This window comes from Myotis nattereri (genome assembly GCF_964212035.1).
Source record: "Myotis nattereri genome assembly, chromosome: 5".
NCBI classification, from domain to species: domain Eukaryota; kingdom Metazoa; phylum Chordata; class Mammalia; order Chiroptera; family Vespertilionidae; genus Myotis; species Myotis nattereri.
The window spans coordinates 105,004,113-105,136,745 of NC_138080.1; the positions used below are offsets into that span (position 1 = coordinate 105,004,113).

General features: G+C 50.9%; 3 protein-coding genes across 3 annotated transcripts; 1 reads left to right on the top strand and 2 right to left on the bottom strand.

The window, feature by feature from the left end:
- Window positions 1-565: 565 nt before the first annotated feature.
- STK10 (serine/threonine kinase 10) lies at window positions 566-78,618 on the bottom strand. The gene is made up of 19 exons (XM_081093513.1): window positions 78,315-78,618; window positions 58,100-58,264; window positions 39,521-39,569; window positions 38,144-38,293; window positions 31,992-32,064; window positions 30,908-31,102; window positions 30,340-30,421; window positions 27,582-27,716; window positions 25,319-25,858; window positions 22,480-22,610; window positions 18,761-18,884; window positions 18,121-18,300; window positions 14,650-14,742; window positions 12,511-12,640; window positions 10,639-10,763; window positions 9,303-9,491; window positions 8,654-8,779; window positions 7,726-7,839; window positions 566-2,867 (listed from the first exon to the last, which is right to left on the bottom strand). The coding sequence occupies exons 1-19, from the start codon at window positions 78,468-78,470 to the stop codon at window positions 2,727-2,729; spliced, it is 2,898 nt and encodes a 965-aa protein (XP_080949639.1). The 5' UTR covers window positions 78,471-78,618; the 3' UTR covers window positions 566-2,726.
- Window positions 78,619-84,467: 5,849 nt separating this feature from the next.
- EFCAB9 (EF-hand calcium binding domain 9) lies at window positions 84,468-91,948 on the top strand (the record flags this gene model as incomplete). Its single annotated transcript, XM_081092802.1, has 4 exons — window positions 84,468-84,603; window positions 89,133-89,281; window positions 90,086-90,262; window positions 91,817-91,948. The coding sequence occupies 4 exons, from the start codon at window positions 84,468-84,470 to the stop codon at window positions 91,946-91,948; spliced, it is 594 nt and encodes a 197-aa protein (XP_080948928.1).
- A 6,106-nt stretch (window positions 91,949-98,054) lies between these two features.
- Window positions 98,055-130,841, bottom strand: UBTD2 (ubiquitin domain containing 2). Its single transcript, XM_081093283.1, has 3 exons — window positions 130,640-130,841; window positions 106,366-106,602; window positions 98,055-100,977 (listed from the first exon to the last, which is right to left on the bottom strand). The coding sequence occupies exons 1-3, from the start codon at window positions 130,707-130,709 to the stop codon at window positions 100,580-100,582; spliced, it is 705 nt and encodes a 234-aa protein (XP_080949409.1). The 5' UTR covers window positions 130,710-130,841; the 3' UTR covers window positions 98,055-100,579.
- Between the last annotated feature and the right edge of the window lie 1,792 nt (window positions 130,842-132,633).

The window sequence follows — 132,633 nt, forward strand, 5'->3', positions numbered from 1 at the left end:
GTTTTTTTTTAAATATATTTTATTGACTTTTTACAGAGAGGAAGGGAAAGGGATAGAGAGTCAGAAACATTGATGAGAGAGAAGCATCGATCAGCTGCCTCCTGCACACCCCCCACTGGGGATGTGCCTGCAACTAAGGTACATGCCCTTGACCGGAATCGAACCTGGGACCCTTCAGTCCCCAAGCCGACGCTCTATCCAGTGAACCAAACCGGTCAGGGCCCAATATTTTGTTCTTAACAAAATTGATTGAATTGAGTTCCCATTTCCTCAGCTATAAAATGGGAATGATGGTGTCTTCCTCATGGGTTATTGAAAGGATTCAATTAATATGTGAAAACTCTCGGTGGTTGAATGTTGTTAAATGAGAATAATAGTTAATGTCTGTAGAGAGAAAACACACACACAGAGCCAGGCGTGACTTTCAGAACAGATAACCTAAAGTCACACCTGCGGTATGGCCAGTGTACTCAGGAGATGGTAAACCCTGTCTGGCCAACATGAAGAAGTGTGCCCTGCTTTTCCCGCTCCAGCCTGAGAGAAGAACCCCAAAGGCAAAGAGTTTCTCCCTTTGTTATTTTATTAGAAGCATATTTACATTCTTGCAGTTAACTTTGCAGAGAACATTTTACAAAAGCTTTGTATAAAGTTTGAAAACTACATAAAAATAACTTCTATCCTTCATAAAGGGAACATATAAGTTAGTTATATATACTCTGCCATAAATGGACTGAAAAGGAGGGACCGTGTCTTCTGGCCCTCACAGAGGAAACGTTAGCACAGGGCCTGGGAACGCTGCGTGGGCCTTCTCCGCGATGGGCAGTGCACACTGGCTCAGTTGTGAGGCTGGAAGGCCAGCCAGACCCCGTCCAGAAAGAACAGGGAACCTGTTAGGGCTCCGGTGGCACTGAGCAGGGAAACAGCAACTCGAACACGATTCCAACGTGAATGGCAAGTCACGTAAGGGACGGACCAAAGACTTGCCTGAGCCATAAAACCTAATACTCATTCTCACACCCCAGGCTGCAAAAGGCAGTGTGCTGTAAACAAAGCCACATCAGCCCCACCTGACCATTCGCCAGTACTGGCCTGCCCTGGCAGAACGGGGCCTCCGCTCTGTAGTTACACTGCTGCTGGCTCACATTTTCCAGCACCTGTGCACCTAAGAGTCAAAAGGGACAATTGTTTCATTTGTTGATACCTGACCAGTGTCCCATGTGGGTCAAGTCCCGGAGCGGGCGAGCTGGATGCTCACTAACCTAAGAGGACCACCGCCTTCCCACGGCCTCCAGAGCATCTTCACTGCATCTGTGAGACTTGGGCACCCAAGTCCCTTCTTTTGAATGGCGACTCTCCCTTTGCAAGACCCAGGAGAGGATTACAGCCAGTGCTAAGACTTTGCTTTAGAAAGACAAAGCTTCGGACCTAACCATAAGGAACGAAGGAGAAAGTCCACCTGGGGGCGGCATTCGCTCTGTCACTAGCAGATTAGCACCCAGACTCAGTGTGTCCATATGATTTCTCAAAATCACCTTCAGTTTTCTGTCTTGTTTCTTTAAAGCAGGTATCTTCCTGAAGAAGCCATTCATTTACATTTGTTTCAAGTTAGAAACCAAGGTTAAAAGTTTTTTTTTGTAAATAAGCCCAATGCCAGTTTGAGCATTTGCCTTCATTGGGTTATCGACACTGCAGCCTTGGGGGTCAGAATCTGGGAGGCCAGGATTCTGTCTGAGCTACAGAAGCTTTGCTTCTGCCATGTTCCGGGGGGCAAAAAGCATTAGTTTCTCCCTGATGCTTTTGCTTCCTGAGGACTGCCAGACCTCTGAAGTATAAGGCCAGGCTCCTGGAATAGGAGGAGCACAGGGCAGAGGCAGACAGCTTCCCATTTCACCTGGGCAAATGTGAGATGGAAACAGACTGGGTTGTGGAAGTGCTGGGTGGTGAACACACCCATTTGTCCCTGAACACACACTACCACATGGGGGCCAAAAGGAACCAGACAGTTCACCCCGTACCATCTTGTGCCTCTCGTGCCAACATGCCCCAAACCAGCAGCTCCACCTAACATACTCAGCGGCTCAGGCAGCAAATGTGTTCCAACCCACCTGGTACGAGAGGCCCAGGGGCCCAAGCCCTGTGTGTGTATGTGAGTGTGTTTGCAGGAAGTGGGAGACACAAGATGGCATGTAAGACCTGGGGCCGGGAGAATGAACAGTTCTGGCTCTCCCATTGCAGATATGGCCTCAAGAGGAAAGCAAATCGGGGAAAGTGGAGAAATGAGGGCACCCCCTGAGCAGCTGGCTGTGAGGAGCCATGATTCTTGTCTGACGCTGCAGGCAATGGCTGAAAAGCCACCAAGAATTACAGCATTTGGACGAGCCCATGGTGACTTCAGCGGCAGCACTTTGCACCCACAGACAGCGAAAACTGGTGTTTTGGCAAACAGGAGGGGCCTCGAGGCTACGGCACACTCGTTCCTCTTGGACCCTGACCACACCCACAACCCGAATCACTGACTGCTTGAAGGGGCCTGGGGTTCAAAGAGAACATATATTAAAATTAGGCGATCCTCCATGAGTGAGCGCGAAGTCAGGAACACGGGTCACTCGGGCAAGGGGCTGGATTCGAGCTGGTGTGGAAGCAAGAGGGAGGGGCCCTGAGTTACTTGCTCACAGAGGGGGGGGGCCAGAGGCCCGCCAGCCTGCCAGCCACAGCCCGCGTGGCTGTTAGGAAGCATCAGCAGAGCTATAGGGGAAGAACTTGGTGGCCTTGTTTGGGGTGGTGGGGTTCGGGCACTCGGTCTCCTCGTTCAGTTTGAAGAACATCTCCTGCTCCCGCTTCTTCTGGTTCAGATCTTCTTCCAGAGCCTAAGACAGAGAGAGGGGAGATGGAGCTCAGATCCCATCGGACACAGGTCTTCCAACCTCAGGACCCCCGCAAGGTGGCCTTCTCTGGGAATTTCCCTCCTGGGCCTTGGTGCCTGGGTCACTTGGTCTTCCCTCTTTCCTTCCCTAGAGCTTATCACCCAGAAAGTAAACACCACCTCCTCCATCCTCCTGCCACAGCCACACAGGAGTTTCCTGTGAGCCCAGGGCTACCGTTTGGGGCAATGCCAGTCTACACGGGGTGTGGGGAAAGCAGGTGCAAATCTGCTGGCAGGAAAACAGCCAGAGGAGTGGAGGAAAGCCTGAGGTAGGAGATGGGGAGAGAGATTTAATAGGGGAGCAGCAATGTCTGAGTTATACAGTGTTCCTAGCCAGGGCCCTGCCCCACAGAAATCACCAGTTGTTTTAGTAAAACCTTGATAAAATGAAGTAATTCAGGGGGAGGGGTGTCTGTTAAAGCCAAAAATCCATAATAGAGTAGGTTTTCTGAATGCATGTTAAAAAAATTGACAAATTAATTTACCTGTTTTTACTTATGTAGACACATACGTATAATTAAAATTAAGCATGTGTGAAGAGTTTAATTCACAGAAAAATTTTCTATATGTATTTCTGTAATTTTACATCTACTAACCAGGTCTCGTAAATGTGTCCATTCCCCGTCACTGCAAGTGAACAGATGCACTTAGCTGGGGCGTGGCTCAGCCCCCTCGGGAACATGGGCCAGCACGTGTTAAAACTGCTGCAGACAGGAGCGACTTGAAATTTCTGGTAATTCACAGACCCTTGGCTCAAGTTCTCCTTTGCTGGATGTATTAATATCCAAGTGTTCGTGGCCAGCAAACATATATGCCAGATAAAAGGAGTACTGTTTAAGCGCCTGCAACAGAAGTTACAAAACCCAGTGCCCGCGGGAGCCAGCCAGATGATCACAGGAGTGGAGAGAGCCGGCCGTGAGACGGTAGGGAGTGATGGGGGCTGTGCTGCAGTGACGAGCACCAGCCATGTCTGAAGAGGGCCGTTTTTCTGTTCTAGCTGATGGCTGTCATGTAGTTTGATGGGTCCAGTATGACCAGAGTTCCTAGGTTTTCAAAAGAAACTGGAAGTCCAGATTTTTTTTTTTAATTTTTATTGATTGATTTTAGAGAGAAAGAGAAAGGGGGTGAAAGAAACATCAGTCTGTTGTTCCACTTATTTATGTACTAGGGGCCCGGTGCACGAAATTCGTGCACTGGGTGTGTATGGGGGGGAGAGTGTCCCTCAGCCCAGCCTGCCCCCTCTCACATACTGGGAGCCCTCAGGCGTTGACCCCCATCACCCTCCGATCGCCTGATCGGCCCCTTGCCCAGGCCTGACGCCTCCACCAGAGGTGTCAGGCTTGGACAGGGGACCCCCATCTCCCCCCGATCACTGGCTCTGGCCCCCGCCCAGGCCTGAGGCCTCTGGCCCAGGAATCATGCCTGGGCAGGGGACCCCCATCTCCCTCTGATCGCTTGCTCCATCCCCCGCCCAAGCCTGACGCCTCTGACCCAGGCTTCAGGCCTGGGCAAGGGGACCATCATATCCCCCCAATCCCCGGCTCCGCCCCCCACCCAGGCCTGATGCCTCAGCCAGAGGAGTTGACCCTCATCACCCTCCGATCACCAATCACCGGATCGGCCCCTTGACCAGGCCTGAGGCCTCCGGCAGAGGTGTCAGGCCTGGGCAGGGGACCCCCAGCTCCCCGCGGTTGCAGGCTCCGCCCCTGCCCAGGCCTAACGCCTCTGGCCTAGGCGTCTGGCCCAGGCAGCGGGGACCTGCAGTGGCAGCGGGGGGCGCCGTGATCGTGGGCTTCGCTTTAGGCCCAGGCAAGGGACCCCTAGCTCCTGGGACTGCCAGCTTCGACCGTGCCCAGCTCCCATCGCTGGCTCCACCCCTACTTCCTGCTATCACTGGCCAGGGCGGCAAAGGCGCCTGATTCTCCGATCATGGCTGGGGGGCAGGGCAAAGGCGGCCCCAGGGCCACCTTTGCCCTGCCCCCCAGCTCTTAGCTCCCCTCTGGGTTTCAGATCACTGTCAGTGGCAGGGGGCTTCTTCCTGCTTTCCCTTTCGCCTCCCTACATATTGTGCCTACATATGCAAATTAGCCACCACCTTGTTGGCAGTTAACTGCCAATCTTAGTTGGCAGTTAATTTGCATATAGCCCTGATTAGCCAATGAAAACGGTATCGCCGTACGCCAATTACCATTTTTCTCTTTTATTAGTGTAGATTCATCGGTTGATTCTTGTATGGGCCCTGACCAGGGATCGAACCCACAACTTTGGCATAGTGGGTCAGTGCTCTAACCAACTGAGCTACTCAGGGCAAAATCCAGATTTTAATGTAAAATTTAGTTGGTAACTTTCAAAAAAATTTAAATTGCTATGTATTGGCCAAATCGAAGATCTGTAAGCCAATTTTAGCCCATAGGCCATCAGTTTGGGACCTCTGCTATAGGTCCAGCTTGATTCTAACAACTACCACAGAGAGTTCAGTAACTTGCCCAGGGTCTCACAGGTAGTAACGGGAGAGCTAGGACTTTATCCTACGTCGCTCTCACTTCCAAGCCTCTCACACACTGTTCTATTCTACCAACCACATCTCTTCCTCTGTGTAACCTAAGGCGGGAGATGACAGCCCTGTATCTGTAAGGGGCCAAACTGGAAATATTTTTGGCTCTGTAGGCAGGCTGTGAGCTCTCTGGCACGGCTTCACTGCAGTTACAGTGCAGTATCCACCACAGACAGTGTATCCATGAACATGCATAGCTATGTTCCAATACAATCTTACTTTCAAATACAGGGGGTAGGTTAGATATGGCCCATGGGCAGTTGTTTACAAACACCTGCTTTTAGGGACTACTTGTCATTCACATTTACAGCCCCAAAAAGCAAGGCTCAGGGGGGAAGACCCGACTTGTCTGAGGTCGCAAACTATGACCTAAGCAACACTTCATTGACCCTACAAGATATTCTGTATTTACCAAAAGAAATCTAAATTTTTCTAAAAATATTCCACAATGCACAGTCATCTCCCCTGAACCCATACACAGACAGCATCTCAAGGCTGCTGACTGTAACGCAAGAGGGTTAAAGGACATTTGTTCCAGAATGGAAATCACCTCTGGGTCAGTGTTCTAGCAGCAACCCAGGTCGCTAATGATAGAACAATTCTATAGGGGATTCTGGATAGGCAGCCCCCTCAGCAAAATGCAATGCCAGCTCCTCAAACACACTTGTAATTTCTCCCCGAAGCCCAGGTATCCCCATGGAGCAATCTGGGATATGAGGCAGTTGCTAGAGGCAACGTAACCCATTCCTTTTCTAACTTTCTCAGGAAGTGCCAAGGGTATATAGAACCCGCAGGTAAGAAAGCAGGTTAAGCCCTAACCGGTTTGGCCTGCGGACTGAAGGGTCCCAGGTTCGATTCCGGTCAAGGGCATGTACCTTGGTTGTGGGCACATCCCCAGTACGGAGATGTGCAGGAGGCAGCTGATCGATGTTTCTCTCTCATCAATGTTTCTAACTCTCTATCCCTCACCCTTCCTCTCTGTAAAAAATCAATAAAATATATTTTTTTTAAAAAAGGTTAATATTTATTTCCTTTCCAGAGTCAACCTATGCAGGAGCATTACTGATTTGAGTGTCAAGTATTGAAAGTCTCAGCAGGCTGTCGTTACAGAAACTGATGCGTGTGGGCCTGCAAAAAGGAAGTGCTGGGACCCTGGCCATCTTCCAGCCAGAAAGCTCCATTAGCACAGGGAGGGCAGCCTCAATTCAAGGACTTCCAAGGCCATTACATAGCTGAGGTGAGCAGCGGCCTCCTGTCCAGACCACAGTTATAGCAAGCGGAGTTGATTTGTGATGGCAGGACAAACCTCAGGGCTTCCGGCCACAGCACCAAAGAGAACCAGGCAGCGCTCTCTTCAGAGAGATTAGGCGAGTGTAAGGAAGTGAGCATGTCCTTGGGCTGTACCATGGGTTGGTGACTTTCCACATAACACTGTACAATATTCATTTTGTACATCTGAAGTGACCACACTGAGATTCTGTGAGGGTTAATTTACTTGCCAACCGGGTATGGCCGTGGTACCCAGCTGTTTGGTCAAACACCAGTTTAGATGTCATTGTGAAGGAACTATTTAGATGTGATTAACATTTAACTCAGTAGGCTCTGAGTAAAGCAGATCACCCTCTATATCAGTGTTTCTCAACCTTCCTAATGCTGCGACCCTTTAATGCAGTTCCTCATGTTGTGGTGACTCCCAACCATAAAATTATTTTCGTTGCTACTTCATAACTGTAATTCTGCTACTGTTCTGAATCGTAATGTAAACATCTGATATGCAGGATGTATTTTCATTGTTACAAATTGAACATAATTAGAGCATAGCGATTAATCACAAAAACAATATGTAATTATATATGTGTTTTCCGATGGTCTTAGGCGACCCCTGTGAAAGGGTTGTTCGACCCCCAAAGGGGTTGCTACCCACACACAGGTTGGCGACGCACAGGTTGAGAACCGCTGCTCTACATCGTGGGTGGGCCTCATCCAACCAGTTGAGGGCCCCATAAGGAAAAAGCAATTCTGCCTCCAGACTACTCGAGGGCTCAAGACTGCAACACCAGCTCGTCCCTAGGTTGACGTGACCTGCCCTGCAGACTTCAGGCTTACCAGCCCCTACAACTGTGTGAACTGGTTCCTTAGAATAAATCTATAAATGAGTGTCTTATCTGTATGCACCTCCTAGGCAGACACCTGTGGCACAGCATGGAGCACAGACTACCACTGAGCCCCCCAGCCCAGACGTGGTTACCTTTTTGCGTGGCCGAAGCCTGTCCCGCCATTCCTTCAAGTTCTGGTTATGGCTCTCATCCAGGGCCTTCAGCTTCTGGGTTTCGTGTTCTACCAGGAGGTGACACTTCTCATTCTGGAACAAATTCCAGGCAGAACAGGTAAGAATCTCAGGAGCCAGGAAGGGGTGGGGGTGGGGGTGGTCAGGGGTCTCCCTAGGGAAAGGGGCCACCAAAGGGCTTGGCAGCACCAGGACACCTGGTGCTGTTCTTCATGGGAAGGCTTTGAGCTTCTCCCCATAAGGATGGCGATGAGCTGTAGGTGTTTCGTAGACGTTCTTTATCAAGTTGAGGAAGGTCCCCTTACTCCTAGTTTGCTGCGAGTATTTATCATGAACAGGTGTTGGCTTTTGTCAAATGCTTTTTCTGCATCTGATCAGCCTAAAAAAGGATGCTGATGTCAAGGGTTACATTAATTGATTTTCAGATGTTGAACCAGCCTGGGATAAATCCCACTTGGTCATGGTGTATAATTCTGGGATTCAGTTTGCTAATAGTTTGTTGAGGATTTGTGCATCTGTGTTCATGAGCGATACCGGTCTGCAGTTTTCCTTTCTTGTCTGCTTCTGGTTCTGGTATTAGGGTAATTAGGACACCCTTTCCCAAAACACAGTGACGACTGAGCAATCCAGCAGCCTGCCCACTGTGAGGCCCCAGGCAAGGCACTTCCAGCTCATGTCAGAGCTTTACTCCCATCCTGCAAAATGGGACTTGTCACCCACGCCCGTTTTATGGATGTGGGAACTATGGCTGGGGAAGGGGGAGTGATCTGGCCAACTCTGTGGCACCCTGGGTCCTCAGATGAGAAGCCTTCCCTCTTAGCAGAGACTTTGTCCCTGAGCTGACTGCCTTGGGGGAATCTGAGGCAAGGGGGCAGCGGAAGGCCGGTACCTGCAGCTGCTGCAGCTCACTCATGTTACTCTCGCACTGGGCCGCCATGTCCCGCATCTGGTTCTCATGTTTTTGCTGCTGCTGCAGCCGCTCTGCCTTCTGCCTCTTCTCCTCTTGCTGGGAAAACTGCAACAGAGAGAGGGGTGGGTGCCTCAGGGACCTCAGGCTGGGCTGGGGGCCACCTCAGGCCGTTCCAGGGAGGCCCTGTCAGAGGGACTAGTACCCCACAGCTCTCAGGCTGTGCCCCCTCCCCTGTTTTAAGTTCCCCCTCTGAGTTGAGACCCAGCCCCTGCCCTCGAGGCTGGCGGGGACAGGACACTGTGCTGTGACGTGTGCTAGGAGCCACAGGAGCCTGCGGTCTCTGAGCCACACTGGTGACGTGCGAGTGGGGTCGTGGTGGATGAGAGGGGGTTCAGCAGCAGAGGAAGCTGCAGGGTAGAGGCACTGCAGTGTGAGGGAGCAGGCATGAGCAGGTCTCGCCAAGCCTCCTCTGTCCACCAGAGAGGGGTCCCAGGGAGGTTATGAGGCTTCTGAGCTGTGTGACTTGCACACCTCTTTCCAAGACCCTCTGCGGCACCTTCTATTTTATGTTCCCCAACCTTGTAAGGTAAAGCTGACCTGTGCCCGCCCCCGCACACCACGGGCCTACCTGCTTGATCTTCTCGCGCTGCTCGGCAGCGCTGCCCGCCCCGCTGATGTGCAGGCTCTTCTTGTACATGGCCATGCGCGTCTTGCCCTCGCTCCTCTGGATCTTGGGCAGCCGCGCCTTCTCCTGCTGCTGCCGCGCCTTCAGCTGCTCCACCATGCGCTGGTTGTAGCGCTGCATCTGCTCCCGCTCCTGGAGGGGGACAGGCGGCGGGCCAGGTCAGCTGCGCTCCGGGCACGGGGTGTACGGGGTGTCATCAGGAGCCCAGGACCCACCTGGCCCAGAATGCTCAGCGGAGCAAGGCTGTGTCATTTCACACCTGCTGCTAAGTAACATTTCCTGTTCTCACTTTAAAAATTGTTAATAGTGTGGATTCTTCTAAATGCCCTGCCATCTAATAATGCTGGCATGCCGTTTCAAAGCTCACATCTCAAAGCAAAATGTACACTGAAACGGATGGTTTATCATTTTGGTGGCAGGTGTCAATTCTTATTTTTAATATATTTTTTATTGATTTTTTTTTATTGATTTTTTACAGAGAAGAAGGGAGAGGGACAGAGAGCCAGAAACATTGATGAGAGAGATCGATCAGCTGCCTCCTGCACGCCCCCCAGTGGGGGTATGCCCGCAACCAAGGCACATGCCCTTGACCGGAACCGAACCCGGGACCCCCGAATCCACAGGCCGACGCTCTATCCACTGAGCCAAACCGGTTCGGCCAATTCTTATTTTTAGAAGTCTTGCTAAATTCCTTCACCTGACACGTATTTGTATTTCAGTGTCACCTCCTGCAAGAAGCCTGCCCTGACTTCCTAGCCGGACTGAGCACCCGATTCGGAGCCGCCACAGGGGCTTAGGTCAGGAATTACCCACGGCAGCTGTGCAGCCAGACCTGTTATCTGTGTGTCCCCACTAAGGGGACTAAACCGGGACAGACGATTACCCAGACGTAGAGGGTGCACTGGCCACACAGACTGGGTCTCACCTGGTCTGGGGAGGTGAGGGAAGGCTTCCTGGCAGAGGACATGTTTAAGTTGATGCCTGAGAGTATTCTGAAGGAACCCATGGGGAAGAGACAAAGGAGAGAAAGGCGGGGCAAAGGAGAGAGGAAAGAGAAAAGAGCATGAAAGGGACATGGGTGTCAGTCAGCGAGGGAGCTGCTTGGACCATCGCTGCCCTGCATGGTCTCCCCTATTTCTGGCCCCTTGAGCCAAGGCAAGACGTCCCCCAGGCCCTCCCCAGGCCTCCCCGTGGCCAGCCTCACTCCTCTGGGAGCAGATGGTACCCGAGTGGTGCCCCATCACGGTGCGGGCTCCCACTCTCCCAGCCGGAGCCTCACCTTCTCGTGCTTGCGCACCAGCTCGTGCCGCTGGAGGAAGTACTGGTCCTTGAGCTGCTGCTTGACCAGCTGGTGCCTCTCCTGCAGGTGATGCTCCTCCATGTCCCACAGGGCCGCCTCCCGGTCTGCGGGGGACACACTGCCTGGTGAGCTGCTGAGGGCAGAGCCCCACCGGCCCCCCCTCCCTCCCCTGCCACAGCCCAGCTGATGACTGGGCCACCTCATCAGACTTCGTGGGAGAGGGGACTGGGCCAACTCCTGGAAACTTCCTTAACGCCTACGGTGAGAGCTCGCTACAGCGAGACGTGCCCGGAGTCAGGAGCCTGAGAAGCCGAGACCTGGGCTGAAACCCTGCTCCATCATGGATTTAACACAGGAAAAAAGACAGCCCAGGCCTCAGCTTCCACCTCTGCCAAATGGGCACAACCGTACCACGGAGGGAGAACTGTCTTTGGGAGACATTTATGTTCCATCCACACGGCACTCTGCTCTCCGAACAGGCAAATGGGAAACCCGTGGAGGACGGCCTCGTCGGGAAGTGGGTGAGACCCTCCCTGTCCAGTATATGCATTAAGCGGGCAATAATATGGCATCTTATCCCTGAGGGCTATTAACCAACACTCTGCTCAGCCACAGGGCGGGGAGCTGGTGTCAGACAGAGCACTCCATGGCCTGCGAGTCACAGAGCAGGTGGCGCTCAGCCCGCTGCAAACGGTCCGTCTGCTTCACTGCACGCCTGTTGTGTGAAACCAGTCTGCCCAGGGTCCACGGGAACAGTCAGCCCCACCGCCCACCGGTAACATGGCTCTTATGCACATCACGGGACAAGCGAACGGGGCTCTCGGAGACATCCGTGCTCTATCCAGAGCGCCGGAACATCGAGGACATTTTTCCGGTCCACACCGAGTACCGAGCCCCCAGAGCCCGGCTGTGGCGCCCGCCCGTCAGTGAGCCGGAGACGGCACCGTGTTTACTTCTTCACGAACGCCCACGGGCTCCAAACTCACTTTTCACCCCCCAGTTGTTTTCAATGTGGTTCACGTCACAGATTTCTAGGCATTTAGAGCTCGCTTGCTTTGCACGCCCCTCAGAACTGCACCCAACCTCTGCTCCCCGAAAGAAAGATAAAACCCATGGTTCTGAAAGAGCCGTTGCCCTTCAGAGCTCCCTACACCAGAGACCCCCCCCCCCCCCCCGAGCTGCCTCAGCCAGGCTCACGCCGTCCTGATCCCTCTTCCCCGGTGCTCCCCCTGCCTCCTCCCTCTGGCTGGGACCACACGGTTGTCCCTGGAAGGTCTCATGCTCCGAGGGACTGGCCAGCATGCAAACCTGTCAGAACGCCTGCGCACAAGAGTAAAGGGCTCGCCTTCCAGGCGAGATCTGCATTCAAGGCCAACCCTACCCCTCACGAACTGCAACCTCGGCCAAAGAACAGTCACTCGCTAAGCCTGTTTGCTCATCTACAAACCTGGGGGAACAGTGGACCTGCCTTGTGTGCCCTGTAGGGGGTGAGGCGAGGAGTCGGGGCGAGGAAGGCATGAAAATGGGCTGGCGGAGCAGTCGCTCAGTACGGGACGGCTGTCTCAAGAGGCACTCAGTGCTGTCGGCGCCCCTGCCACCCCGGGCATCCAGCTCACGTAGCTGCCACCCATCCCCATCAGCGCCCTGTTTGCCCCTCCACGTCTGGAATCACTTCACGTAGCGCCGATGATGACGGGCATCTCTGCCTCGCGCCTGACTTCAGCGGGGGTTTTCCTCACGCTTCACCGCGATGGTTAGTTTTAGGATGGAGAAGACCCAAGGCTGGATGTCCACCGACAGACTCTAGGCCACCCTGGGCCCGCCCGCTCCAGCGCCCGCTCCAGCACCCACCTCGAAGGAGCTCCTGCTTCCGAGTCAGGCACTCGCGCTCCTTGTCACAGATCTCCCGCCTGTTGTCGGCCGTGATCTTCTTCATCGCCTGCTCCAGGTCCTCCTTCTGCTTGGCTAGGAAGTCCCGGTCCTGTGGGCAGTGGGAGGACAGACCTCTGCTCAGCGCCGGCTTTTATTCTTATGACAGAAGAGAAGTCGGCGTGACCCCAAAGAAAACTTAGGGCATGTCCAGCAGGGAATGAGACTTAGAGCAGAGCAGCCGATGGTCATGTGCGGGCTCTGTATGGACCCGGGTTCAAACCACAAGTAAGAAAAGGGGTGTCTGACACAACTGGAAATGTGAACACTGACCTGACCACGAAGGGTGTTAAGCAACTTTTGTGAAGTATTTAAATTTGGGGGGTGTTTACGGGATTGTGGTTATTTTTTTAGAGCTACATGAGATTTTTATACCTGTATGCATAGCAGCATTATTCACAAGAGCCATGGCTGGAAACCTCTCTGGTGTCCTTAGACAGATGAATGGATACAATGTGGAATATTATTCAGTTGTAAAAAGGAAGGAAATTCTGACACATGCTACCACATAAATGAATCTTGAGGACACTATGTTAAGTGAATAAGCCAGTCACAAAAGAACAAATACTGTTATCATTCCACTTACATGAGGTTAAATTTGTAGAGACAGAAGGTAGAATGGTGGGTGCCCAGGCTGGGGAGGAGGAATGGGAAGTTAGTGTTTCATGGGTGTAGAGTTTCAGTTTTATAAGATGAGAGAATTCTGCAGAGGATGGTGCTGGTTGCACAACAGTGTGAATGTGCTTAATGCCAAATGAACTCTACACTGGAAAATAGTTAAGATGGCAATTTTACATTATGTCTATTTTACCAGAGTTTTAAAAAAAATTTTAATGAAAACATGCTCAAAGTCATTAATCATCTGAGAGATGCAAATCAAAACGACAATGCGGTACCATCTCACACCTGTCAGAATGGCTACCATCAACAAACCAACAAACGGCAAGTGCTGGCGAGGAGGCGGAGAAAAAGGAACCCTCGTGCATGGTTGTGGGAACGTGAGGGTGTCCTGGACAGAACATGAAGTCTGGCGTCAGGCTGAGTTTGGGGCCTCGGCCCCCACTGTTAACTCTTCCGTGTCACCTCTAATTCCCTCCTCTGCAAAGGGAGGATGACGCTCAACCAGATCATATACAAAGCCTTTGTCAATGTTGACTCTCAATTTATCCGCATTTGGGCGCAGAGGAGACAGGATGTACCAAGAAAGTGAGAGCGTGGCCGACAGGCTGGTAGGGCTGGGGCAGAGGGACTGAGTCAAGGGGGAGAGGCGGGCAGGGGCCGGGCCAGACCTGCAGGGCCTCGTAAGCACATGAGGAAGCCGGTCTTATAGACAAAGGCGGAGCCACTGAAGTTCTCAAGGCAGGGCTGTGGGGGAGGGTGACACCGTCACACTTGCTGGTGACAGAACTGCAGAGGAACACGAGAGGAAGCAGGGAGACTGGCTGGGAGGAGGCGGTAGCAGTTCCGGCAAAAGATGACAGTGGCTAGGGAGTCGCAGAGATGTGGACAAGTTGATGGATCCAGAGAGAGTTTGGAGATTGGACAAAAGGAAACCATGTTTCAGGAGGTGATGAGGGACTGGAGGAAAAGGAGGTGCCAGGAGTTCAGGCCTCTGGCCTGATAGCCAGGTGCAGGATGGTGCGCTCTCAAAAGACGAGAATGGGACCGGGTCTGGGAGATCGTGGGTTTGATGTCGTTGAGACTCCAAGATGCCAAGTGGACGGGTGGATGGACTGGGTTGATCAGGGAGCTATGACATACCAACAGCCCTAAAACAAGGCAGGAGGCACGTAAGGCTTTGGGAGAGGGGGATGTGAAGGGCTGGGGTATCAAGAGATGGGAGAACTCACGTCCAGCTGGAGTGAGGGCAATCAAGGAAGGCTGCAGGGGAGAGGTGACAACAGGGATGACGAGAGGGCGGGCTGGATTTAGGTATTCAGAATCACAGACGCGTATTCGAGGGGCAGGGTGTAGGCATAACAGAGAGGACCCGGTCACCGTTCAGAGTCTCAACCTGGGACTCCCGAGCCCCGCCACTCCGAGCGAGGGGCAAGGACTCACAAGATGCTGCTTTTTCTGCGCATGCTCCTCCATCTTCTGCTTCATGCTCTCCTTCCGCTGCTGCCTGGGGAGCTTCTCCACCTCGTTCTTGACCTGCAGAGAGTGGCCGGGTCAGGGCACCGCCTCACACTCCCTAAGTCCTGGGCCAGGGATACCAAGGAGTAGGCTCAGGCTTCTAGGCCCTGCCCACCCCCTCCTGCAAGCCACTCTGACAGGTGGCACCTACTGGCACATTCCTGACTGCTGACTCAGTTTCCAGACTCTCGGGGTAGACAGGTGCTGTTTTGCTGCTTGGTATTCCTCCCCCTTCTGATGACAGCACCTCAGACTCCTTTCGGGCAGCGTTTCTCAACCCTTTTTTCATTATTGTCCCCTCAGAAGCCCTGTTAGACATCTTGTTCCTAATCACCCACCCCCCAAAATATGAATCCCACAGATACACTGTCCATCTCTTAAACCATTATAATATTGAAGCTGCTTTTAACCCCCTTGGTGGTGGTATCACCCCAGCAGGGAGTGCGTGCTTTAGGTACTTCCTCCTCAGTTTCTGAGGTGCAGGTGGAGCTGACACCCCATCCCATCTGGCTCTAGGCTGGGTATATGGTCTACGCTGTCAATCAGCATAGTGCACGGTGGACATGTGGCCCTCTCTGGGCCAGTGAGAGCTTCAGGATGTTTGCTGGAACCATCAGAGAAAAGCTGCTTGCTCTCCGGCCTCTGGGATTGCTAAGCTGGGAGGATGGAGGCCAAGGTGGGCCACCCTAGAGGGGTCTGCCTGAAAAAATTAACACGGGGAACAATACCAACTATATACTGTCTCTAAGAAACCGGCATTAAACATATAGACGGTTAAATTAAAAGGATGGGAAAAGATTCTACTGAAACACCAATCAACAGAAAGCAGGACTGGCTATCAGACAAAGCAGACTTCAGAACATGGAGTATTATCAGCAATAAAGAGGGACATTACATAAAAAGGACAGGTCAGTTCACTAAGCAGATAGGACAATTTTATTTATTTTTTTAAAATATATTTTATTGATTTTTTACAGAGAGGAAGGGAGAGAGATAGTTAGAAACATCGATGAGAGAAACGTCGATCAGCTGCCTCCTGCACATCTCCCACTGGGGATGTGCCCGAAACCCAGGTACATGCCCTTGACCGGAATCGAACCTGGGACCTTTCAGTCCGCAGGCCGACGCTCTATCCACTGAGCCAAACAGGTTTTGGCATGGACAATTTTAAATAACAAAGAACTTCAAAAGCAAACAAAAAGGGACAAACTGAAGGAGAAATAGATAAAGCCCCAGTTATAGCGGGAGACATTACACTCCTTCCTCAGTAGCCAACAGAGCGGGTGGATGGAAAGTGGGTACGGCTGTAGGAGCCAGAACCACATTGTCCATCAGCTGGACCTACTGGACACTCATGGAGCACCCGCCCAGCAGCAACAATAGACATCCCCTCCAATGCACGTGGCACATTCATCGACACAGACCACATCCTGGGCCATAAACAAATGTACGTACATTTTTAAAAGCTGAAAATTTTAAACATTTTAATCATAATGAAATTAAACAAAATAACAGAAAGATATGAAAATCCAAAAACATTTCAAAATTAAACTTTGAAGCAAACCTTAACCCACAGATCAAAGAGGAAGTTACATAGGAATTAAGATATTAATCAAATTGAATAAAAAAAGATGCAACATATCACGATTTGTGGAACGAGGTTAAGGCAGTGCTTACAGGGACACATAGCATCACATGCTGACATTAGAAGAGAATAGCCTCAAACCAATGAGCTAAGCTTCAACATGAAGACACTATAAAAAGAAGAGCAATTTAAACCCAAACCAGATAGGAAAGCAGAAATCTCTAACACTGAAAACAGAAAATCAATGAAACCAAAAGCTGGCTCTTGGAAAAGGTCCGTAAAACAAACAAACCTTTAGCCAGATGGAAAGGAAGAGAAGAGGGAGGAGGAGGAGGAGGAGGAGGAGGAGGAAGAGACTAGGACACACATTATCACGAGGATGAGAGAGAGAACATCACTACGGATCCTGCAGCTACTTAAAGGGCACTACGGAATACCACGGATAGCTTTATGCCAATACATGTAACGGCTTAGACGAAACAGACCAATTCCTTGAAAGAAGCTACCGAAGCTTTCCCTGAAGCCAAGCCCGTGCGCCCGGCACTGGAGCTGGGGACATGCTTAGCCTCCGCTTCGCCCTCCACCCGCCACGTTCCAGGGTAAGGAGACTAAGGTACTCGCCTCGGGCACAGAAGGGAACGCCAAAAAACTCAGTAAGCAAGATAAAGAGCATCTTAAAAACAACATCCAGGACAAGAAATCATGAACAAAATGTCAAAATTTTAAGCGCAGACAAGATTCAGCCCTACACTCGAAGGACTCCGCCTCACTGCCTCACCTTAATCCTGGTCCTGTCGGATCCTGTTTTTATTTTAAATAGCCGACATTCTGTTCATTATGAAGGTGTTGCTCGAATTTTTATTTTAAACCACTGCATTAGAATATTATGCCTTGATGACCGAGTTTGTTTGGCACCCTCTTAAACTGCGTGCCTGAGGTGAGTGCCTCGCTGGTCTAACCCCAGCCCCAGCCCTGCTCCCTCAGGTCCCTTGGCGACACCAAATGCCATGCCCATCACAGTGCAGTCTGGGAGCTGGGCTTTGAGCCCCCGACCTGCCCTGGCCCGTACCGTGGACTACCCCTAGAGGTTGTCCACCCACTGCTCCCATCTGGAGATTGGGAATGGCCTGGATTGGTGTGCCCACCCTGGGGGCTTCCACCTCCTGTCTCCCTCCTCCCTCCTGAGAGCCTAGGAAAGCACAAGTGTCGCATCCCGGTGTCTGGCTCACCCAGGGGGGTGGGGGTGGGGGCTGTTCTTAGGGACCCCGGGGCAGGCTGAAAGCCCCCTCCCTCCCCTTGTCTCAGGACCATCTCCCTCTTGGCCACCTCCCCCTTCCAGCTGGGTGAGGGGAAAGGGAGAGGCTGCATGGGTACAAACTCAGGAACTGCTCTTCTGGGAGAAAAGGGGGGGGGGGCATGGAGGACACGTGCGTCTGCCCACCCAGCACCCACGCCCCCTGCTGGTGACAGCATCTCAAATTTCCCAGGCCGCCATCCTTCCTTCTCCCCTGCTCTCAGCTGGGAGTTGGGAAGCTGGAGGGGCAGAGGCAACTGCCCGAGACCACGTGGCGAGGGCCTGCCTGGGAGCCGAGTCCACACAGGAAAGCAGAGCCCGGTGACACAGGAGTGGCTCCTCCTGGTGCGGCCGGGGCACGGCGATCCAGACATACCTGGACGGGGGCTCTGCAGGAAAACAAGCTCCCCCAAATTCCCTCTGTGCTGGGGCGAGGCTGAGCTAAGGTTTGAATTGCTTATAACCAAGAGGGTCCTCGTCTGCCTGGACACCCGGCCTCGGCCCAACACTCACTCACCTCCTTCTTCATCAGCTTGAGCTGCTCCTGGAACCTGGTGTAGTCCCGCTCCTGCTCCAGGCGGATCCGCTTGGCCTCGTCCCGGCGGCGCACAGCGTGGTCCTGCTCCATCTTCTCTACTTGCTGCTTCTGCTGTCGCTCCAGGTTCTCCAGCTCCGTGTCAAAGAACTTCTTCTTGGCCTGCAAGGAGCAGGAAGAGGAGTTCCGCAAAGTCACTTTATAAGCCGCTGGGAGGAAGATGGGGAGCGGGATGGGAAGAGCCCGGAACTTGTCCTCAGGCCTGGGCTTAAATCCCAGCTCCGTCACCTCCTCACTGTGTGACCTGAGACAAGTCGCTTGACCTCTCTGAGTCTCTTTCCTCATGTGCAAAAGGGGGACAGACCATCTACCTTGCAGGTTCTCGCCTGGTGCTCAGCACAGACTAGTTTCCCTCTAGAGATGCTCCGGTGTGACTCAGAGAGGCTCTGTGACCTTCATGTGATTCTATGGTACACGTCAAAGCCTAATGACACCAGGAAAGCAGGGGAACTGGACAACGGTGGGTTACTCTCCGCCGCGCGACCACCCCCACTCTGCAGCTTCTGCTTAAAGAAAAACGGAGGCAAGGAGCCCACCGGGGCCCATCTTTCCTCGCACTCACGTTGATTTCTTGTTCAAAACGTTTATGCATCTGCTCCAGCTGCAGTTCGTGCTTTCTGCTCAGCTGGTTCTGGTTCCGATGCTCCTCTTTCTGGAGCAGCCGAAGCTCTCGGAGTTCCTGGCGCCTGAGGGTTAAACGGTGTGGACACCGCAGTCAGAACGTGGCCTCAGAGATCCCAGAACTCACAGCGAGGGGCACTGAAGGCTGGAGGTGGAGCAGCACCACACTGGGGCAGAGGCAGCGTTAGAACTCGGGCTCCATTTGACATTTATGGGCGGACAAAACATTCACAACCTTAATATGTAAAGAGTACTTACAAATCAGTAAAACAGGAATATCCTAAATTTAAACAGTGACACAGAACGTGAACAGACATGAAACAAAAGACAAGAAATGTTTAAATAACGTATATAGATATGAAATGTAAATTAGAAAGGAGTGCCATTCTAATGAATTAAACAGGTGAGATTATAGGAGAAATCGATACTTTTGTATCCTGCTGAGGTATAAACTGGTACAACATTCCTGGAGGACAGTTTGGCAATAAGTTTGTGCCCTTTGAGATAAGAGTTCCACTTGGGGATAATATTCTAAAGCAGCATTCACACATGCACAACAACGGTGAACAAGGATATCAGTAACAGTCCCTCAGTATAGGTCTAATTAAATGAAAACATAGCCATCTGATGTAATTAAAAATCAGGTTTTAGAAGACAATTACGTGGAAAACCATGTATTTAAAATGCAACAATTCTTTATGAGAGAGACGGGATGAGCTCTAAGTTGACAGGTGGATCTATTAGGCAACCCTACCATCTGGATGGGGGAAAAGAGTGTATGTGTGTGCACAGGGGTATGTGAGTTTACTTTCCTATCTACACACTGTATTTCTGGAAGGATTACAGCAAAAAGTAGCAACACCAGGAGGGGACTGGGCGCCTGGCAGGAAAGTGAACGAGGGAGATTTTTCACTGTTTACCCGCTTTTTCTGAGTTTTGAACCATATCCTATTTCCTATTTACAATGTACACCTTAATTTTGTAACCTGTGTATTGCCAGTGTATATATTCACAGAAAACACTGGCAGGATAAACCCCAAAATGTTTATGTGGCTCTTTCTGAGCAAGTCCATTGAAAACTGATATGTGCCGTTTATATAATCAGACAAGAAGAAGAAATTAAAATGATGGGGGAAGAATTGGGCCTGTGACTGAAAGGGGCTCTCCGGCAGCTGTGTCCTGTTCTCGCCCAGGGTCTGCAGGCTGCTCCACGGGGTCCCCACTGTGACCCCTTCCTCGCAGCTCGGAGAGGGTAGAGCTGCTCGGGGAGCCCGCCAACAGCTGCAGGAGGAGAGGCCACATCTGGGGTCCGAGGGACCGAGTTCGAATCTTAGCTCTGCCGACTCTGCAGCTGGGCGCCCTCGGCCTCGCTCAGCCTTGCAGGCGGCTGTCACATGGGGCAGATCATCTCCACCTCTCAGGTTCCTGGAGGGTTAAATGAGGTGATACCTGCACTGCCCTGCCTGGCACACAGCACACACGCCCTAATGGTGACTTCTCAAATGACAATGAGGAAGCAGAGCCAAAGGCCTCTGGGAAAAGCAGAGACATTTGTACAGCCACCTAGAAGAGCTTCAGCTGAGCCTCTGCCCGCCCTCCAGGAAGGAGAAGGCAGGAGGCGGCTCTGAGAGTCTCAACAAAGAAATGGAAATCTTGCCTCAAGAGAAACAGGCTTCCAGAACAACTGACCGAAAGACAAAGGGATCAACAGCCAGCTTCTGACCTCCCCTTCTGCCCCGCCCTCTCTCACAGGGAAGGCGGGCAGACAGGCAGGTGGCGGAGGAAGGAAACAACCAGCGCCCGCAGTTTTGGGGGAAAACAGAAAGAACGTGGGCCTAGAAGCCTCGATCTGGGAGAGAGTGAGTCAGTCCCATGGTCCTGACGCCTGCCTGCCCAGTCCTCCGGAAATGCTGGGACCCAGGGGTGACGAGGGCTGTGGCCAGCTGGGGATGACCGGCGCCTTCCACCCCTGCGGCCTGGCGGCCTGGCCACGCTTGCCGGCTGCTCAGGCCTCAGGACCACAGGCAAACAAGAAAGCCTTGTTGCTCGAGAGCACCTCTCCTCCGCCTCGGCCAGGTCTCCCCTTCCGAGCCTGAGCAGCAAGCACACAGCTCCTCTGTTCAGGCCAGACGGCATCGCTTCTCGATGGGGTGGCGAGTCTGCAGTTTCAACCCCAGAAACCTAAAGTTCCCGGAGGGGAGATGGAGAGCCAGCCCCTGAGGTCTGAAGCCGGAGGAGTGCAAGTCACCTCCCAGGGGACCATTCAAACAGGAGGTGGCACCCCCTGACAGCAGCCGGTCCCTCCCCACTGGCCCAACCCACACAGATGACACCGAAGGGCGCGCGTGTACACAGCTACGCCCCAGTGGCGTCTGCCTGTCTGCCTGGTCTCCTGCTTCCTACAAGGGCCAGGTGACCCCAGGCAGCCGAACTGCTCGCCTGTGGCTTTGGGCTGTTGGTGCTTTTTAAAAACATGAATGTGTTTGACGTTCTAGAACTGTTCTCTAAACCAAAAGTGAATTTACCTGCCCAGGCCTGGCCCCAAGGGGGCTGCAGGGCACCAGGCCTCCTGCCTGCTAAGCCCCCGCCCCTTGCTCAGCAGCCCCAGGAAGCTGCACGGCCGGCCGGTGGCGGAAGCCTCCAGAATCCTCCCTCCGCCAGGCCTCACGACAGCCTCAGCTCCACCCCTCTCCCTTGGGTGACTGGGGTCGGTGACCGGCCTGCCAAGAAGCAGTCTCCTCGTTTACAAAATGGCAAGACAGGGTCTCCCTGAGGAAGGCTTTCGGGGCCTGAACGCCTTAGAAGTGCAGAGATGGCTCCTAGCAGATGGCTTTGCCTCGCACCCTCCTCCCCACGCCAGTCTCATGGGTTTTGCTCCAAAATGTACGTGAAGTCTGACCACCTCTTCGGCGCCGCTGTCCTGAAGGGGTCTCCTCTACAGCCCAGCCTCACCCCCAGCCAGCGCCACCTTCCACAAGGGGCACGAGAGCTGCGCACTCTCCAGCTGTTTCACTCCCGCTGGGGTAACACCCACACTCCCCCGCCCCGACCCACAGGCCCTGAGGACTCCGGGACCACACCCAGCCCTGTCCTCTCAGCTCCCGAGCCAGCCGAGCGGTCAGCCCGCGGGCTGCTGGTGGCCAGCTCCTCTCCCCCTGCAGGTTCTGTTCAGGGGGTTCCCTCGGAGCAGCCTGCCCCAGCCCAGGCGCTCACTGTCATCACCCCTTACTTCCTTCACATGAACCACAACTGGGAATTACCTTGTGTGTTGGGTGTTGGCCCATCAGGTATAAGTTCTACAAAGCCAACAGCCCCAACCATATGGGTCACCATGTCCCTCAACCTGGTGGGTGGGTGGGTGGATACATGCATGGGTGCTGATGATGGACAGATGAATGGATAGAAGGGTGGGTGGGTGGATACATGCATGGGTGGACTGAGGACGGATAGATGAATGGATAGAAGGGTGGGTGGGTGGAATAGATAGATGGGTGAGGGAATGGGTGGGCTAGGGAGTGCAGCATCTCAAGCTAAAGCAGTTTCCTTTTGTCTCACTGATCCTTCACTTCACGCTGTAGACAGCTCTCTCACCCACCCCACGCCCGTCCCTCCACCCCACCCCGCCCCGTTAGCTCCCTCGGCGTTCCTTCCCCAGCTTGCCTGAGAAATCTCATCTCCTCGTCCTTCTTCTCATCTTCGCTGATGATCTTGGAGGTGGTGATGCTCACCTCCACGCCGTCCACCACAAACTTGCGTGTCCTCTTGAGGGTTTTATTGTGCAGCCTGGAGTCCTGGCAGGGGCAATCATTAGGCAAAGCTCAGCCTGTCAGCTAAGAGTCCGCGGGTGGCGCAGTGTGGCTGCACACCCAGGGAGGGCGCGGCTGCCCACCTTCCCTTTGCTTCAAGCCTCTCGACGCAGGGATGTGAGTGTCTGAACTTATTACCCCCATTCCGCTCCCTGACCTTGGCCTTCAGACACTACCCCATGCCGTGCCCCCCTAGCGGCCAGCACTCCCACACACGGGACATTTCTAATCCTCTACCACCTACTGGCTCTATGACCCTGGGCAGGTCCCTTGTCCCGGCAGCCTCAGCTTCCTGGTCTTGTCGGAGAAAAGCAGTGCTTGCCTCCCAGGTGGTTCAGTGAGAAAACGCGGGCCGGCTCTTGGCAACTGTGCAGCACTTGGTGTTTGCAGGCACAGTCTGGTGTTCACAACACCAAAACCCAGAGCCCGGAAAACCACGTGCATAAGGGATTTGGCAGCCAAGCCTGATCTGACCTGAACTCCACTGGGCCACACCCGTCTGGAGGCACCAGGAGCTTATTCATAATCTTTATCTTTTCCTGTGAATAATCAGCATTTCTCAGGCTTGCAGAGCACCGCCCAGACTCCGGGAGCTGCTCACGGCCCTCGGCCAGTTCTCCCGAGTCCGATGCCGCCCTGCGCCTGCACTGGAGCCCGCAGGTCGCTCCCTCTCTAACCTCTCAGCTGGCTTCCGCCCTCCTGCTGCGCCCAGCCCTGCCTTTCCACCTGGCCTGGGGCCCCCAGCCCAGAGGGGGAGCGGAGGGCCCGGTGCTCCCCTCAGTCAGTCCCGGTGCCCTCGGTCGCTCGGACCCGGCTCCTGCTGTCGGAACGCAGGGGCTCTGGACATCATCACCCTGAACAGCCACCCCGACCCCTCTCCCCGCCGTGTCCGGCTCACGTGTCCTAGGACTCAATTCACGACAGTCACAGGGCCGCCCGTCTGAGGCAAGGCAGCCCCGGTGGACTCATCAGAACAGCCACGTCCCTGACTCCCTGCCATCAGCCAGCGGAAGTGTTCGCAGCGTCCTTGTCCTCGGGAAGGGGCGGGCCCCTCCTCTGGGGGATGGCTCTTCTCCACTCCTTCAGTCTCTTTAACAGCGGTTCTCAACCTTCGCCCCGCGACCCTTTATTACAGCTCCTCATGTTGTGGTGACCCCCAATTTCTTTTTTTTTTTTTAATATATTTTATTGATTTTTTACAGAGAAGAAGGGAGAGAGATAGAGAGTTAGAAACATCGATGAGAGAGAAACATCGATCAGCTGCCTCCTGCACATCTCCCACTGGGGATGTGCCCGCAACCCAGGTACATGCCCTTGATCGGAATCGAACCTGGGACCTTTCAGTCCACAGGCTGACGCTCTATCCACTGAGCCAAACCGGTTTCGGCGACCCCCAATTTCATTGGCACAAATTGAACATAATTAAAGCATAGTGATTCATCACAAAAACAATATGTAATTATATATGTGTTTTCCGGTGGTCTTAGGCGACCCCTGTGAAAGGGTCATTCGACCCCCAAAGGGGTCGCGACCCACAGGTTGAGAACCGCTGCTTTAAGAGGAGGGGAGACAGGCTCCTGTCCTAGGATGGGCCCGAGGCAGTGAGCCATCGGAGCTGCTGCCTGCCCGTCCTGGCGGCCTCAGCACTGCGCCTTCTCCTGCCGCAGAGCCCGTGGGCAGTGGCTGCTTCAGTCCCTTCCCGTTGGCAAGTACTTCTGACTCTCTACTGGGTGTTTTCACCAAGTAAGCAATGAAAGGAAAAACCAGAAAGATACAGGAACTTCCCTAACCTCAGCCTTGGTTGGAGGGGGACCCTCAGTGTGGCCCAGGCAAGGAAGTGACCAGCGGTGACAGTGAGGGCGAGCGCATGCCGAGATCTGTCGGAGCCGCCAGCCCTCCGGCCACCGGAGGACAGACACGAGGCCACAGCCCCAACGGGAAGGCAGAACGGCATGCGGGGCTCAGAGCCCAGAGCGTGGGTCTCCCCAGCCCCCAGAGCCCACCTGAGCCTCCGTCTGCTCGTCTGCACACGGATGAAGGGGCCTCTTTCGTTTTATCTTGTTTTTAAAAGCACTTTGCAGTGCCAGGCCCTCAGGCACAGCGGTCCTGTCGTTCACAGAGTTCCTCCCAGAAAGGCCACTGAGCTGGGAGTCGGCCCGAGCCCACTCCCTTTCACTGACTCCACCGTCAGCACAAACAAGAGAACTTCCACTTCTAGAATCCTCTCCCCGATTTCACCAGGGCCGCTAACCAAACCCAATTTAAATGGAAACCAAGTTGAAACTTACTGTTTCAACCAAACAAACTGTTCGCTATGACTAAATCCCAGATGAACTCGGATATTTTGAAAATTAAACGGAGTCGAACTAAAAGCCCCATTCCAGGGAGAGAGTCGGAAACATCAGTGACGAGAGAGAACCATCCATCGGCTGCTTCCTGCACGCCCCACACTGAGGAGCGAGCCCGCAACCCTGGCACGTGCCCTGACCGGAATCAAACTGTGAACTCCTGGTTCCTGGGTTGATGTTCAACCACTGAGCCACGCCAGCCGGGCAATAAAAATATCTTTTTAAAAAAGGAAAGAGCAATCCGTGTGAGCCACTTAGAAACGAAAGGCAGCCACCAACTGCTCTCAGAAACCCAAACGGAGCCGAACAGCCTGCTCCCGGCCTGTGCGCCACACGGGACGTTACCTTGATGGACAGAGAGCCCGTCTCTCTGTTCAGGGACAGGTCAGCTGACAGGGAGGTGCTGTAGCCCATGCTCTCGGAGGTGGACAGGCTGCCACAGTCCGAGTCCCTCTTGGAAGGAGAGGCCGGGGTGGGGAGCTCCAGGCTGCCGTTGGCCAGCTTCTCGCTGCCCAAGGTCTCCAGGGCGCTGCTGATGGGGCGGCTCTGGCTTGTCTTCCGGGGCTGGTTGGCTGTGGGACTGAGGTCCCCAGCCTGGTCAGCCCCCTGCTTCTCCTCGGGCACCTGAATTCTGGCGCCCATCGACACTGGCCGGGACTTGCGGAGAGGCACGGGCACGGCGAGGCCATTCTCATTCCCAGCGGCCACATCCGGGGGCTTGGTGGTCTGGAGGGAACTGTCCCCCGAGGGCAGGCTGGGCCCGTTCTCCCGGTCCTGAGGCTGGCCGGGTGGCACTGGAGTGACAGGTGGCTCCTGGAGAGGCTTGTTGGCATCGAGGCTCACCTGACTCACCTCAGAAGAGGTGCGAGTGTGGTCCCCTAGGGGCTAGAGGAAAAGAAAAGATAGTCAAGGCCATGCTGCTGTCTGTACAAGGCAACAGCCAGAAACACAGACACCGACAGGGTGACGTGGGCCCAGGCCGAGGAGATGAGTAGGTATCACTTCCAGCGAGCCCCAGTCCTCACCACTCCCGACTGCCTAACCAGCAGCCACAGTACTACTTGTTCTGAGGAACAGGAGTCTTCTGATTGTCTCAAATCTTAGTTTAATGCCTGTTATTCTTCCTAGGAGTGCAGGCATCTGTGGCCAGCGGCTGCTCAGCTCCAGCCAATGTGACGGTGTGGGAAAATGGGTCCCCTCTGGCCAGACCTTCCAAATTTTTCAGGACAAGCCAGAATCTGGACTTTCACATGACAGCTCCTGATTTTCAGATGGCAACTAGTTAAAGGCTTTTTTAAAATTGCATAAAATCCAAAATAAACTTACCCAAGACTAGATTCCACCTACCAGCCACTAACTTATTTTTTCTTTTGATTTCAGAGAGAGGAAGGGAGAGGGAGAGAAGGATAGAAACAACAATGAGAATCATTGATTGGCTGCCTCTTGCACGCCCCCCACTGGGGGTCAAGCCCCCAACCCAGGCATGTGCCCTGACTGGGAATCAAACCTCTTGGTTCATGGGTTGACGCTCAACCACTGAGCTACACTGGCCGGGCCAGCCACTCAAGTTTCGTTTCATTTTTGGAACTTTTGGGGGTTGGAAAGTATTGGAAATTTTGCTATTAAGAAACGGACACTCATTTATCTAAATAAAACCTAAATGTTCAGCCTAACGCATAAAGTGAGCACCACGCAGCCACCATCCAGGTGAGGAGTGGAACCGTGCCCCGCCCCAGGGAACCCCTGCCGGGCCCATCCTTCCCCTTGACATAATCGCTGTCCTGACTTCAGTCTCTAAGTACTGTCGGTTGGTTGGTCTGCCTGTTTTCAGACTTGATACTGATGCACTCACAATTCCCTTGGGCTCTGACAACCGTTGTTTTGACCTTGCATATGGAAGCTTCCAGAAGCAACTCTAACCCAACTTCTTCAGCACCCAGAGCAAGGGCTCAGAAGCTCAGATCTGATCCTGCCCTCCCACACCAACGCCCAGCTCCTGCCTCACGAGGTCCAAGGCGCCATCTGTACTGGGGAGTGAATGTCCTCCCAGAGGCCCTCCCCAGCCGACTGGACCCGCCATCCAACAACGCAGGACAGGCCCCGCCCACAGGCATGTTCACCGGCTCACATGGTTTTAATATTTAAATTAGCTTTCCTTTAAATTTAAGTCCAGCCAAGTGCTGACACTGCAGGTGGGTTACCACCGTGCCCAGACACGGGTCCCCTGGGCACTCGGGGAGGTCGGGCGGGGCCTGCCGCCTCTGACCACGTGCAGCCTGTACCCAATCCCCACACAGGACACTCAAGACAGGCTCATGGTGGATGTGAGCCACCACGGGAAAGGCTGGGAAGCAAGAGCAGCAGCCACCTGTTACAAATTGGTATCTCGTGGAAATCTAGATTCTGGTCTTTCCTGAAAATTGATGGGACCCGCCAACACGCCCTGGCCCACGTGCCAGCTTACGTAACCTGTGGCATGGGAGCCGGTGACCTCCAAGCTGGGGAGACACAGAAAGGAATCCTTCCTGCTCCTCTGGGCGCCCCCCTCACAGGAGCCACGGCCTGCGGGGGGCCTGTCCCTCCCAGCACCCATTCTTCCGGGCCTTACCGAGGTGGCGTCCACGGAGTCCTCCTCCTCCCCCTCCTCCCGGCCGTCTTCAATCTCCTCCATCACCTCGGCCTTGGCCTCGGCCACCAGCTCCCGCAGAGCCTTGTTACTGGTGACGCCGCTGACGAAGGGATGCTGCGGGGACAGGACACGGATTAGCCCGGCTGGGCGAGGAGGGCAGGCAGAGGTTGGGGTGACGTGACCTTGGTCAGGGAGACCCGGGGGAAGCTCAGAAAGTCCTGTGTGTGGCAGAAAGGGGGCCAATCCCGACTGCCCATCACCGGCTGTGTGACACTGAGCGAGTCACTTACCCTCTCTGGGCGGCAGACACGTGCTCACCTCTGCAGTAGAGACGATGCTGCCAAACCCACCAGGAGGTCATGGCCATTAAAAAGATAACGCCTGCCCTAACCAGTTTGGCTCAGTCGATAGAGGATCGGCCTGCGGACTCAAGGGTCCCGGGTTCGATTCCAGTCAAGGGCATGTGGGGAGTGTGCACGAGGCAACTGATCGATGTTTCTCTCTCATCGATGTTTCTCTCTATCCCTCTCTGTAAAAAATCAATAAAATATATTTTAAAAAAAAGCTAACGCCTACAGAGGTGTGCGGCCGAAGCAGGAGCTGAAGCAATGCGGGGGGCGGTCTGTTTGCACATTGTTTATTTTCTTTAAAAAGAGGGGCCAGGGTCACAAATCGCCAATATTCCCCATATTCTTCACATATCTAAGACCTGGAGCGACCACCACCCCAGACAGAACACTCCCCTCACCTGGAAAAGGTCCCTGTACCCCGGCAGTCAGCACCAGCCCCCCCTGCCCAGCTCAGAGGTGTCCTGCCCGCCCGCTCTTCAGCGTCACATGAACAGAGTCCGCCAGTACGCCACCCCCCGTGGCTGAAACTCGGGTCCCCTCCTTGTCGTGTGCACTGGCGAACTGTCCCTTTGGTAACCCTGTGCAGTGTTTTGACTGCGTGACTATGTCAGCTCGTTCGTGCATTCGTTCCGCTGCGGACGGACATGTGTGTTGCTTCCTGTTTGGGGTGCCTGTGAGTAAAGCTGCCGAGAGCACCCTGGCACGTGTCTGCGGTGGACATGTGTGTCTGCAGAAGCGTGTGGCCGTGTGTGCATGCCCCTCCGCGGCTCACAGAAATGTCACGTCTCTCACAGGCCTTGCAAAACACCGAAGCTGCTGGGGCCTCAGCAGACGTCCAGTCCCGAGGCGGGCGGGCTGGAGGGCGGGCTGGAGGCACGATATGGAACTACCTGTGTCTCCCAGCCAGGTGACCCCCCAAGCCTGCCTGCACCTGGGCGTCCTCACCGGGGGCAGGGGACGTGCCCCACCCCTCCCGCTCGGGAAGAGGCACCAAGCCCCCGGCGGCCCACGCTAAGCTAAGCTCTGACGTGTCTTCTGTATCTCAGCGATCGCTCATTTCTCCTGCGGCCTTTTCTGTCTCCCGCCGAGTCCCTCCGGCAGGACATTTTCCCGCCGCGGAACGGAAATTCCCGGCTCGGGTCAGGGCTCCGCGTCTGCCAGGCGGGGATGGAGGACAGCTGTCCCTTCCCAGAGGAATGTCCTGGAGGCCGGAGGTGCCGGCTCACAGGAAACAATTGGCCCCCAGCGGCCGGAGCTCCTGTGACACAGGCCCGCCCCCCTCTGGCTGGCCCCCGCCGCCTCCCAGCACTGCCCCGCCTGACCCCACAGGCCCAGGAAAGGAGGCCTCTGGTCAAATACACCACAGGGACCTGCGGGGACAGCCGGGCCCCCTAACAGACAGGCCCCACTGTCCCACCTGGTCTCTCTCCATTTAGTTAGTAATTCTCTTCAACCCGTCAAACATCAACGAGCCTAGTGCTCCATCGTGAGGCTATGCTCTTTCTAGAACCTTCTCGCTTAACCCCCACAGCCACCCTGCCAAGGGGACATGGCTGTAATCCCCACCTCAGAGCAAGAACCAAGTCAGAGAGGGCAAGCCACTCGCCCCGGGAGGCACAGCAGGAAGGGATGTGCACCAGGACTTCCCACTGCGGCCCACACACCGTCCCCACGGTGCCGCCCTCCCAGAGGAGCGCGGGCGTCTCACGCCTGTCCCAGCTCGGCGCTGGGGGCCTCAGCGTGTCCGTGTGACCGGCAGCCTGAGCCCGGTGTGCCCTCGCGCCTTCTCTCCGCCTCCCGCTGCTGTAACAGGTCACGGTGGAGAGCACGCGGCCTGAGTCCTGCGTGTCCTCGTGGGAACCATCGAATCCAGGGTGGACACACCACTCCACTCTCATCTCCAGCCCCCTGCGCTCACCCGGCTCCTCGCCAGGCCTCCTGGCTCTTCCCGGCTCATGCCACGCGTGCTCCCCCCGACCGTGGCCTCCGCGCTGGCCGGCCCTCGCCACCCCTGGGTGTTGCTCACACGGAAAGCCCGCTGTGTCCTCCCTCTGCAGGAGCGCCACCCCTCCGGCCGCCCGCCCGTGCTGTTTTCTCCAGAGCCTTCGTCTCCCCGCCAAGTGCCCAACTCTGCCCGTCTGCCCGGCGCCCCCACAGGACACCAGATCCGTGAGGACCGGGCTGGGGGCCCCCTTCCCGGCCGCCCTTCCCGCACGGGAGCCGGCGTTTAGGAGGCGCCCAGGAGCGTGGGTCGCTGAGTGAGTGGTGTGCACGCGGCCACCTGGACCGGGTGAGGAAGGCATCGGCGCCCAGCTCATGGCCGATCTCTGCCATCTGCCCCCCAAGGAAGGCCAGGCGGCAGGGCGGCCCCGGGAGGGGGGCCTCACCTCCAGGAGCTGCGCCGCGCTGGGCCGCGTCTCGGGGTTCTTGTCCAGCGCCGTCTTCAGGAAGTCTCGGAACTCCGCGGACCTGGGGGCGGGGGCAGCAGTCCGCTCAGACTCCCCATGTCAGGCTCCACTCCCGGAGTCTGTGCTTCCCACACACGCCCGCCAAGGGACAAAGGGCGCCTTCACGGGCCGACAGGCGGAGGCGGCGGGGCCGGCGCGATGACCTGTCGTCATGGACATCACTGTGTCCACGGGACGTGGAAATCAGAGGCGCGGGGACTTGCCTCAGGCCACCGAGCAAGACACAGCCATACTCGGGTTCAAGGCCGAGCCCCAGACCCTGGCCCAAGGTCGTGCCCGGTGGCCGCTGGGCTCGCCTGGGCTCTTGTTCCCACCGTGGGACCCGTGTCGCTGAGTCACAGTCTGCTGGGAGGGCGCGCCCGTGGGGAGAGCATAGAGGGGAGCAAGAGGCCAGGAGGGCCCAGGGGCCCAGGTCCCCACCTACCCCCACCCCCCCCGCAGCCCCGCTCCCGGCCACCGGCCCTCCAGCAACACCCCTGCTCCTTACCACTTGGAAGGGGTGAGCAGCGTGGGGGGGTCCGACTTGGCGATCTTGAGCAGGACCCGCATGGGGTTGAGCTCATGGTGCGGGGGCTCGATCTGGGCCATCTCGATGAGCGTGATGCCCAGGGACCAGATGTCGGCTTTGTAGTCGTAGGGGGTGTCCTTCATGGTCTCGCACATCACCACCTCGGGCGCCATCCTGAACCAACCAAGCGACAACAGAGGGCTAAGCACCTGGCCTCCGCCGGCGCTTCTCGGGGACTCGGGGTCAAGGGCCAGCACTTCCCGAGTCACAGTTTGCATCACTGTCCATCCCACTGTCTTGCTGAGATGTCTTCATACAGAAAGACGCCCTCCAAGCGGCTCCGGGCCACGGCCTGCTGCAGTTCCCGATGCCTGCCACAAGGTGGCAGCCACAATCCAGAACACAGTCCTGGGGAGGGTGGGTGGGGCAGAGGGGAAGGGGCCCAGAAAAGACAGGACAGGAAGGGCAGTGGAGAGAATACAACAGCCCGGAGAGAAGGGGCAGGAGACAGGAGGAGGAAGAGGAATGAAAGGGCAGAGAGAGAGAATAAAAGGGTGAGTGATAAGCAAGAAGGAACCTAACCCCACAATGGGAATTAATGCACATGAAAAACAGAGTGGTTAGCTGTGGGTTTTTTCCCCAAAGGGATAGTTTTGGAAAAGCAGGAAATGCCAAGGACTAGAGGAGTCCAGGGAGACTTCACGCGGGGGCAGGAATTGAGCTGGGTTACTCACCTCCAGCCCCAGCCCAGGCCCTCAATCGCTACTTGCTGAACTAAGCACGAACTGGACCATTTTGGGGGGAATTCCAGTTACAGTGCTGTTAATGGAGCCTGTCCTCCGTGCACCAGCCCATGTAACCCTCACAATTACTCCCTAAGTGGGTGCCATTATGTGTCCGATTTTACAGGTCAGCAAACAGGCACAGGGATGCTAGGCACGAGTATGTGGTGGGGACCGGGCTCAGACCTCCTGTCCGGAGGTCACCAGCCACAGGTCACCGTGGGGAGTCTGAGGCTTCACACTGTGTCCACCATTCCCTTTCCAGGAGCCACCTGACTCACCAGTAAGGCGTTCCGATGAAGGAATCTCGTTTCTGCAGAGTTTTCAGATTCTTGGCAGACACACCAAAGTCAGCTGCAAGACACAAACCTCAGATAGAGTATTTGGCGCACATTCCCCACCCACAGCCTGGGTGTGGTTTCGGAGACACCCGCTCCAGATCAGCCACCAAATGCCAACTTCTACCTCGCAAACTAGTGATCATTAAAAATGCATCTGCTGCTCTAACCGGTTTTGCTCAGTGAATAGAGCGTCGGCCTGTGGACTCAAGGGTCCCAGGTTCGATTCCGGTCAAGCGCATGTACCATGGTTGCGGGCACATTCCCAGTAGGGGGTGTGCAGGAGGCAGCTGATCAATGTTTCTCTCTCATCGATGTTTCTAACTCTCTATCCCTCTCCCTTCCTCTCTGTAAAAAAAATCAATAAAATATATTTTAAAAAATAAAATAAAAATAAATAAAAATGCATCTGTTGTCAGGATGTACTAAGACATGAACTTCCTACTTGTTAATGAGAGAATAACTGAAGAGCCTTCTTCTAGAAAAGCAGTTTGACAACAAGTCACAAGAATCTTCAAAATACCCAGACTCTCTGAGCCAGTAATTCCAAATCGTGACATCTACCCTAATAAAATCATCCTACATAAAACAAAAACTGTGCACGCTGATGTTCACCAAAGTGCTACTGTTACGGAAAAATTAAAAGCAAGCAAAACTGCTTAGCTTTCAGGGAGCAGTTTTAATTAGCGATGATCGCACCTTGGGTACACCCCAATGGCTATGGTACTGTCACTAAGCAAGCTTCGGGAGTAATTTTAAATGTTTCACATACATTACATAACACACCCTGTGTTTTCCACAAGTATTTAAGATGCTCTCTCTCTCTCTCTCTCTTACACACACGCATGCGTAAATGGAGAAATTAGGCGAGGTAAGGTAAGGTAAATGGTAAACAATCAGACAGGTTAAAAAAAGTATTATAAACCCCATATGATGGAGTGTTTTACAGTCTTTAAAATTAGTATGTAAGTATTTTATTCCATACTTTAATACTAAATTACGCATATTAATACATATCAATATTAAACATTTACTATGTATTTAATGTTAACATTTACTATGTAAATACTTTAACACTTAACAATATGAAGATATTTTATGTATGTACTTATAAGCTGGGTGGGAAAGGGGAGATGCACAGGTGACTATATTATATGGTCAAAATTATGCCCATCTCCCAAAAAAGGGCAAGGATGTACATTGACCCGACGTGGAGGACATAACCAAACTGTGTACATGGTTGTCGGTGGGTGGTGAGACCAGACAGGTTTCTTCTGTCTTTCTGAGTTCCTCACATTTGCTATGGTGAGCATGTATGATTTTCAGGACTAACAAAAAATGAATATAACTTATCTTTTTGTTTTGTTTTTTATTGATTTAGAAAGAGAGAGAGGGAAAGAGAGGAACATCGATTATGCAGTCACTGGTTGGTTCTTGTTTGTGCCCTGACCAGGGATGGAACCTGAAACCTTGGTGCGCTGGGCAGATGCTCTAACCAACTGAGCTACCAGCAGGGCAAACCGTTTCTCTTTAAGCCCCACACCCGGCGCCACCAGCGCACCGAGAAGAATCCAGTGCGGCCAGGGAATCTCCCCAGCGCCCTGGACTTTGGGACTGAGTTTCATCTTGATTAAAAAATAAACTCAGGAGGAAGCAACACCCTGAGAGAGCGGGCAATGGTCAGCGTAGCTTTGTCGCAAGAAACTGCTAAGTTGTTACAACCGCAGCCACTCCTGGGGCCTCGGCCTGAGTCTCAGAATGAGCCGCCCCGAACCCCAGCAGGTGACAGCGCGGAATTCAGTCCCCATGACTGCAAACCAGGGGGAGCACAGCCCCGAGTGGGCCTGAGCGCCAGGAAGCGGGGCTCCCGTCTTGGCTCTTGTGTTTCACGGGCAGCAGATTAGGGGGGAGCAGGCAGGGAGCGGGGCAGTTCCCAAGCCCGACCCTCAGTTTCCCGGCCTGTGACGGGGATGGTGACACGGCACCGTGGAACTACGTTGTCGGGTTGTTGGGAGGATTAAATGTTTGGGGGCTGGGGCAAGGCTGAGGTTAGGAGAGCTGGTCTCTGACCCCAGCTGCTCAGACAGCAGTGGCTCAGCTGATGACGACCCTTGACCCTGGCAGGGACAGTCTGGCCTGAGAGGGAGGAGGGCCGGGGCCTGCCACCACCCAGCTGCTGCGGGGGGAGGTACCAACCCAGGTGAGGACCCAGCGCTGCTGCTCCCCGCCCCTCTGGGCTCCTGGGTAGAATGGGCAGAGGCTCACCTGCCCGCTGGGTGCCCCCGGGCCCAGCTCCCCTGCAAACACCACAGCGGAGGGCACGTCATCCCGGGGAATCTTTCTCGCAGACCCACTGAGGCTCCCTGGAGGAGCTGCCACTCCCCCCCCCCACCCACTCACACCCCCGCCCCCCGCCCTGCCGGTCCCTTCCAAAGAAGGGACAGAACAGCAGAAACCACCAGCTTTCGCGGTGACACCACTTGGTCCCCAGAGCCCATGAGGAGTGCGATGGCTCTTGGGTAGCTGCTCCTTCCCCTTCGGTCCCACAAGACGGCAGGTCAGGAGGGGGGGCAGCCCCTCCCGCAGCCAGGGTGGCCCCAGCCGTCTGCCCCCTGAATGCAGTTTGCTCTCTGATGGGTGGGTGGCTGCCCTCCGACAATTCAAGGGGGTTTCTCTTCTGCTGAAAACCACCTCCTCCTCCCATTTGGAAACAAGCATCAGAGACAGGGCAGCGGGCAGGTAGGGACTCGCTTCATCAACTGACCAATCCATAAAAATATATTTTAAAAAAGAGGCCAGTCACCCCTGCTCTGTCCACAGCGCCCAGGCCCGCAGCTGGCCCGTGCCGCACGCCAGGGTTAGGGAACCCAGACGGGGCTAGAACGCCTTTCCTCACGAACCTTCAGGAAAACATGGCCACGCGGGGTTTTAGAAGCGTGTTCGACGGCAATTCTACTTCTAGAAACAGATCCTCGAAACCAGATTTATAAGACGAAGCAATATTCAAGAGAGTGAGAAAACGAAAGAAAAGTCCGTCGCTGCTGGAACCCGGTTGGGGAACAGTACGATAAACGGTGGTCCCCAGACCGGGGAGTAGTACGCAGCCCTGAAGAAGAACGAGCCCGTGACCGCACATACTAGCTGGGCGTTTCTCCGTAACAAGCTGCTGCCGACCAGTGCACATCACAGTGGACAGCACGCTTCCGGAAGGGCCCTCAGGAACGGCACACGCGTGTAGTATGTGCCCAGCACCCACACACCCGGAAACGGGTCTGGAGGCTGCACCGAACCCTCACTAGTGACTCCCTCCCCGGGAGTGAGAGTGGGTGTGGGCAGTGCACTGAGAGGCCTTACGTTTTTCCTTCATGAACTTTTATTCTTTTTTTTATACTTTTTTTCTTTTTAATGTGTTTTTGTTGATTTTTAGAGAAAGAGGAAGGAAGAGGGATAAATAAACATTGATGAGAGAGAAGCATCATTGATCAGCTGCCTCCTGCACGCCCCCTACTGGGGATCGAGCCTGCAACCCAGGCATATGTCCTGACCAGGGACCTCCTGGTTCACGAGTTCTCAACCACTGAGCCACACCGGCCGGGCTCTTTAATGAAGAGTACACACCGCTTTTATGGTTTCAAAAGCTGGCAGGCGTATGGCAAAGATTTTGGAGTTTTGGGGTCTTTACTTTTGTTTTTTCTTTTTTTAAAACCCAGTGGGAGCGGGCCAGGATGTGCTGAAAGAACTTCTCCATCCGGGAGGGGTGGTGAGGGGGAGGGGACGGGAACCACCAGTGTGCAGGACACCCGACCCAGGTTTTAACAAAAGCCCGAAACGCCGCCCAAAGCCCACATTCGCTCTGAGAGCTCCTAAAGGTGTTCGCACAAAGAGACTCAGACCCGAGCAGACGTGTTCCTCACCGCCTCCGTTAGAGGAAACCAAGGGAGGAGAAACCTACAAGTCCAACTTGAGGGGCTCCATAGGTAAATCACGGTTTACGCACGTGACCGAAGGCAAGGAAAACATTAACCATGTTTCTGAGAAATATTTAAGGTGTAGGAGAAAACGTCCTGATATTGTTCAATTAGAAAAAAAATCAGACTGGAAAACTATATATGCACTACAATCCCAGCTTTTAAAAAAATACATATCTGCCCTGACCGGTTTGGCTCAGTGGATAGAGCGTCGGCCTGCGGACTGAAGGGTCCCAGGTTCGATTCCGGCCAAGGGCATGTACCTTGGTTGCGGGCACATCCCCAGCAGGGGGTGTGCAGGAGGCAGCTGATCGATGTTTCTCTTTCATCGATATTTCTAACTCTCTATCCCTTTCCCTTCCTCTCTGTAAAAAATCAATAAAATATATTTAAAAAAATAAATAAATAAAAAATTCTTCTAAAAAAAATACATATTTATCTAATAAAAGCTAGTATTTATTGAGACCTTACTGGTGTGTAGCACCATGCAAAGAGATTCATGCCTCTCATTTATATCTGCCTTAATGTGTCATTTGCATACATCTGCATATATATTCCTATGCATAGTAATCTTATCTAGGACCCTGTGGGCGGGGAAAACTATTATACCCAATTTACAGATGAGAAAACTGAAGTTAGGGACTAAGTAACTTATAACCAGCTCTTCCTTCTCTGTGGGTCCACCCATTCCAAACTCTATCTCTATACTCACTTATACAGACATTTCCCCCCTGATTAACAAGGCAATCTATATATATAAAAGCCAAGAGACCAGAACAACCAGAATGACTGGTCCCTATATCACGCACTACGGCCGGCCAACAGGCCGGATTGGGGGTGGGACCAGCCGGCCAACCTCCCATGGTCCCGCCCCCTGGCCAGCCTGGCCCCAATCAGCCCCAACAGGGGTGGGCCAGCCGGACCCCAACCATGCACGAATTCGTGCACTGGGCCTCTAGTACTGCTTATAAAACACTTGAACATTTAACTGATTATAAAGCAGGGGTCCTCAAACTATGGCCCGCGGGCCACATGCAAATACAAATATTGTATTTGTTCCCGTTTTGTTTTTTTACTTCAAAATAAGATATGTGCAGTGTGCATAGGAACTTGTTCATAGTTTTTTTTTAAACTATAGTCCGGCCCTCCAACGGTCTGAGGGACAGTGAACTGGCCCCCTGTTTAAAAAGTTTGAGGACCCCTGTTATAAAGTCTCCATAATCTGGTGGAGATAAAACAGTTAGAATTTGTTACCCACGGCTCAGATGTGTTTATTTACAGCATTTAAATTATTTATATTTACATTATTTATGTAATTTAATATTATGAGAAGTGAAATAATCCAATCTGCAAAAAATAAATATCACATGATCTCACCTATTTGTGGAATCTAATGAACAGAACGAACTGACCAACAAAAATAAGACCCGAAGCAGAGAGGCCTGGAGCAGGCGGACATACCTCGATGCGGGGTTGGGGGACGAGAAGAGATAAGGAAGGAACTTACATGCTCACATACATTGCCCATGGACACGGGCAACAAGGTGGTGGAGGTCTGGGGGGTGACTAGGGGCTGAGACGAGGGAGGTAAAGGGGGGGAAATGGGAGATAGCTATAATACCATCGACAATAAAAAATCCAGTGAGAGAAAAGACATAAACAAACACGGCTGTGACACGTGTGCCTGATGCACGCCTTTCTCTCCGGGAGGGACGCAGGGCTGGCCTCCACCTGTCACTCTCACTGGAATTCTCGCGATTGGACGCAACAGCAAAGGGCGAGACCACCCCCCCGCCCCCCCCCCACCTCCACTGCGGGCCTTGGGGCTGGGCTGCTCTTTGTCTGGAGGGGCCGAGGGCCGTCCTGTGTGCTCTGGATGCTGAGTGTCCCCACCTCTACACACCAGGTGCCAGTGTCCCTCCCCTGGTTGTGACAACCACAGGCGTCCCCGGGGGACAAAATCACCATCAACCGAGAGCCCACGGGAACCGCAGGGGCCCGGGGTCCAGAGCAGGTGAGGAGGGCTGTCACGTCCTGGTGGCCTGGCAGCGAGGCTCCCACACTCGCCCCTCCTGCCCGCAGAGGCCGTGGGGCTCGGCCCCCCACTCCGCCGGCAGCCGCCCTTACCCAGCCGGATGTCGCCCTCCAGGGTCATCAGCACGTTGCCGGCCTTCAGGTCCCGGTGGATGATCTTCTTGCCGTGCAGGAAGTGGAGGGCTTCTAGCATCTGGCGGCAAACGACCTGAATCTGGGGCTCGGTGAGGCCTCGGTCCAGCTCTGGAACAGAGAGAGTTACTGTCAATTCAGCAAGCGCTCGCTGCGGGCACCTCAAGGTCAGGCCCACAGCAGGTGCACGAAATCTAACACCGTCAACACCGCGAGCAGAGACTGTGTGCCAGGCTCACCTCTAAGCACCTCCCTTGTTACCTGTGCCCTCCTCACAGTAGCCTTCTGGCGCGGGCACAATTATCTCCCCATTCTACAGATCAGGAAACTGAGGCTCCGAGGTCAGGTCACTTGCTCAAGGTCACAAAACAGCGGTGATTACTACTGTATTTTTTTGTTATTGCCCAAGCTTGCCGGGGACATCAAGACTTGACAACAGCCCTGGCTGGTGTTGCTCAGTGATTAGAGTGTTGGCCCACGCACTGAAGGCTCGTGGGTTCCACTCCTGGTCAAGGTCACATACCTGGGTTTACAGGTTCGAATCTTGGCCCCGATCTGGGCGAGTGTAGGAGGCCAACCAATAAATGTGTCTCTTTCACACTGATGTTTCTCTCTCTCTCTCTCCCTTCTCCCTCCTTCCCTTCCATTCTCTCTAAACATGAATGGAAAAATAGTCTCAAGTGAGGATTATAAAAAGAGAGAGAGAGAGAGACTTGACAACCGCCCTGGCCAGTGTGGCTGGGTTGGAGCGTCATCCCATACACTGAAAGGTGAAGGGTTCGATTCCCAGGCAGGGCACATACACGCCTGGATTGCAGGTTTGATACCTGGTCGGTTGGGGCAGGTATGGAGAGCATACGGAAGGCAACTCATCAATATTTCTCTCACACATTGATGTTGCTCTCCCATTCCCTCCCCAACTCTCCCTGTTTCCGCTCTCTAAATCAATAAAAAGCATATCCTCATGTAAGAAAATATTTTTTAATTTTTTAAAAAAGACAACATCCCATTCAGCTTTTACAAAATGGGGGGTGGGGATCCCCACTTTTCAAAGAACTTCCCTCAGGTGTCTCCTCGTCACCTCCTAAGAGTGCTGTGGGGTTGGACCAAGGCGTCGTCACATCCGTCTTATGGCCGAGAAGGCTCAAGGGGGCGAGTGAGCAGAATGGGTCGGTCTTCCCACCAGAGTCCTGCTTCTCTCCACGACCCTAACCCCTGCCCCCGAAAGGGGACAGAGCGGGCGGTGCTCACAGGTCCGGGGAATCACTGGGGTGGGCGTGAGGGACGCCTGCCCTAGACAGAGCCGACCCCCCACACCCTGGACCAAGGAAGACTCACCCAGCATGATGGCATCCACAGCTCCCCCCGGACAGAACTCGATCATGATCTGCAGAGAACACAGCAAGGCAAGGATGAGCAGGGCGCAGCTGACGAGATGGGGGGATCCCAGCTCCCGCCTCTCCTCCTCCTGCCCCAGGGACTGTGCCGTCTGTACCACCACCACCACCACCCCAAACCCTCACAGGAGGCTCCAACACCCAGAGGAGCTGCTGGGGCACCTCATCTGTCAGAAAAAGAAAAGCCAGGTTGCCATGGGCACCCCAGGTCCAGCCGAGCCCACACCCTCCCTTCCCCCTCAGCCTGTGGGGCTCACGCTTCCCCGCCTCCCAGCTGCCCCATTTCTGTGCGTGACAGCAGGTATCAGAGGACACCTCAGCCCACATGCAAGCTGTCCACGTCCCCCGAGTCCCAGCACCTGTCCCTCGGCCTCTTCGTCTCCCAGAGCCTGGGGCTCCGGCTGCCTCGGGCCTGGGGGGAGGCTCAGGGAGAAACCAAGGCCAGAAAGGGGGTGGGATGTGATGACCAAGGACACAGCGGCAGGTCCCAGACTGGAAAGCAGGTTTTCTAACCCGCAGGTCACTCAGGCAAGCATTCCTTCACTCCGCACTCACTCACTCACTCATTCCTTCACTCTCCTCACTCACTCAATAACTCACTCATTCATTCACTCACTCATTCATTCACTCACTCATTCATTCACTCACTCATTCCTTCACTCACTCACTCACTCATTCATTCATTCACTCACTCATTTACTCACTCATTCAATCACTCACTCATTCCTTCACTCACTCACTCAATAACTCACTCACTCCTTCCTTCACTCCTCACTCACTCACTCACTCAATAATTCACTCACTCACTCATTTACTCACTCATTCAATCACTCACTTGCTCATTCATTCACTCACTCATTCATTCACTCATTCATTCCTTCACTCACTCACTCACTCATTCCTTCACTCACTCATTCCTTCACTCACTCACTCATTCATTCCTTCACTCTCTCACTCACTCATTCATTCATTCACTCACTCATTTACTCACTCATTCCTCACTCACTCACTCACTCAATAATTCACTCACTCACTCACTCACTCATTCACTCACTCATTTACTCACTCATTCAATCACTCACTCATTTCTTCACTCACTCACTCACTCAATAACTCACTCACTCACTCCTTCCTTCACTCCTCACTCACTCACTCACTCAATAATTCACTCACTCACTCACTCACTCATTTACTCACTCATTCAATCACTCACTCGCTCATTCATTCACTCATTCATTCATTCACTCACTCATTCATCCATTCATCATCCACTCACTTATTCATCAATTCACTCATTCATTCATTCCTTCACTCATTCATTCATTCACTTACACATCATTCATTCAACACACACCCCTGGGGGCAGGCCCTAGGAGAATCACGAGACCCAGGGCTCAGGGGCTCCCAGCCCAGTGCAGGGGATGGAAAAGGGCAATTAGAGTAAAAAGTGCCCTGAGTACCCACACAGGCTCCCCCTCTGGTCTCCTCCCATCTTCACTCCCACCCCCTCTGGGCTGCTATGTGCAAACATGCTTTCTCTTTTTGCTTGAAGCGCAGATTCAGGTGGGTGGGAAGGGTTGAAAGTGACACAAACTTCAAGATGCTCCAGAATCTCTCCTCTCCTTCGGCTCCTGGCCCCTGCTGGCTGGGAAGTCCCTCCAACCCAGAGGCAGACACACGGCCCGAGGGGCGGTCAAAAGGGCCAACAGCTCCCGAGTCTAACCGGGTGCAGTCGAAAAGGAAAGGGCGGCAGACGGCCCACGTCCTGGCAGTGCCACTGGCCTGGCAGTGTGCCCCTGGTTGGGTCAGCCACAGCCTCTCCCCAAGCGAACGTCCTCACCGCCTCTACTTCCAACAGCATCAAGACAGTCAGGTGAACAACACACCAACTAGCATGTACTTGTTAAACCTCTAGCAATCGGAGTCACCAGAAAGCGCCACACTTGGCACGCTTGGACGACGTTCCTTAGCTTCCTACAAAAACACGCTCTCCGAGAACTAGCTTATCAACACACCCAATTATTACCAAGAGTCCGTGGGAGCAGCGGCCAAACCCAGCGGTTCCCGCCTGGTCAGGGGAAGTTCCCACACACCACGCCCTCACCCCAGCCCACGACCTCCTCCCGGGTTCGCGCCAGGAAAGCAGAGCTTCCCACCAGCCTGGCTCGCTTCCTCTTCTGCAGCCCCTGCTGCTTCCCTTTTCTTCTTTGACTTTTGCGCCTTGGCTGCTGGGACGCTCTGAGCTTAGCTTCGGTTTTATTCCCTTAAATAAAGGCACCAACCCTTGGCTGTACGCCAGGACTGAACCCACGCTATTTCACAATTTGTGTGTGGACCGCGACACCGTGCTTTTAGGAAATCACCGCCCCTCACCCGCACGTACGAAGCTGGAAGCGCTCTCTGACACAGCAGTCCCCGCGTGAATCAGGGCGTGGGTCAGAGTGAGGCTCCGGCATCCTTTTCGTAAACATTGCCCAGTAAAGTGGTTAGCTTTTCCTTCTTTTTTGAAAGTGTTTTTCTTTCCTCCTGTTAGTTTTAAATGCTTCAAGGCTTCATGCCCTTTGTAGTGATGATGAAAAAAATAACTGACCAGCAGCCCCTTCAGTGCACAGGACGATGCTCAACCAACTGAGCCACTGGCCAGGGCCCATCACATGGGTCTCAACACCTACCTCTCAGCTCCTCAGGGCTAGGGCTGCAGGGGACTCTCAGAAATGCAGGGGATTTGATTCGCAAAACAATAACCGCAATAAGTAATTATAACTAAAATAGTCATCTTCATGCCTTAGGAAGTTACTAAATATGCATGCTAGAAAAGAGAAAGCACGTACATCACTACCCAGGGGAGGACTGCAAGGGGTCTGTACTTGTACTCTCCACATCTTAGTCAATGAACATAAAATTTTATATTAGAGCCCTGGCCAGTTTGGCTCAGTGGATGGAGTGTCAGCCTGTGGACTGGAGGGTCCTGGGTTCGATTCCGGTCAAGGGCACATGCCTGGGTTGTGGGCTCCATCCCCAGTAGGGGGCGTGCAGGAGGCAGCCGATCAATGATTCTCTCTCCCTCTCCCTTACTCTCTGAAATCAATAAAAAGTGTATTTTAAAAGAATAAAATTTTATATTAGAAATAAACTTTTTTTTTTTTTTTTTTTTACTGGAAAGAACTGGCCTAACATAACTCCAGGTTGCAGATTTATGTATTCATCTGAGGGCAGGGGTGCCTGTGCCCACAGCATCCTGGGATGAAAGGAGGCTCTAGGGGATCGAGGGTTCCTGGGTGCAAGCTCAGGCCTCGGAGCCCTCCCTCCGCAAGCCCCAACTCCAACGGCTCCCGGGACCAAGGACCGACTCCTCGACCCCACGGACGCTGGTCCTTCCTGCTCCCTCAAGAGGGCGGCAAGCAGCTGTGGCTCGGGGTTTTCTCGGGACCTGGAGAAGGGAGGTTTGTGATCAGTCCAACCCATGGACAACTATCACTCAGGGCCTACTAGGGGCCATAAAAGTAGTATTCAATCAACAAACACTATCTGGGCTGCTAGTGTGTGACAAGCCTGGGGACTGGTGACCTAGGACAAATCAGACAGGTCCCTGCCCCACGGCCACAGGCAGAGGCAGACACAGAGATGAGCCGTGGTGATGCATTTCACAGAAGTCTATGGTTGAAGTGGTAACCAGGCCTGGAGCTACCCTGGAGGGCTTCCCAGAGGAGGAGACATCTGGGCTGGTATCTGAAGGGCAAATTTACCAGGTGAAGAAAGACAACAACATTCCAGGCAGAACACAACACATGCAGAGGCTGGCCGCCTGGAAGCCTGTGGAAGGGGGAAGAAGGAAGGGGGAGGGGGAAGTGTTCCACAAGGTTGGAAGGATGGGAAGAGAGCAGGCTGCAAAGGTGGACTGGAACTGGAACATCCCAAGGCATGAACAGCACCCTGAGAGCCCTGTGCGTGTGTCTGGGGAGAGGCACCAAAGGGTTTTAACAAGGGGTGCTGCACTCAGGTCTTTGGGACACCCTGGATGTGTTAACTCTGGAAGCTGGGAAAGCAGGGAACGGTGGATTTGGGGCAAACAGCAAACCTTTCCCTTCCTGAAACAGCCATGAGAGCAGGATGGGACGCACCTCACCCCCCCATCAGGGGGACTCTCTGCCTTTGCCCTGATGGCTGTTTTCTGGGCTGGTCTGATCACAACAAAGCTGGTGAGGTTTTGCGGGGGGGGGGGGGGGGAGGTTAATATATATTTTTATTGATGATTTCAGAGAGGGAGGGGGAGGGAGAGAGATAGAAACATCAATGATAAGAATCATTGATCAGCTGCCTCCTGCGCACACACACACACACACACACACCCCACTGGGGATCGAGCTCACAACTCGGGCATGTGCCCAGACCAGAATCGAACCCAAGACCCCTCAGTCTGATGCTCTATCCACTGAGCAACCCAGCCAGGGCGGAGCTGGTGAGTTCTGGTGAGTTAGGAAGCGCAGGGCCCTGATGGGTGCAGGCAGCCACCTGGCACCGCGAGGGCAGCCAGTGTGAAGGCAGCTGATACAAAGAGGAGGGCAGAGAGAATCAGGGTGACAGCCCTGCTCCAACTCCCCCTCAAACCGGACCTCCCTCCGGACTTTTCAATCAGGACACGCCAGCCAGTGACTGTCTCCTGTTGTTCAAGTTCGTCTGAGTTGACACTTCTCTGTTACTTGTCACGGAAAGTATCCAATCGCGCATTTGGCAAGAGGTACTGAGGCTGAACTGGGCAACGGGAGGAGGCCGAGGACGCCATCCCGTGGGGCAAGGAAGATTTCCCAGGAATCTCTGGTGGGTGCGACCCGCTGACAACACTGCACAGGGGCCCGCTGAAAACACTGCACAGGCATCAGACCACTGGGGGGCTTGGTAAACCACGTGGCTCAGTGGTCCAGCGTCGACCTATGAACCCGGAGGTCACGATTCGATTCCCAGTCAGGGCACCTGCCCGGACTGCAGGCTCGATCCCCCCATGTGGGGCGTGCAGGAGGCAGCCGATCCATGATTCCGTCTCATCATTGGTGTTTCTCTCTTTTTCTCTCTCTCCCCCCCGCTTTCTCTCTGAAATCAACAAATATATTAAATAAATTAAAAACAAACACACAAAGACGGGTCCCACCCCAGAGTTTCTGCTATGGGGGGTCTGGGGGGGAGCCCACGAGTCTGGGTTTCTAACTAATGACCCGGGGGTGCAGCTGCTGGTCCCCGGACCACACTTTGAGAACCACCTCTGGATAGGCATTCACAGAGGAGCAAGAGGCCTGCCTGCCGGGGCACAGCCCTCCTCCCGCTAGCAGCACAGTGTGGCGGGCGGGCGGAGGAGGGCTCCTGGAGACAAACTGGCGGACGGTCGCCTCTCAATAGCTCAACTTCCTCATCGGTGCTTCTCTCACTTCTCCCCGCTCTGACCCAGAGCGAGGGGCGGGGCGGAGCCGAGATCCCCCACTGAGCCTCCCCAGCGGGGGGTCGAGAAGCCCTGGGCAGCGGCAAAGAGGCTTCAGGGATTCGCATTAGGAAACAGGGTAGATGGAAACAGATGGCGCTTTTCAACGAGCATCTTGGAAAAAACAACCAGGCGGTCAGCCTGAGCTTGGATTCGGGAAGCGCATTCCAGTACGGGGGGCGCTGGCTTTCCCGGGCCCCCTTCTCAGACCAGGACCCTCCCCGGTGTCCCTGAGACCTCGGCCCACAGACACGCTCCTAGTGCCCGACGGGGGAGGGGGTGCAGATGGGGACGACAGCAGCCTGCACTCGACTTTCCCCTCGGGCTGGGGGCCAAAGGAAACTGAAACCTGCGTTTGCCTCCAACCCCGTCCGTTTAGACTGAGCAGCTGTCAGGGCAGCCTGAGGGACAGGGCCCGGCCACATGATCCTGGCGGCCACGTCCCCGCTCCGATCATGCATTCATTCATTCATTCGTGGGTTCCCCAGGCACCTTCCCTGGACTGCGCTGCAGTCGCCATGGGAACGAGAGCACTGTGCACACAGCTCCACTCAGGAAGCTCGCTCTCCGCCCCGGGCCCTGGGACAGGTCCCTCTACCCTCCTTTGGAGCTGTGCCAAGGGGGACCCAGCTCAACACCCCCCAGGACAGGGCACCCCAGAATGTCATGTCTCTCCTCTCTACCAGATCGACGCTGCAGGACCAAACGCTGACGAGGGTGCTGCGCCCAGCTGGCGTCCACCTCAGTCACACAGAGCCCCACGCGGCACCTGCCACCTCTCACAGGGTACGCGGTGGCCAGGCTGCTTCACCAGGGTCAGCCTCCGTTTCCCGCCGTGACATTTAACGCGATGGAGAGTGCACCTGGGCCAGGCCCCATGCGGCGTGCTGTGCATGGATCATCTCTCACCATTTGAGGTGGGAATCCTAAAAAAGTGCCTGTGCGCCGTGGGGTTTATTGGGAGGATTACCCAGGATGATGTGTTCCGGGCACTCAGGACAGCCCCCGGCACACAGTCAGTCACTGCTTGAGAAACGTTACAAACTACTGTCAGCATTCGGTGACACCTTACTCCTATTTTGCAGACGGGGAAACTGAGGCTCAAAAGGTGACACAACCGCTACGCGGCAGAGCCGGGATCTGGCCTGGGCCTATGTGGGTGGTGACGGCAAGGGCCCCTCTGCCTCCTTCCTTTAACCCTCACCGGACCCCTGATCAGCTCACGCACACCGAGTGAGCTTGCTCGCCCGCCCGGAGATAAGGGTCAGCAATGCCAAAGCCGCGGTCCCCGAGAGACAACCGAGGCACGGCCAAGCCGGCGGCGAGGCGTCCGCATCCTGCGACCGCACGCGCTCTGGGCGCGGGTCCCTCCCTCCCGGCCTTTCCCGAAGCCGCAGGGGCACCGGGGACAGGAAGGTGCTCAGTGAGTCCACGTGGGCAGCGCTCCTGGAACTAAATTAAGTCAGCGCAGCCGGGGGTCTGGACACGGTCCCAGATCTGCCACCGTCCTGCTGTGGGCCGGTCACAGCCCCTTTCCTGCTTGAGCCTCAGTTCCCCACCTGGAAGCTTTCAGCAGCTGTAAAGTCATTTGCAACGACATTGTAGGGTCCAAGGTGACTGAAGTCACTTTATCACTGACTGGGCAGTTTATATTTCCGAAAGTCCATTCACACCCTCTCTCAGAGCCTGGGACCAGTACACGACCAGTAAGTGTGTGACGGATGGGTGGATGAATGAATGGATGTGAATGCAGCGTTTCAGTGACCTTAAGATGCTCAGAAATCAGGGCAAACGGCCAGAAGGTGACTAACAGCCGACGGTCAGATTCTGCAAAGACAGCCAGACTCGGCAAGCCTGCCCCGCCTCCTCCGTCCCCCACGAGACGCGGCTGCCATCGCTGAGCCTGATGCGGGCCGGCCCCGTGCTCAGCATTCTCTAAGCGCTCCCTCATGCACCCCTGTGAGCAGCTGTGGGGCAAACTCAGGTTTGGTGGGAAAGGGCTCCCCGAAAGCCGCTCAGCTTGTAGGTGACAAACCCCGGTCAGCCTGACTCCAAGGCACGAGGACACCGAGGGGTGCAGCCTGGAGCACACCCCTTCCCTCTGGGCCACTTCTTCCGGGGGAAGCCGGGCACCTACTGCAATCGCCCAGGCCTCCCCCCCAGAGGGCACTGCCCCCGCCCATCAGCACAGACAGGCTCCTGGCTAACCAGAGGCCTGCAGAAAGGAGCCCAGAGTCACCCCAAAACACACAGCGGTCAGCACACAAACGCCTCCGCTTCTCGGCAGCCTTCCCTGGAGGAGGAGTCCCAACAATGTGGCCATTGAGGGCTGCCCACACCCACAGGCCGCCCAGGAACGCTGGCCTGGTTCCGCATTCCCCTCCCCGCTCCCCACATGGCCAAGTCCCAGGGCATCTCTGGGGTGGCCCTGAGGCGACTCAGATTCCGTCGCCTACCTCCTCCGACACTGTCCAGCCCAGAGGGCAGGAGCACTGGCCCTGGGTCAGCCTCCCCTGACCCTATGTCCAAAGGCTGCCCCGGGTGACTGTGGGCACATGCCTAACCTCTCTGAGCCTCCATGTCCTCATCTGTGACCTGGGAACAACACCGTCCTGCCCTGAGGGTCTGGGGGACAGCATGTGTAAACACAACAGACACTCCTAGCCAGAGGGGATCCCTAGCCCGAGGGGACCCCTAGCCAGGGGGTACCCCTAGCCCGAGGGGACTCCTAGCCAGGGGGGGACTCCTAGCCAAAGGGGACACCTAGCCAGAGGGGACCCCTAGCCCGAGGGGACTCCTAGCCAGAGGGGACACCTAGCCAGAGGGGACCCCTAGCCCGAGGGGACCCCTAGCCAGAGGGGACACCGAGCCAGAGGGGGCCCCCTAGCCCGAGGGGATACTTAGCCAGAGGGGACACCTAGCCAGAGCGGGACACGGAGCCCGAGGCAGACAGGCAGAGTCACCACCATCATCCTGGCGAACACCACCACCACCCTCCACCCCACCCCCGTGTCCTCACTGCACCACCACGCTCAGGGTTGAGACCAGATTCCAGGGAGATGCAAACTGAACTTCCGGCCCCTGGGCAGCTCTGTGGCCGCACATTTTTGATCGGCTTGAGCGTGTCTGTCCCGCCACCATTCCCTAAAGCCAGCTGTGCCGAGGCTCGAGCTGGCCACTCTGTGCCTGAGGGACAGGACCCGGGAGGGGCCAGGAGACGGACTGATCCGTAGGGAGTGAGCGGGGTCACGGGAAATGCACACACCTGCAAGGAGACGGCGTTTCAACTCCAGCTGCTCAAGGTTTGTGGCAGCTGACATGGTCCTTGAGGGGCAAGCAGGATTTCACGGGGAAGAGACGGAGGGGGTGACGACGTGGAGATTCGGGCGTGGCAGCGGGGCCAGGAAGGTGGCTCGGGATGGGTGTTCGTGCCTTTTGCACCCCTAGGGCAGCCCCCAGCACTGCTCGACTCATTCCCTGAGGGCACAGGCCTCCAAGGAACCCACATGCCTGAGTAAATGAGGTGAACGCTGGGGTCAGACAGCCTGGCTCCCATTCTCCTGGCACTAACGGAACAGCTTTGAGACAAGTTCAGAGATCCGAGCCTCAGTCTGCTCACCTGTCAAGTGGGTGTACCTGTAGGCCCTGCCTCCTAGGTGGTGAGCAAATGGGATGTGAGTGACAGCAGGAGGAGTGTGCCCGGTGACATTGGGGGCGGGGTCAGGTGGCTCACTAAACCCACGTGGACACGCTTGGGAATGTGGCCGGACCACAGAGCCACCCCTGCCCCTGTGGACGTGACACAGAGACCCCGGTGCGGCCATTCCAACGGTGGGGTCCCAGGCAAACCCCCGGTCACCCGGCCTGCCTGTCACATCTGTGGGTCTCCGCCTGCTCCCAGCCGGGGACACTGCCTGCACCGGGCGGGGTCTCTGTGCCCAGGGTCACCCAGCCAGTGAGTCCCAGATCCGGGAAGAGCTCGGGTCCCCACTTCCGCCCAGCGCCCCATCTGCACACTGTGGCTTTCACCATGCATGGTGTTGCCGGCTACTTTCTTTTTTTTTAATTTATTTATTTTAAATATGTTTTTTATTGATTTCAAAGAGAAGAAGGGAAAGGGAGAGAGAGAATCATTGATGAGCTGCCTCCTGCACACCCCCCACCAGGGATCAAGCCTGCAACCCAGCATGTGCCCTGACCGGGAATCAAACCGTGACCTCCTGGTTCATAGGTGGACGCTCAATCACTGAGCCACGCCGGCCGGGCTTGCGGGCTGGCTGCCTTCTACTGCCAGTCCCTTCACAGTCCAGCTTTTTCAGGGCAGAGATGCAACCTCTGTCGGTGGCCAACAGCTGGCTTCTGAGCCCGAGGGGACCAGCCACAGAAACCCTGGTGGGTGACGTGTGGTCACATGGACACATGTGGCCAGCGGGCCCGCCCGCCCACACCCTGCTGTGGCCCTGGGACCTGCTCTTCCTCTTTGCTAAACGTTCACTTTCAGATAAGAAGCCACACCCTGAAAGGCCCACGGTCACTCCATCAGGGACACACACATACACACACACACGCACACACACGTGTACAGGAAGCTCACAGACCCCTCACCTCCCTGGGCCAGGTGGCCTGGCGTCACATGCCCACAGCGTCTGGGCAGCTAAGCAGGCTGTACCGATGAAAACAATGTCCCCTCACACACTTCCGGGAACTCAATCCTCTTGGCTATCTTTATTTTCTTCAGTTCTGACAGAGACCTGGGGAGGGAAACACTTCCTCGCAATTCTCCTTTAAGAAGAGCAGTGCCACACGCCAATGGCAAACAGCCCTCAGTCTCACGGTGCGTTAGGGAGTGGTGAGGTCTGAGGCTAACTGGGGGCCCATCCTGCGGGGGGGGGGGGGGGGCAGCTGCAGCTCAGGCCAGGCAACTGTGGCCATGCAGAAAGGTAGGCTGGTTGTTCAAGAACAGCCAGGGGCCAGAATTCTGTGCGACATCTCCTGACAACACACTAGCGACAAATGTATAAAAGCATCACACACGCCCAACAAAATGTGTCCATGGGCCCAATCTGGCCAAGATCACCAGTCTGCACCCTGCTCTCGGATTTACTGCAAGGGGAGGAGGGGAGGGGGGAGCCTGGCCTGAGAGATGCCCTTCCACCCCCAACAGCAACGGCTGAGCAGGAGAGACCTGCGGTTCTGCCCCCCGGGGGACACCTGGCAACACCTGGAGGCTTTGGCTGTCACAACCGAGCGGGGAGGGGGCATCTACTGGCATCTGGTGGGCAGAGGCGAGCGCGGCGCTCAGGCTAAAGGCAAAGGGGCTGGGCTGGGACCAACTGGACCGGTGTCTTTTCTATGTCTTTGTAGGGCAAGTGGGTCCTAGTTTCCCATTTAGGGATGTCAGACTCAAGTTTTCTTCTAATTAAAAACAGTTTACTTTTAAATAAAACATTTCTTGCCCTAGCCGGCTTGGCTCAGTGGATAGAGCATCAGCCTGCGGACCTAAGGGTCCCGGGTTTGATTCTGGTCAAGGGCACCTACCTTGGTTGCAGGCTCCTCCCCAGCCCAGGCCCTGGTGCAGGCGCGTGCAGGAGGCAACCAATCGATGTGTTTCTCTCACATCGATATTTCTCTCTGTCTTTCCCTCGCTCTTCCACTCTCTCTAAAAATTAATGGAAAAATATCCTCAGGTGAGAATTAAAAGTGAATAAATAAATGATTTCTTTATTTAAAAGAAAGTATATTAACTATTAGAGAGGGAGCAGAATGAATGAGGTTGGGAGAGGCAGCCCTACCAAGAGCACCACATTAATAAAGACTGTGGCTACTCAGCCCAAAACCAGTACATTCATGGGGGGGGGGGGGGGGCACTCCATGGAGTCACTGCTTTGCTGTTGTTTGGTAGCCAACAAAGAGATTGCTGGGCAGAGAAACGTCCTGAAGACGGGACTTTGCCCTGTGCACATCTCCAGGGCAGGCCTTCCCTCACTCACCCGCCTGCTGCCATCTGTCTTCCTGTGGGGGGGCATGTTCACAGCGGAGCCTGAGGACAGGCGGAGAAGCCAGCAGGAGGGCTGCCTGGAAGAAGGCACGAGAGGGCCCAGCCCTGGGGGGTCCCACACGTGGCCCAGAAGAGCTGGAGAAGAGGCCGGGAAGGTGAGGACGCAGGCTGTGGTCAGCCTGGGCGCCAGGGGACGGGTCTAGAACACGGGAGCGGAAGGGACAACAGAGCAGACCCCGCAAGCGCGGCAGGCTACGCGGCAGGCCTCACACGCTCAGACCACAAATTCCTAGCGGGGCAGGTCACGGCGGCAGTCACGTCCCAGGCCCTAGTCACGGCCCCTGGCAAAAGTCAGCCCTCACCTTCAGGGCGCTCTGTCTGTTGTTCTTACGCGTCTAGGATGACATCCGGGGAAATGGCAGAGCCGCTTTCCTTTCTAGGCCCCTCGAAGGCACAGGGCATGAGACCACAGAACCCCTCAGTGTTACCTGCTCCCCGCACACCATCTCTAGGTGCGGAACTGCTCATCAGTAACCATCCTGCACCCACCAATGCACAAGAAGTATGCACTCCTCCTGCCCTGACCGGTGTGGCTCTGTGGACAGAGCATCGGCCTGCGGACTCAAGGGTCCCAGGTTCGATTCCGGTCAAGGGCATGTACCTTGGTTGCGGGCACATCCCCAGTAGGGAGTGTGCAAGAGGCAACTGATCGATGTTTCTCTCTCATCAATGTTTCTAACTCTGTATCCCTCACCCTTCCTCTCTGTAAAAAATCAATAAAATATATTTTTTTTAAAAAGAATAAACTCCTCCAGTTCACTTTATGTCCAGTCCTAGAGGTGTCCCCACTTTGCTTTCTCCTGCCTCCTTAATCCATGGCCAATGGATTTCATGCACCTTCCTTATGTTTTCTCCTTTGATTCTAACATATAAAATAAGCTGTAAAACTGCCATTCTCCCCAGCATTTTTCTCAATCCCTTGATCTCTTGCTTTGGCGCATGTCCTCAAAATTTTGGCTCAGATAAATTCCTTTTTTGTTTGTTGGTTTTTTGTTTTGGTTAATCCTCACCTGAGGATATTTTTTCTACTGATTTTTATTTATTTACTTTTTAGAGAGCGTGGAAGGGGAGATAGGAGAGAGAAAACATCAATGTGAGGGAGACACATGGATTGGTTGCCTCCCAACCAGAGCCAGGAATCGAGCCTGCAACCCAGGTACATGCCCTTGACCAGGAATTGAACCCAGGGCCAACACTCTAACCACTAAGCAACACTGGCCAGGGCAATTTTTTTTTTATGGTAATGCACTGTTTTACTTATTCTGCCCATTAATTGCTGGAAGCCAGTTCCAGCCTATCAGCAGGGCTGAATCAGAAACCTCTCTTTGTTTCCATCTCAAAACTCTAAAATCTGAAATCGGACTGATAGAACTCTGTCCTTTCCATTGAATTTAAAAATCTTAAAACATACATTCTTGTTAAATTTATAAAATCAAAAAAGGTGAGATGCCGGTAGCCAATTCCAACATGATTCAGCCCAGCTGACATGCTGGAACTGGCTTCTGGCAATTAATAACCAATATTTGAGGACATTTACAATATTAATAGAACTTAATCTAAGAGATGTTCAACTTACACTTTTCAAAATAGTTCAACACTGGATCTTAATAAGAGAGATAATTATGGTCAAACTTGTTATGTCACAACCCATTCTGAATGTTTGATGGCAGTCTACATACAGTTTCATTCTTGGAGCAGAGCCCTCTGGCAGTAAGCAGGAACAGTTGGTTACCTGCACTAACAGGGCTACCCGCGAAGGCTGGGATGACCGCTTGGTATTTCTGCTGCTGCTGATTCTTAGCACAGTTCTCTGTGACTGTGTGAATGGAGGTGGGTGGTGAGGTCCTTGCTCTTCATGTTCACTCCACATAAGAGTACTTACTTACCCAATGACTATCCGAGTGAGGACAGACGGGCGATGCAACTGCCCAATACTTGTGAGGCCAATAGGTTAAACCCAAGGAGTTTAGCCAAGATTCAGGAATAAACTGCCCACACGAGATACAGTATGAAGCCAAACTGGTTCCTTAAGAAATGAACAAAGCCATAAATGGCTCTTTCTGGCAACGGACTCAGTGAATTTTCCACCAGTTTCCCTGCGGCTTCCAGGGGTGGGGAACGTCCGGCCCTCAGGCCATATAGGGCCCACAAAATCATTCGGTCTGGCCCTGCCAAGGCATAAGGCATGAGTTAATGAAATGCTTGACCAACGATAGCCAGCTAATGTTTAAGTTGATAATTTTGTATGGCCCTCGAATGGTGTCATAAATATCCAAATGGCCCAGAAAAAAGGTCCCCCGCCCCTACTTTAGATAATCTCAGTGTGGAGTCCCCAACCTCAGCACAGAGCCCCCAACCTCACTGCAGAGTCCACAACCTCAACATGGAGTCCCCTTTGACAGCACAGACCGGGGAGCAGGGGGGCAAGAGGAAAAACTGAGCAAAAGGCCTGGTGGCTCCGGCGCCCTCAGCCTGGGCTGGCTCAGATAAATTCTTCTAAAAATGTTCTGTAGGGCACTGGCCAGTGTGGCTCAGTGGTAGAGCATCAGCCCGCACATGAAGGGTCTTGGGTTCAATTCCTGGTCAAGGGCACATACCTGGGTTTCAGGTTCAATCCAGGCGTGTATAGGAGGCAACTAATCGATGCTTCTGTTTGTCTCTCTCTCCCCGCCCCCCTCCCTCCTACTCTCTCTAAAAGTCAATGGAAAACACATCCTCGGGTGAGGATTAATCGAGAAATAAATAAAAACTTCCTGTAGGTTTGGACGTTCTTTCCTTAACAGCGCAAGCTGTGGAGGGTGTCCTTCGGGCGGTGGACACGAGTAGGTCTGTCCTCCACGGTTGCTGAGGACCTCTGTGTCTCTGGCCTTATGATGAATTTGCTGTGTGACCTTGGGTAAACCCCAGACCCTCTCTGGAACCAGCTGGCTCATCTTGCAAATGCGGGGCTGGCTGTGTGACACCCAGCAGCAGCCTCTGGGCCAGCCCCATTCCTCCCGTCTGGCTCCGTGATCTCCCGGAGACATCGGTCGCCAGCCTATGAGAGCCAACTGTGACATTTTCAGGGATTTCTGTAAGCCAGTTGTTAAATACAGCCATTATTACAACTTAAATTTAGTTTTAAAGATCATCTATATATATAAAAGGCTAATATGCAAAGTGTCCCCTCTGGAGTCCGACCAGGAAACTGGGAGTTCGATCACTCACTATGACATGCTCTGACCACCGGGGGGCGGCGCAGAATGAAGGAAGGCCCCAGCCAGCAGCCAGCAACCAGGGAAGGGAGGCCCCAGCCAGCAGCCGGAAGTCCCCGATCGGCCCTGATTGCCGGCCAGGCCTAGGGACCCTACCCATGCAAGAATTTCATGCACTGGGCCTGTAGTATTAAATACAAACATGATAAAATACTCAAACCCACATTGCTTTCCTAATGATTTACAGCAGTCTCCTGTCACCTATACTCCTGGAGTGACTTACATCTACCGTCTCTGAAACAGGCCATCAAGAAGGGTACCCCTTCCCACTCTGTGAGTGACATGCCTCTGTAGCCTGAAATTGACGGTGGTGGGGATACCTACATCTCAGAAACTGGCAGATGCTATAAACCAGGGCTGTTCACAGAGGGCGGACTGTGAAACATGTACCATACATGCCACTCTCTCTCACTCCCACAATACATGTAGCACAAGGCACCAGCCCTTGCCAGACTTTCCCAGAGACTGGAGTCGGGCTGGGGGCTGGGTGCTGGGGGTGCTGGGGGCAGATGGGCGAGGTCAGCCCAGGGTTTTAGCACTCGCTCCCTTTCCGGGCCTGGGTGCGCATCCCCAGCTGCACTGCCCGCACTGCCCGTACAGCAGCCACGAACCACCTGGGGCTACTGAGCCCGTGAAATGGGCCAGTGCTGAAAATTGATCATCTTATTCACTTTTAATTAACTTTATTGGAAACCTGACACAAGATTATGTTACTGGGAAACATTTAAGAATGTTGGAACCACCGGGGATATGAATCTCTTTTGTCAACTATAAATTTTATGACATCTAATTATAGATCAATTTTATGACCACTGTAAATTTTATGGCATCTAAATATAGATTTCTGCCTGGCCCGAGTGGCTCAGTTGGTTGAACGTCATCTTGTGCACCAAAAGGTTGCCAGTTAGATTCTTGGGCAGGGCACATGCCTGGGTTGCAGGTTTGATTCCTGCTCAGGGCACAAATGGGAGGCAACCGATTGATGTTTCTCTCTCACTGGATGTTTCTCTCTCTCCCCTCCCCGTTTCTCTCTCTAAGCATGTCCTTGGGTGAGGAATAGATGAATGAATAAACAAAGATTTCTGATGGAAATTTAGCTCCTGCATTGAGATGTGCTGTTAGTGTAAAATATACACCGGATTTGAAGATTTAGAATAAAAAATTTTTAAAAAGTAAATTATGTCGTTAATAATTTTTACATGCCAATGACATTTTTGTGTACTGGGTTAAGTAAATTATATTACTGAAATTAATTTCATCTGTTTAGTTTTGCTCTTTTTAAGGTGGCCATTAGAAAATGTATAATTACATATGTGGCTCTCACATTATCTTTCTACGGGGTGACATTGGTCTAGAATAATTTGGGGTCCCCCCCCCCACCCAGCCCTTGTACCATTTGATATTCCAAAGCAGAAGTGGTCCCAAGAGACCACTGGAAGGATTCTGCTAAGATTACAAATCCTGGAAGAAAATGAGTTAATCCTTGGGGCGGCGAGTGAGCCCCGCCCATCCAGGGGGAAAGTCTGTCCTGGATGCCATGGCTGGGGAGGGGAGGGGGCCACAGTCTGTCCCTCTCCTTAGCCTTCTCTTCCTTCCCTTCTCCCTCGGGAGAACTCCTATGCATCCTTCAAGATCCAGTTCAAATGACCCTTCCGCTGAGGGCTTTCCTGACCCACTGACGGTCCCACACCCCTGGGCTTCTGGCCGAGTCCATTCTTACCACTTCCTCATCAGTCTCAATGCTTTTACTCTTACGCCCTCCAGCGCGATTTCTCTCCAAAACACACAATACGTGTCTCTCCCCTGGGAAAACTGCCACTGGGTCCCCATCCCTGACACAGTAGCTCTCAAAGTTAAGCACCAGAGTCACCAAGAAGGCGCCTTGAACCGCACGCAGGAGCTGGGCCCCACCCAGAGGGCCTGACTCAGCTGGCTGGGCTGGGCCTGATACTTGGTATCTCTACCAAGGCCCCAGGTGCGGCTGCTGGTCCCGGCTGCACTCCGAGAACAGATAGACGGCCCTTGCACAACACAGCCTCCAACTACTCCGCTGCCCTCGCCTTCCACCACGTGCGGCCGAACCCTAAGCCACCCATCATCCAAACATCTCATCCTTCCCCGCCTCCACAGCACTGCCCTGCTGTCCTTTCTGCCTGAAACCCTTTGTCCCTGTCGATCCACCCAGTTCTAGGGCCACCTCCTCGATTTCATGTCTGAAACCCACGTCCCCAAAATGAGAAGGCGGCACCTTTCAAGGTTTACAAAGCGGCAGAATGTAGGCCGTGGGGCGGCCACAAGGCGGGAGGGGAGGAAACGAGTGGGCGGCGACAGCAGCAGCCCGGGATGAGCAAACACCTGCCTAAAGTGACGACTTGTATCTACTTAGACAACCTCAGACAGCCACAGCCTCGTGACAAAATGTGCTTTCTCTCCATCTGGGTTTCCGGCTCTGCCCCTTCCCAGCAGCGCAGCCTTGGGGGCCGGCGGCCCTGAGCCTCTTTGTGTCTCATTTTCCTGTGGGATGCGGAGGACAGCCCCACAGCACGCACAAGAGATGACACAACGCAAGTGAGACTCACACAAGGGCTCGCACACAGTGCGCCCTCGATACACGTCGGCCGTTCTTGTGTTATCTTTGGCCCCGAGAACGCAGCGAACTTGGTGCCCAGCCACAATCGGCAATGGGCACAGACACAGAAAAGATGTTTTCCTTAATGGGTACATGATCCGCAGTCCCGGCAAGCCTGTATGGATGGACCGCAGGACGGATGGACAGGTCAGTGGATGGGAAAACACCTCTGTCTATTATCGAACGTGGCTCTGGGAGGCCGGCTTGGCGACAGACACTTAAAATCTTCAAAAACCTTCTAAGGAGGTTCTCAGGCGACAACACAGAAACCCAGAGACGTCCATCAGAGTTGTTCACAACCCAAACCACAACAAGGAAGTGCCTACATACCATCAGCAGAGAACAGCAGTCAGAAGATGGGTTCTACAGAACACAACACGGAGATGCAGGAATTTCCCTACTCTACTGACACGGAAGTCTTCTTAATACAACTTACATAGAAAGTAAAAGGTTAAAAAAAAAGTAACAGGTATGGTACAAATTTGTTTTAAAAAAAAAAAAACTGTGGAAATGGGAGTGTGTATATACAAAAAAAATCAAAACACATTCCAAGCATTATCGGTGGTTATCGCTAGTATAAAAATGTGGATGGTATTAACCTTTTCTTCTCTTTTGCTTTTCTACATACTCTCATTTTTTTCTGATGATCATATATATATCACAGTTGACTCGTTTTTAAAAACTGATTTTAGAGAGAGAGAAGGAAAGGGGAGAGAGAGAGAGAGAAACATTGATGTGAGAGAGGCATATCAACCAGCTGCCTCCTGCACATACCCTGACTGGGGCCAGGGATCAATCTGCAACCCCAGGTACATGCCCTTGACCAAGAATCAAACCTGAGACCCTTCAGGTGGTGGGGGGGGAGAGGGGGGCGGGGGTGACGCGCAATGCTCTAACCACTGAGCACCACCGGCCAGGGCTATAGTTCCTTCTGGCTCTGAGCCACTGTCGCCACCCCGAAAAGTGGGGAGGCTGTGCAGAAAGGGGGGGCCAGGGATCCAGGCCCCCCTACTTCCCTTTCTCCTTCACCTGGCCCTTGCCCTCCAGGCAGGTGCTGAAAAGCGCGGAGGCCCTCGGGACCGGGCCGCGGGCGAGGGGCGGCGGCTTACCCACAGCATGCCGTCGAAGTAGTAGGCGCCCAGGAGCTTCACGATGTAGGGGTGGTCGCAGGTGGCCAGGATCTCTATCTCCACAATGTAGTCCTCCAGCTCCTCCTCGCTCTTGGTCTCGATGACTTTGGCGGCGGCCAGGGCACCTGTCTCCTTGTGCTTGGCCTGCAGAGCAGAGACAGAGGGTGAGCGCGGCGTGCCCGGCGGAAGCGGACCCCTGGCCGCCGGCTCCGAGGCCGCGGGGCGTGGAAACAGGGGCCGGGTGCCCAGGGCGCACCGAGGGCTGAGGCGGGAGCGACGCAGACCTGGACCGTGGCCAGGGCTCACGGCATGCATGAGAAACAACGTTCTCAGCTTAACCATCTCGTACTTTAAAAGCCCAACACACATGAGACCAATAAAAATGCCAGACTGGCATCGCTCTGCAAATGCCAACGTGGAAGACTGGCGAGTGTTCAGGAAAAACGCCAAGCCACTGGATTCATGTGGTCAGATACTTCCATACAAAGAAAAAAGACACTTTCATCAACGCTCACACGCATGTCAGTGCATGGACGGTGCTGCCTGAGCTGGGGGAGCAGCCCGGCGGGACAGGCAGAGGGCTCTCGCTCTCTCTGGCCTGACAAACGCTGTGCGGCCCCACCCACTGGCAACGCCCACCTGCCCACCTGGCTCCCCGAGGGCGACAACAGGCATGCACGTCACCTCCTATACTCCCCACAGTAACCAGCACCGCAGTGTCCCCATTCCACAGACGGGCAAGTCGAGGCACAGGCGGCATGGCTGGAGCCAGGTAGTGGCATCAGAATTTGAATCTGGGTCCTCGCTTCCAAGAGGCTGTGCACTTTCCCTGCCGGACGAGGGCTCCGGGCCAGCTGGAGAGAGACCCACCCTCTCGGCCAGCAGGGAGACAGCGCACTTCTGGGGGTGGAGTGGGCACTGGGGGGCGGGGGGGGCGGTGCTGAATCCCACCAGGGAGCCTTCTCGAAGGGGGTCGTGCCAATAGGCAGATCTTACACTCGTCTGTAAATTTATTCTCCGTTTAGGTACGTGCTTCTGTTCACTGAGCTGCAAAATCCACATTTATCACGGACCCACTGTGCGTGGGCCTCGGTCTACACTGCCACCCGGGCTCATGCATGATCGCCTCAGAGCCCTACGGTGCGGGTGCTGTGCCTCCCTGTGTACAGGCGGCGGCCACCTGGCGACAAAGCTGGGCCTGGCCTGCTCCTGGGTCTGCGGCCACGTGTTCCTCCGTCACAGGGTCCACGAGACCGCCCCACCTGGCCAGGCGCCCAGCTCAGGGATCAGCATTTCATGTGGGGCCATTCCCCGGGCTCAGTCCCAGTCCGACATTCACCCCCCTGCTCGCTCGGCCCTACCTGGGTGGCGTCCTCGCCCCTAATTCAGATTTTGAAAACTTGTTCAGAACACCTTAAACCCCCATCAATTAGGCAGTTAGATTCCCCCGTCTCTCTCCCTTAATTGATTATGTACCCGCCCTTCCATCTCTTTCTGATTTTCTCCTTCCTAATGCTGCGACCCTTTAATACAGCTCCTCATGTTGTGGTGCCCCCCAATTTCATTGTTACAAATTGAACATTATTAAAGCATAGTGATTAAGCACAAAAACAATATGTAATTATATATGTGTTTTCCAATGGTCTTAGGGGACCCCTGTGAAAGGGTCATTCGACCCCCAAAGGGGTCACGACCCACAGGTTGAGAACCGCTGCTCCAGAGCACCATAGAAACATCCCTCCACAACGTTCAAAGTCCTCTCCGGACCCAGAAGAGCGTCAGCCACGGCTCCTTCTCAGCGAGGAAGGCGGAGGGCTCGCGGGGGCCCAGAGGGCGGCACGGGGCTGAGCTGGGCAAAGGCCGCCCATCGCCTTTCACTCCCGAGGGCTGGCGGGAGGGGGACGCCGCCTGCCACCTTTCTCTGGGTTTCCTTACAAGGGACGTGTTCTCCTGGGGGTGGGGGAGGCCCAGGCAGGGTCCGTTTTCCAGGATGGCACAAAACCCGCCCACCCGCCACCCCGAAAGGCAGCACTGGCCACAGGGCCGGCAGGGCTGCCGTGTCCACACAGGCGGACCACGCTGCCCAGCACCTGGCTCGGACTCCAGCGGCCGGCGCCTGCCAAGAAGGGTGAGCAGCAGCCATGGCACACAGCGACTGGGCCAAAATGAACGTCTTTTACAGCCTGGCTGAGGCCGCGATCCATCACCTGAGGCCACCGAGGACGGAACCGAGGCTGATGGTGAAAACAGTGACCTCTGTGCGCTCTCACCAGGCGCCAGGGCCGGCCTGACTCGGACTCTCTCACCTCCTCGGCCAGCGCTCGGAGACAAACACCAGCATTCCCAACGGACAGGTGGGCAGCTGTGACTCAGAGACGCACAGAGATTTGCCTGAGGTCACACAGCCAGTGGGAGGTGAAGGCTGGGTCCAAACACAGGCTGCCTGAGCTCTGAATCACTTCCCAACAGGCCCTGCTTGGCGAGAGCCCAGTTCCCGCTCCGGCTCCTTTTGCTAAAGATAAATGACAACCACGGCCAATAGCAAGTTGGCAGCTGGGGACCACCACGCTGCCAGGACACAGCTGCCCACAGGCCATTAGGGCAGGTGCGAGCCATCTGGCCGAGGCTCAGAGAGGTACCGGGCCCGCCCAGGATGGACCTGGTGCAGAGCCCCCACCCCCACCCCCACCCCGTGTGCCCTCTGCACCAGGCTGCCGCGCTCACTCGTTCCCTATTCCTTCTCTCAGCCATTATTTCCTGAGCCCGTGCTAGTGTGAGGCGCTTTGCTAGCGAACAAGGCAGTGTCTGCCTGACGCGGGCCTGTGGGTCAGAGTCATGGCCCTCCCATCACAGGACTCACGCTTCCCGGATTTTTCTGCAGCAGAGCTAACCCGCCCACATTCCCAGGCCCCGAGATGCAATGGAGGCAAGAGGGAATTCCGCCCGTCTCGGGATGTGGGTGTCTGACTCAGCCAATCAGCACACAGGGACTGGCTCAGGGCCGGGGAGGTGATCGAGTCAGCCAATGAACCGCAACCTGGAGCCATTGCTGAGATGGCCTGCTGCTGGGCCAGCCCGGCCCCAGGGGGGCCTGGGAATGAAGCTAGCGGAGCCTAGAACTGAAGCGCGGAGCCCAGGGAGGACACTGAGCCCTTCCACTCGTTTCCACACCAAGGAGGTACTATTAAGAGCTAACCTGTAAGAACATGGGCCGAAACCGGTTTGGCTCAGTGGATAGAGCGTCGGACTGTGGACTGAGGGGTCCCGGGTTCGATTCCGGTCAAGGGCATGTACCTGGGTTGCGGGCATATCCCCAGTAGGAGATGTGCAGGAGGCAGCTGATCGATGTTTCTAGCTCTCTGTCTCTCTCCCTTCCTCTCTGTAAAAAATCAATAAAATATATTTAAAAAAAAAAAAAAAGAGCTAACCTGTAAGAAAACTGATGCCCAGAGAGGTCAAGTCACCTGCCCGAGGTCACACAGGGCTGGGAGCTGAATTCAGGCCGGTGTGGCTTCGAAGCCCGTATTCCTGACTGCTTTGTCCTCTCTGGGCCTGGGTTTCCCTCTCTGCACAGGGTGGGGCAGCGATGCCCTGGGCCTCTGTGGTCTGATGTCAGGGCATCCTGGAGACTGGGTGGGTCTGGGGAAGCTAAGGGTGGTCCCAGTGGGCAGGGCGCCCGTGGGAGGGGACAGGCATAAAGAACAAGTGCTGTCTGTGCCCTCTGACGTCCGTCTCTCCCACCGGCGGAGGCAGGGCTGGGGTCCAGGGAAGGATGGGGGAGCTCGCACCCAGCCCGCACTGCGGGCCAGCAGTGACGAACGCCTCAGCCCACACCCTCGAGAGCACACACAGTGGCCGCTTGTGTTTTCTGGCCCAGGCACCTCGGTGGGAACAATCCTCCCCCTTGTGCTGCTCGGGGCCCAGCCTGGAGGAGGTGGGGACAGCCCTGCCTGCGGGTAGCCCTGCCCCACCCAAGGGGCCCAGCTAGCCAGGGCTGGAGGCTTCCTGAAAGTCAACCGCAGTGGCAGGCAGACGGTAGGGGACAGCCCAGGGCCTCCCTTTCCCACCCCACCCCATCCCTCCCCTCCCCTCCCCTCCCCTCCCCTCCCCTCCAGGCTGATCTCTGTGTCCCCTGCCTCCTCCCCCAAGGAAAGAGCTGAGACCACAGAACTCAGGGACCAGAAAGAACACTGGCCACACTCCTAAGCCCCAACTCCCCACCCCCACTCTGCAGATGAGGAAACAGAGTCCACAAAGGTGAATGCAGGGACCAGGGTCCAAGCTGTGGGAGTGTCTTATCTGCAGGACAGAACACCACCTGCCCCAGCAGTTACAGAGCACACAGGGGCCAGGAGCCCGCAGGGCGGATCCCGGGGGCACTTCAGTCCTGGGAGCCGGTGGAGGCGCCCCGAGATGACTCCAAAGAAAGCAGCAGGGGAACTGGGCAGCGTCCATCCCCCTCAATGACTCACAACTCCAGGTTCCTCTCCCTCGCTCTCGGTTCAAGGGATTCCTGAGGGGCTGAGCTCACCTGGCCCAGGTGCACGGCCCAGGCCCAACCACTGAGTCTGGACCCTCTGTCCCCGCCCATGGTTCAGACGTGCCATGTGACCCAACACAGGCAAGCAAGCTTGTTGTACCTGTCAGTTCTCTGGTTTGTCTGGGGGTCTTGGCTAAAGTTATCAGGAAAGAGGCTTTCTCTTTCCTGGGTTGCTACGCTATTAGGATGAAGGGTGGAGGGCCGTGCAGCCCATCCGGCCACTCCTTCAGAGACTCTGCCTGAAGACGCAGCCAAGACAGGGAAGCGGGGCCCACAGGTGGACGAGGGCCGATGCCGAGAGCCTTCAAACACCTGGAGCCAGCTGTTCCTGAAGGCTGCCCTGCCCTCAAGACTTTTCAGTTATATGAGTCAATCAGCTCCTTTCTGGACTTGGATCGCCATCCACCAAAACGGAAACGAGCCCCCCATCTTGGGCGGCGTTCTGCAAATATCTACAAAAGTGCTCCTCTATGGAAGCTGAGGGCGGCTTCTGTGCAGAAGGTGTGACAAGGGCACCTCCCCTCCCACGTGCACTGTGACCTGCGAAGGTCCCTTCCCTGGGACCTCTCAGAGGGGCCGAAGGAAAACCCAGGACGCTCACTAACAGGCCACAAAAGAACCTTCCTCCCAGAACGTGGGGATCATCTTACACGTATTAAATCGATAATGTAAGGAACAGCGACAACCTCCCGTGCTCTGCGGGAGTGTCAACAGATTATCGCTCACAGACAGAAATAGCACGAGGCTGTAAGAGCCTTGGAAATACCCGTGAGGCCTATTCTTATCTGGCCCTCATTCCTGGTCAGTTCAGGCCAGGACATGATTGCAAAAAAGGGCAACAAAAGAAACGTACCAGGGCCATGTTCACGCTAGTCCATAATGATGGCAAAAAAGTGGAAATAACCTTTATGCTCAACTGTAAGACAATGGCGGGATTGACTTGGTGGGCGATGAAGCAACCCCTTAAAATGATAAATAGGAAGATGACACAGGAATGAGGAAAAATAACTTAGCCATGATAATAAGTCAACAAAGCAGGGTAATAAAACTATGGCTGCGTGACAACTCTAAGCCGTCTGCGTCTGCGGACAGGGACGAGCTGAAAACACAGCATCAGGAACGCGAGTGTTTTTAGGAGTTGGCTTCACCCAGCGCCACCTGGCCGTTAGCCACAGGGGTCCCCGTGAGGACTGGGCTGGTGCCCAGAAAGTGGCCACTTCACCCTGACCTTGTCTGTCCCCTCAGGAACCCACTTGGGCCGGGCTGTCCAGTAGGTAGCTCCAGGCCACACTGTGGCTGAGTAAATTACCTGAAATGAAAATCGGAGCCCCCGGTTGCATTAGCCGCATTTCAAGTGCTGAGTGCCCAGGAGTGGTTGGTGGCGACCACACGGGATAGAGCAGGCACAGAACCCTCCCTCCTGCGACGCTCTGGGAGGCAGCTCTGCCCGCCGGCTGCACCTGCCAGAAGACGCCTTCTCACAGGTAAGGGGGCGTCTGGCACCCGCTCCTGTGCCCCAGCCCCAACCACAGGGCTTTCTGGTCCAGGGGGAAGCACAGACTGGGGACAGAGGAGGCGGCGGCTCAGGCGGGCTCACTTGCAGGGACGTCTCCTAGCAACCCTGCGCGAGGGACGGCTCCCAGCTGACCGCCAGCCATGCGGCCTGGGCCTGTGGGTCGGAGCCAGAGAATGGAGCAGTCGGGGCTAAAGGTTTCCGTTTTCCCGTCCTCTTGACTCCGGGCGGCTGTGCCAGGCATGTGTCCAATGCGGGTCAGGCCACTGGAACCGGGGAGGGGGGGGCTTGGTCTGGGCCCCCAGATATACAGAGGTGGTGTCCTTGCGCCGGGACAATTGCGGGAAAGGCTTGGACTCTACGAAGGAAGGAGGAAATCTGGCCCCAGAGGGAACCGGGTCACAGCAGACCGACACAGATTCAAGCAGCGCAGAGCCGGGGCGGGCGGCCATGTGGCCGCGGTTCAGGTCCCCGGTTCCCAGAGCGCCCCAGCTGGCGGGCGAGGCGGGCACGGAGGGGGGCCGCGTGTGCACCACAGCACGGCCTCCCCGGGGCGGGAGTCCTTGTGGGCCAAGGAGCAGAAGGCCTGCCAGGCCCCCTGTGGCCTCTGGGGCAGAATGAGGGGCACCCTACCTTCACCCAGCACCACCCATGGTGTGCAGAGGCACCGCCAGCCAGCTCCTCCTCCTGAAGAGAAACCGAGGCAGGGCAGAGAAGGCGGCTGGGCCCAGGTCCCACAGCTGAAAAGCGGCTGCCGGAACTCGAACTCAGGTCTGGCTCTGTGGCCAGTGCTCCTTCCCCTCCGCAGCCCATGAGACCAAGCATCCCAGGGGTCCCCTGCCCACCATAGGCTGCATGCGCCTGCCCTCCCTCCCCAGCTCTCCCCCCACTGCCTTCCACCAGAAACACTGGCTTCCCGCGGTTCCCAGCTGCCAACATGAGAAAGCCCAAGCTCCCTGGCGGGTGCTCACAGCCTGACGCCCTGCCCACCTCTACTTTTCCGGGTTTCCACGCCCCTCGCCCCACCGTGACCCCTTCCCCCGCTCCACGTGGGCCCTCCTGCACCCTCCTTCCCGCATGTCCTTATGCTCCCTCCCCACCTGCACTGCCTCCCCCACACCTGTGCTTAACACCCCCCCCCCACCCACACACACACACAGAGTCTAACTCACAGAGTCGACCCAGGAGATGGTCCCAGACTCCTCCCCCTCCAGCCCCACGGGAACTTGCTCACACTTCATTAGGCTTCACACCTTTATCGCAGACCACCTGGGGCTACGGTCTTTGAGTTCGAATTTTCTCTCTGACCTGGCTGTGAGCTCAGAAAAGCTAAGCCCATGTCCGATTCACTTTAGGCTACCCCACCAGCCTGGCAGCGAGCCAGTGGGTAGAGGGGGGCATGGGAAGGGGGTCCGGGGTGAGGTGGGAGAATGGGTGGGCGGGCAGGCAGATGGGTAAGCAGGTGGGTGGATGAGCAGGTGGGAGGTGGATACACAGGTGGGTGGATGAGTGAACTGGTGTTTGTACCTCCTTGCAAACAGAGAAATGAGGCCCTCCACATAAGACGAGAAAGAAAAGTGACAAGAAGTGTATTGTCCCCTCAGCGCATCTGGGTTCCTGCGTCCCTAGCTGCTGGCTGGTTTTGGAAGATGGGCCCTCTTTATCTTGGAGAAGCCAAAGGCTTTGACGGGGCCAGGACACACACAGTTAACAGCCCGGCCCAGTGACAGAAACCACCCATCAATAGCCCCAGGGCCAAGTTTCAGCTCAGAAAGACAAACGAGAAGGCTGCCTTTCAGAAAAAGCGACACTTAAGGATGACAAAGATTACGGAGCACAAAAGCAGAGGAGTGACAGGGCTTCCAAAGACGGGTATTTAATACTCCCCCCCCCCCCCAGAAGCCTGGCCAGCCGGCGTGCCCAGCGGGGACATGCCAGCCTCAGAGCCCTTCGGGGCCGGCAACTAAAAAAGAAAACCCAAGCAGGACTGGCCCCAAAGATATCGCGTCCCGGCCTTGGCCGAAAACCCAGACAACCTGTCCAACTGGCCGGGGATGTGGGAGCCTGCAGATCTCAGCTCTTCCACAGCCATGAGGAACCCAAGCCTGCGTATCGCTGATAAAGGAGGTGAGAGCGAGCTCCCACCTGCCCAAGGCTCCCTCCAGCCAGAGGAAGGCGCTGAGTCATCGCGCAGGAGGGCGGCCTGGGGTCCAGGGCGAAGAGGAGGAAGCACCCCATCCAGGCCTCCTCTGCTCCCCGCACCACCCAGGCTCCCCTGGGCCTCACCCCAGTCCTCACCACCCCTGGGGCAGGGATCCCGGCAGCCCTGAATGCAGACCGTCCGACCTCAGGGATTAAGGTTGCTCAGAGTTTCCCATCAGCAGTACTTTTTGTCCTGCTTTTTATTGTTCTGTGAAACAACATGTCCTCATTAAGAGAGCCTGCAAATAGGATGGGACAAACAGAGAAACCACCCAGAGTCCTGGAGCATGCAGGAGGATGGATGTGTGGGAGGACGGTGGAGAGACAGATGGACAGGTGGGGATGGGGGGATGGGGGATGGATGTGAGGGAGGACGGTGGATAGACAGATGGACAGGTGGGGATGGGGGAATGGGGGACAGATGTGTGGGAGGACGGTGGAGAGACAGATGGACAGGTGGGGATGGGGGATGGATGTGTGGGAGGACGGTGGAGAGACAGATGGACAGGTGGGGATGGGGGGATGGGGGATGGATGTGAGGGAGGACGGTGGATAGACAGATGGACAGGTGGGGATGGGGGAATGGGGGACAGATGTGTGGGAGGACGGTGGAGAGACAGATGGACAGGTGGGGATGGGGGGATGGGGGATGGATGTGTGGGAGGTCGGTGGAGAGACAGATGGACAGGTGGGGATGGGGGGATGGGGGATGGATGTGTGGGAGGACGGTGGAGAGACAGATGGACAGGTGGGGATGGGGGGATGGGGGATGGATGTGTGGGAGGACAGTGGAGAGACAGATGGACAGGTGGGGATGGGGGATGGATGTGTGGGATGACGGTGGAGAGACAGATGGACAGGTGGGGATGGGGGGATGGGGGATGGATGTGTGGGAGGACAGTGGAGAGACAGATGGACAGGTGGGAATAGGTGGATAGGGGAATGGATGTGTGGAAGGACCATGGATAGACAGATGGATAGTGGGATGATGGGTAGGTAGATGCTCCCAATATTCCTCCTGCGGATGTACCCAAACCTGTACAGCAACCCCGCCCTACGCGTCCCAGCTGTCTGACCCCAGGGGACCTCCGTCACCTCTCAGGCCTTGACTTTCCTCCCTTGTACGATGAAGACGCAAGCAGTTGCTGCGTCGAGGGCTGGCGCAAAACCTCGCTGAGTGAACCTGTGAAAGCTGCCAGAACGGGGCTGGGCCGGGGTGAGCGCCCCCTCTCCCTGGGCCCCTGCTGGCACGGTGTGAGGCAGATGTGATGCTGGGCTCGGCCAGTTCCCCGCCTCCCAGCTGTGTGTCCGCGGGCACTGGCCTCCGAGGATCCCAGGTGGAAAGACACCTGTGTCTGGCCTTGGCCCGGAGGCTCAGTTGGTTGCAGTGTCGCCTCAATATGCCAAGGTTGCGGGTTCGATCCCCAGTCAGGACACACACAAGGAGCAGCCAGTGGGCGCATGGACAGGTGGAGCAACGGGTCAATGCTTCCCTCTCTCTCTCTAAAGTCAACTTAAAAAAATAAAATTTGAAAGACACTGATATCCCGCTTGTGGGAGCTACTGTGTTACCCCACTTTGCAGAAGAGGACGCCGAGGCCCCTCTAGAAGGGGGGTGTCACATGACCGAGGCCACACGGCAGAGACCGTGGCCGAGCTGGGCCCCGTGGGACAAGAGCATCACCCAGCCCAGGTGGTGCCTGTGGGCGGCGTGGGCGCTTCGGGGACCGGCTGGGGGCACCGTGCTGGCCACGGCGGACGGGCCCGCACAGACCCGGGTGGCACAGGCCCACGTCCCTCAGTAACGGAGGCACACCGGTCGCCTCTCCTCCCCCAGCGGCGGGTTTCCTGTCACCTCCAAGGGGGGGCGGGTAGTGGGGTGCCGAGGAAGGGGGAGGCGTGAAAGAGCTCGGGCTCCCTGCGTGGCTCCTGGGCCCCCCAGGGGCCGGTCAGCGGCGGGAGGCGTCCTGGACCAACGGGGCACCTGCCAGCCCTGCCGGGTCACGCTCAGCGGGTCAAAGCCGCTCTCACGGGCGAAGGGAAGGGCGAGGGGAGCGAGGCCCCCAGCTGTCTCCCTCCAGGGCACGGCCACCCCCAGTGGCCCGGCTACCCCTGGACTGGCCGTCCACGGGCGGGCACAGAGCTGGGACTGCCCTCCCCAGCCTCCATCACGGGCACCCGAACACAGCGAGAGGGAGAAGCTTCGGCTGATCAGTCACCTCCCCTCGGCCTCCCGCTGTGCCGGGCACCGTCCCGCCGCCTACAGGCCTCAGCCTTTACATTCTCTGAGGAAATCACTGCGGCTTTTTGTTTTGTTTGTTGTTTGTTTTTTTGTTAATCCTCCCCCAGCATATTTTTCCATTGGTGTTTAGAGAGAGTGGAAGGAAGGGAAGGAAGGAGGGGAGAGAGAGAAAGATCTACCCGTGTGAGAGAGGTGCGTCCACCGGCTGCCTCCTGCCCGCACCCTGATGGGTGCCGGGGACCGAACCGACAACCAGGTGCGTGGCCTTGACCAGGAATCGAATCCGAGACCCAGGGGTGCCAGGGCCGGCGCGCTCACCACTGAGCAACCAGCCAGGGCAGGAAAACACTGCTTTGCTCTTCATTTTACAGCTAAAGGTACTGACGCTCAGAGAAGTGAGGTGACGTCCCCAAGGTCACACAGGAAGAAGGCGGTGAAGCCAGGGCGAAGCTCAGAACGGGCTCCAGGGCCTGCGCCCGGAACCGCAGCACCGGGCACGGGAGGGAGCCGGGCCTGGCATCTGCTCAGTCATCCTTCTATTCATTCAGCAGAAACCACCAGGAGCAGGCCCCTCATTCACAAAAGATGGGAAGCTGGTAACTCCCGCCGGGGGACCTAGCCTGCACAGAGGGAAGAAAATAAACAAGGAGACACACAGGAAAACCCATCGGCCGGAGCTGCCCCGTGGTCAGCAAAGGGTCAGGACAGGCCTCTCTGGGGAGGGGATGTGTGGGGGGGAGGGGATGTGGGGGGGGGAGGGGACGTGTGGGCTGGGCCCAGCTGTGCAGAGTCACCGGAAGGAAGAGAGTGGCAGGTAGAAGACAGGCAGAAAGGGGCGGGGCTTCCTTGACTCTGCCCCCTCCCCCTCCCCCTCCCCCTCCCCCTCCCCCTCCTCCTCCTCCTCCCCCTCCTCCCCCTCCTCCCCCTTCCCCACTGGACAGAGGCTGGTTAGAGTTAACTCTTCAGTCACCAGCACAGTGGTTAACCCTCCAGGCCCTGGGAGAGCCTGTGAGAAGAAATCCGAAAGCTATGGAGGAAGGAGGAGGAATGTGCAGCAAAGGGGAAAGCAGAGAGAAAGGAGAAGAGAAAGACAAGAGGGAGGAGTGGAAGGTGAGGGCAGTGAGGATGGAGAAGGGGTGGGAAGGGGAGGCAGGAGGAGGCTGTGTGGGTCTGCTCCTCCCTGCCCTGCGGGCACACCCAGGAGTGCTCAGCACCTACAGGCTGCGGCACCAGCAGCCCACACCCCCCAGGGCCCTGGGAGCACCCAGGCCCCCACCCGGGCGCCCGCCCCTCCCTCGGCCACTTCCTCTGCCAGCCTGCACTGTCACCACTTCCTCCGCCCGAGGGGCCACCCTCGCCACCAGGGGCTCGGCCTGTGAGCTGCAGCGAGCGGCCTGGCAGGAAGGGCGCAATCCTGGGCACAGAAGCACCAACACCGAGCCGCAGGGGGCGCCACACGAAGCGACCTGGACCCTCTCCTCACATTAAGCCCTTCGTATTCGCTCCATTCGGTTTTTCTTTTTTCATTAAGAGGGAGAGAGAGAGATAGAGAGAGAGAGAGAGAGAGAGAGAGATGGATGTCCATCTGCTGCTCCACTTATGTGTGTATTCCTTGGTTGGTTCTTGTATGTGCCCAGACCGGGGATCGAACCTGCAGCCTTGGCGTATGGGGACGATACTCCAACCAGCTGAGCTGCCCGGGCAGGGCTTTCCCTCCATTCTGTCCCTAGGAAAGGCCAGGGCTCCTGGCTACAGAGATCTGGCTCATTCTGAGCCTCGCCACAGAACAGCTGTGTGACCTCTGCGAGTCACAGTCCCTCTCTGGGCTCTGCTTCATCAGGCGTGAAGCGAGGATACTAACCCCTACCTTTCCTGGGGCTGGAAGTTAAATGATGAACAGATAAGAATGGAGCAAAAATGCCCTAGCCGGTTTGGCTCAGTGGATAGAGCGTCGGCCTGCGGACTGGAGGGTCCCAGGTTCGATTCTGGTCAAGGGCATGTACCTCGGTTGCGGGCACATCCCCAGTACGAGGTGTGCAGGAGGCAGTTGATCGATGTTTCTCTCTCATCGATGTTTCTAACTCTCTATCCCTCTCCCTTCCTCTCTGTAAAAAATCAATAAAATATATTAAAAAAAAAAAAAAGAATGGAGCAAAAGTCAACGGCCTGTTCCTTTACTATCTCGTTCACCTTGGAACCCACAGTGCCTGGCACACAGTCGGTGCTCAACTAATCATCCTAATGACTAACACTTGGATGAGCTTTTCCAACGCCGTGGACCAAAGTGGCTTACCTAGGTTACTAGGTAAACAACCTGATGAGCAGTACCATCCCTAAAGCCACTCTGCAGCTAAGGAAACTGAGGCACCGGTAAGTCATTTTCTCAGGATCACAGGACCCACGATCCCACCCTGACCAACGTGAGCTTCCCTTCCCATCTCACCTTCTCTGCTTTCTTCCCTCCCCTGGGTATCACGCCTAGCTCTCCAGAATCTTCCATGCCTCCCACCCACGTACCACATCTCTCGGGCGGTGGCCTTCCATCAGTCACTTCCCCTCCCTGGGCCCTGACTCGGCCCCAACCACAGCTGTGGCCTTTCCTCCCACCGCTGTCCGCCCAGCCACCAGGACGGCCGCTCTGACCCAGCCCGCACTCATCGATGCCTGAGCAGCCAGGAAACCTGGCATCCTCCAATGACCTGGGCAAGCCCTTCCTCCCTCTGGTGATCACCCAAAGAGAGCTCCTCTCCATCACCACTGGGGAGGGAGGGGACCTGGTCAGGCCTGGGGCTTGGGGCAGGCAGGCCATTAGCGGAGCTTAAAACTATGACATCGAAATAAATGCCTGGCTTGGCATTCACGGCTCTCTTGATTTGGCCTCAAACACTCTTCTAGATCTGGCCCTGCCTGGCCAGCCCCCCAGGCCAAGCCCAGCCTCCACACCCCGGGCCTCCAGGAGGCAGCAGAAATGTGTAGAGTGGGCCTTGGGGCGCGCACAGGTGGCGGTGACCAGTAGACGCCAGATCTGCACTGCCCGGGACAGCAGCCACATGTGCCTTCTGAGCCCCTGAAAAGTGGCTTGTCTAGACCAAGATGTATGATAACAGCAAAACACATTCGGATTTCAAAGATTCGCTACAAAACAAGAATATTAAGTATTCCTGGCATTCCATTTCAGTTACATACTAAAATGATACTATTTCAGACATCCCTCAGCACACATTGAAATTCATCTCTCCTGTTTCTTTCCTGGTTGGAATGAGGCTACAGAAAACCGTTAACTGCATGTCTGTGAGGCTCGTGTTCCATTTCGCTGGACAGTTCCGGCCCGGAAGGCGGCTCCTCAGTCCCGGCAGATGCAGCCACGGCCACGCGGGCCGGCGGTACCGGCTGATCTGGCCTCTCCCGGGAAGACAGAAATCTGGGCCTGTACGTGGAATCCCCTGATGTCAAAATGCTGGCAGTCACTGCGAACCTGGCTCCGCCACCTGGGAGCCACCCAAACTCGTCACAGGGTCATTCCAGGCTCAAGGGCCACCCACTGGTAACCTCAGGCCTCCCTGTCCATCTCTGTCTCTCTCCTGGCCCAGGCTTCCTTCCCTCCAGCTCTGTCACCAGCCACCAGCCCTGCCCAGTGGAAGGAAGCCTTCCCTGCTCACGCAAGCCGTCTCTGTCCGACACACCCCTCATCCCAGCCGACTTTGACCTTCCTCTGTCCTCCCTGGTGGCACTGAGAGCAGCAGGGGGGGGCCGATGGCCCATGCAGAGCACCTCTGAGCACCTCCTATAGCCATCTCTACCCTCTTGGTGTGAGTTGCTGGGTTAATTCTCACAGCATCTCGGTGGGGTGAGCAGCAGTCTCGCCCCCACCGTACACACCAGGACCCTGAGGCTCAGAGACAAGCCACTCGCCTGACATCACGCAGAGCTGCTGAGCGGGACAGCGGGGATTCGAACCCTGGTCTGTCTGGAGGCCACAGGCCCGAGTCCGATCATACACCCAGGGACCAACACGCAGGCGAGCAAGCACTGTCTGCTGAACTGAACGAAGGCACGCTCATTTGTATGAGGCAGTGGCGCTGGACGGGTGCGAGTCTGCTCCCCAGGGACACGTGGCCACGTCTGGAGACGTTCCTGGCTGTCACAGGGAGAGGTGGAGGGCGAGGGGGTGCTGGCACTGGCGGTACTTCTAGCGGGTAGAGGGAGGGATGCTGCTAACGTCCTACGTTGCACAGGGTTAAGGTCAGGGTCAGGGTCAGCGTTAGGGTTACCTGCCCCAAACAGTGCCAAGGTGGGGAAGAAAGGAGCTACAAACATCAGTCTTTGTGCCTCCCTACCCCCACCACCCTACCCCCACCCCCGTTAGCAGTAACTGGCGGGACCTTCTCCCGTGATACCAAGCGCATCAACAGTCCTAAAGGCCTTCCTTTCCTGCCCACTTCCTGGTGCGGGTCAGGTGCCCCCTGTACCACCGCCTCAGCTCCGCTCAGCCCTCCCTCATCCTCCCAAATCTCACCTCCATTTAGTCAAGAGGCTGAGGCTCAGGGGGGGGGGGGCACCTGCTCGGGGAAACCCCCGATCTGACTAAGCCCCAAACTTCTTCCCTTAACTCCCCTGCTGGGCCTGGGGGAGCCCCTCCAGGGCTGTTTTCTGGGGGCCCATCTCGCTCTGGCCCAGGTTTCCTGGGGATCCCCCCTCAGCCCAGGGAACCTCAGGAGCCAGGATGCCCTGGTGAGCATGTGGCTGGGACTCCGGGTAGCAGTTTCACTCACTCCACCCTGGCGGCTCCGGAGCAGCCAGAGAAAGTCTGGGGCGGCAAGTGCCCGAGCAGCCGCTTGGCGCCCAAGCCCAGCCCCCGGCGGGCGACATCCCCAGGAAGCTCAGGCCACCTTGGTCTCAGGCCCAAGCCAGGAACCCACTCACAATAGCACGGACTTCTGTTTAAAAACACCAGGCTGAGCGGAAATAAGGTTACTGGCTGGGGCCAGATCTCTTTCCGGAGGAGGAGGGGGCGCCCGGGACTGAAACCGGCCTTGAAAACTCTGAGGCAGGAGAGGCGGTGGAGGGAGGGCCTGGCTGGAGGGAGGCCGCCCCGGCGCTGACTTCTCCTTTGTCTGAAGCGGGCCGGATGTGGCCCTTGGAGGATGTGGGTTGACTAACAGGGAGCCGGCGGGCACCTGAGGCCCCCCTGGGAGGACAGCGCTGTCCACCAGTGCAGCCACCGCGGCTAGAACACAAACTCTGCAAACCCAGCTCCGTCCCGGCACCACGGGTGTACGGGGAACGATGCCCGCCCCGTACTACACGCGCCCTTGCTGGGGTGCTGTTCCGTCTTCCAGAAACACAGGGTGGACGCCGAAAACTGCGCTCAGCTGGACCTGGCGGCGAAGGAGGCCCAGAAGGCACACGACATCTGTCTGCGCTGAGCCGCACCCATCCCCATCTGCGGCCGACTTCCCACCCAACCTCAGACGTCCCCCCTCCCTCCTCCCCTGCAACCCCCCCACGCCCACCGCCACACGCACCCGGCAGTACACAGGAACCGTACTTGTTGTCATTTTTTTAAACTTTCTTATCCACAACACTTGTACAACTGTTTTTTAAGGTTCTTATCTTTCTTTTTAAATGTGCTTCACCCTGGCCAGATAGGTAGCTCCGTTGGTTAGAGCATCGTCCTGACACGCCAAGGTTTCAGGTTCGACCCCAGGTCAGGGCACATACAAGGGTCAAGCAATGAGTAAGTGGAACAACCAATCGATGTTTCCCTCTCTCTTTCTCTCTGCCTCCCTCCCACCCCTTCCCTCCCCCCCCCCTCAAATCAATAAATTAGATTTTATTTTAAATTCTTAAAAACAAAAACATCAAACATGCTCCAGTGAGGCTTCTGGGTATTGTGTCCTTAGCCCTATGTTCTAACGAGGCCCCTGGCGTTCACTGCATGGCGCTGCACAGCTCAGGAGTCATGGGAGTGCAAGTGCGTATTACAGCTTTAATATTATGCACAGCGCCTGGCACGTGATAAGCACTGAATCAACTGTAACTTGTTAATACTAAAAAGGAGAAAGAGAGAGCGAGAGAGTTTACTTACACATCTAATGAGCTAAGATCTAGGGGCACTGAGCCATCCCAGGAGGAACGTGTGAGCATTTAGAACACAGGAAGAGACGTCAGGAATGAAGGCTGACATAAAACACCCTAGGTGGGTAGGAGTACAACCCTGCAATAACATTTTTTTCACCATAAAAACCTATAAAGTCTGGAAGGAAATAAACCAACAAGTCAATAGCAATTGAAGGGAATTAAGAGTGGTTTTTTATTTCCGTTTACCCCCCAATTTTGCAAACTCATAAACCTTTTAAAATCTTAAAGACAACCTAAGACCCAAACCCAAGCAATTTTCAAGAAGCAGAAAATCACCTCAGCCTGCTAATCCAGCTGAGGGTGGGCCCACTCTGCCTGTGTTCAGCACGGGAGTGTGTATCTGTTTCATCCGCTGCTATGACAGCAAGCACCAATCACTTCCTCCCCTTTCATGTCTTCAAAATAAAGACTACTTTTAAGAGCAAGAATGTTTAAATCATGTAGCTTGTGACCTTTACTTTGTATCGAGTAATGAACTAGAAAGTGACTTTGTTTTGAAATGAACTTGCCACTGCATGAGGATTAGGTCAGAATGAGCTTGACTTTGCTCAAAAATCAATGCTGCCCTCTTTGTTCTCCTGAGGCCGCCCGAAGGCTTATCGGGGAGAAGAGGAGGAAAGGGGATGCGGACTGCCAATGCCTGGGCTTTGAGCCATCAGGCCTGTTGTCAGAGTCCTCTCCCGACGGTGTCCAACAAATTAGCAAAGGCCTCAAGAAAGCCGTCAGGACCTGCTGGTTCTAGGCCAGGGAGAGAAATGGTGCCGGCCACCACCTGTCCAGCTCCCGGCCAACTGGTTCCCCAGGCACCATGACAAAATGCAAGTTCTGGTCTCCGCCTAACACCTAGACCAGCGGTCGGCAAACTGCGGCCCCGAGTGTGGCTCTTCCACAAAATACCACGTGCGGGCGCGCCCGTACAGTGCGACTGAAACTTCGTGGCCACACTCAAGGGGCCAAAGAGCCGCATGTGGCTCGCGAGCCGCAGTTTGCCGACCCCTGACCTAGGCTGAACCTCTCCCCAGCGCTGCCCTGGTGGCCACGCCAGGAAAGAATGAAGTGGGAAGGAGTTATGGCCCCAGGTTCGCCTTCAGTAAAGCAACACCTGCTTCTACTTCAGCTCTCAGGGACTCAGCAGCACGTTTCCCGGGTTGGGGGCCTGAGTGACAGGGACCTCCGACCCAGGATGGGTCTCCTTAGCGAGCAACTCAGGGAAGTGTTCAACTGAAGCCCAGAGCCGCGGGCTCTAGTCCCTTCCTCTCCCTGGACCCTACTATCCCCACACATAACACAGGGTTGGGTTAGAGCACAGGGTCACACCCTCATGTCCGGAAGGTGATTCGATAAATCGTCCGGGTGTGTCAGCCCTCACACAGCCTGTGTGGCCTAGCGTTCCCTTGCCTTAATGATGAGCAAATCACGGGTTTAGGGGGGGGGAAGGGGTGGCCTGCAGCCAGTCCACAGCTTGGAGAACTAGACTCACTTTAAAAAGGGGTCCACGGGCTCTCAAGAGCCAGGAGGAGATAAAATAGCTCCTGAGTCAGAGGAGCCCCTTGGTATGAAACTTCCAGGGTAGCAGGGAGTTTTTTCAGGGCCGAAGCAGGAGGAAATGACAACTGAAACTGACAAGGGGAAATCGTAGCAGCATAAAAGCAAAGTTCTGCATTTCGGTTTGAAAGAAAACGAACCAGGCTATGAGGCCAGGCTGCACTGGGGGAGAGGGACAAGACTGCAATGGAAAGCCAGCCCCTCCCGGAGAAAAAACATCCCCGAGCGCCAACAGCAAGCGCTAAGAAGGCCCATGGAGCCTTCGGGAGAAAAGCGAAGGGGGTGGCGAGCTGACCCAGGGTCCAGCTGCTCTCCTGGTGGCCAGAGTGCATTTGGAAGCTTGGGCTCCGGCCTGGGAAGACAGGAAAACGGCATGGGCCCCGGGGGAGCCACGGGCTCAGGACAGTTTCCTGGTGCCACGAGGACGAAGAGGCAGCTGAGAAGGGTAAAGAAAAGCTGTGCTGCCAGGAGAGAAGGTGCCCACAGCCCTCAAATACAATACGGGCAGCGAAGGGCAGCGAAGCAAGGCAGCCCGAGAGGCTGCCACGAGTGTGAGTGACGGCTCGGAGGCCCGCCCCTGCAACCACAGAACCTTTGCTCCAGCGAGGGTTCCACCCTGTAACAGGAAGTGCCGGCTCACTGGCGAGGTGCGAAGGTAACAAAACAGGCACCCAACCCAGATGGGCCTCGTTGCCTCAACATTGCCTCCAGAGCAGTGCTTGTCAAACTCTGATGTGCTTAGCTACCACCTGGGATTTCTTTTTTTAATTGATTTTAGAGAGAGAAGACGGGAGAGAGAAACATCGATTTGTTGTCCACTTACTTACGCATTCATTGGTTGATTCTCGCAGGTGCCCACTAGAGATTGGGCCGGAAACCTGGACATATCGGGACGACACTCTAACCAACTACGGTACCGGCCAGGCTCACCTGGGGTTCTTCCTAAAAGACGCTAAGTTAGTGGGGTGTAGCTGAGACTCTGCAGCTCCCATGGGCTCCCAGGTGATGCTCACGCGGCCGCCAGGCACCGCACTTGGGTAACCAGGCCACTTTGAAGGCAGAGAGAGCAGGTTCCGAGAGGGGTCTGGTGAGAAGGGGGGCGGTAAGAGAAGCCCCTTCTGAGGCCCGGCCTCCTGGGGTCCTGGGGTCGGAGTGGTCTACAAGCTGGAGGGGAGGGGGCTGGCGGCTGACGAAGGAGGCACGTCCTGGAGGATTCTCTCCCGTTTCCTAGGGAAAGCGAGGCCCCGCAGGGAAAGGGTGGCGTCAAGCCCGAAGTGTTTGGGTCCCAATACAACTCGGCCACTCGGAACTGGTCCACAGGAGCGGGAACCGGACCCTGCCCTGCTGCAAACATGCCTAGAATTAATCAGCTCTCCCAGCCGCGCTGCACAAACGCTCCGCTGTCCTCCTCCAGGGGAAAGGTGACAGGCCGCGAGACTCCCCGGCGGTGACTCACCCACAGAATCAAACATGACCCCGCAGGGCAGCCCCAGCTCGCTTCTCCAAACCCACCCTCTCCCTCTAGACCGCCGCCAGCCCCGTCCCGCGCGCCGTTTCCTCTCTCAGGTGTGTCCCCAATGCCACGGTCCCAACCCTTCCCGACGCAGCCGAGTCCCTAACCCTCGCCGGGGCAGTCATTCCCACAGCGTGTGTGGGCGCTGCTTCCAGTCTCCTCGCATCACAGTATTGCGTGCCCGCCTGGGGGGCCCCTCGGAAGCTAAGGTCCCATAAGCGCCCCTTTGTCTCCCCCTCCGGCGCCGAGCGCGGTGCCAGACGCACAGGAAGTGCTGACACTGAGCCGGGAGGGAGCAGGATCCGTGTCCAGAGGGGGCGCCCGGCGCGCGGGGACTCCGCGGGGCTCAGCGAGGGTCCCTCCAAAGAACAAGGTTCCCCGCGACAGGAGCCCCGAACCCCGAGTTTAAGTCCGGGCAGCCCCTCTGCGCCCTCCCGAGCCGTGACGCCCTGACGCCGGCTGAGCGGAGCCCGGGCCACCCGCCGCCGGCGCCCTCACCTTGTAGACCTTGCCGAAGGCACCGTCGCCCAGCTCGCCCACGATCTCCCACACCTCGTTGGGATCCAGGTCCCGCCGGACGTGCTCATATTCGCGGGACTTTCTCTTCTCGAAGGTGGACAGGCGCAGGATGCGGCGGAAATTGGCGAAAGCCATGGCCGGGGGCGCGCGAGCCCGGGGGCGAGGTGGCGCTGGCTCCGGCTCGGGCTGCGGCTCGGCGGCCGCGAAGAGGAGGGGCTGCCGGACGCCGCGGCGCTCGGGGGTTCTCCCCAGACCCGCCCTTCCCCGCAGCCCGACCCCGGTCAAGTGCGCCCGGGGCTGCGCGCGGCGGGAGCACCCGGAACCTCTCGGGCGGCCGCGGGCCCCGCCCCCGCTCGGTCCTGTCTCCGGGGACGCCTCCCGCGTGCCGGCCCCGCTGGCGCCGCGCCCACACCCTGCCCGCGAGCCGTGGGACGCGGTCTGGGACCCGCCCGCGCCCGCCCACCGGCCCGGCTCCACCTGCCGCTGCCGGCTGCGCCCGCAGACCCCCTAATTGGCTGGGGCGCGCCCGGCTCCGCCCGCCGCCGCGGGGCACTCTGGAGGCTGTAGTCCGCCGCGCGCCCGCGAGCTCAGGGTGGGTCCGGGGAGTTCTAGGGAACCCCTGGACGGAGCCGTCCTGAGTCTGGGAGACCAGCCGCGCCTTGTGGCGCCCCAAGTTTCTTTGCCAACGAGACGGGGAGCGAATTGGCCTTTCCTGAGCGCGCCCCGATTGTCGTCCGAGGGCCAAGAAGGTGAACCGGCTTTAAGCATTGAATCCGCCCCCGACCCGCCCTCGAGGTTGCGCTGCTCGCGCCCGCTTTTCAGGTGGTGGCGCCCGGCTGGGGAAGCACCGGCCCGGGGCTACCCATCCGCCGGCGGATCCGGTGCGGGATCCACGGCGCGGTGCCGCCTCCTACCGCGCGCAATGCTGCGCCCCCGCGGCCGCGGGCGGTCCCCGGAGGCCCCGGCTTCCCGGATCGTTTCCTGCTTCCCAGGCGCTCCCGGACCAGACCCAGAGCCGGCCAGCGTCGGAGCCTGGGAGAAAGGGCCCCTGGGGACTCATCACAGGCTTCACGGTGGATCTCCAGATGTGTCTGCATATTAAGTTAAAAGCTTCTGGTTCTTAATTTCCCAGTTTAAATAAAGTGTCCTGTTTGCAGCTCCTTCCATGGTGAGCTTCCTGTTACACTCCCCGCTTTTACTGAGCTATTTTGTTCTCTCTCTCAAATATATTTTATTGATTTCAGAGAGGAAAGAAGAGGGAGAGATAGAAATATCAATGATGAGAACCACTGATCTTCTGCCTCCTGCACGCCCCCTACTGGGGATTGAGCCCGCAAACCAGGCATGTGCTCTTGACTTGAATTGAACCTGGGACCCTTCAGTCCTCAGGACGAGCGAGGCTCTATCCACTGAGCAGAAGCGGCTAAGGTCTCTCTCTCTCTCTCTATCTATCTCTCTCTCTCTCTCTCAATGATAATGCCCAGTGCCATGCTCATACCTTGTTAATGTGAATAAAAATGTGTACTTTGAAAGTGAGTTTGGAGAAGTTCTCAAATCTTTTTTTTAACCTTTTTATTGAATTTAATGGGGTGACATTGGCTGATAAAATTATGTGTTTCAGGTGCACAGTTCTATCATACACCATCTGTATGTATTGTGTGTTTACCACCCCCAGCCAGGTCTCCTTCCATCACCGCTTACCCCCACTGTACCCTCTTCTACCTGCCCTCTGCCCCGCTTCCCTCTGGTAACCCCTATACTCACAGGCGTTCTCTTGTTCCCCAACCCTCAATGCAAACCAGTTACTCCTCTAAGTTCCTGCCTGATTCCTTCTCAGCTCTTCAGAGCTGCAAGGATTTCATCCCTAAATTCGTTAATTGTACGGAAGTTGATCCATATAGCACTCCTATGATATTTCTAAATTAGAACTGCTTTGAAACAGTTTATATAACATAGACATGATTTGTTCCTTAATGGTTTTGAGAAACCTCCCCATAAAACCACCTGAGCCAGATGTCTTTTCTTAGCGTTTCGTCATTGATTACTTTCTGGTTATTGGTTATGGTTATTGATTGATTCACATTTTTAACTCCTTCGTAAGTCAGTTTTCATAAAATAACTTCTATTTATCTAAGTCTGTGCTGTCCAATATGGTAACTGTTGGGGTCCAACCCCAGCAGGTCCAGGGGTTCCCAAAGGTGTGGACGGAGACAGCATTCAATTGATCAGCAGCCTAGCCAGGTTCTCTCTTTATTGTCCTGTTACATCTGTATTTATACCATTTGATTTTAATCCTATCCATTCTATTTCAAAGGTTATGGCGTTTGTTGTCTCCATTCCAAGGTCACTACTCTATTGTTCTGTTAAGCTACAAGGAAATAACTGAAGGAGATTATCCTAAGTAAAGATTATGTAGCTTAAGCGTGATTGTTCATAGTTAAAGTGATTAACTACCCACCTGGCACTTAGTTAAGGGGTTTTACTGATTTATTCCCTTCCTTAGTCCTGTTAATCCCTAACTCCAGGGGAAAATCCCCACCTGGGGAAACAACCTTTCTCAGAGAGGTGACCTTGGTTAAAACACATAGCGCTAAGGAGGGGAGCAAACATATGCCTTATACGCCAGGTCCCTTGAAACATAAGCTGTGCAGATGTTTCTTCTCTGCAGCGACTGTGTCAAGCAGCAAGGGTGGACCGGCTTCCGGCAGGTAACCACTAACTAGATGTCGCTATTAAGCATTCAACATGGCCCTAGCCTGTTTGGCTCAGTGGATAGAGTGTGGGCCAGCAGACTGAAGGGTCTGAGGTTTGATTCCAGTCCAAGGCACCTACCTCCTACCTCGGTTTCAGGCTCCATCCCTAGCAGAAGGCAATCAATCAGCATCCATGTTTCCCTCTGTCTCTCCCCCTCCTTCCACTCTCTAAAAATGGAAAAATATCCTAGGGGGAGGATTAACAGAAACTAAAAATTAAAAAAAAAGAAAGCACCCAATATGTAACTAGCCCAAATAGAGATGTGCTATAAGTATAAAATACACACTGGGTTTCAGAGTTACTATAAAATGGATTGTACAATTTCACTTATATATGGAATCGAAAAGAAAAAAAAAAAAAAGCATAAACCTGAACTCAGAGAGCAGACTGGTTTCCAGGAATGGGGAAATGGTGAAGGTGGTCAAAGGGTACAACTTCCAGTTGTAAAATGAGTAAGTTCTGGGCATCTAATGTACAGCATGGTGACTACACTTAACTGTGCCGTGCCAGCACGGCCAAGGGTGAACCTGAGGAGGGGCGGTGAAGGATTGAAGAAGAGACAGAGAATACAGCTGGGGCTCGGTGGATCTCCCATGCCTGGATGAGGACACAAAAGACCCAGCCTGCAAGCCAATGCTTTATTTATAGTCTGATTAAAACAAGGGTAGATTAACATGCATACAAATGTTCTTGTTTTGGCAGCACTTGTTGCACCTCCCACGGCCCATTAGCTACTTAGGAAGGAATTAGGGAGGGCTACAGGGTCAGGCTTCATTCTGCTAGGAGAGCTCTGCCCTCCAGACTGGGACTTGTTTGTGGCCCTGCCACCCGAGGCCTGACCCTAGAGCTGCTCCCTACACTTAACAATACTGTATTGTACACATGAAAGTTGCTAAAAGAATAGATCTGGAAAGTTCTCACCAGAGACAAACAAATAAATATGAGGTGATAGATGTGTTCATAACCTTATTGTGGTCAGCATTTCACAATATGAACCTATGTCAAATGATCCCATTGTACATCTTAAACTTACACGATGTTATATGTCAATCATATCCCAATAAAGCTGGGGGGGGGAAAGGATTCTAAAAGAATTTTAGAATATATTGATTACAAATTGAAATATTTTGGATACATTGGATTAAATAAAATTATCAAAACTAGTTTCATTTTTTAAATGTATACACCAGAAAATTTAAAACTACATATGTGATGTATTTGTAGCTTGTGTTATATATTTTTTGGATAGAGCTCATTTAGATTTTCAAAGTATTGGTATAGAGTTGTGCATAGTATTCTTATATATATTTTAATCTCTTCCTTATCAATAGCTTCCTTTCTCATTACTTTTTTGTTGTTTGGTTTTGTTGATCCTCACCCGGGGATATTTTTCCATTGATCTTTAGGGCGAGTGGAAGAGAGAGGGAAAGACACAGAGAAATACCGATGTGAGAAAAACACATCAATTGGTTGCTTCCTGCATGAGCCCCGACCAGGGCCTGGGCCAGGGAAGAGCCTGCAACTGAGGTACAGGCCCTTGACCGGAATCAAACCCAGGACCAACGCAGGCCGATGTTCTATCCATTGAGCCAAACCAGCTAGGGCCTCATTCTTACTTTTTAAAATCTTTTCTCTTATCATACTTGCCAAAAAAAATTGTCTGTTCTTATTGATCTTTTCCTAAAACCAGCTTTTTAACTACTAGTTTATATAAAATAGGGGAGACAGAAGGACATGTTAACACATTGGAGATAAAAATCTGCACAGATCAAGAGTGTTTTCCTCTACATGACAATCTGGATTCTCCAACAAATAAATTGCAAAAAGAGTAAGAAAGATTGAAGGGGGGAACTTCACAATACTTATGAAGTGCTCTAAAGGTAACATGTAGATCTGTTTGAGTCCTGAGTTGAATAATTTATCTGTTAAAAATATACCATAAGCCAAAACCGGTTTGGCTCAGTGGATAGAGCGTCGGCCTGCGGACTGAAGGGTCCCGGGTTCGATTCCGGTCAAGGGCATGTACCTGGGTTTCGGGCACATCCCCAGTAGGAGATGTGCAGGAGGCAGCTGATCGATGTTTCTCTCTCATCGATGTTTCTAACTCTCTATCTCTCTCCCTTCCTCTCTGTAAAAAATCAATAAAATATATTTTAAAAATATATATATATACCATAAAAGGTGGGGGGGGGGAGCAATTGGGGGGAAAGGAGACATATGTAATACTTTAAACAATAAAAAAATGTAAAAAGGTATATAAATGTCTAGTCTCTGTTCTGCACCTGAATCTAATATTATATGTCAATCATATTTAAAAACAAATTTTAACAAACAGCGACATTTTCATGCTGACTGGATATTTGATAACATTAAGAGATAGTCATTGTTTCTTTTTAGGTATAAAAGTATATGGTTATATATTTTTTTAAAGTCACTCTTTTTGCAATATTGAAATTTTTACAGGCGAGAAGTCATACCTTAGATTTGCTTCAAAATAACACAGAGATGGTGGTAGTGGGTGGGTGGAGTATCGATGAATCAAGATTGGCCCTGAGTTGATCATTATTGAAGCTAGGTGGTCACATGCAGGTGTATCACACTAACCCGCTTTGGGACAGGGTTGAAATGTTTTGTTATAAAAAACGTGAAGAAAAAAAGATCCTGTTTATACTAATCAAGCTTCCTGTTTTGTTTTCTGGCTCACTTATGTGTGTTTTGGTCTGTAAACATTTCTTTCTCTCTCTGGTTTTACGTTACTTAATTTTCTGGGTTCTTTTAGAATTATGTGCATTGTTCATTGCTTGTTTTCTAATAAACACATTTAGGCTATAAATATTCCTCTGAGAATCCCCCTGGCCGTGTAACATGTTCTCATACGTGTGCAGTTTCTCGTTCCTTTCCAGTGTGTGCTTTGCGTTTAGAGCTGGTCGTGTTTTAGTGAAGGACGGGTACCCAGGTTAACGGGAGTTGAGGGCAAGGCTGGAAAACTGAGAGGAAGCCTCACAATTTATTATTCTTTTTAAAATATATTTTTATTGATTTCAGAGAGGAAGGGAGAGGAAGAGAGAGAGAGAAACATCAATGATGAGAGAGAATCATTGACTGGCTGCCTCCTGCACACCCCACACTGGGCAACCCGGGCATGTGCCCTGACCAGGAATCGAACCACGACCTCCTGGTTCATAGGTGGATGCTCAGCCCCAGAGCCACGCCGGCCGGGCTGGCTAGACATTTTTTATTGACAACTAGTATTTCCTACACTGTTTTATCGAGGAAGACCTCCTGCCAGAGCTTCTTGGTGTCCAACATTCTAGTTCCGAAGCTGCATTCTCTGCTCCATTGCCGGTTGCCAGAGCCATGGGCATGAGGAGCTCCAAGATGAAACTGAAGGCAGGGTCGTTCCTGTGGTGCCTCTACCTGGACAAGCTCTACTGCCTGCTGTCTGTGAGGAACGTGAGGGCCTTGGTGGAGTACTTCGGCCTCCTCGACCCGCACCACCTCAGCACCATGAACGGTCAGTGCTGTCAGAAACGTCTCCGCGGGGTCGTGACCTGGTGTCCAGTCCCCAACTTACACTGAAGACTGGTGGCAGCTCAGTGAGGAGGACACAACTGCAGGCTCTGGGTTTAAATCCTGGCTCTGCCCCTTACCCCTTGGAGATCTGGAGAGTGTCATCACCCTCTTTATTATTTATTTACCAGAGGCCCGGTGCACAAAATTCATGCACTTGAGGGGAGGGGAGTGGGGGGTCCCTCAGCCCAGCCTGCGCCCTCTCTCGCAGACCAGAAACTCTTAGGGAGATGTCTGACTGATGGCTTAGGCCCAAGCTGTCAGTCAGACATCCTTAGCGCTGCCGTGGAGGTGGGAAAGGCTCCCGCCACTGCCGCTGTGCTCGCCAGCCTTGAGCCCAGCTTCTGGCTGAGTGGCGCTCCCCCTGTGGGAGCACACTGACCACCACGGGGCAGCTCCTGCATTGAGCAAGATTGAGCCAAAACCAGCTCTCCGACATTCTCCAAGGGGTCCCAGATTGCAAGAGGGTGCAGGCCAGGCCAAGGGACCCCACAGTTGCACCATCGGGGCCGGAAGGGACATGGGAGCTTGGCCAGCCAGGGAGGGACCACCGGAGGGCTCCAGAGCGTGTCCAGCCCATCTTGCTCAGTCCTAATTGGCCGGATCCCAGCAGCAAGCTAACCTACCAGTCTGAGTGTCTGCCCCCTGGTGGTCAGTGCAGGTCATAGTGACTGGTTGACTATCTGCCCCCCTGGTGGTCAGTGCATGTCATAGCAAGTGGTTGAGCACCCTTAGCATATCATTAGCATATTACACTTTGATTGGTTGAATGGACAACCAGACGACCAGACACTTAGCATATTAGGCTTTTACTATATAGGATTTTTTCTTCAATTTCAGAGAAGAAGGGAGAGGGAGAGAGAGAGAGAGAGAGAAACATCAATGATGAGAGAGGATCATCGATCAGCTGCCTCCTGCACATCCGCTACCAAGGATCAAGCCTGCAATCCAAGTATGTGCCCTGACCGGGGATGGAATCAGGACCCCCTGGTTCATAGGTCAATGCTCAACCACTGAGCCACAGCAGCTGGGCTCAGCACCCTGTTTAAGTCTCACTTTCCTCCTCTGTGAATGAGGATTCTAATAATGGAGTCCATCTCATGGTTGGGGGAGAAGATAATTACATGAGGCAATTATGGAAAATGCATGGTACCTGGTGAGGACTTGGCATTCACTGTCATTGTAATTATTGCTGGGGGTCGACCCCCCTCAGCAGCAAGACTTCTCATCTGTCAAATGGGATGTTTGTATCAAATAAATGATATGCAAGGTCCCTTCTAATTCTAAGGGGTTTCTTCCATAAAGATTTTTAAGAGTTCATTCAATCTTTAAAATATAATAAAAGGACACCTTCATTTTCTCATCATTTCCTGCCTCAGTGTTTCTCGTTACGCATAGATTTTCACAGGGTATGTCACCAACTCTTTGCAAAAACCCAGTCCGTGCTCACGCAGCTGCAGGGCACCGAGCTGTAAACAGAAAACCTGGGACTGAAGCCCATGACGTTCGGACTCCAAAGCCCACTCAGTCTCACCGGAATGTCTGCTGAGTCTGGTCTCCCTGGCAACGCCCTCCCTCCCTGATGATGCAATACCCGAGAGGGCAGGCTGCTTCTTCTGGTCGCCAAGGGACTGGATAGTGACCTGAAAGCATGAGACACAGCCCTGAGTACTGCCTTCCAGGCAGCGGGTGTGACTTATGGGAAATGCATAGCACCTGGTGAGGACTTAGTGTTGGCTGTTATTGTCATCATTGACTTAAGGCCCTGGAGACTTGAGTGGGCCAGAGCCAGCTGCTTTAAAAACAGCATTTGTTGCCCAGTCGGTGAGGCTCAGTGGTTGAACATCAACCCATGAACCAAGAAATCCCCGATTCGATTCCCAGTCAGGGCACATGCCCAGGTTGTGGGATCCATCCCTGGTAGGGGGTATGCAACAGGCAGCTGATCAATGATTCTCTCTCATCATTGATGTTTCTCTCTCTCTCCCCCTCTCCCTTTCTCTTTGAAATCAATAAAAATATATTTAAAAAAAAAAGTAGCTACTAAGTCCGACACCAAAACAACTCTCAAGGAGCAACTGCACAAACATCATTGGAAATACACACACACACACACACACACACACACACACAGTAGGGGTCCAGTGCACAAATTCATGCACCTTGAAAGGAACTGTGGGCCGCGAGGCTGTGGTGGGCACAGTGGCGGGTCTCAGCCCATCCTCTGCATCCCTGCCTGACCCCTCCCACCATGGCCCCTGGTCCCCTGTTTGCTGGCTGCCCCATTCCCACTGCTGCCTCTCCCACCCGCTGACGACACGGCTCCCACCTGCTGATGGCACAGAGCGATTGGGGCCGGCACCATCAGCGGATGCGAGTGGCAGCTGCTGCCCCTATTGCCCCTCAGGAGCAGGGGGAGGTGGAGAAGTCCTCATGGGCGATCGGGGCTGGCAGGCGCCGCTCACACCTACTGACTGATGGCACCGAGTGATTGGGGTCCACAGCGGGTGCAAGCACCAGGTGGGACCGTAGCTCATGGGAGCAAAGAATTTTCAGTAACCACCAGAGGCTCACCCTGATGACAGCGACCAGCACCCTGCCTTGGTCTGGCGCCCCCACTCACCTGCTCCACCATCCTGCTGTGGTTGATGCCTGCCATGTTCCATGCGTGCCCCCTGGTGGTCAGCACACATCATAGCGACTGGTTGTTCAGTTCGATTGTTCCACCATTTGGTCTATTTGCATATTAGCCTTTTATTATATAGGATATCTATATAGTGTGTTGCTCCCACATGCTCATACCTGGAGAGGACTGGGAAGGATCTTCAAGAGACCATCAGAAGCCCCGAACCAGGACATGTGACTGGCTCACTGTGACCTTAGCAAGCTTCCACTGGGACTCCAAACTGGAGATGCTCTGTGTGTAGGGGAGCCCTGTCTCCTGCAGGAGGAAGCTCTGTAGCCCGTGGGCTCGGGGAAATCGCATGTAGACAGTGACCCGTGAGACGCCCTCCGTGACCCTGGGTGATGTGTGTGAGCCACCGCAGAGCCCCCCCGGCACCGGATAAACCTATCACCACGCTTGTTCCTTTCATCTTCGACCCCGAAAGAGGTGATTAGTGAGTGGAATTTCAGCACTGACCTTCCCTGTTCTTTACATTACCGGATTGCTGTCTCTGATTGTAGGACTGAATATGCCTTAACGGCTCCACCCTGGCACCAGCAAGGCTGTGGCATCAGGTCACGTTCAGATCCCAGCGTGGCCCCTAAGGGTGGTCAGCAGCCGCGGCATCACCTGGAGCTGGTCAGAGAGGCACGCCAGGTCCCAGGACAGGTTGCACGCCGAGTTTCCCGCATCAGAGTCTGTGCTTCCACAAGCCCCTCTGGTGACTGGTGTTGCTACCGTCGTAGCAGCGCTGCATAGACCAGTTCCTCTCTGAGGCTCCTTATGAGAGGGTGTGGTGCCCCTCTCCCTGCAGGGCTGTGCGTTCCAGGAGAGGTGGACTTTCAACGCTGAGCCCTAACGGCTTCACCAGCAGCAGTGCCTTCCCCTCGTAGCCAAATGCACTCACTTTCATAGAAGCACAAGGCATATTGATGCTTTTATGGAAGGGGAATGATTTTTTAAATTTCTCCTGTTTGAATTGTCTCCTCCAGTGAAAGGCCCAGGTGAAAGATCAGCTTCTCTATGGAAGTGTCCCAGGTCCCAGTGAGAATTAGCTCCTCCTTCCATGGACGGGGAGCATGCGCCCTTCACTGGTCACCGCTACACACCTGTCCGCACGCGGAGTGAGTGAGCTGGGTCAGGGACCAAGTCCTCTCTGGCCTGGCTCTCCCGCCTCCGGTGCATCCTTTCCACACAGCTCAAGGGCAATCGTGGCAGGTGCAGTGGCAAAGCCAGAAACAAAATAGTATCATTGCTAGCCCTGCTCAGTGGTTGAGTGTTGACCTCTGAACCAGGTCACAGTTCAATTCCTGGTCAGGGCACATGCCCAAGTTGAGGGCTCGATCCCCAGTGTGGGGTGTGCAGGAGGCAGCCAATAAGTGATTCTCTCTCATCATTGATGTTTCTCTCTCTTCCTCTCTGAAATCAATAAAATGTTTTTTTAAAAAAAGATTTTGAGCCCTAGCTGGTTTGGCTCAGTGGATAGAGCGTCCACCTGCAGACTGAAGGGTCCTGGGTTTGATTCCGGTCAAGGGCACATGCCCGGGTTGTGGGATCGATCCCAATTGGGGGTGCGTGCAGGAGGCAGCCGATCAGTGATTCTCTCTCATCATTGATATTTCCATCTCTCCCTTCCTCTCTGAAATATATATATATTTAAAAAAAAAAAGATTTTGAAAAAAAGAAAATTGTTGCTTTTCCCAGGTCACAGGCTTCCAACATCAGTACCATCGAGGCGGCTCCCAGTTTGTTAGCCTTTGGAGCTGTTTCTGAATAATCCATCTCCTCATCTTCCCCCCACCCAACAGATATGATGTTCTACCACTTCCTTCATCACGTGACTAACTGCAGTCGGAAACAGATCACGAGTGTGTTCAACATGCTGGACTGGGAAGCAGCGGGCGCGATCAGTTTTGACCAGTTCTACATGCTGGTGTGCATACTACTGGCACACGAGGCGAGTATCGGGCCGGGCCCTGTGGCAGCTGCCACCATCTTGCTAAAGGTAGCCCTGAATTAAGAGTACACCCAACATTTTCTTTCCTTTCACTCAAAACAGGAAGGAAAAAAATGTGGGGAAGAACTACTTCTGGTTCCCAAGTGGTCCATCCGTAACCTAGACACTCCCAGTTACCAGCCTCTCCCCCGGCCACCTCCCCCTTCTCGGAGAATTCCCAGAGGGACGGGTGGTGGAGATGGGTTCCCGCCTGACCTGCACACACTTCTGGTGTGTGTTTGCCTCCCACTCGTTACCACCAGTGTCCTGACGCTTCACAAGCAGGTTTGCAGTCAAGGTGAGGACAGGCGTTCTAGTGGCCAGGGGTCTGCCCAGCACAGCGGTTCTCAACCTGTGGGTCGCGATCCCTTTCACAGGGGTCGCCTAAGACCATCCTGCATATCAGATATTGACATTACGATTCATAACAGTAGCAACATTACAGTTATGAAGTAGCCACGAAAATAATTTTATGGTTGGTTCACAACATGAGGAACTGTATTTAAAGGGCCAGAAGGTTGAGAACCACTGGTCTAGCAGCCTAATCACTACAGGCGGCTCAGTTCCCCTTGAGGACAGATGCCGGAGCAGGACCCGGAGCACTGACCACGGCACCCTTTCGCCCCTGAGCTTCTGTGATTTCCCCTTTTGCCTTTCGCGCTCTGGGGAATGGACTAGGGTGCAGAGGAGGAGTCTTGATGTGGCAAGTTGAGGAAGCAGCACCAACAATGCTGTTTCTTGGCGGACCCATTTCTCTCCAAACAGAACCACTTGGAAGAGCAATTTATCTTCCGCCATTCCCGGCCGGTCTTTGAGCTGCTGGACCTGGATGGGGCGCTGAGAATCGGGGCGGAGAGCTTCGAAAAGTACGACTTTCTCTTCAATATTAAAAAACACAACCTCCGAGAGTTCTACCACGACTTTGACATCACCGGTGACTGTGTAAGTGCAGATCCCTCAGGGATGGCCTGGCAGCCTCTCTGTCCTGAGGTGGAGGGGAATGTCCTTCGACCTAGTAGACAGGTGAGGAGGGCGGTGAGAAAACCTGCTCCAGACATAGCCGGTTTGCTCAGGCCATAGAACCTCGGCCGGCAGTCAGAAAGGTCCTGGGTTTGATTCCAGTCAAGAGCATATACCTAGGTTGCAGGCTCCTCCCTGGCCAGGGTCCTGGTCGGTGTGCATGCAGGAGGCAACCAATCAATGTGTTTCTCTCACATTGGTGTTTGTCTTTCCCTCTCTCTGAAAATCAATGGAAAAAAATATCCTCAGGTGAGGGGGGGAAAAAAAAAAGAAATAAAACCTGCTCCAGCATGCCATGGCACTGGGATCAGAAAAACTGGAGATTCATAGGCCCATGGAAGAGAGAGGACTGAATAAGTGCTACATATGAGAATATGGATACAAAATCACAGAAGCTTAGAGAAGGATATATATTAACTAGAGGCCCGGTGCATGAAATTAGTGCACGGGTAGGGTCCCTAGGCCTGGCCGGCAATCAGGACCAATCTGTGGGGCAATTGGCGGGATGATTGGGTCCCCCTGCTGGCACCCGCCTTGGCCCGTCTGGCGCCGCCTGCTCACCGGCCCTGCCCCGATTGCCATGCTGCCAGATGCCTCCCTCTGCAGGAGGCAACTGGTGGGGCGATGTGGGGGGGCCTCTGCTGGCACACACCTTGGCTGGCCTGGGGCCTGTGGGCTGGGGGCAGCTCCTGTGTTGAGCATCTGCCTCCTGGTGGTCAGTGCACGTCATAGCAACTGGTCGTTCCACCAGGCATTCCTCCGTTCGGTCGATTTGCATATTAGGCTTTTATTATATAGGATATGGTGGGAGTTGGTGTTGGGGAAGGACATAGAGAGCTGAGTAAGTAGGAAGAAGAAATTCTGTGATGGAAACACAGGAGCAAAATCCTTAGAGACCACTACGGTGAAGACTGTGAATTCTGCCTATTTAACGAAGAAGTCCAGTAGGAGGTGAAGCAAGGAGGAGGTGAGGCTGAGAAAGGTGGATCACATCTGAACCTCAGATGCCAGCCTGAAGCATTTAGACTTGAAGTAAAAGAAAGCGACTCTCGGTTTCTTTAGAGCAGCGGTTCTCAACCTGTGGCTCGCGACCCCTTTGGGGGTCAAACGACCCTTTCAAAGGGGTCGCCTAAGACCATCGGAAAACACATATATAATTACATATTGTTTTTGTGATTAATCGCTATGCTTTAATTATGTTCAATTTGTAACAATGAAATTGGGGGTCACCACCACAGGAGGAACTGTATTAAAGGGTCCGGCATTAGGAAGGTTGAGAACCACTGCTTTAGAGTCTACAATAGACGCTCTATCCCTGGCTCCTAGACTACAATCAGATGATAATTTTGTCCTAATTACTGAGCCTCTTTAAGTTTCCAAGTTTTTAAGTGAGAAATGCTTATAATCCTGCTGTCACCTGAAACAAAGTATCAAGTCCTCCCTGAAATAATTTTTCTTTTTATCCCCCAACAAAAGCACCTGAATTACAAGGAATTTAAGCTGTTTACGATCTTCACCATGGACAAATACCAGGAGAAGCAGAAAGCAGAGAATAAGAAGGAGGAACAGAAGGCTCTGCTTGAAAAAGAATATGCCACACAAAGTTAAGGGGAAGGCAAACGAGAAACTTCTTGAAAGAAATTAATCTAAAAATACAAGTAATTATAACTGTTAGCATGTTTAAAAATAAATGTGAACACCAAAGTGGTATGTCTACACATTCACTTTGATATATGAAGGGTCCAAATGAGTGTTCCTCAAACAGAAAGTTCTTAACTTTGATAACCTATTGAGCTCACATACGGTACAAGAATGTCATGTGAAGTAACCACTCTCTTTGTCCATCCACATGTCCCAATTCTGCTGCTGCTTTTCACATCAACCCTGTTCATTAGGTCCCTGTGTATCCAAATAATTACCAACACTTCCAGGGGCTGAGCAGTTGAAAGAAGGCAGTGCTTCCCCAGTATTAGTCCCTAGTGGTCCAACACTTCAGACCCTTTCTAGTCTCCCAATCCCTAGGCTAAAACTACCTGGATGCAACACTTCAAAATGGCAAATGGTGAAGTGCCTCCAACCACCAGGGAAACTGACTTTTAAGGATACTGGGGCTGTGTTCTTCCTAGAATCTGAATTACTCTCTGAGTCAGGTGCTTAAGCAAATGGATCACATCTGCTAGGGTAGCCCGGCTGGTGTGGCTCAGTAGTTGAGCATCAACTGAACCAGGTCACAACTCCATTCCCAGTTGGGGCACATGCCTGGGTTGTGGGCTTATCGAAATTCTGTATTGGGGGGGTGGGGGGACGGACTCCCCTCAGCTAGGCCTGTGCCCTCTCACAGTCCAGGAGCCCTTGGGGGATGTCCGAATGACAGCTCTCTGTGGTGAGCGGACCTAAGCTGGCAGTCAGACATCCTTAATGCTGTGGCGGAGGCAGGAGAAGCTCCCACCACCGCCGCTGTGCTGGCCAGCCATGAGCCCAGCTTCTGACTGAGCGGTGCTCCCTCTGTGGGAGTGCACTGACCACCAGGGGGCAACTCCTGCGTTGAGCATCTGCCCCCTGGTGGTCAGTGCACATCATAGCGACCAGTTGTTCCGCCCTCGGGCTGAAACCAGCTCTGACATCCCCCTAGGGGTCCTGGATTGTGAGAGGGCGCAGGCCAGGCCGAAGGACCCTGCCAGTGCACAATTGGGGCTGGGGAGGGACGCAGGAGGTTGGCCAGCCAGGGAAGGGCCACGGGAGGGCTCCAGGGCATGTCCAGCCTGTCTCGCTTAGTCCCGATCGGCCAGACCCCAGCAGCAAGCTAACCTACTGGTCGGAGCATCTGCCCTCTGGTCAGTGCATGTCATAGTGAGCAGTTTAGCGGCCTTAGCATACCATTAGCATATTATGCTTTGACTGGTTGAATGCCTGACTGGATGACCAGACACTTAGCTATTAGGCTTTTATTATATAGGATATTTTTATTAACACATTGTTTGCGGGTAGTTTTTATTGCGCGCTAACAGATGGCGCGGGCCATTTTTGCTAATTTTTTGTGCAAATGGCAACGTTCAGTAAAATTACGATAACTTTAGTTTTACATTTTTTTTTCAATGAAACTTTGTGATTTACTTTAAAATGTATACTGAATTATTTTTCTTAGAATCGCACTGAATGCATGGCAAGGCAGAGAATTGTGTGAAAGGATGACTCTACGCAGTTGAATAGATTACCGTTATACCTGGAAGTACATACATAATTCACCATTGTATGTGTTAGAGACCCAAATTTTGTCCTTTGGAACTCGTATATCTGCATGTTAGCATCCCTTTAGAGCAATAAAAAAGTATAAAAATAAACGTATTTATACGTTACCCGCATTCTACCGCTAGTCTATAAAAAACGTATTAATACGTGTCCCGCTCTACTACCAGTCAACGTAAAACGTATAAATACGTTTCCTGCATACAATGTGTTAATTTCAGAGAGCAAGGGGGAGAGAGAAAGAGATAGAAACACCAATGACGAGAGGGAATCATCGATTAGCTGCCTCCTGCACACCCCACACTCGGGATTGAGCCTGCAACACTCAACCATGAAGTATCAACCTATAAAAAAAAAAACTAAAAAAACTTTTTTAATGTATTTGTAGGTATACTTAAAATTAAGTTTCATTATTTTCACATTGAGTCAACCCACTGCTTTTAAGGATAGAGCTTATTAGACCAAGTACCTTTAACACGCTTTGGATGGTAGTAACACTGTATTATGACTATGTCATAGTTACATTAGAACTCCTGGGTCGCCGAAGCCGGTTTGGCTCAGTGGATAGAGCGTCGGCCTGCGAACTGAAAGGTCCCAGGTTCGATTCCGGTCAAGGGCATGTACCTTGGTTGCGGCCACATCTCCAGTAGGGGGTGTGCAGGAGGCAGCTGATCGATGTTTCTCTCTCATCGATGTTTCTTTTTTTTTTTTTTTTAAATATATTTTATTGATTTTTTACAGAGAGGAAGGGAGAGAGATAGTCAGAAACATCGATGAGATAGAAACATCAGCCGCATCCTGCACATCTCCCACTGGGGATATGCCCGCAACCCAGGCACACGCCCTTGACCGAATCGAACCCGGGACACCTCAGTCTGCAGGCCGACGCTCTATCCACTGAGCCAAACCGGCCTCGGCATCATCGATGTTTCTAACTCTCTATCCCTCTCCCTTCCTCTCTGTAAAAAATCAATAAAATATATATATTAAAAAAAAAAATTCCTGGGTCGACAAAGCAAGTCTGCTCAGGGGCCTGAGCAGTGGGTGGCAAGGGGCAGCAGTTGCAGGGGCAGGTGAATGGCAGGCTTGACTGAGGAGATGACTAGTTTCAGTCCAGGACCAGTCACAAAAGGGAAGAATTTTAGAGGTAGCTAATTAAGCAAAGTGAAATCATTTCTATTAGTTCTTAGTTCTCCTGTGTTATCTGGTGGCTCATGCCAAAAACAAAGGACTAGAAAGGCCACATCAAAATTGCTGACACCTGCTGAGATGGGCAGTCACCATAGTGAACAGCCGGGACCGAGCCAGAGGACAGAAATTACGGGAGACTGGCTACAACAAGGGAGGTTCGCAGCCGCACTCTACGCTTCTCTTCTTCCCTAAGTAAAAATACTAAAACATAGCATTTGAGAGTTGGAGGTGGACACAGGTATTATTTACTAATTTGTCCTATTACTAATTTTACTTATTTACTAATCAACAAGAAAAGACTACTGAAATAGTAGTCTTAAAAACTGTCATAGTGATTTTTAAACATCAATGGGGAAAAGAGATGACAATTATTCAATAAGTAGTATCAAGCCGAACTGGTTTGGCTTAGTGGATAGAGCGTCGGCCTGCGGACTCAAGGGTCCCAGGTTCGATTCCGGTCAAGGGCATGTACCCTGGTTGCGGGCACGTCCCCACTGGGGGGCGTGCATGAGGCAGCTGATGGATCTCTCTCATCGATGTTTCTGACTTTCTATCCCTCTCCCTTCTCTGTAAAAAATCAATAAAATATATTTAAAAAAAAAATAAGTAGTATCAAGAAAAGTAGGGTAGAAAGCTGGGAAAAAGTAAACCTGAGTTGCTACTTCCTTCCTTGCACCAGAATAAAACCATAAAATAAATACATGGGAATAAAACTGTTAAAATCTCAGAGTAGGTAAGACCTTTGGAAGTTATGAAAACCCAAAAGTCATAAAACATAAGACTAATAGATCTGACCATAAAACACTTAAAATTTGCACATGATCAATTACATAAAAAGAAAAATCAATGTGATAGAAAATGACTAATTTCATTAATATAGAAAGAGTTCTTGCAAATCAGGAGGGTAAAGACCAAAATGCACTAGGAAATGGGCAAACATAAAGAGAATTCACAGGAAAAAATACCAATGGTCTTAAAATATACAGTAAAATGCTAACCTTTACCCAAAGAAAAAAACACAAATTAAAAACTAGAGGACATAGATTTTCACTTAGATTGTCAAAGACCAAATGATCAGTCAGGGAAATAAGAGCAGTCATACTGCTATAGTATTAAATTGGTCAAATCTATTTGCGGGGCAGTTCAGCATCTACTCCCTATATGCATATACTCGTTGATCTAGCAATTCAACCTCTTCAGGAGTATATTCAATAGATGTAGTCACAAACATGTACTGTAGAAACGGACATTTCATGGCAGGCAGTTCACAGTGGCAAACGACTGGAAACAGCCACACTCACCAGAATCAAGTGTCTGAAATCACCATGATATTCCACAATGGAACACTACTGCAGCTGTAAGAGGAAATGGAGCAAATCTAACTCTACTTATATGGACAACCTACTAGTCACCATTTTAAAGAAAAATCAAAGGTGTAGAGTCATACATGTATTTATGGAAGAAAACAGGGTAAGGTGGATGAATATACTCATATACATCAGACCAGCAGCAGCAGCACCTGGGAACTTATAGAAATACAAATTATTGGGCCCCACTCAGACCTACTAACTTGAGCGTCTGGGGGAAAGCGTCCAGCAATCTGTGTTTTAATAGCCTTCCAGGTAATACTGATGCATGCTCAAGTTTGAGAACCATAGTGCTAGAGGATCTTTAAAGATACCCAGAAAACTGGAACAGGTGTTACCTCTGGGAGAATAAATAGGAGAGGGGCAGGAGTGAGGCTCCTCACTTTGGTGTTTGGATTCCACCCCTCTCCCCCAGGCCTATGTGTCACCTATCTATATCTATATATATTAAAGGCTGACTGACTGTATGTACGTCTGACCGCCCAACCACCCAGTACATATGACGCGCACTGGCAATTTAAAAATAAACGCAGACTCGCACATGCAAGATACATATAAAGCTCTTGCTGGCACCAATTGCTCATGTGTGTTTTGATCTGTCAATGGTCAATTGTGAATTTGGTTGTTTGCTGGCACCAATTGCTCATGTGTGTTTTGATCTGTCACTGTCAATTGTGAATTTGGTTGTTTTTGTTGACATTCTGAAGCTGAAAGCAGCATCATCAACAGAGTATGTCTGAAGACTAACTATTGGCATGATGTACCCATGAAGCAAAAAGAAGCCGGCGTCATCGACAGAATGTATTGTGATTTTACTTTTTAAAAAATATTTTATTGACATTTTACAGAGAGGAAGGGAGAGGGATAGAGTTAGAAACATCAATGAGAGAGAAACATCGATAAGCTGCCTCCTGCACACCCGCTACTGGGGATATGCCCACAACCAAGGTACATGCCCTTGACTGGAATCAAACCTGGGACCTTTCAATCCGCAGGCCGACGCTCTATCCACTGAGCCAAACCGGTTAGGGCGATTGTTTTTACTCTTAATGTGGTATTCAGGGAGATATCACAATAAGTTTAATCAATTTATCAGTCACTGTTTTTATCAATGTTGTTTTTATGTCACGTCTTTATGTTTTTGTTTATTAAATAAATTTATATATTATTTTCATATACATTTTACTAATTTTCTTTCATCTCTGACACTTCTATTATAGAGAAAAGGAAAATAGCAATATTAAAATATTTCTTCTAATCAATTTCCCTTCAAAGTGCACGAATCCACATTGAATTCATTTCACTAATTTTAAATAAAAATTTAACAGTCAAAACCTGCAAATTTGGTCCAAGATGGGTAAGAAATGAGCTCAGGGCTTCTGAAAAACTGAATTAGGAGTTTTGACTTACAGCACGATTCTTAAAACAACCTATTTTAGACCAAGATTTCAATGCTTAAGATAAAGCATATCTATAAATGACCACATATGGTTTGGCATAGCAGATTCTAAGTCTGATGATAATGAAGTTATTTATTTATTTATTATTATTTTTTTTTTATATTTTATTGATTTTTTACAGAGAGGAAGGGAGAGAGATAGAGAGTTAGAAACATCGATGAGAGAGAAACATCGATCAGCTGCCTCCTGCACATCTCCCACTGGGGATATGCCCGCAACCCAGGTACATGCCCCTGACCGGAATCGAACCTGGGACCCTTCAGTCCGCAGGCCGACGCTCTATCCACTGAGCCAAACCGGTTTCGGCATGAAGTTATTTATTGAGTTGAAGTTTTAAAAAAGAGGAAAAGCTTTTTAGAGGTTTTATTAGAATGAGGTAAATTACCCTTATTGTAGAGAGTAACAATAAAAACACACACACACACACAGAAAAAAGGCAAAGACAAAGAGAAAATTTGAACTTTTTTTTTAAAAAAGCACAAAATCCTACATACTAAAATTGTACACATCAAGTATTGGTCCAATCTTATATCAATCTATTTACAATTAAACAGCACCATAGTTTTCTCACCTAGGTTAGTTAAACATGCCCAGTATTTGTTATTCAAAGTATATGTTCCTTTAAAATAAACTCTTGAGAGCTTAAATCTTCAACTAACAAAAAAGACCTTCCACCAACCATAGATTATTAATGATATCACCAGATTTACTTAAGAAAAATAGGTTTGAACACTTTTTTCCCAATTGACAAACTTTGAGAGATGTTGCTGATTCAATGTGGCACACAAATGAACGAAAACTATTTAATGATGGGGCATTCACATACCTCCAACTCCATATATAAAGACTCCTTTGGAATTAATGCTGCTGCATCCTGTTGGATTTAGATTCAATTATCAGCAAACTCAAATTAAATGTAGCCACAATCATTCAAATAATTTCATTAAAAAGGGAAGTAGTTAAAGCTCTCAGAAACACGTGTTACAATGATAAATATTATACTAGGGGCCTGGTGCACAAATTCGTGCACCAGTGGGGTCCCTTGGCCTGGCCTGCAGGATTGCGCCGAAACCAGCTCTCCAACATCCCGAGGGGTCCCAGATTGTGAGAGGGCGCAGGCCAGGTCGAGGGACCCCACGGGTGCATGATTGGGGCCGGGGAGGGACCGCAGGAGGGTTTCAGGGCATGTCCAGCCTGTCTCGTTCAGTCCCTATTGGCTGGACCCCAGCAGCAAGCTAACCTACCAGTTGGAGCATCTGCCCCCTGGGGGTCAGTGCACGTCATAGTGACTGGGTGTGACTGTATGCCTCCTGGTGGTCAATGCATGTCATAGCGAGTGGTTGAGCGGCCTTAGCATATCATTAGCATATTACACTTTGGTTGGTTGAACGGCCAACAGGTCAACTGGACGCTTAGCATATTAGGCTTTTATTATATAGGATCTAGCAGGCTATAGGAAGTTTAATACCATTTTGAACATTACCTTTAGACTAATTAGCAGTTTCATTTTGCCACTGAAATTAATAATGGTGCTTCACATCCAAATAGGTGTGGAGGTTTGATTATTTCCCTGCTGCAAACAGCATAAGTACCTTCTCCCTCTAATTTTCCATCTCATGGATTCTCAGGGATACAGTGATCATGTGGTAGCCCCTTCTCTCACTAATGGAACCAACCTTGAAAAGGCTCCAAGTTAAATATAATCCTTGGCAGCTTTATTCAGTCACAGTACAAAAGAATCAGGTTATCTCACTGGATTTTTCAGTCCTCTATAATCAAATCTGTGGATGGTTCTTAATTTGCCTCTCTGCTAGGCAAGAGGAGAGAGGAAAATGGTCATCCAGCATAACTAAGGTAACAGTGAACAGGAAAGCACTAAAGTATAAAGCAATATTTCATCATTTGGTCTCACTGCTGATGTTAAAGTGACATCAGTAAACCTTTCATATTAGAATTTATGAGTCGAAATTTTCTTTAAATGGCTGAACATAGGCACAATTCTCCTAGGCACAGATGGAATGGGTTTCCTCACACCCTTCCTGCAAATTGGAGGAGAAGGAGAATGACTTTATTATCCTACAGTGGAAACAGCTGTGCTTGGTTCCCTGTATTCCCTGGCCCAGTATCCATGCATTTGGGAACACAGTTCTGAAAAGTTCCAAGCAGAGTGGAGAGAACAATTTAAGGTATTAAATAGTAGTGACCTTCTATGCCTGGATATGAAAACCACTTTGTTATACACACATTTTAAAATACCTATGTAGCAAGAGAAAAGAGACTTTTCAACTGAGTATCAGTTGAAAATCAGAGATCTGATTGCACTGACTAAATTATTGCCTAGTGTTCCAGAGGATGCCTGCCACCAATGTGCTGGAAGGCATCAAAATTTAGTGTGAATGTAAATAAAAAACTCAACATATGGGGATGAGGAAAGCAATACTGAGACAAAATTTGCCAATCTCTAATCCTTAATGACTAAATATTAATTAAGCAAAGAATTAAGACCAGAACAGAAGCAAACCTCAAATACTGCTCTTTCCAGTTTCCATGCTAAAAAGCTCAAGTTTTATCATTGTTATTGATGATTTTTGGAAGTTATATTTTATTTTTATAAAAACTCTGTATTCACAAGGTGCTTGGTGCTGTTGATTGATGCGATGTTCTATGTACAGTCCAAATCATTTAAATACAGCCATTACATAGTTGCTGAGTGTTTGAAAATAAATGGTTATCTATTTCTTAACTGCCCCTCAAATTAGAAATTGTAATTACATGAGTCTCAAATGCTAGCTCTTTGTGTTTTATTAATTATTTTTGTTGGTCTCCATCACAGATGGAATTTTTCACTGGTAATTCCTCAGAACTAAATCCATTATACGGAATTCAGAGCAGTGAAAATAAATTTCACGCCACAGAGTAGGAAACAACAATACAAAGGAGTGGGAGGGATCTGGGAACCAGCCAATAGGACCAGATCAGTTCTCAACTGGTGTTGGGTTTTGCAAAGGTTGGCTCATTATAACCTGTACAACGTAGTCCTTTGGGATCTTCAGCTCTTCTAACTTCATTTTGTCGGTGAGAGGTCTGCCAGAAAAGAACCACCGCTGGCTGCTTGGTTCCACTCCCTCTGCTGAGTGGAGCCGCCTCTTCATGTGGTACACTGTGTCTGTGCTGCGGACTACAAGTTTGAGGTCTTTGCCAGTGGAAAGGCGCAAACGGAGCTGACATTCATATCCAGAATTAGGAGGTGGCTCAGGAATATCTAGAGTCTCTATGTCGCTCTTTTCCTCTATCATGTTGATAGGTGGTGCCAGGCAATAGACTGGAAGCTGGTATCTGTTTCCCAGTTCATCGTAGCACTCTGTAAGTGAACCTTCAGGAAGAAGATATGAATAAGAATTTAATCTAAATAAACGCAGTTTTTTTTTATACCTTGCAAAATGCTCAAGCATCTCCTGCCATCATAGAGAAAAACACTAAAATAATGGCAGTCACTGTCAACTGACCATCAATAATAATGTCCCATCACCAATTTTTTGAATGTTTATCTAATTTTACATTAACCAGGGCTCTAGCTCCTTACCCTCATTTTTTTTTTTAAATATATTTTATTGATTTTTTACAGAGAGGAAGGGAGAGAGATAGAGAGTTAGAAACATCGATCAGCCGCCTCCTGCACATCTCCTACTGGGGATGTGCCCGCAACCCAGGTACATGCCCTTGACCGGAATCGAACCTAGGACCTTTCAGTCCGCAGGCCGACGCTCTATCCACCGAGCCAAACTGGTTTCGGCCTCATTTCTTTTAGGTCATTTCATACCTAATTCACACGTTCATTAAAGGATAAAGGAAAAGAGAGCACACAAAATTCAAATTTACTAGTATCATTAATGCTTAGGCCAAATTAAGGGAGAGATTCAAATTGCACTGGGATATCTTTTCAAGAAAGAATCAGCTACCTTAAAAAAAGGAAAACCAAAAAAAAAGGATCTCTAAATCTAATTCACTACAACACAGTAGAATTCTAGAGTGGTTTTCTTTTCTTTTCTTTTTTTTTTTTTTTAATATATTTTGTTGATTTCTTACAGAGAGGAAGGGAGAGGGATAGAGAGTTAGAAACATCGATGAGAGAGAAACATTGATCAGCTGCCTCCTGCACACTCCCTACTGGGGATGTGCCTGCAACCAAGGTACATGCCCTTGACCTGAATCGAACCTGGGACCCTTGAGTCCGCAGGCTGACGCTCTATCCACTGAGCCAAACCGGTTAGGGCAACATTTTACACTTTAACCAAATGTTTGTGAAGCGTTTTCACATGTCTCATCTCATTTGATCCTCACAGAAGTCCTGGAGTAGGTAGATAGGAGACTCAGTAGAATCTTATTTTCTTTTCATTAGCCGGAAAACGGAGATTTAGAAAGTTTAGAAACTTGACCCAACTGAAAAGAAGTAAGAAATGCTGGAACTTAAAAATGACTTCAGGTTTTCTCACTGCGCAGAATACAGTCAAACACTGCTGCAGTTAAATATTTTACCCTTTGTTCTCCCTGTGTGACCTACAATAATAATCTACTTATGTTGATTATTTACTGCTGTGCTGCTGACAATTACCTGAAAGAGAAGTTGGGGTGCTTCACTGGGCTGGAAGAAGTTTAGCTAAATCAAACAGCAGGTCTAATTAAGCAAGTTTATCTATATATATAAAAAGGCTAAGTTGACTCGTGCATGCACGATACACATAAAGCTCTCGCTGGCGCCGATGGCATGTGTGTGTTTCGATCTGTCATTGTCGACTGTAAATTTGGTTGACACGTCTATTATAGAGAAAGGGCAAATAGTGATATTAAAATATTTCTTCTAATTAATTTCCTTTCCATGTGCACAAATCCGTTCACCGGGACACTAGTGTTATTTATAAATAGAGGTATGGTCAGTTATGCAAACTTCACTGTTTATATACTTTATGTAGCGTAGTCCTAGGACAAAGAAACCTACCAGTGTTTTTCAGATGGGCTGGCTATCAGAAGAATAAAGAAAGGGGAGAGTTCACTAAAGACCCACCACTTCTATTAAGTAAACACCTTCCGATACATATCCCACTGATTTTGGAGGATCAGTCATGACAGCCTGGTAGGTATAAGAATGTATCTGTGTAATATTACCTTTGGAATTAGGAAACCAAGATGAAGTTCCCAACCTTGTTATTAACTAGCTAAACAGCCTTGAGCAACATTCTTTAACCTGAAATACCTTTCTCAATCAGCAAAATGAGGCAGGATCAAACTGACCTGTAAAGTGGTTCCCACAGATGCTTCTCTATCTTCATGCACCACAACAGATAGAAAACAGCAGGACTGCAAACCAAAGCAGTCAAAGGGCAACATTTTTAGGCTCCCTGGAAACTAGGACAAGAGGTGTCAGGGCAGCCTTTTGTACCATGCTGAAACAGCAGTGTGTGCCAACCTCAACACAACGTTCAATCTAATAGGCCAGGGGTGGGCAAACTTTTTGACTCGAGGGCCACAATAGGTTCTTAAACTGGACCGGAGGGCAGGAACAAAAGCATGGATGGAGTGTTTGTGTGAACTAATATAAATTCAAAGTAAACATCATTACATAAAAGGGTACGGTCTTTTTTTTTTTTTTAGTCTTATTCATTTCAAACAGCCGGATCCAGCGAAGGCTGTAGTTTGCCCACGGCTGCAACAGGCACTTGATCTCTTCCTAGATCTGAATACTCACTCCTCCATCACAATGGGAAGCTGAGTCTTTTCCCTTCTGCTCTTCAGAGTGACAAGTTGGGTTCAGTTTTCAGACCTCAAATGGGTGAAAATAACAATTCCATGGAAGTACAAGGTAGACAGCACATATCGGTGATGCTGGAAATAAGTTATCCAGACTCTGTATTGCTCAGAAGCTCCAATATTTCAACATTTTTAGGAAAGGTAACTTGTAGTTTACTAGTATTTAACACGAAGTTTTCTGATTTACTTTTTCTTACAAAGTATAAACTGAATTATAAATATGTTCTAGAGTTTTAAAGTAAAACCAAAGAGGGGAAAATCCAGATCATAAAGTCAAATATGATTTCATTTCATGGTTATCCTCTATCCAAATTAAATATCCAGGATTATAAATTATCAATAAAAATAATCTGTGAGCTGAAACCGGTTTGCCTCAGTGGATAGAGCGTCGGCCTGCGGACTGAAAGGTCCCAGGTTCGATTCCGGTCAAGGGCATGTACCTTGGTTGCGGGCACATCCCTAGTGGGAAGTGTGCAGGAGGCGGCTGGTTGATGTTTCTCTCTCATCGATGTTTCTAACTCTCTATCTCTCTCCTTTCCTCTCTGTAAAAACTCAATAAAATATATTTATAAAAAAAAAATCTGTGAAATCAGACAAGCAACCTTTTGATGCATGGGACCCAACCAACTGAGCCACACCAGCCAGGGCACAAAGTTTCTTGGGAGCAGAATTCATTCAGAAAATTAATGGATATTTAGAAAATTGGGAAAGACAGTTTAACACATTTTATTTTAAAAAGAGTCAAAGGACATAAAGCGGATGATTAAACAGTAAAAGGCACTGTTCTTCTGAAAATATAAACAAAGGAAGATAATGAAAAAGGAACAATGAAGGTATAATAAAAATAGGAAACTATGCATACAGCTGAATACACACACACACACACACACACACACTAGAGGCCCGGTGCACTGGGAATGGGGTGCGGTACTTCAGCCTGGCTTGTGCCCTCTCGCAGCCCTTGGGGGGTGTTTGAGGGGATCAGGCCAAAGCCAGCAGTCGGACATCCCTCTTGCAGTCCAGGACCCCTTGCTCCTTACCACTCACCTGCTCGCTGCTCCTTATCTCTGGCTGAGCAGTGCTCATCCTGTGGGAGTGCACTGACCACTGGGGGACAGCCCTGTGTTGAGCGTCTGCTCCCTGGTGGTCAGTGTGCATCATAGTGACTGGTCGTTCCGCCATTTTTATTATCTATTAGAGGCCTAGTGCACAAAATTTGTGCACAGAGGCGGGGGGGGGGGGGGCGGCCCAAGGCCTCAGCCTGGCCTATACCCTCTCGCAATCTGGGACCCCTCAGGGGATGTCCAACTGCCAGTTTAGGCCCACAGGGATCGGGCCTAAACTGGCAGTCGGATATCCTTCTCCCAATCCAGGACTGCTGGCTCCTAACTACTCGCCTGCCTGCCTGATCGCCCCTAACCACTCTACCTGCCTGCCTGATCTCCCCTAACTGCTCACCTGCCTGCCTGATCGCCCCTAACCACCTCTGCCATGGCCCCCGCGGCTTCGTCCAGAAGGTTGTTCGGCTGTCTGGTCTAATTAGCATATTGATAAAAGCATAATGTGCTAATTAGACTGGACGAGCTTCCAGAAGAAGCCGAGGCTGCAAGAGAAGCCTGGGTCCTAGGTGCCAGAGGGGAGCCAGTGCCGGCAGCCAGGGAAGGAAGGCCTGCTCTTGCACGAATTTAGTGCATCGGGCCCCTAGTATACACATATGTGTGTGTGTGTGTGTGTATGTGTGTATATATATATATATATATATATATATATATATATATATATAGCTAAAGGAACTTAGAAAAATATTAACTTGAAAAACTGAAGAGAAAAATAAATTTATAAATATAGAAATAAAAAAAGAAGATAAAATTAACACCTAAATCTTATATAGCATGAACATTTTTGCATGTATCTAATCAAGGAGACCGAGCAAGAGGATGTGCATGGGTCCAGTATATATGTGTCCCTGGAAAATATTCAAAGCTTTCACATTCCATGTCCAGTTGGTGTGGCTCAGCGGTTGAGTGTTGGCCCAGGAACCAAGAGGTCACCAGTTTGATTCCAGGTCAGGGTACATGCCTGGGTTGGGGCTCGATCTCCAGCAGGGGTGTGTACAGGAGGCAGCTGATAGATAATGTTCCTCTCTTATCCAATATTTCTCTCCCTCTAACCCTCTCCCTTCCCTTTTCTAAAAATCAGTAAAAACATATTTTTAAAAAAACCACAGCTTTCACATTTCTAAGCAAAGGTTTCTAATAATGCTCAGAGCTACAATCAAAGAAACTGTCCTTAGGATCACATGAGATTCATTTCTAAGTATATGCTAAAAATAGTCCTGATGAAAAAGTATAATGACTAAAGGAGCATCCACTGAGTCTCTATGACAGGGGTCCTCAAACTACGGCCCACGGGCCACATGCAAATACAAATATTGTATTTGTTCCTGTTTTGTTTTTTTACTTCAAAATAGGATATATGCAGTGTGCACAGGAATTTGTTCATAGTTTTTTTTTTTTAAACTATAGTCCGGCCCTCCAAAGTTTAAAAAGTGAACTGGCCCCGTTTAAAAAGTTTCAGGACCCCTGCTCTATGACTTCTGAGATCTACATTTGAGACTACCACTTTCGTGCAAGTAGAAAACCAGTGAAGTAGAAGCTCTAGGAAATTGGACCTTGATGGAGAACTAGGTTGTATGGAAGCTAAAAAATACAAGTTAACAAGTAAACAACAGTTCTATTTCTTGAGATTAAAAATATTTTCAAAATTAGAATATAGACATATCAAGTAAAGCTACCTCTAGTTAAATATACACAAAGAAGCAAAGAGAAACGCTCCTTTTTAGGAAAAAAAAGAAAGGTAGAATAATGCACAGCAAGTAAATGAACACTTCCCATTTGGTTTCTTACTATTAGACATGAACCCACTGGGTTCCCCGTTGTCCTTGAGGATCACCTACCATGTGGTAACGTTATGTTTGCACCATCAATGATTGCTTGTGCCAGTTCATGATCATTGCTCTCAAAAGCATGTGCTGCAGCCTTCAAGGCATCCCAAATCTCTTTACGGCCTTCAAAAGCTGGTGCAGTATCCCAAAATTCATCCCTTTTGCTGCGCAGCTGTCCATCTGTCATGGGATAATCGCTTTTCCATTTAGGTTTCTCCTTTTTCAAAGGCTGGTTGCGACCTAAAGCAACTGAGAATAAAAGGCTAACATCAAAACCAAAAGTTACAAAAGATGTGTTAAAAATTATCTGGTCATTCCTCTTTGATTCTTTCATCAAATTATAGTTAAAAGTCTGCCTCTAGCTATTTCTTGCATTCTGAAATCCCCCTAACCGAATTCAGAACTGTAAGAGCAAATGGAGACATTAAATGGCGCGACCCAAAACTTCCAGTGACAAGTCAGGAGTTCTTTTCCACTTGGTATTCCTTCTCCAAAGGATGATTTAAAAAAATTACCTAGAAAAATAATGTTAAGTGTTTCACGGGACAATAACGACAGGATTTAAAAAGAGTTTAGGTAGTTGACTCAGTGGATAAAGTGTTGGACTGCGGACTGGGGGGGTCCCAGGTTCGATTTCGGTCAAGGGCATATGCCTCGGTTACAGGCTCGATCCCAAGTAGGGGATGTGCAGGAGGCAGCCAATTCATGATTCTCTCTCATAACTGATGTTTATATCTCTCTCTCCCTCTCCCTTCCTCTCTGAAATCAGTAAGAATATATTTTAAAAAATGAAAAGAGTCAAAGGGTGCCACAAAAGAGAGTTACCTTAAGATGTGAGATACTAGGGAAACCAAATGGCAACAATAGCTTGAATCTCAGGACCCCTGGACATATGAAGCCATTAGTAGGAACTACTGAGAAATGGCACAGAGGGAAAAGACTGCTTTGTGGTGAGAGAAGAACAGCTAAACTACCAGATCCACAAGGGAACCCCCCTCTGAACTTCAGTCAAGAACTGTTGAGTGCCTTGCTCTGAAATTCATAAGGAGCTAATTTAGAAAGGGGTAACAGAAAGGGACAGAGTCAGTGCTTCACTCTTTGGAGGAACTAGGATTGGAACAGGTGAGACGCACCAACCACAGGAGCAGAAGAACTACAAAACCCTACTCTAGTTTCCATCCAAGAGAAGAAAAAAGAAGACAAGAGTCCACTCCTGTTTTGCCCTAAGTGGCAGCATAGCTCCTGAGAGAATGTTACAGAGCAGAAATGCCAGGACAAGTCCCATGCCACTTCTCTGCACCCAGATACTTACTTGGCCCATAATCACTGATCTCACACTGACATACAGAACCAATCTTCCCTTATGCAGTGCCATACATAAAAAATAGTTTGATAGATGGAAAAATAGGTAAGAAGACTGAAGCTCACTAAAGTGTTGGGTAAGAGTGGGTGGGACACAAATGACAGAGCAGGTGGGAAGGAGAGGGTGTACATCAAAATTCAATGTTCTATATTTAATTGTAGGAAGAACACTAATTTAAAAGAAATTACTGCCAAAATGGTTCTAAGGAATCCATGAAATTAACCACTCCCCCACTGGCCTAGGGCCAAATTAAATTTGGGCTATTCATTATAGAAAGAAAACAACATTACTCCAGCCTGGCCAATCTCTACATCCTATACCGGACTGTTTCTGGATGATAGGACAACTAATGCTGCAAGGCATATCTGGTCCAACACTTGAATTAAACCATCTCTCTTTACCCCATCTGGCCACTTTATTTCCAGGCAGCACACATCAGTTCTCATCCTCTCACCTTCACAGGAATACACCATGCTACTGGCCAGCTGTTTTTCTCTTAAAACACTCAATACTTTGACTCACTGTGCTTTTTGGCCCTCTAACTTGCCCTGGTGAAATGCAAACCAGTTGAGTTCTAAAAGGGTGTACACAGCAGAGAAGGAAAATTATTTAGCAGCAGGTTTAATTCAAATGTGAAAAACACAATCTACTAAGACTTTTCACTGCATCTTACAAAAAATACAGATAAATGCAGGTAGAACATTATTTGCCAAAAGGTGTCCCAAATGTGTTAGATAATCACAATCCACCTCCTGATTACACCAAAAACGTAAAATGAAAGGTAAATTTTATTTAATGCTAGATTAATCTTTAGGTGACTCAGAAATAGTTTGCAGAGTATGCTGAACATTAGTTTACTGAGTAAGAGGTGGGAGACAGGATGTGATGGGTAGATACGTATTTTAATAAAGTTTCGGGTCTATCTGAGTAGTTCCACAGAATTGTCTAGCCTCAACTGTATTACATCTATTGGAGAGATAACCTGGTATAAGTCTGTCATTGTGAGAATCACAAGGCAAAAGGCAAAAACAGCAGCAAAACCTACAGAACCTCAGTACTTATACCAAAGAAACTTGAAAGAGGCCCTCAAACAGAGGAACCCAACAGAAAAACTATCCCATTCTATATAATAAAAGGCTAATATGCAAATCGACCGAATGGCGGAACGACCCATCGCTATGACGCGCACTGACCATCAGGGGACAGATGCTCAATGCAGGAGCTGCCCCCTAGTGGTCAGTGCACTGCCACAGGGGGAGTGCCGCTCAGCCAGAAGCCAGGCTCATGGCTGGCGAGCACAGCGGCAGTGGTGGGAGTCTCTCCCATCTGCACGGCAGTGCTAAGGATGTCCGACTGACGGCTTAGGCCTACTCCCTGTCAGTTGGACATCCCCTGAGGGCTTCCAGACTGCGAGAAGGCACAGGCTGGGCTGAGAGACCCCCCTGAGTGCAGGAATTTCGTGCACTGGGTCTCTAGTCTCATAATAAAGGTAGAAAATATTTCGTAAAAGTAAAAGCACCCTCCTTACAAATATGAGGTAGCTTTATCGCACATCCCCGGATCTGTAAAACCATAAGAACAAAGTTCCATAAAAAGAATACTTGATACATTATGCTGCATAAGGATAATGATCATTCCACATCCATTTTCAAATCTATATGCTGTCAAAAGTTCCAAAGTAATTACTTTGTGCAAAAGTAAAGAAAAGTAAGTTTGTGACATGAAGTAAGCTTGCCTTTATCAGTCTGGATCTTCATTATTTTTACCTATATAACAAACATATATAATACAGAATATCTGACTATCGAATGTCCATTACTAAAATACTTTAAAAACTCTGCAACATAAAATATTATTTTAGAGAAACCAATGAGCAGTGCAGAATTTTCACTGAGGCTAAAAGCTTCATGTTAAAGAAACTAAATATAGTTTATTACCTAACTTACCTTATGTTAGATGAACTAACTGTAAAAAGAAAAATAACATTTAGCAAAAGCATTTAAACTACTGCTCCCATGAACCCTGGCCAGTGTGGCTCAGTTGGCTGAGTGTTGTCCCATGCACTGAGAGCTTGTTACAGGCTCGATTCCCAGGAGGGGGTGTGGAGGAGGCAGCATTATTGGTGGTTCTCTTTTTTCATCAATGTTTCTCTCTCTCCCCCTACTCTAAAATCAATAAAAACATAATTAAAAAAACACACACACAAACTATGCTCCTATTAAAACATAAATATTTAGGGTTGTTATGAGAACTTAAAAAGTTAGTATTTGTAAAGCACATATAATAATGATTGGTATATAATAAAACTACAAGTAAGTATTTCAGTAAACCTTCCTAATCTTAAAAAGAATTGTTCTGATTGTCATGCACTTCCTGTGCATTTATCAGAGTACATTTTCTAAGAATTTGCTCACTGAATCTTGTGTTTTGATTTTAGCTGATATCACAAAAATGCATTTCTTCAAATAGCTGGACACAGAAATCAGCCTAAGGAGCTAAGTAGCTCTATTTGCACCAAATAAACCATTTCTAATTATGTAAAAACAGATATAAAATATACTCATTTAGATATTTTATGCTCTGAAACTTTCAGATGTACCTGCTTCACACAACTGACTCCTGACACTAAAACAGATATTCAATATTACTCATAAAAATAGGACTAAGTACTATGCTCTGATTTAAAGACAGAAAACAGCTCTTATTCACCATATTTGTTTCTTTTTTTTTTTTAATATATTTTATTGATTTTTTACAGAGAGGAAGGGAGAGGGATAGAGAGTCAGAAACATCGATGAGAGAGAAACATCGATCAGCTGCCTCCTGCACATCTCCTACTGGGGATGTGCCCGCAACCCAGGTACATGCCCTTGACCGGAATCGAACCTGGGACCTTTCAGTCCGCAGGCCGACGCTCTATCCACTGAGCCAAACCGGTTTCGGCTGTTTCTTAATCTTTAAATTGCAGGCAAGTAACCATACTTAGTTTTATTCCATGCATATAAGAAACGAAAGATTGGCCCTAGTATGTTTGGCTCATTTGGACAGAGTGTTGGCCTGCGGACTAAAGGGTCCCAGGTTTGATTCCCGTCAAGGGCACATGTCCAGGTTGCAGGCCCCCCAGTAGGAGACGTGCAGGAGGCAGCCGATCAATGATTCTCTGTCATCATTGATGTTTCTCTCTCTCCCTTCCTTTCTGAAATCAATAAAAATATATTAAAAAAGAAACAAAAGATTAAAGAGACAAATTTTTTTGTTAAGTCTCACCCGAGGATATTTTTTCCATTGAAAAAAAAAATTTTTTTTGAGCGAGTGGAAGGGAGGAGAGACAGAAACACTGATTTGAAAGAGATACATTGATTAGCTGCCTCCCGCATGTGCCTTGATCAGGGACTGGTAATAGAGCCTGCAATTGAGGTTTGTGCCTGACTGGAATCCAACTCGACACCCTTGAGTCACTCGGGCTGACACTCTAACCATTGAGAAAACTGGCTAAGACAGAAATCCAATTTTTTTAAAAAAATTATTTTATTGATTTTAGAGAGGAAGGAAGAGGGAGACAGATAGAAACATCAATGATGAGATTGGCTACCTTCTGCACGCCCCCTACTGGGGATTGAGCCCACAACCCAGGCACGTGCCCTTGGCCAGAATTGAACCTGGGACCCTTCAGTACACAGGCTGACGCTCTATCCATTTAGCTAAACCAGCTAGGGCAGAAATCTAATTTTTAAAAAGACATCTAAAAAAATACCTGTTTTTATCAAGACACATTGCCAAAAATTCATCTTCTCAGAAGCCTCTTAAATCACATTCATCTACTCCTTACCTTTCCTTATAACCTTTCAACACTTCTTCCCACTCTGTGACAAAGAGCTCTAACATGGAATAAAAACAAGAAAGGCTTACTTCTCAGATTTAAATAGCAACATAATCTTAAATGTTTTTACTCCACAATTGAATGCACTTTGCATTAACTAATTTTGACACTTTATTGATTAAAAACAATGTGATTTCCAAAGTGAAATGTGTTTACAGTCATTTTCCTGCTTTTGTCCCCGCTTTGAAAACCGGGATTTAATAATCGAATTCTTCAAATGAAGAAACAAGAAGTCATAATGCATAGATAAGGTAAATATCAAGATATAACTCAAGGCAAAATACCTTCAGCAGACTGAAGACTGAAAGCATCACTTTCCCTAACACAATAGCCGACAGGGAGTAAAAAAAAAAAAAAAAAAAAAAAAGATGAAGAAAAGAAAAAGGGGTATTTAAAGAGATCACCGTCAAAGACAAAATGTTGTTTCAAAGAATTCTGAAGACTGTAAAGCAGCAAGGACTAGGACTGAGATGATGCTCCCACTTTAGAAAATGAGTCTTAAAATCATGAAAATAAAAGGGAAATTTTCCTGCCACTCTAAAAGGTAAGAGTAGATCCTACAGACCATTCCATAGCAGATTGTGTTAGCCTAAAAAGATACTCGTAAAATATTTCTCATATAAATTCACAATGCACTATTTATACATGCATACATATAACATATATTCCCTTAATCTAAAGCAGCGAACTGCCAAAATAAAAATAGGATATGGAGATTAAAATGCCTAAAATAAAAGCATTAACATGCCAACAGTTATTATCATAACCACTAGAAGCCTGGTGCATGAAATTCGTGCATGGGTAGGGTCCCTAGGCCTGGCTGGTGATCAGGGCCGATCTGTGGGGCAACCGGCGGGGCGATCAGGGCGCCCCTGCTGGCACCCGTCTTGGCTGGCCTGGGGCCTAGGGGCAGCTCCTGCATTGAGCATCTGCCCCCATCATAGCTACCAGTTGTTCCACCGTTCGATCAATTTGCATATTAGGCTTTTATTATATAGGATACCCTCTCTACTGTCTGAGAATTTAGAGGTGGAGGAAACCTTAGATGGTACAAGCCACCTTTACTACATTACAGGAAGTAATGTAAGAGCTAACAAGGATAAAAGACTTGCTCAAGATCAAGAAGTGGCAAGACTATGACCCTATAACTAGATTCAAAGTCCAGGCCTCTCTTATCCTTATATTACCCCATGTCTTACCTGGGCTGAGAAATGTTTTCTTTCACATACCCAATCAATAACAAAGGTTCACTTAAAATAAAGCATGTGTTGAGTTTTCTCTAGTAGCACTGATCCATCCTTTTTGGGCTTCATTATAACCAATGGAATATCTGATTGGACAAAGGAAAAGCTAAGTGAGCAGCACCACCTCCCCAACCCATCCAATCAACCATCTAATTCATTTCTTTGGAGGTAGCTGGCTCACCAATGAGGAATCCTATTATAAGGAAGGAGGTAATGCAGTTTTCTAGTCTGTCAGCTTCAATTTGTAAGTACTCAGCCTCTGTAACAGATTAGGTACTAAAGATCACATGTATGCATATTTATCTAAGTACTAGGGGCCCAGTGCATGAAACTCATGCACGGGGGAGGGGGGTGGGGACCCTCAGCCCGACCTGCACCCTCTCCAATCTGGGAGCCCTCAGGGGATGTCCTACTGTAGGCTTAGGCCTGCTCCCCATGGTTCTCTGCTCTCTGTGGACCTGCCTGCTTGATGCCACCACAGGCCCTGGTGTCTGCTCTCTGTGGGGCCCTGCTTGCCTTTCGCCACCAGAGCCAGAGGCAAGCAGGGCCCTGGTGTCTGCTCTCTGTAGGGGCCCTGCGGAGGGCTGCTTGCCCCTCGCTGCCACGGCCAGGGGCAAGCAGGACCCTGCTGTCTGCTCACTTGCTGCAGGGGACGTTCCCACCCCGCCCCTGGCTGCTTGTGCACGCGCCAGCTCAGAGCGCCTGGGTCCCGGGGATGTTCCCGCCCTGCCCACGGCCACTTGGCACCTACACGTGGGCCTACAGGCTCAGAGCAACCTGGTTCCCGAGGACACCTGTCTCCGGGACGCAGGCTGCTTGGTGTCAGTGTGCACGCAAGCACCTCGTCCCCAGCTGCTCAGTGCCTGTGCGTGTGGGCCCAGAGGGGTCTGGGTCCCAAGGATGCCCATCTCCAGGACCCAGGCTGCTTGGCACTGGCGTGCGCAAGTGGCCACCCTGCCCCCAGCCGCTTGGCACCTGTGTATGCAAATCAACCCTCCATCTTAATTGGGTTAATTTGCATACTCACGTCTGATTGGCTGTGGGGCGTCACGAAGATACAGTCAATTTGCATCTTTCCCTTTTATTAGTGTAGATGTTACATATATTATTTTTAGTGCTATGATTTTATAATAGAAACTAGAGGCCTGGTGCATTAAATTCATGCACGGGAAGGGTCCCTAGGCTTGGCTGGCAATCAGGGCTGATTGGGGCCTTCCAGCTGCCAGTCCAGGCCTTCATTTGTTCTGCGCCACCCCCTGGTGGTCAGCGCACAACATAGTGAGCGATCTAACTTCCAGTTGGTCGAACTCCAGAGGGGACAATTTGCATATTAGGCTTTTATATAAATGAGTACTTTACTATGCTTTGATCAAGTTTATAAAATTTAAGCAATTAAAGCATAATCTATTTAAAATTTTATTTACTGACTTTAGAGAGAAAGGAAGGGAGGGAAAGGAGCAGAGGGAGGGAAGGAAGGGGGTGTGGGAGAGGGGGAAGTGGGAGAGGAGAAGAGAGAGAGAGAAACATCCATGTGAGAAAGTAACATTGACAGGTTGCCTCCTGAACCTAGGAGTTGAACACCCTACCTTTCAGTGTACAGGACAAAGCTCCAACCAACTAAGCCACACCGGCCAGGGCACATGAACCATTCTTACCCAAAATGTTTAACTTGAATCTATTTAAACTTGTAAATCTTCTTGTTTATAGAAAATACAAAAGATAAAGGGAAAAGTCTGAACATCTTCAGACATTACCAAATATACCCTGGGCAAAACTATCCCCAGTTGAGAACCACTAGTTTATAATAAATGAAACAAAACATGAACTTTGGAACCTGGTATGGAAAAAGTTATAAAAGATATTTTGGAACAACTGGATAAAACTGAATATGACTAGATTAGAGTGTCAATATGCCAAGGTTGCAGGTTCGATCCCTGGTCAGGGCACTTGAAAGCATCAACCAATGAATGCATAAATAAGTGGAACAACACGTTGATGCTTCTCTCTCATCCCCATCTCTCTCACTAAAATCAATAAATTTAAAAATATACTATTTTTAAAAAGGCTAGATAATAGTCATTAAAAATAAAAAGGGGCCTGTGACCCTCTGATAATCCCTTGGATATAGATTTGAGTTTGGTAGAGCAATTATGATATTAATCTAGATCCAACTTGGTCCCAAAGATCCAGGACACCATAAGGGTGTCTGGTGAGAATTAGATCTTTTGAGACTTTTCTTGATAAACTCAAAATTCTTCAAGATTCTTTCTGCGAGCATTTAGAATACCTTAGAGGGAATGACCCCTATCACTCTGGCGTATCATGGGTAAAGGGTAGCAGTTTGTCACAAAATGCTGTTTTTAGAAGAAAAAAAAAGAATAATCAACAGAGTATATTTACTATGGTCCAGCCATTGTGCTGAGTGCTATCTATATACTGTCTCATTGAATTCACCCAATAATTTCATCATAAAATGAAGAGACAAACTTAAAAAGGTAAAGTACTTAGCTGGGAAGAGGATAAGGGCGATGACAATAATATGTATTCCATAGGATTGGTACAAGTATTAATGAGGTAATACTTCTCATACAATTAAGTCAGTGCCTATATAAAAAACAATACCTAAATGTCTATTAAATGAATAAAATTTCTAAAAAAAATCTCCCAAATATCATACAGCTAAGTAGTACAGCTGAGATTCAAACACAGACTGACTGACTCCAAGGTTCATATTCTTAGCCAGTAGGACTACCTCATGGCATTAAGTTACTAGAATAGCCCAGCTGGTTTGGCTCAGTAGCTGGTTGCGGGCTCAACCCCTGGTAGGGTGCAGGAGACAGCTAATCAATGACTCTCTCTCATCACTGATGTTTCTCTCTCTCTCCTTCTTCCTTCCTCTCTGAAATCAATAAACATATATTCAAAAAATAAAAATAAACTGTTCCCTGAGGTTTGCAAAAGACCACGTTAAAAAAAAAAGTTACTAGAATAAATTTTCAACATACTCCCAGACTTTGACCTACTCTTCCAAAGTGAAACTACATGATCAATCCATCTGTAAGGTCTTGGGTGTCCATGAGGTTTCAAAGATATGAACCGGTGCTTAAGATGGCATACCAAGTTGGTATTGATCCTAAGTGCCCAAACAACACACTATTTCCCAGCATACACCAATTACCAAAAGTATGTTGGTGCCAGTCCCAACCCCACTGCCAAGGGAGTACTAAGTGTTTCTTAAGAAAGACATTAGCAGTCCATAAGTTTCTTTATTCAAGGTGGTCTCCCTTATCAATCTGAAAGTCTTCATTGCTTGAGAAATTCTAAGGTTAAAGAGCCTGGCAAAAATGTGGGTAAACACACTTTGCTTAAAATTTTGTTCATTTGCCAAGTCCTTCTCCTTGAATAGGTTTCTAAGTGCAGTCAAAACACTCTTGCTTTTTTCAAAACAGGTAAGAATCAGAGTAGGTTCAATAGAACCATAAAACATAATAGTATCTTGGCCTGTCCAAGATTTTTTTTTTTTAAATATTTTTTTATTGATTTTTCACAGAGAGGAAGGGAGAGAGATAGAGAGTTAGAAACATCGATGAGAGAGAAACATCGATCAGCTGCCTCCTGCACATCTCCCACTGGGGATATGCCCGCAACCCAGGTACATGCCCTTGACCGGAATCGAACCTGGGACCCTTCAGTCCGCAGGCCGACGCTCTATCCACTGAGCCAAACCGGTTTCGGCAAAGATTTTGACACAAAATCCATAGAGCAGAAATGGAACTTAAACATCACAACAGAAAAACTACCAGGAACTGTACTGCCCTTGGATTAGATTCATGGGAAAGGAGAGAGATATCTTGGATGTCATTTAATACTTTTAAATTTCATCTTTGGTTATCACCATTACAAAATCCCAAGCCTAGCCCTAACCGGTTTGGCTCAGTGGATGGAGCATTGGCCTGCAGACTCAAGGGTCCCAGGTTCGATTCCAGTCAAGGACATGTGCCTTAGTTGTGGGCACATACCCAATGGGGAGTGTGTGGAGGCAGCTGGTCGATGTTTCTCTCTCATCGATGTTTCTGATTCTCTGTCCCTCTGCCTTCCTCTGTAGAAAATCAATAAAATATATATTAAAAAAAAAAAAATCCGAAGCCTAAGTTTTAGGTTATTTAACTGCCCTTTTCAGAAGGAAGTACTACCAGAAAGAAACACTATATTCTTGCAAACTGCCAACATAAAGCGTTGGGAAACTTACCCAATTACAGCGGGGAGTCCCCTCACTCTAGTTTATACCATATTCATCAGATTAAGTCCTGGGGATGTGCATCTCTCACATCACTGTGGTGTCTGTACTAATTCCTAACTTTAAAACACATAGCCAAGCCAATTTTAGAAAAAAACAGGTAAACCAACCCTCCAAAAATGAAAAGCTAACAATGACATTCCCATTACAGTTCAAAGTGAGAGCATCAGTAAAAGCCAAACTGCTCTGGAAGCTGTGGCTGCAATGACCTCAGAAAGCACTTCCCATTCTGCTGAACATACGAACCCGGTTTTGTTCACTCTCTCTTATACATACGGCTTTACACCCTGAGTCTAGAAGGTGCACACCAATTGTTTGTTAGGTAGTAGGATAAGTACGTTTCCTTAAATATGCTTTTTTGAATTTGTGGCTCAGTTGGTTGAAGTATCATCCCAAAAGGTTGCGGGTTCAATTCCCAGCCAGGGCACATACCCAAGTTTTGGGTTTGATATCCAGTGCCCCCATCGGGACAGGTATGGGGGGCAGTCAATAGTTTCTCTCCCCCCTGCCCCTGTTTCCTCTCTCTATAAAAAAATAAAAAAAGAGTAAAAAACAAAACAAAAGCCATATAAGCAATCCCCATTCTTAGAGCTTAAATGTTTTAAAAATTCAATGTTCAGCCCTGACTGGTTTGGCTCAGTGGATAGAGCATCAGCCTGCGGACTGAAAGGTCCCAGGTTCAATTCCGGTCAAGGGCATGTACCTTGGTTGTGGACACATCCCCAGTGGGGGGTGTGCAGGAGGCGGCTGATCGATGTTTCTCTCTCTTCGATGTTTCTAACTCTCTATCCCTCTCCCTTCCTCTCTGTAAAAAAATAAAATATATATTTTTTTAAAAATTCAATGTTCATTCCAGAAGTATTAGATATCATTTTGTTTCTCAAGTTACTTTTCAATATGTCCTGCTTATTAAATGTAGTAGCACACCTCACTTTTTCAGTTCAAAATGATGAGAATTTAAAGGGCATCTAAACTACCCTGAGTCATTTAGGAAGAGAGTAATTATCTGTGACAGGGTACAACCATCACAAACCCAGAGCAGCAAAAGCCAAATTCACAGAAGGGTTTGTTCAACAGGCTTTCTGTGTTAATTTTGGGGAACACAACAATGATCAAAGGCCCAAAAGATTTTAATCACCACCAAGTTAAAATTAGTTTTTTCCAGGATAACTGAAATCCTAGGCAGAAATTCATTGGTGACTGCCAGAAAAGCACAAGCTATTATAATGAAACCATATTATGGAACCACCATAGGGTCCCCAACCTACCCCACTTCTGAATGACACACTCCAGGAGAGGGAGGGTGTCTGCTCTTTTGATCTGCTATAAAACAGGAGGTTGTTCTAAATGTCCATATGCTGATATTATAAGTACAGACACTCATTCACTTCCAAGTTCTAGTCCCCATCCTTTAACTGCTGGCTACACCAGAGAGGACTTCCATGTAACCTCTTTCAATTCACCCCTTGGGACAATCATCACTTTATGATTCGAGGCAGATGGATTTTTCTAATACACCACTAAGTGTGGTTTATGAGCACAGGCCTAGAAAAACTTTATTAAGCTTCCTCCAGATTAGACAAAGTCTTCACTTCTTGCACTTCAAGAAAACTTGTTTCCCCACACAGTTCAACTACTAAATTCGTCAGGCTTGAATAAACTGAGTTTTAAGCTGAAAACATTCAGTCTGGTAGAGGCAGCAGAGGTAATGACGAGAAAGAAGATAACTGAGTAAAGGGACACAAAAGAAGATGAACATTATTACTTTTCCCCATTTGCTCCAGTTAGATAATTAAGAACTCAGTTCAAAATTTCTATCTTGTGAGATGCAATATAATTTGTTGACTAAGATTGAAGACAATTACCCACTTCATTTTTTTACTGCTGCCATCTCCATGTGGAGTATGAACACAAAGAATCCTTAAGAACCACACTCCATTAACTTCAACTCAACTGTGTTTACTGCCATGAAGGGAAACACCCATGCACATTTCTGCTGCAAGGAAAGAAAAGTCAACCAAAACCCCTCACCATCTGTGGAGAGAATACTGAATTAGAAAACAGAAGATAGAGCTTACAGTTTGGGCTACTCTTTTTATTCCTTACTCAGATGAAAACTTCTCTATGCCTCAGCTTCCTTCTCTGTAATATGGATATATTATCATCAGCCTTCCTTAAGGTTAGAGTCCTTCTCATAAGAATCGAGAAAAAGTATGTGGCCCTGGCCGGTTTGGCTCAGTGGGTAGAGCATTGGCCTGCGGACAAAGGGTCCCAGGTTTGATTCCAGTCAAGGGCACATGCCTGGGTTGCGGGCTCTATCCCCAGTAGGGGGCGTGCAGGAGGCAGCCGATCAATGTTTCTCTCTCATCATTGATGTTTTTTTCTCTCTCCCTCTCCCTTCCTTTCTGAAATCAATAAAAATGTATTTTAAAAAAAGAAGTACAAGTTGGTTGCTAGAGAAGAAACTAATATAGTGATGTATGTAAACTGTAAAAAAAAAACTAAAAAAGGAATTTGAAGACTCTTTAAAAACAAAAAGCATCACAATCACCGTTCTTCTCACGTTATTTTTTTTAAAATATATTTTATTGATTTTTTACAGAGAGGAAGGGAGAGAGATAGAGAGTTAGAAACATCGATGAGAGAGAAACATCGATCAGCTGCCTCCTGCCATCTCCTACTGGGGATATGCCCGCAACCCAGGTACATGCCCTTGACCGGAATCGAACCTGGGACCTTTCAGTCCACAGGCCAACGCTCTATCCACTGAGCCAAACCGGTTTCGGTTCACGTTATTAATTCTATTTGTAAACCTTAAATGACTGAAAAGCTATTACCAAATCATGATGCTATACACTTAAATATAAATATCTATACTAATAAAAGGGTAATATGCTAATTAGACCAGAAGACCTTTTGGACGTCCTTCCGGACAAAGCCATGGTGGCAGGGCTGAGGCAGAGGCGGTTAGGGGCGATCAGGCCAGCAGGGAAGGGCAGTTTGGGGTCATCAGGCCGGCAGGGCGGGGGGCAGTTGGGGGCGATCAGGCCGGCAGGCAGAGTGGTTAGGGGTGATCAGACAGGCAGGCAGGTGAGCAGTTATAAGCCAGCAGTCCCAGATTCCGAGAGGGATGTCCAACTGCCAGTTTAGGCCCAATCCCACACTGGCAGCTGGACATCCCCCGAGAGGTCCCAGATTGGAGGGGGTGCAGGCCAGGCTGAGGGACACCCCCCCCCCATGCACAAATTTCATGCACCGGGCCACTAGTACAATTATATTTGTCAATTATTCCTCACTAAAGGAAACTGTCATCTGACAGTTAGGGGAAAATGGGAGAAGGGAAATAAGTACTTGAAGAATAGTCCTATGGAAGTTTAGCAGGGGTAGAGAATCTTTTTCTCTGCCAAGGCCACTTGGATATTTATAACATCACTAGAGGCCTGGTGCATGAAATTCATGCAGGGGGGGGGAGGGGTCCCTCAGCCCAGCCTGTACCCTCTCCAATCTGGGATCCCTCTTGCAATCTGGGACCGCTGGCTCCTAATCCCTCTGCCTGCCTCCCTGATTGCCCCTAACTGCTCCCCTGCTGGCCTGATCGCCCCTAACTTCTCCCCTGCTGGCCTGATTGCACCTAACTGCCTCTGCCTTGGCCCCCACACCCGGAACCCAGGCTTCTCTCCTCCAGCCAGCCGCAGGCACTTGGGACCCAGGCTGGCTTTGCCTGGGCTGGCCAGAGGCACCCGGGACCGCAGGCAGCTTTGCCTAGGCCAGCTGCAGGCGCCCAGGACCCCAGGTGGCTTCACCCGGGCCCAGCTTTGTCAGGAAGGACTTTTGGATAGTCAGAAGACGTCCAGTCTAATTAGCATATTACCCTTTTATTAGTATAGATTTGAGTATCATACAAAATTATCAACTTAAAAATCAGCCTGCTATATTTGGTCAAACATTTAACTCACCCCTAATGGCTGGCAAGGCCAGACCAAATGGTTTCTCAGGCTCAGGCTTATTCACTAATGAAAGGCTATCCTACTGTGAAAGTTAGCAGAAAAGAACTGGAAAAAGTTTGCATTTTGGGACCATTGTAACCTAGAAATAAAGAATCATATTCTATTAGAATTAGATCTACTTGATTTCCAGTTTAAAGAAAACACAGAGGCTAGAGGAATACACTAAATGATTCCACAGAGAAACAATCAAACAAATCCAGAATGTGGTACATTTTACAAGACTCCATAAAATCAATGTTGGGGGTGGAAGAGTCAATGTCATAGGGAAGGAAAGGGGGAGGAGTTGTTCTAGATTTTAAAAGATTAGAGAGACAAACAGATGCAATGTCTAAATGCTGATTAGATGCCAGTTTGAAAAAAAAAGTTATAAAACAGTTTTGGGATGACTGGGGAATTCTGCTTATGGACTAGAAATTAGGAAATAATAGTTAATCTTCTTAGGAGCAATAATGGTATTTAGCTGTTATGCAGGAGATAGCGGTTATGTAGGAGAACCCTAATTTTAAGAGATGCATGTTGAAGTGTCATGATGCCTGCGCTCACTTTCAGTTAAGCAAATGTATATGTGTATGCACACACACGTTTGTTCAATCTAGGTGACAGATATTCAAGTCTTTATTGTACTAGTCTTTCAACTTCTCGATATACTTGAAAATTACTTAAAAATATGTCTAACAACCTTGACAAAGATGTTCTATTTTTCCCTGGCCGGTGTGTCTCAGTTGGTTGAGTGTCGTCCCTTACACTGAGAGGTCACCAGTGACCATGTGCACTGGTCAGGGCACATGCTCAGGTTGCGGGCTCGATCCCCAGTAGAGGGCTTTTGGGAGGCAGCCAATCAATGTTTCTCTCTCATCAATGTTTCACTCTCTCTTACTCTACCTCTAAAAAAATAAACAGAAACATATTAAAAAAAAAGATCTAATCCATTCTCTTTTTTCAACAATGGATGGAACGGAGTCCAAAGGACCACAGCTAATGCAGGCCATTTCTCAATAGAGATTAAAACTTAGGCAAGCTGCAGAATCTTAACCCAAACTCTTTCCATATGCCAGAAAACTAGGACCTAAGAGACAAAGACTGATCTGGAACAAACACATACATGTACATGTAAAAAAAATCTAACAATTTTTATGCTTAATATGTGACAATCCATTAAAATTACAAAAGAATAAAGATCTGTTAAAGACTATGACAACCTAGTACATCAGAAACTTGTATAAAATAACCTCAGAATGTAGCAGTGAATGGAAATTAGTATAACTGTTAGATATACAAAAAGAAAAAAAATATTTAAAGCATTTAACCAGTATTACCTCCTAGAGGCCTGGTGCATAGATTCGTGACCGGTGCGGTCCCTTGGCCTGGCCTGCAGGGATTGGGCTGAAACCGGCTCTCCGACATCCCTGAAGGGTGCCAGATTGTGAGAGGGCGGTTCTTGGGTGACAGACCCTGGAATTGTGCTCCCTCCTCTCACGTTCCAGGTGCATCACCCGAGAACCGCAGCTGCCAAGTCACTGCAGCTCCTGCATTGAGCGTCTGCCCCAGGTGGTCAGTGTACGTCATAGCTATCAGTCTGTGCGTCTGCTGCCTCCTGGTGGTCATTAAGCGTCATAGCTATCAGTCAGACGGTCGAATGGTCACTTAGGCTTTTACATAGAGAGAAGGTGGGTGATCGGGGCTGGGGAGGGGCTGTGGGAGGGCTCCAGAGCGTGTCTGGCCCATCCTGCCTAGTCCCGATCGGCCGGACCCCAACAGCAAACTAACCTATCAGTCAGAGCGTCTGTCCCCTGGTAGTCAGTGCATGTCATAGCGGCCGGTCAAACAGTTGGACACTTAGCATATTAGGCTTTTATTATATAGGATAATACTGTCTCACAACTTGGTCTCACTATGGTAACTATGCCTTCCAAAGTTGACAACATACCTTAATAACTTCACATTTCACCTATCCACTCCACAAGCTACTTGCACAAGCTACAAGTCCCCCCAAATGCCATGGTTTTTTTTTCCATATTTCTATACAAGTAATTTCCTCTGTATATAGAATGCCCTTCTGCCTTTCCTACATCTGCCCCTCTTTCAAGACCAACTTCTTATGCCACCTCTTTAGCTAAGTTTTCTGGCCCTGCTCCCTTACTACTCCTTGAACTTCCATACTACTTTTTATATTGCTATAGTGACTTAAAACTTTTCCTAAATTATTTAAATGTATGATTCCTCCATTAGACCACAAACTATTTGCTTTCACAGAGAAGTCAGAAAATTATTTCTGCCAGTAGGCTGGCTATTTTTTAAGTTTTAGAAGAACCATCTCAATTCACCTAAAAAATAAAGTGTCTGCCCTAAGTTGAGTGTGACAGTTTATCATGAAGCAGATTTGTAACTTAAATGTTCTAGACCAGTGGTCAGCAAACTCATTAGTCAACAGAGCCAAAATATCAACAGTACAATGATTGAAATTTCTTTTGAGAGCCAAATTTTTTAAACTTAACTATATAGGTAGGTACATTGTTATTAACTTAATTAAGGTACTCCTAAGGCTTAGGAAGAGCCACACTCAAGGGGCCAAAGAGCCGCATGTGGCTCGCGAGCTGCAGTTTGCCAACCATGGTTCTAGACTATTTGTTACTCTGTCCCTTTGATACTCTTGTCACATAGCACTATCTGAACCAATGCAAAAATGCAATCTGACTTGCTTATACCTACAAGCCAATTTATTAAATGCAAAAAATTATCTGTAGGGTTTCCTGTGAGGGTAAGAATTTAATCAGAGAAGCCCCAAAGTCACTAGTTCATTTCCTAGTGAAGTCTTCAGCAAATATACATCATTAAGACCCCACACAAGTAAAATTCATTTTAAATAATTTTCACACATAAATTTTTTTTCTTTGACATCTAACTTCAACAGAAATTTCATGTTTGAACTACAATGGAAACTTCTACAAGTTCTATTGCAAACATGCAAAAATATGGTATTATAATACCTAATGTATACTCAGCAATATTTAACCTCTCAGCTCAATATATGGATGGAGTATATTCAGAAACAAACTTGATTCTTGCTGACTGCAAGTCAAAGTAGCTGATGCAAGTTGAATACATGCTGATTGTTCTTGGCCAACACACATACATTTTTAAGTACATACGCGTTGAGTCAAGTCTGAACCTCTGGTCCTTATACTACCAATGAATCATGATGACCTTGCTGGTAGCTTAGTACTGCCCAATAAGCAGAAGCAGAAACCTGGGTAAGGATGGTGAGGGGGTGACGGGATAATCAGGTGCAGTGGTCCACCAAATGAAGATAAACCATTCAGGTGGTCTGCAGTAAGGAAAAATGAGAGAATCACTAAATCAGCAAATTGATCACCATGCCCAATTAACATGATCATGCTGCTTACCAAAACCAACCTACTGCTTTGTTGCAATGAGAGAAGAATATGTTTTGGTCAAAAGCCACAACAGAGATAACTAATCATTAAATTAACATAAAGGCAAAAGTTCCTTAGTGATTAACATTCAATAATAATTTTCATTAGGAGACTCATCTGAGTACAGTACTACTCACAATGTGCTGCCAAAGTTTTGCATTTACAGTAAGAGAATAGAATTTTAAAATAAAATCTATTAAAATTTCTCCATAAGAAAGAGAGGTGTTATAGACTAAAGCTATAAAAAAATCAGAGGAATGAAGACTCCTAACATTTCTCAAGGCTTAAAGCTTCTGTCCATAGTATATAGCACTAGCAACTGATTCCTAAATAAAATCAGCAGTGAAAAGAAAAACCAGTACATTTAATATCCATAGTAAGAATCTTCTTTAATAATGCCTTTCCAGCTCAGCCAGCACGGCTCAGTGGTTGAGCGTCAACCTATGAACCAGGAGGTATATACGGTTTAATTGCTAGTCAGGGCACATGCTCAGGTTGCAGGCTCCATGCCCAGTAGGGGGAGTGCAGGAGGCAGACTATCTATGATTCTCTCTCAATCTCGCTCCCTCTCCTTTCCTCTCTGAAATCCCTTCTAACAAATTCCAAGATAATCTTAACAGGGGGTTGAGGAGGTGGGAGAGATTTCAACCCTTTGTGTGGAAAATAAAAAACAGAGTGGAAAATATAGAAATCCATATATACAAAAGGCTAAGTGACCAACTGTACGTCCGTCCGACCAACCGGCCAGTACATATGACGCGCACTGGCAATTTAAAAATAAACATTTATATGTACATGTGCAATACATATAAAGCTCTTGCTGGCACCAATTGCATGCGTGTGTTTCAATCTGTCATTGTTGATCATGAATTTGATTGTTTTTTGTTGACATTCTGAAGCTGAAAGAAACCAGCATCATCGACAAAGTATGTCTGAAGACCAACTATTAGCATAATGTATCTCTGAAGCTGAAAGAAGCCAGCGCCATCGACAGAATGTATCTGAAGACCAACTATTGGCACAACTAATTTCCTTTCAATGTGCATGAATCTGTGCACCGGGCCACTAGTATAGTTATAAAAATACATTATACTTTATATAAAACATGGAAAATATAAGAGTACCAATTTGGGGGTAGAAAATTAAAAAGAGAGTGGGACTAGCCCAGTGGAAGGTAGCTTATTAAGCAGGGGCACAATATCCCACATCAATTTGCAATGTAAACTCAGGTGCTTAAATCTCTTCCCAAAGAAGATTCAGCTTTTCACATATCCCAGTATTTTCCAACTCAAGTTTCCCTGACCAAAATTCAGTTCTCATACAACCACATCTACTCATCCAGGATATCACTGTATTTTCAACCTATACCTACTTGCTGCCTATTTTCCTTTTGGTTTGCTCTCCATAACTCCACTCCTACTAGTAAAATCAGCCACCCTCTGCTTTACATCAAATAAATGCCTCCGATTTCACAGGATGTCTCTCTCCAAATGGTATGAAATTTTATGCCATCACTCTCATAAAGTTCCAGAGCTCAACAATCCAAAAAATACAAAATAATTTTACTTCTCTTGTCACACTAGGGATAGAATGAGACCATATCTTCAGCCCTCCTCCTGCTCAAAACTGCTTTCTTTTCTTATTATAGGCACAGCCCTAAGAATAGAAGCATAAGAAAAGTCAATAAACAACCAAGTGAGGCGATACGTAAAATAATTTATGGGACACAGAAAATATATAAGGAAGAGATAAGCAAGATATTCTTGGTGAAGAAAGTAACTCATGTCTCATAGAGAATGTGTTTCTCTCAAGGACATCAACCTCAATATACAAGGGCTACTGGTATATTCTGGGGCTGGATGCCCAAGAAGTCTAGTATTAGGACATGAGTAACAAACTATGGCTAGAATTTCTGCAAATACCACATTAGAATGCAAAGTTAACAAAACAAATCATATTCTGAAATTATAAGAACGATCTTTTCAAATACAATCAGATCTATCAGTTTCAGAGTCAGACCTGTTATGTTTCCCGGTATTTCAACAAAATTCAGTTTACTAAGGCACTTACCATGGTCAGGCGCGGAGAGGTGATTTCTCATTTCTCCACCTTTTATGAAATTTTCATGACTAAATTCTTAGCACTTTCCTTCTTTTTTCACTTATATATAGCAGTCATTCACTTTTACACCTTCAGTTAACCTCCCCCAGATGACTGTGTAAGAATCATTGGGAATCTTGTTAAAACACAGATTCTGATTCAGTAGGCCAGGGCTGGGGCCTGACATTCTGCATTTCCAACATGCTCCCAGGTGATGCTAATGCTGCTGGTTGAAGAACCGTACCTCACACCTTCAAGCAGCTGAGATAATTTTGTTTTCCTTTACACCTTCAGCACTTTCACAGTTTATCCTATGGTATTTTTATATGTTTATATAGTGCTTTATAGTTGTTTCATGTGTGCACATTCTATTATGCCTTCCTAAAAAGCGATTTTTACATACTCAAGAAATTGGATCATGATTCTCATTTTTAGAATAGCAACCACTACAACATTAGGCATATTGTGGGTATTCAATGCTTGTTGATAGTAAAATGCTTCCCTAGGAAACACAACAATCATCTCTTGATTAAGAAAAAGTTGAAGTGGGTTTATAAATTACCTTTGTCAACTTTTTAAAAAACCATTTTAATGCTAATCAACCTTTTTACCAGATTAGACAGAGGAAATAAACTTAAAATAACTTTCTATTCATAGTTAAGACTACAAATGTTGTTCAAAAGATTTGTGAATTACTGGTTACAGAGCTATTCTTTCCCCATCAGCAAAGGATTAAATATATATAAAACTAAAGCTAGAAGCACAGGTAACAAAAGGAAAAATAAATTGGGCTTCATTAAACTTAGAAACTGTTCTGCATCAAGAAAGTAAGACGACAGCCTACAAAATGGGAGAAAATATTTGCAAATCATATTTTTGGTAAGGGCTTAATATGGCAAATTTTATGTCTTTACTACCATTAAAAAATGAAACTAGTGCCCAGCCTGTGTGACTCAGTTGTTGAGTGTCAACCTATGAACCAGTTCAATTCCTGGTCAGGGCACATGCCTAGGTTGCAGGCTTAATCCCCAGGGGGGTGGGGGGTGGGGGGGTAAGTATGTGCAGGAGGCAGCCTACCTATGATTCTCTCATCATTGACGTTTCTATCTCTCTCTCACACTCCCTTCCTCTCCGAAATCAATAAAAATGTATTTTATAAATTAAAAAATTAATGTCCATTATTCAGTTATCCTCCTGTAAACCTGGAAACTTGTGACCACCAGGGCGAGTCCTTTCGGAATATCACAATGTATGGAATAAATGACACACCCACCAAGTAAAAATCTTTGTACATCACTGTGGTCTTTAAAGAGAACAAAGTAAGAAGCTGGTTGGCGGTCTTCAACTAATTTCATTTTATTATTCCCCAACCCCATAGTTCTTATTTTTAAAAATCATAAGAGGTTTAATTCCTTAGCAAGTGCCATGAGCGAAAACCTACCTGGTCTAGAGGTCTTAAACATCACAATGTCATCATAATAAGGCAGACAACCATACTGAACATGCTATCTAAAAATGTCAAAACAATAGAAAATCCTAGGAGCATGAAATCGTGGAGAGAACTGTTAAATAACTATCAAAATATACCTGTCTTGACTAACATTAGGCATTGAAAGATGGTCAAAGTAGATAAAACTCAAAAACTGAATTCTAGGCAAGGTATGCCAAAGAAGATCCTAGAAATGATTTCAGATAACACAAATCTTACATGAATTAAGTCATTTCCACATTCTACAGTCTTTTGCAAAAATTTCTCAAATTCCTTCAAACAAGTAATGCACCTAGTAAGGAAGTTTTTCTCAATATACAATTATTTGCCATTCTATGATGTCTGCATGACACTGTGAATGTTAATTATATCTGTCATGAAAATCTTAAATCTGTCGTGGAAAGCATCAGAAGACTGTACTTTATTCCATGTTGATAAAAGATTTTCATAACCCAATATGTCCAGATTACAACTACTAACCACTACTGAATGTTTGAAATGCAAAGGATCTGTGCCAACACCCTTAGAAAAAAGTCTTTCCTTTCCCAACAAAAACCTACTGTAATAAGCAAGAACTGTTTAATTTGTTAACCTGAAGCACTCACCTGAACTGATTCCTTTAAACCACAATTAACTCTTAACTATTAGGACAATAATGGAGAATAGAGGCTTCCATAATTAAATTCCAGAAATAGTCCTTTATCCCACACAGCTCCTTCCTCCACCCAAGGCCATGCCTGCTTTCCAGAAGAAAATAAAGGTTTATGTTCCTTTTTTTTTCTAAACTTTAATTTGGAAAAATATGGCACTGCTTAAGGTCCAGAGAACTCAGTTTTCAAAGAAACTGATACTATCACTATCTAGATTCTAACTAGATACCACTGATAATAAATAGCCAAAACCCAAGACTTCATGTTTTTAAAAGCCCACACTAATATGGAAGGCTGGTCATTAAGTCACACTATCAAAAGAAATACATTGGCTCAAGTTTATTACCAAGAAGAAAAAAAATGTTTATTTCAATTTCAACATCAGTGTAAAACAATTTAATTAAAACTAAACGGCACCTATACCAAGTACCACTGTAATGGCAGGAAGAATAACTGTGACCCCCAACTGACCTCCACCCACGGCTGTTCTGTGGTTTCAATCCCACCCTTTCTACCTTCCTGCTTCGTTGTCCCTGAGGATCGTTGTTAATATGCCACCAAGAGACTGGTATGACTGAAATGGACTCCAAAGTAGTTTTCCTGGACCATTTTTTCAGAAACGCTCCTCTGACCTTTCCAACTGTTTGCCCAGCCTTTAGCCATCATACAGGAGACCCGCAGCTTTTCATGAAGGGGCGAGGCTAAGCGGCAGGCAATTCGGGAAGTTCCTGAGCGGAGTTAGGTGTGTGCATGGGTTCCAGACGGAGCTAAGTGACAGGGCAAGCGACAACTTTCAGTCTAAGAAAAAGCTGTAAACTCTCTGATCCCCAAACGACTGAGTTTAGTGATTGTACACATGCCCCACGTGAGACATCTACCATAAGCCTCCACCAAAACCAACACTGTCACCTTCGTTCCTCCTCGGAGACGTTTCCCCCCGAAGGAAAACATTCTAGCCTGCACACAGCTGTAGAGTGAACTCGGTGACGGGTCACTTGGGTAAAGGCAGAGCTAATGTTATTATAGTGCCGACGGCATTAAAGCGCCTTCCTTTCCTCAGCAAACTAGTTTAGGGAGACAGTGAAGCAGAAGCGCGTCCCGTTGGAGAACTTTGAAGGCGCCGATCCTCCGGGAGCCGGACCTGTGCACCGAGCCTTCATCCCACAGATTTCCCTTTGCGTCAGCCGCAGAGGAATGTGACTAGCCCACCCCGGAGGCAGGCGGGCCGACACCCCCAGCCGCAGCCCGAACCCCCACCCTCGTTCAATCATCCTGTGGCCGCCGGAGACGCCCCGGCCGAGCTCCAGAAACTTGCAGGTTTCAATGGCCAAACTGGAACCAACCAGGGCAGCTGTCACCCGAAACTCAGGAAAGCTGAGCCCCGCCAGCGCGGCCGCACGAGGAAGGGTGCGGAGAGCTCGCGGGGCCCGTCGGGGGAAGGCAGGCTCCCCTCCCCGCCCCCAGCGCCGCGCTCCCGCAGCCCGGCGCCGCCATCCCGCTCCTGAATAATTAAGCGGCCGGAGGGGGAGTGCGGTGGCCGGGGAGGCAGTTTCTTGGCCGAGTTTCCCGGGCCGAGGCGCTGGGGTCGGGAGGCCGAGGGCGACCTGCCCGCGCGCGGAGGACTTTTCTCGCGGGGCGGAGAGAAGGGGGCGACCCCGCGGCCTGCGGGGCGGCCGGAAACGGGGCGCGGAGAGTGACGTGGAGGAGGGGATGACAAAGGGGCGCGGGGACCCCGGCCGCGCTCCCCGCGGGCCCGGGACAGGTGGCCAGGCCTGGGCCGGGAACAATGGGGGGCCGAGGCTGCCCCCTGGCGCTCACCTACCTCCGGTGCCCTCCGAGTTCTCGTTGAGGCTGCCCGAGGAGTCGTGCTGGGCGCCCACACACCCGCCCATGGGGGCCCCCGGCGCCGCGTCCGCCACCTCCGGGCGCTCGTCAGGGCCCGCCGCCGCCGCCGCCTCCTCAGGCGCCGCTGCCGCTGCCGAACTCCGGACAGGCGCACCGCTCCGCTCGCCCGCCGCGGCCCAGCCTCCGCCCCCCTCGCCGCTCCACCCACCGTCTTGGCTCGGCCCCTTCCTCCGCGCCCACTTCTACCTCAGCCCCCGGGCGGGCCGCCCGCCCCGCAGGCCTGGCCCGCGCGCCGCTCGCCCCTCCGGCTCTGCCCCGCCAGGCCGGGGCTCGCCCATGCCGGGTGGCCGCCGCGCCCGCCTCGTCCCTCACAGCCCCGGGCCTCGGCGCCCCGGCGAGCCCCGCGCCCGCGCCCCCCGCCCGCCAGGCCCCATCCGCCCCCACCCCGCGGCGCCGCCCTCCGCACCCGCGGCCTGGGCTCAGCCAGGCCCGCCCGGAACCGCCGGGGGGCGGGGCCTCGGGGCGCTGCGCGCTGATTGGCTGGGAGCGGGCGGCGAGCGGAGAGAGGGCGGAGGGAAGGCGGGGCGGGAGAAGGGGCTCGGAAGCCAGGGGAGCGGGCGGAGGGGGAGGGCCGGTCCGGGGGAAGGGGCAGGGTAGGAGGCGAGGAGGAGGGAGAAGGGAAGACGCGAAGAAGAAAAGAAAGGGAGGGAGGGCGCAGGAAAGGAGGAGCACAGCGAGAAAGTGAAAAGGGGCGCCGTCGAGTTTCCGGCTCCCCCTCGGGAGTCAGCTTTTCCTGGTGGGGGCGCAGAAGTCAGGGGAGACTCGCAGGCAGGGACCGGGCGGTTCCCAAGTAACTGGCAAACGGGGACCCTGGCTGAAGGTTGAGGCCCCAGCACCGTAGGAATTTGTGTAGAACTCAGTGGGCCGGTACCCCGATCGGGGCTTTCCCTTGCCCGCCCCGCCCTCATGCCCCCTAAAATCGCGGTGCCCCATTAGAAGAGGCGGTCACTGTGGTTGCAAACTGAACCCAAGATTTGCCGCGGGAGGCATCGCGCACAGGGAGAGATAAGACTTGACAGTAGTTCAAGGGGCGTGGGTTTGTTTCACTTGCACGTTTGACTATTCATGCACAATGCTCCTTCTCCTGCCTTTCGGTATCTTAAATTGTCTCTGGAACAACGTGAAGTGCAAATAAATAAAATACACTCCTTTTTCTAAACTAGAATTTGGTACAGTGACCACACCCGACATTCTTGGCGGCTGCTATCGCAACCCAAGCCAAACTGTTAATGGTCCCTTCAGAACTGTGCTTCTTGTGATGATGCCTTAACATTTTCATCGTCCTGCTTGGGCCTTTCTAAAGCTACGTCTGCCTAAGAGCTGTTTTAACTTCTGCTCCACTTTTATAGCAGACTTCCTTTTTTTTTTTTAATATCCTAGGTCAGTTTTTGCTTAGCATTAAACAAAATTTTAAGTGAAATACCCAAGACGGAACCTCTCTGCAGTTTGGAATTTGCATTTAAATATATTTTCATACACTGCTGGTGGGAATGTAAATTGGTTCAATCTTTTTGCAAAGCAATTTGGCAATGAGGTTCAAGAACCTTTATAAATGTTCACACTCTTTGACTTGGGATTATTTCATATATGGGAATCTATCCCACAGAAATAATCCAAAATGCAGACAGAGATGTTGGTCCTTGTATTCATTTGATGATCAGATAAAAATGAGGGCTCAACAAACCAACCAACCCGTATACCTAAAGCAGAGAAATATCTTGTGAGCTAAAAGTCTGCTATATTAAATTTATCCTGATGAATGAGTGTTGTCCTGGATAGTTATGAACATTCAAAAGAGCCTCCAGGTGGCTGTTTTTCGGAGTTTGCACAGGGTGCTCTGACATTCAGGCACTGTCACACAGCCTTCTTCCTTATTCTCAGCTGAGTATTTCTGTAGGCAGACATCACTTC

What these genes read in the sequence shown, in the direction of transcription:
- STK10 (XM_081093513.1), bottom strand. Translation starts at nt 78,470, where the DNA reads ATGGCTTTCGCCAATTTCCGCCGCATCCTGCGCCTGTCCACCTTCGAG. An exon ending in TCAAGCTGATGAAGAAGGAG is followed by an intron (nt 14,743 to 18,120) that starts GTGAGTGAGTGT and finishes CACTCTCTGCAG; the next exon opens with GTCAAGAACGAGGTGGAGAA. An exon ending in TGGTGCGCAAGCACGAGAAG is followed by an intron (nt 9,492 to 10,638) that starts GTGAGGCTCCGG and finishes GTCCCCCTCCAG; the next exon opens with GAGCGGGAGCAGATGCAGCG.
- UBTD2 (XM_081093283.1), bottom strand. Translation starts at nt 130,709, where the DNA reads ATGGGCGGGTGTGTGGGCGCCCAGCACGACTCCTCGGGCAGCCTCAAC. An exon ending in GAACTCGGAGGGCACCGGAG is followed by an intron (nt 106,603 to 130,639) that starts GTAGGTGAGCGC and finishes TTTTATTCTCAG; the next exon opens with TTGCTTTAGGTCGCAACCAG. An exon ending in AAACATAACGTTACCACATG is followed by an intron (nt 100,978 to 106,365) that starts GTAGGTGATCCT and finishes TTCTTCCTGAAG; the next exon opens with GTTCACTTACAGAGTGCTAC.